The 144,179-nt window shown below is 46.2% G+C and overlaps 1 protein-coding gene across 1 annotated transcript; it reads left to right on the top strand.

The window, feature by feature from the left end:
• Nucleotides 1-48,911: 48,911 nt before the first annotated feature.
• Nucleotides 48,912-123,344, top strand: DAPL1 (death associated protein like 1). The gene is made up of 4 exons (XM_078683857.1): nt 48,912-49,085; nt 108,774-108,870; nt 122,713-122,776; nt 123,129-123,344. The coding sequence occupies exons 1-4, from the start codon at nt 49,028-49,030 to the stop codon at nt 123,246-123,248; spliced, it is 339 nt and encodes a 112-aa protein (XP_078539983.1). The 5' UTR covers nt 48,912-49,027; the 3' UTR covers nt 123,249-123,344.
• Nucleotides 123,345-144,179: the final 20,835 nt, after the last annotated feature.

Here is a 144,179-nt window from a genome sequence, read left to right as displayed (position 1 = left end):
ACCTCCCCTCACACCACTACATCAATGCCTCCCAAACTGAGGCCAAGGGCACCTCGCCGCCATAGTTAGGTTGAAGATAAACGCAATAATCTTACGCTTAAATCAACCATAGCCTGAGATTAAAGTAAGGTATCCCATGTTATGTTATGTTATGTTAAAGTTATTTTTAAAGCGCACTTTCACCAAATGGTTTCATGGCGCTGTGAACGGGGGCAGCAGGGGAGTGAAAGGAAGGCATTGCATTACTGGTAGGCCTGTCAGAACAGCAGAGTTTTCACGCGGGATCTGAAGTGGGTATAGGATGTAGTTAATCTAAATTGCAGGGGGAGTGAGTTCCAAAAGAAGGGGGCAAGAAAAGAGAATCTAAGACCACCTTGTTTCTTACGTTTGAAGATGGGAGTGGTAAGCAAGGCCAAGTGGGAGGAGCGAAGAGCACCAGAGGGGAGATATCGGTGGATCAAAGAGGAAATGAAAGCTGGGCCAAGGCCGGCCAATGCTTTGAAGGTGATGCAGCCTAATTTGAATTCGCAGAGTTTGGCCACCGGGAGCCATTGAAGACTCTTAAGCAGGGGGCGGGCATGGTGGTGTCTAGGTTGGTGGAAAATGAGCCTAGCGTCCGGGTTCTGCACCAGTTGCAGACGGCGGAGCTGGTAGGCAGGGATGCCAACGTAAAGTGAGTTGGCATAATCAATGCGAGAAATGACCAGGGCCAGAAGAGCAAGGGTTAAGGCCTACATAGTTAAGAATCTAGAGATCTTTCGAATTCTGCGGAGGTGGAAAAAGCAGGATGACACCACTGCGCTAATCTGGGGCTTCATGGATAGGTCTTTGCACATTATGACCCCCAGGCTTTTTACAGATTCTGCAGGGTAGGGAGGAGTGCCTAGGAGGGGGGGCCAGAAGTTAGAATTCCACGGGTTGGAAGGACCTCCAGTCAGGATCAGCTCAGTCTTGTCGGGGTAGAGTTTTAATTGATTGGCTGCCATCCAGTCACTAATGAGGCACATGGTGGACTGGAAGTTGTTGACTGAGTGGTCTGACGAGTCAATGTCAAACACCAGCTGGATGTCGTCTGTGTAGTTAAAAGCAGCGACCTTACTTTCGGGCAGGGAACCGGATAAGGGGAGTCAGGTACTGGTTGAAAAGAAGGGGGGAAAGGGAGGATCCCTGGGGGACACCGCAGGTCAGCCTAACTTTCTCAGCAGAGAAGTTGGAGAGGCGGACGGCCTGGTGTCGGTTACTGAGGAAGGAGGAAATCCACCTAAGAACTGACCCCTGGATGCCGGCGTCGCCGACATGGCCATCAAGATGGTATGGTCAACCGTGTCAAAGGCGGCTGACAAATCAAGGAGCACCAAGGCCTGACTGATGTTATGGTCAGCCCCCTCCTCAGTTCGTCCATGACTGAGAGAATGACTAGCTCAGTAGAATGTGCTGGCCTGAAACCTGCTTGTTGGGAATCAACGAACTGTGAATGTTCAATGAAAGAGCTAAGGAAATTGGTGATATGAGCTTCAAGCAGCTTGCTAAGGTAATGGAACAGCGAGATGGGGCAAAATGCCATGGTGAGTGCTGGGCCGGGGAGATAGGTAGTCTAAGGTCAGGGATAAAAGACCATGTTCGAAGAGCGGGTGCAGAGCCATAACTGTATCAGAGACGTAAGCCAGTGGGGTGGGGATGCTAAACAGTGATCAATGCATGTGTACGTCTTATGTGCAGCAGAGCGATATATATAGTCCCTAGTAGTTGAGTGCAGTCGGCGCCACACGTCCTGTAGCCCACAGTCCGAGAGCCAGCTGACACAAGCGGCAGGGAAAACCCCTGTCTGAGCAGAGCATTGACCAAAGCATTCCACATCCGTGTCCATGACTAAATGTATGTCCCACCTATCACTACAGCTGCGTCAGGGGTCTGGAGCACAGAGGATAAAGAGCTCGTAAGGAAGCATTCCTGTCTCTAATTAGGGGCATAGACATTCACTAGAGGAAAGGGAAATGCGCCTATCCTAAGACGGAGTGCAAAGAGGTGCCCCTTAATCTCTGCTACAGCCGAAAGGATTTCTCCCTTAAAGAGAATAGCCACCCTGCCATTCTTTGTGGGACAAGAAGACCAATGTTGGCATGGGAACCGTTGGAACTGCATTCTGTGGACATCCTTAGGGATTAGGTGAGTCTTCTGTAGGAAACAGATATTGCTCGCAGAGTGCTCAAGTAGGGATAAGATGGCTGATCTTGTAGTGGAATTGCTAAGGCCCCGTACATTGAAGCTAATGACCTTAAGCTCCATAAGAAATGAGTGAAGGGAAAGGATGCTGAGGAGACACCCGCAGAGGTTCAGGAGGACATATAGCATTAATACATTGCTTCCCCTCAAGCAAGAATTAACCAAGTTAAAGGAAGGAGTAGAAACGAATAAAAATGATTTGTGTCAGTCCAATCTTTGTAGAAAGGGCAAATAAGGCGTGGTACAGGCGGGCATAGCCATCTTCATAGGGAAGCTCCGGCCAGGAAAAACAACCTATCCGGATAGAAATCACTAGGCCAGAACAGTACAACATGCCAGAGAGAAACTGACTAGCCTACGGTCTCAGAAGTCACAACAAAGCCCATGCTGGGCAAGATTCACTCATCTCTCTGATAGTCTTCGCCCTGACACTCTGCAGGCTTCCATGAGAGATCGTAGCTGTTGGAGTTTGCCTTCAAGTTTGAAGATAATTCAGAAAGGATGGCCCCAGGAGTAAGGGATGCCAGCATTTAGCAAGTGGGCAGTGATTGGACAGAAGTCATGCCACTTATGGAGGGTGATGGCTGTCGGGTCTTGGAACAACAGAGGGGTGTGCCCCAGTAACTGGAGCAGATGTGCGTCCCGAGCCTTGCGAAGAATGGACTCTTTCAACTGAAAATCATGGACACATACCAATATGTCGCAAGAGGGCCTTTCATTGCTCTTTGCGCTCCAACCCTAAAGAGTCAGTCTAGCTTCATCTCGACCTCTGCAGAAATCCCCAGGATATGGCAAAAGAGAATACCAACATACTCCCCCAAGTCAGCTCCCTCGGCAGCCGTCGGGACCCCCAGATACAAATATTATTCAGACTGGAGTGATTTTCTAGGTCTTCAGTATGTGCCAGTGATCGATTTGTTGTTTATGGAGGCAGAGTACCTCCTGCTGTAGACATTCAATCTCTTCCTCACATTCAGTCTCCTTACCCTCGAGCGCGGTGACCCGCTCTCCTACTTCATCCAGATCATGACTCGCCTCAAGTAGATCAGAGCAGAGGTCTTTCTTAACCGCCTGTAGGTCCTTGCATAATGAGGCGAATAAGGCCTCCAGAAATAAGCAGGTCACCGGGCTGTCCATGTCTTCAGAATAGTGTGAGGTGCTCCACAGTGACTGCAGATGTGACGTTGCTCGAAGGTCCCCTGGTAGGTTTCATAAGCATATCTCAGAGGGACCAATCCTTCTTGGCTTGAGACAAAGACATGGATGAGGCTTCTGTTACTAAATGTAGCTAACATCTCCTAGGGGTAGCAAACCCCAACCAGATGTGTGCAGAGGCCTCAGACACATCGGGAGGCCAGATCAATAGAACATTCCTGTGACCCTGCGCTGGGTACTGTCTTGTGTGAACGCAGGTTCAGCGGAACAAGGAGGCAGGGCACGTATTATCAACATGGAGAGGCAATAGCCTCAGGCCCTACGAAGCTCTGTTACTGGTACCAGGGCCACGTGTGGGAAGAGCAGGGTCTGGGGTGCCACAGACATTTCCTGAGGGTCCAGTGGTTCAAGAAGTGGCCCTCCAGAAGTAGAAGGCCAAGATAGTCTCATCGGGTCAAGCTGCTTGCTGATGATCACTATAAGCGCAGCAGGCGGGGAGTTGAGACACAGACAATAGTCCTTAAAGCAAGGCCCAGGCAGAGCAGGGGACTGAAAGAAGGCGTGCCTATCCGAAGTATTGGTGAGTCTCCCACTAATAGGTTCCGGTGATGAGAGAGGGGAGAGACCCGTGGCTGAGTGATGTACAGTGGAGGCAGTTGCCAGGCCAAGGTGCGAGGATGTTTACTGCAGGTGTGCTATAGCTGGGAGGCACCATGAGGCTTTGGGGGCAAAAGAGTTCACCAAGCCATAGGAATAGTGGTGCAGGGGTCCATACTCCATGTCTAGATCTCCTCAGAGCAGACATGGAGCTAGGTACTGGTCCACACTCTGGATCCTCCCTGACCCACTGGTGGTGCCCCAAGGGATGGGGCTGAAGTGAGGGTGAATTGCTTGGGTCTCAATGCCCAACCGTTTGTAAAGAAGTTCGGCTCAGGGTATGTGCAATTCAAGAGGTGAAAGAGAAGCTCCTACCTCGGTGCTCAGCAGACATCAAAAGAGCCACCACAGGGTGCAGTGTAGGTGTATACAGGAAGGCTTCACCCTGAAGGGTCAAAGTAGAGCAGTGTCAGGAACAGGTGGTGAGAGTTACTCACTGTCTGTTCTCAGGTGCGTCTGCCTCTTAGCCAAAGGAATGTAAGCTGTGAAGTGGGGCAGGCTGATGGGACTGGCCAGGCACTGCTGATTCGCCTCCTGGCAGGATAGAACAGTGGTGTTTTGTGGGATATAGAGTCACCCCGGCTAGTGCTGCATCCCGTGCCGTGGGAGAATGGAGGCCCTTATGCTGGCCAGTGGGGTGCCAGGTGTTGCTGATCTGTCTCCCGGTGAGATTGAACATTGAAGCTTTGTGGGGTGTGGAGTCTCCAGGGTTAGCGCTGCACCTCACAAAAGTCAAGTCCACTTTTCTTTAGGAGCCCAGGGCTGCTCAGAGGCCATCCACCCCCTGGGTATCATGACTGGAAGGACCGGGCTCCAAGGCCATGCAAGCGAGGAGACAGGTGAAGAGTCCAGTGGAATACTCTTGCCATTGCATTTGCATGACCAGGGGAGGCCCAGTGCTCAATCCTCAGTTCTCAGGTAAAGTGGCTCCAAATGCCCTCAAGAGACCCCCAGGGCTGAAGGTGGCACACAAATCCGACCACCACAGAGTCAGGCCCCAAAAGCAGTATGTGGGGTATGTGCCAAATCGCCAGTATCACGCTCCCCAGGCAGATCGGCCACAAAGCTCACCTACCTTGAGGCTAGGAAGCGGGAGCAGGCAGGCAATCAGGAATGATCCAAGGGGGGTGAGAGTTCCGCTAAGCCTTACCTACTGCGCTGACCCAGGGGCCCGCCTTGAGGCCTGTCAGAAGGAATCCTGTAGGGTTTGTAAGGTTTGTGGTTCCACCCTCTGCTCCTGGCTAAGACATCAGTCCCCTGAACTGTGTCGTGCCAATCTTCTATTGCTGGCGCCATCCACCATCTTGTGTCCTCTCATGCAGCATGGCCACCAGTGGGTCAGTGAAAAGCAGGCAGTTTCAGTGCTGTGAGGGACACCAGCAACATGTTTTGAGATGTCAGACTGCCTCTGCAGACCAAAAATGCCTGCGGGGTATGATGTGTTTAGCAGGTAGGGTGCTAGTCGAAGCTGTAGCAGTAGCGGGGATGGAGTGACGATAAGAAGCGTCTTAGTTGTCTGCCATCTTGGCCACGCCCCCTCTTTGCATTTTGGCAGTACATTTCAAAGACATCCTAAGACCCTTTGAGGTATTTTTATGTGCCTTGTTAGATAACACTATCATCATTAGTCCCACATAGTCTTTTCATTTATAACTCCTGGAAACAGTCCTGATGTCTCCATCAACTTTACCAAGTACATTCTAGCCACCAACTAAGTAAAGTATCTGGGTTACATGTTTTGGAATTTTACCATTTGGACCCAGTTCCCCAAGATTTAAGCCCTGAAATCTATTTCCCCTCCTACCATTAAAAGAGAAATTAGGAAATGTTATGGTTGCTCTGTTACCGTGGCTAACCTCACATAAAGATTCCAACATACTGGTTTGCAGGTGGTTCTTTGACTTACAACCTTTTTTTTCAGTAACTTAGTAACCACTTTAGACAGCATTGATTTTCTCTCTCATTTGCTGGCTGATACCATGCACACTAATCAGGGCATGTGGGGGGTGGGGATCATATGTCACATGGAGCCCATCTCCAGCTCATTTGAAGAGACAAAGAGGGCCAATTCGCTACTACCACCATAGAAGGAATGGGGTGAGCATTTTTATTCCATACTTGTAGACTGCCGCAGCATGGGTGGTGACGTAAAAGGGTGAATTAAGGAGTTAGCCCATAGTTGGGGCCTACAGCACACTTACCAGCCCACAAAGCTGGGCTTTAGCGGTTGCATAGCAGCAGGAACCTGGAAAAAGAATGCATAGGGATACCACTCTAGCCATGCCGGAACTGCTCTCCTGGGTGTTTGTGAAAAGCCCACGGAATGGGGGGCTCCTTTTAAAACAATATTTGGCTTCCAAGTATCAGATCTTCCCATTTCTAATGCACAGACATATCATGGACAGTAAGTCTACATAAGTGACAGGGCCATGTCAACCCACCAATGTCAATGAGGGAGGCAGAGGAGGAGGATGGTCTTAATCCTAGGTTATCCCTAAATAAATTGCACAAAGTCAGACAAAGCTTACACTTGGGGTCAAGGAAAGCGCATGTATTCCTCCTTCATCTCTCACAGAACAATGTGAGATACTTGGTCTAGTACATAATTGTTTTAACAAAAAGAGGTCTAATCTACTACAGTAACACTCAGACTGAACTAACACCATAAATTCAAATATCAGTTCCAAGCCATGTTCAACTATCTTACAACTGGCTCACAGTCATGTAGGTGGCAGACATCAAGAGACCAAGAAAGTGCACCAAAATGTCCTAAAATATTAGTATAGCCTAGGGATATATGCTAAAGCAGCTATAGTCTGCAAACAATGATCCACCTTTCCACTCAATTTAGACTAGGTTTCTAAGGCTTCATGATAACCTGGAAAACACCAGGAAACTTAATCAGCATAACTTAATCAGCATAGTTACACAACAGACTGTAAAACATATCAGCTACACCTTACAAATGTCCTCAGCACCCTCCAAGTAAGTGGTCTTACATTGAATCCAAAGAACTGCATTCTACCTGTGAAACAAGTCCAAGATCAGGTGTACACTTTAAACATGGACGTATTAGACTCCAGACAAGGAAGGCTTAGACCCTTGAGAAAATAACTATACCAACTACAAAGAAAGTCTGTGTTGACATTAGCTTCATTTGATATTACAAACAATTCTCAGATATTTCTGCTTTTTTATCTGGTTTTTTTTTAAACAGCTGATCCAGGTCAGGTGAAACAGAAACCAAACAAATGAAATTATTTTAAAAATCAATTAAAGACTCTCATCCTAGAACACCCAGTGGTTATTTGTCCCAGTAGCACCCCCTGCCCTCCAGCTATAGAGAGACCATTCCTGATCATTTTCCCTTTTCAAAAACATTACTTTAGCTGAAACTACATCTCATTCCAGACGTGTGAGCTCTGGAGTATACCCCAAAAGAGATTAAAGCTCATCCAACTCATTCAGTATTCAAAAAGGCTATTAAAGACCTGGCTTTTCTCAAAATCAGGAGCCAAGAGACCCTCACACACAATCCTAGGTAGCTTTTAGAAGCCGCCGCACCAAGTCTGGAGTCCAATCCGTGGACCTCGCGCACAACACCATAACACAACATTAAATAGACGATGCTTCAACAACACCCTTCTACCACCCGTTCACCACTGAAGTACTAACTATTTACTCATTCAGTTGAAAAGCACTTTGGGGCCTTGGAAAAAAGGTTGGAAAATGCTACACAATGATACAACATCTTGCATAGCAAATGTTTTGTGATAAGAAATGGGAAAGTTCCTTCCTGAATTCAAAGTGCTAGCTATTCCAGAGCACTATTCCAATGCACCACACTCCTGATCAGCAGACCTGTCCCTCATCTTGCTCTTCAATGGTTAGTTTAGGCAGGAGACCCTCATTATGTAAGCCAAAAATTGATTCATTTGAACTTTTCCAGTTTAGAAAATTCACCATATCAATGCAAGTAAATGGAGAAATTAGAGCCCCCCCATTTTTTTTCTAAATCTCCCTTTTCCTTGTTCCCGGATCTTGGCGTGTATGTTTCTGCTGCCCTATAATAGCCTTGAGCAACCTGTGCAGGGGTCTCTCAAGCAGCCATGCACACTGTGAAATTGAGCTGTGCAGAGGTGCCTATAAGGGGCAAGCATTTGTTTGCATCCTAAATGTATAGGAGGAGTTGCAAGACAGAAGTAGGGTGGCCTACCAAGCTGTTTTTTCAGGTTTGTCGCACATTTGGCTGGTCTATCCCGTTACCCGCACTGAGCTGATGCAGGACACCAAACGTTCTCCTTTTTGCTGCTCACAACTAGCTGATTGACAGGACACTTCAAGCCAGGTAGGGTGTCAACACCTTATTATATCATCACCATATGAGGTGTGATAGCGGTGGCTGTCTACTGCTCCCCAACAAATTTCTTGTGATGTATCCTCACACTCAGTGTCTCTGCACATGAAAAGTGACTCAGCCCACAGTGAGTTTCCATTGATGCAAAATGTCCACACACACACACACAAAGTGACCAGTGAAATGATAATGGAAAGTTGCCCACCCCACACAGTAAAGGTCTTACTATTACAATTTCAGAACGAATTTTACCTTTAAAGATTCTAATCAGGCCCAGTTCTACATGATGAGACAGGCCCATTCATGGGAGCACACTGGCCCTCCCAAGGGAGCCCACTGGCCCACCCAAGGCCCAAACTGAAGCCGAAGAGTGCCTATTCATGTTTCGTTTTTATTTAATGGTTGGTGTGTGCTTGGAGAGTGCTCTCCATGCCTAGTCTCATTCGCATGAGCATTCGCAGGAGAGCTGGGGAGAAAGCACATTTTTTGCTGCAACAAATACAATGCTTTCTTTAGTTGCTCACAAGGATGGGGCACTCTCAACGTCAGTGCGGTGCACATTTTTCCTGTCAAAACTTAAATCTATCAATTCAAAGTGTTGCCTCTATTTTCTGGGGGAAGTGACGGCAATTTCTTCCCTTAAGGAGATTCTGCAAGGACCCTAAGCTGGTGCCTGCATATAAAGTGTAAAATTCTCTGAGTTATTTTTCAATCAGGCAATTCTCCTGTGTTTGGTTTAAAGATGGCTTAGGAATAGTATAGAGAGCTGTAAATTACATTTGAAGTGATTTGTTCATGTGTGTAATGTTTTAACTTTGCCATGAAACAGAAACAAAAACAAAAACAGCCAGCTTTCATTTTCCCATTTGCTTTCCCAGCCTAAACATGAAAATGCATGCTAGGCCGCTGAAATACTGGCAAGGTGGCAACATACCAATTGATGGGTAATGATAAAACAGTGTCTCTTGAAGATTGTTGGGGCTGGGTCAGGTCAACCATAAGTCAGGGAATACTCAGTCATATTAATGCCTGGCATGTGACTTAGGGCCTGAAATATAAATCCCATTATATTCTATGGGATTTATATTTCGGGAGAAGGATATCCTTCACCGTTGTGACGGAGTAACCCATCCGCCGAGATCTAAATCAGGCCTTTAGTTATTTCCAGACTTTGCCCCCTTACAAAGGCAGCAAACTGTTATAAAACCTTCCTATTTCTAAGTGCATTTTCAAATAATTCTCTTATGTATCTTTTTCTAAGACCCTACTATTTTCTGGTCACTGCTATTGCCTCAAGTGCTTTAAATGCACCATGCCTTTTTGGAAGTAATTCTTTGAGAGAAACTACAGTCTCTTGTAAAAATGGAATATGATTATTGTTTTAAGCTGTTTTGCTGGCCCAGTATGCATTACAATGCATCATTCACTGGTTTCTTAAGGAGAACCTATCTCCCTCTTAACTATAAATCATCTCATGTTCTTATTAATATGAATTGCTCATATTATTTTAAAACACTCAATTGTTGGGCTTCCCTGATACCACAAATGGTGAGAAATTGATCAGTTTGACGTGACAAGTGAAGACCAGATTCCTATGAAAACTGGTGAAAACTGGTGTGTCTCCCCACGTTTCAAATCTCAGCCTCAGCACTAGAATTAGAGTGTGATTCTTGGAAATTCACTTAATCTCCCTGTGCCTAAGTGTGTACAAAATGTAGTTGTGTAATCCACACTTGCTGTACATCATCATCGTAAGATATTAGATTATTATTTGGGATGGGAAACTGCCCACTTCATGCAATAATCATAACGCTTGTCAGAGTGACTCCCCAAAGTCACAAAACTAGCCAGAGCTTGATCCCTCTGTAGCTATGGCTCAGAGCAGGCAGGCTTAACTTAAGGCAAAATGTAAAGTATTTATGCAGTACCAAAACAGTGATAAAGTCACAATAGTAAGATAAAAAAAATCCCAAACCGAATTAGGAAAATAGAGAAAATTATAATAAACATAATGACATCAAACAGCAAAAATCAAATAAGGGAAAAGGAGATATGAATTTTTCAACATTTAGGACAAAATAGCACCAAACAGTGCCTGGCACCATTGGTAGTCAATGGTCATGGTAGACCGGGACCTTGGTGTGATTTCAGGCTGACTGCGATGAAGCGTGGGTGGGATACACCAATCAACTTGGTCAGAAGTTTTACCTAGAGACTTAGGGCCTGATTTAGATCTTTGCGGACAGGTTACTCCGTCAAAGCGGTGACAGATATCCTGTCTGCCGAAATATAAATCCCATAGGATATAATGGGATTTAGATTTTGGAGGACAGGATATCCGTCATCGTTGTGACGGAGTAATTTGTCCCATCTCAAAGCCAATAAAATATGGAAGACTTGAATATTCATATCTCAACTTGTTTAAATTGAACAAAAAAACTGACATGATTGTTTAAAAATAATGATGACTTGGTTTAAACTTAAACGTAGACTCATATGAGCCGACAGGTACATTTGTTTTAGTGTTGTTTTGCCACCATTAGAAACCTGTCTTTACTGGTTTCAGCAGAGAGACACAAGACGAAAGGCAGGACCTACAAGTCTGAGAGGAAGAAATTAACTCAAATAGGCATGGATGGCATCACTGTTTTGCCCAATGAGTAATACAGAAAAGGTAAACAGGAAGTTTAAATTATTAAAACTAATTGAATTAAACATATATGATTGTGGGCAATACATATATAAGTTCTAAGCAATAAATATTCACAGATACAATTCAAAGGTTTGGCAGTGTCTGGCCTAACAAAAGAAGCTAAAATAAATTTTTAGTCATGACTCATGAGTAATCTCCTGTACATATTAAAAATCAATGTTCTACAACTCAATGGTCTTCCATCTCCATTCTGGATTTCAATATGGCATCTGTACATGTCACAATATCACTTGTTGGTTTTATTTTAATTTTATTTTTGTTTATTAGATTTTCATTAAGAACAAACAACAGCAAAGAAGATTGCTAGCATACAGAAACCATTGGGACATAGTTATAGTAAGATTATCAGGCTATATCCACCTATAGCGTACATTATAATGTTGTTCAGAGTCCAAAGGACACTCAATGTCCCGATATCAATGCAGCATATGGCCAGCCGAATGAATTCCAGGTTGCAGAGCAACAAGGGGAAAGAGGGAGAGGGAGAAGAGGGGGGAGGGGAGTTCTCTCTGGCTGCCACACAAATATTTTTTTGTGTCGAAGCGGCACTTCCAGCGCCATTACAGATGATTCACACAGTCTCCACACAGTATCTACTCATCCGCAGCGGGGGTTCCGGCTTGGTCAAGGGGGTGGAATCTGAGGTAACTCTGCAGAGGTTTCTGTATATTCTGAGGGCGCGCCTGCGTGGGCATTAATTCACAGAAATCAGACAGCTGATTGTGGCAGAATACTGCATCCTTGAGCCACTCAATCACCTGTGGCTTCGCCTACGGCCCCAGAAAATCGCAACCCGCCGCTTTGCCAACAGTAATATAACGAAAAGGGGTAAACCCAATAGTGTCGCTGGGACCGGAGTGAATAGCGGTAGAGTGAGAAAGTGGTCCCAGTACGCATTTACTCAAACAAGAAACAGTTAAGCAAATTATGGAAACATAAACAAAAAACAAAAAACAATAGATGTTGGTCCACTGTTATTTAATCGCAATGAACCCGCAGATGCACTATTCATACAGATTGTATCACTTGTTCTGATAGCATTAGTGCACCAAAAGGGTGAAGGTGGAAGTGATAGAGAGAGAGAGGGAGTGTGCTGGGGATTTGAAGTGCAGATGGATAGGTAATATACAGTGCAGACTTGTGATCCTCATCAAACGTAATCGATACACGGCTTCTCTGTGAGCCACAGTAAATACAACAAATGCAACAAATTTTCTTGTTTGCCAACTGTAAGAGCATAGCCGCCAGTTTCCTATTCTCTGCTGGCACCCTGCGCACGTATCCGAGTAAAGCAGTCAAAGGGGAGCTTTCGAACCCACATTCTGTCATCGCCTCAATCACACCAAAAATGCGCCACCAGTATCTCGCAACATCCGTGCACTCCCAGGCCAAATGCAGAAAAGATGCATCAGGCGCCCTGCATGGCACGCATCGCTCATCCTAACTCAGGCCAGCTCTATGCAACCACACAGGGGTCCTATATAATCTATGAATAAACTTAACATGAATTAGCTTCAATCTATAGTTAGGTGACATCTCCCTTGCCGGTGCACAGCAATATGACCATGTGCCCTCCTCGAAAGTGGCTCCCAGGCCCTTCTCCCCTTCACATTGTGCCGGGGGACACATATCGGTGACACGTGCTGCGTAACACAGTATAATCGAGTGATGATTTTGCGTGGCAAGGGGTTCACCAGGAACTCCTCCAATACCTGGAACATTGGCGGTGCTATCAGGAAGAAGTCAAAGAGTGTACGCAATGCTGCTCTAAGCTAGTAATATGTCAAAATGGCTCCGGGGCCCAGTGTCTCAGCTAGCCACCAAAACCTCACTGAAGAAGTGCGGATCGGAGGAGGAGCTACGTGCCCGGACAAAATGGCCGCGTAGTCTCTCGGCTCTGCCGAGTCCACTCACCGGCCTCACTATCCTGCTAAGTATCCTGCCTCCCGAGCCCAGAATATGCAACCGGAGGTTGCTGGGGACGTCTGGGGCTTACTCCTGTAATCCAGGGAGGCTCTGATCGGGAGCTGTGCCCGTTTCCAACTTGGGCCTGGCAGCGGCGGAGACCGGGTGCTGGAGTAGAGACTCCAGCCGCCCCAGAGTTTCACAACATCAGGGACCCGAAACCGGAAGTGGCAGATCGGGTCCTCGAGAAAGGAATAATCAGACCGGCGGTGGCGGCTGAATGCTGAGCGGGTGCAGCGACTAGTGGCCCCCCCACCCCTCTCCTGGACGGAGTGTTGTCGGCGGTCTGGAGGCTTCTGGACCGGCTTCACGGGAGAAGACGGCGGGGGAAGAGATCGGCACCGGCACATCAGCGGGGAGTATGAGCTGTGGCGCTGTTGAGGCCCATCCTCCCCCTGACTGACTTTCTTGGCCCCGGTGCTGCAGATGAGTGGAATAAGAGCATGAGCGTAGATTGCCCCGGTAGATCCTTGTGTGCAGCCAGCTTCTACATTGTTGGGGCATAATCATGTAGCGCTGTGGGTCCCTGTTTCGGCGTGGCGGGCCTAGAGGGAGAGGACCAGAGGATCGACTCTCTCAGCGCCAATACGCGGGGGCACCCGGATGTCCTGTGAGGGGGTGCATTGAAGTAAAGGATTGCCGCCTGGAATGGATTTGGTGTCGGAGTGAATGTGTCCCCCTGGTTGGCCGCGCTGATTCATTGTCGGAGTAGTAGATGCGCTTGGTCCCTGGGGCACAGAAATACTGAATGAGGATCCATCTAAGAGTAATCGGGACTGGGCATTAAACAAAGTACAACATGGCATCCAAGCAGGATGGGGAGAACCACTCTTCTAGAGCACAGAGAGCCCCAAAGCTGGTGCAAACCAATAAACTGGATCACTATACCCAACCTAGGGGCTCGCCGTCTCCAGCTGTGGTTTCCGGAGCGCCCTTGGACAAGGAGGGGGAGGTCACGCTACCAGACATCATGGGTGCTATTGATGGTGTTAAAACTTCCCTGGGGCAGCAAATGGAGATTATGGATACCAAGTTGGATACTGTATCTATAGAGGTGAATCTTATACGGGCGGACCTAACTAAGGTGAATGAAAAGGTCAAGTCCTTAGATATTAAGACTTCCAGTTTGGTTGAAGATGTTGCCCAGCTCCAGCAGGATGTCCGGGTGCTTAAATCATCTCATGAGCAGGCGGAACGCAAACTGGATGAGTATGAAAGCAGGGCCCGGAGAAATAACATACGTATTCTGGGGTTCCGGAAAGATCAGAGGGACCTGCCCCGACCTATTTGTGGAGGATGTCATCCTCAAGCATCTGCAGCCTAAGTTCCTCAGTAAGCTATTCACAGTGGAGCGTGCACACAGAGTTCCTGGGGGGAGGCCAAGACCTGGGGCCCTGCCTCGCCCGCTGATCGGCAGAATATTAAACTTCTGTGACAGAGACCTTATCCTACAGTCTGCAAGAGTTGGAGGCCCTGTTTGTATTGATAATGCCACCCTCTCCTTTTTCCCGGACTTCACACAGTCAGTACAGAAACAACGTCGGAATTTTCTGGCAGTCAAAAAGAAACTACTGGATAGAGGTCTGAAATACGCCATGATGTTTCCTGCTTGCTTGAGAGTGGAGGCACGTGGTAAGACTTGGTTTTTTGACAATCTGGAGAATGTATCTGACTGGCTGGACACTCTTCCTCGTGACGAAGCGGAGTCGCCGGGCCGTACGGAGGAGGGAGCGGTACAGAAGCAGGAGTGAGATGCCTCTCGCCCATTTTGCGGAACTGAAGTAGAACAATGTGTCTGGGATTGAGTGCAACCGGATTGCAGTGTGGGCCACTTAAACGTAGTGTAGTTCTTCAGTATCTCAAGAGACAGGCACCAGACGTGGTGCTACTTCAGGAAACTCACCTAGTTGGCAACTCATGTAAAGCACTACATAGAATGGGATATAAATTGATTACGCATTCAGGGTTCACCTCTGGTTTGAGAGTGGTGGGAGTGTTGATCCGAAATACGTTTCCGCTGTCTGTTGCCTCCACTTGGGAAGATGGTAGGGGTAGATATGTTGGCATGTCGGGTCTGTGGGAGGGGCACCACATTGCCTTTCTTTCCATTTATGTTCCCCCTGGGCTTCAGAGTATGACTTTTGCGGACTTGGGGTCGGTCCTCCTGTCACTCCCGGAGGGGTTTTTATTTTTGGGAGGCGACTTTAATGCTGTCGTCTCGGGAGAAATGGACAGGCATCCCCCTCGGGAGTTGGGAAGGGCGACAAGATGGCTACCTGACTTTGTGGAGGCATAGGGTCTGGTGGATTGCTGGAGACTGCTGCACCCAGCTCAGAAGCAATACACATTTCATTCTGGGGCGCATAATAGTCTTTCACGACTGGACTATTGCCTAGTCCCGGCAGTACAAGCTTCATATGTGATGGAGGTTAGACACTTGGCTAGAGGGATTTCGGACCATTCTCCACTATGGGTCCATGTAGTTGTACACCGCAGTTCTGCAGGGCGAGTGGCCCCCATAAGCCCATGGTATTTGCGTAGTCCCAGAGTTCGTAAGGACCTTCTTGTTAAACTAGAGGAATATTTTGTCGTTAATGAGGGGTCTGTATCTTCTTCGGTATCCTTATGGGAGGCGTTTAAAACGGTTATTAGGGGTCAGGCTTTGTCACTGATTGCGGGCGCCAAGAGGGAGAAGCAGAAAGAGGTGGTGGAATTGGAGTCTGAATTCGAGGGCTTGGAAAGAGAGTTGGAACTAGGAGTGACGCAGTGTAGGCTTCATCATCTAAGCCTTAAACAGCATGACTATAAAGCGCTAGTCATGGACAGGGCAAAAACTCTTGGCAGGGAAAAACAGGGAAAATTATATGATTTGGGGGACAAGGCAGGAAAGCTTATCGCCTGGTTGGATAAGAAGGAATGGGCTAGCCGATTGGTCCCTGAACTTATTACAGAGGAGGGTGAAAGAATTACCGACCCTCAGATTATAGTTGATGAGTTTGCCAGGCATTTTCAGACTGTTTATGCCTCGGTCTCGTCTTGCCCGGAGGCTGACTCCCATCTTTTACTCCGTGATCTACAACTTCCACATCTTTCTTTTGAAGATAAAACCTTTATGGATAGTGAACTGACGGCGGACGAGATTGCCTTGGCTATCCGCTCTTTACACTCAGGTAAGGCATTGGGCCCCAATGGTCTCCCTATAGAACTTTACAAGCTTAGGCCAGATTGCCTGGCGCCTTATTTAAAATGTATGTTTTTAGAGTCTAGAGAAAGGGGGACCCTTCCGAGGGATCAGAGGGTCGCATCAATAGTTGTGATACACAAAGAGGGAAAGGTTAAGACTAGCTGTGCCTACTATAGGCCTATTTCTCTACTTAATGCTGAGCCAAAGATTTTGGCCAAATTATTGGCAAACAGGCTTATCAAGGTCATTACGGAATTGGTTCATCCTGACCAATCGGGCTTTATGCCACTCAGAAATACTGCTTTGAATCTGCGTAGACTACATGGAGTTTTGGCTAGGGCCCATACGCTGCAAGAACCGGCTATAATTGCGTCATTAGACGCCACAATGGCTTTTGATACGATCGAATGGCCATATTTGTGGGCGGTGTTGGCCAAGTTTGGGTTTGGCCCTGACTTCCTTGGCTGGGTACGCTTGTTGTACTCGGAGCCCCTGGCACAAGTGGTAGTGAACAATAAAGTTTCGTCCTCTTTTTTGTTGGTGCGCGGTACCCGACAAGGATGCTCGCTGTCTCCCCTTCTTTTTGCGCTGGCTATAGAGCCTCTGGCCGCTTGGATACGCTGGGAGCCCTCGGATCGGGGGCTGCGGTGGTGCCTGACTGGGAGGACCGCATATCTCTATATGCGGATGACATTTTGCTGTATTTGGCCTCCCCGCGTAAGTCTCTCATTGGGATTTGTGATGTCCTTGCCTCTTTCGGGCGGAACTCTGGCCTCTCTATCAACTGGAGTAAATCTGTCTTATTTGTTCTAAAGGGTGATCCACCTGTACCTCCTAGGAATTGTCCTTTACAGTTTAGTGTAGAAGGATTCAAATATCTGGGGGTTATTGTGTCTTTGGATCCGTCGATTAGATTTTCTCGCAATCTTCTTCCCCCTCTTCATCGACTTAGGAGTGATATATCCAATTGGAAGAAGCTCCCTCTCTCATTATTGGGTAGGGCGGCATTGTTTAAGATGATGGCCCTCCCACAATTTATATACGCTTTACAAAACTCTTCAGACGTGGTGCCTTCGAGCTATTTCAGTGAAATTGAGAGTCTACAGCGGGTTCTGCTTTGGGAAGGGAGGCCTTGTATTGCACTGCATAGGCTGACTCTTTCTTGGTATGATGGAGGCATTCCCCTCCCGGATGTTAAACGGTATTATTGGGCGCCCATTTGGCTGCAATTAATCACTGTACGTATGGCCGGATGGACGATCCGGGCTATGCAATGGACAAGTGTCTACTTCCCGGTAATAATTATAATAGAACCTTATATTCTCAACCTAACAGAGTTAAGTTGACGGGACCTACTAAACATTCCGTACACGTGTGGCATAGGGCTACAAACGCATTGGGCTGGAATAATAGGTTGACTATGGCCACCCCGCTTTGGGACTCTGAGAGACTTGGTAAGCTATGGAAGACGAAAGGCTTTGATAGGTGGCAACTCATTGGTATCTCCTTGGTTAAAGATATTTGGGGAAAGGGGAGATTAAATCATTTGAGAAAATGCAGGAGGAATATAAACTCGCACCCTCTGAATATTTTCAGTATGAACAGGTTCGACATTCTCTTCTCTCACTATTGCCCGGTGGCGCTGGGCCCTCGGAGCCCTCCCCTTTCGAAGATAGAATATTGGATGGACATCTGCCCGACAAGACAATCTCTCATATATAAAAAACAAATGAATCAGAAGACTGACTCTCTAGGGGGGCTTAGGGACAAATGGTTACAAGACGGAATCAAATTAGATGACGAAGACTGGTAGGTAGCTGTGTCCTCTCCCCGAGAGGTTGCGCTCAGCTAAAAATTTTACACCGAATATATTTAACGGGTCCTAGGCTGGTGCATATGGGTCTTTTGGACTTGGGGCTTTGTAAGAGGAATTGTGGCCTAGTTGGTACCTTTATGCATATCATCTGGGAGTGTGAGTTTGTCAGTGCATATTGGCGTAGTATCCATAACACAATTGGGGAAGTGCTTGGGGTCTCCCTTTCCCCGGAGGCGAGGAGATGCCTACTTAACATATGGGAGCCCACCGACTTAAATATCTCACAGACGCAATGTTACTTTGGGCTATATGATTGCCAAACGTAATATAGCTCAGTTATGGGGAGCGGTGCGAGCCCCCGTACTTGAAGGGTGGGAAGAAAATTTAGATTGGTGTATGTTCAGAGAGAAGACTACATATATTGCTAGGGGACGCCCTCGGAAGTGGTCACAGATCTGGGGACCTTGGAATAGCTACAGAGGTGAAATTTGTAAGCCGCCCCTTGAGGTCGTATCTGACAATTCCCCCTCTCCGTGAAGTTCCGACATCTTTTTTGAATTGTGTTTATCCTGCCATCCCAGGGTGCCAGCTCTGATACCGTGATTTACCCACTGTAATGTTTTTTCTAGTTCTAGTTCTAGTTAAGGGTTTTGTTAAGCGCTCGATCACCGTGCGGTTTCTTGGCACTAAGGACGGATGGCTCCAGGGGGGGGCAAGGGAAACCACTTAGGGTGAGAAAGCACGGGAAAAAAGGAAGGTTTTGAGAACTGTACGAAAGTCTGGATAGGTAGGAATAGACCTGATAGAGAAAGGAAGGGCATTCCAAAAGGGGGGGCCAAGGTAGAGAACCTCGTGCCGCCAAATTGTTTCCTCCTAAAGCGAGGAACATATAGGAGGATCTGAGAGGAGGAACGCAGATCTCTGTTGGGGACATAAACTTTGATTTTTGAATTGATAAAGGCTGGCGCAGAGCTAGCCAGGGCCAGGAAAATGGTGCAGCCCATCTTGAATAGAGAACGTTCAAGGATGGGTAGCCAGTGAAGGGTTTTTAACAGCAGAGTGACATGATGGAATTTAGGAAGTCGGTAAATTAAACAAGCAGTCTGGTTTTGGATGAGTTTTAGGCGCCGAAGTTCGCATGCTGGGACACCTACATATAGGCCATTACCATAATCAAGACGGGACACGATCATGGCAAGAAGAATACGTTTAAGGGCTGTAGAAGAGATTTTGCGTATGGTTCGGAGAGTCAGGAAACATGTTGAAACCACAATGCTAATCTGGGGGCGCATAGTGAGGTCCTTGCTGACTTTGATTCCCAGGGTTTTTACAGAGGCAGAGGGTAGAGGGGGAGGACCAAGGGAAGGGGGCAAGAATACAGAGGTCCAGGGGCTGGGAGAGCTGCCCGTAAGTACCGGCTCGGTCTTATCGGGATTAAGCTTTAGATGGTTACCATTCATCCAGTCGCTGATAAAGGTCATGATGGTTTGAAAGTTGAGAATTGAGGCTTGGGGGGGAGGAAAGGTTGAAAATAAGCTGGAGGTCATCGGCATAGTTGAATACCGAGACCTCCATGTTTTGCAGAGCAGATATGAGGGGGAGGATATAAAGATTAAAAAGAAGAGGGGAGAGAGAGGAGCCCTGGGGGACTCCACAGAGAACAGGGCGTGTGGGAGCAGAGAAGTCCGCCAGCTGAACGGCCTGTGTGCGGTTCTCTAGAAAAGAAGTGTGCCAAACCAAGGCGGATCCCCGGATGCCGGCGCCCCCGACACGGTCGAGGAACAATGCCCTGAGTAATGGAGTTATTGAGAAGAGTTAATGGGGGTTCAGGACAAGTGGAGAAAATCTCTCGCAAGAAGTGGGCAGGGCAGTTGTCAGAGGCCGACCCTGATTTAACTTTCTTGAGCAGTGTGGAGAAGACTTCTTTGGAAATAAGGGTAAATTGGTCTAAAAAGAAAGGATTAGTCGGCGGATGGGGACATGAAAAGGAAGGGGAAGGAGGGGAAATGTTAAACTTGATGGTTGCAATTTTCTCAATGAAATATTCATTGAGGGAATTGCAGAGGAGTTGTGAGGGAACTGGCTTCGGGGTAGTTCTATCAGAAGTGGCTAGCTCATGGACAGTAGTGAAGATTTCCTTGGGTTTGTTTGCCGCAAGAATAATTTTAGATGAAAAAGTTCTGATTTTGCATGGAGGATTGCTTTCTTGTAATCCCGAAGGAGAGTAATGTATTGGAGCTTTAATGCAGGACAATATGCTCGCCTCCAGTGGCGCTCAGCCTGCCTGAGTGCAAGTTTTTTGTCTTTAAGTTCGATGGTGAACCATCTATTGGCCTCATGGAGACGGCGGGTTCTAACCAATTTAAGGGGGGCCACTTGATCGCAGGTAGCGGAGAGCCAGCTATTAATAGCGGCAGCCTGAGAGTTGGGGGAGATATCAGCTAAGATGGGAAGGGAAGCTGAGAGAGAGAAGAACAAAGTGTGGCTAGGTCCACTTGGTTCCAATTGCGTGCCCAGGTATTACTAGGGAGTGGAAGCTTTGTGTCGATTCCTAGGTCAAGGGAGAAAGAGATAAAGAAATGGTCGGACCAAGGACAATGGAGATTAGAGGGGAGGAAATAGATAAGTTAGCTGACCATACCTGATCCAGGATATGGCCATGAATGTGAGTTGGGAGGTGTGTGTGTGAGGTAAAATTCAGAGTACAGAGAGATTCTGTAAAATCCTTAGACATATGATCTTCATGGAGGTCGGTAGGCCAAAAATTGAAGTCGCCTAGTACTATGACAGAGGAATTGTTGACCACCAGAGTGGCCAGCAGTTCCTGTAGTGCGGGAATGAAGTGAGGCATAGATTGAGGAGGTCGGTAGAAGAGTGCGCATGTAAGAGGGGCCCCAGAAGAGATAGTGCGGGCAACTAGAAAGTCTACAGCAGTGATAGAGGTGAATGACAAAAGCTGGAACTGGAGTTCGGTGCGAGCAATTTAGGCCACTGCTCCGCCAACCTTTCACACGGGGCGATCAGCGCGTAGAGCATAATATGAGTCAGGGAGGGCTGCTAGGACATCAGGCAGAGAATCGGGTGAGAACCAGGTTTTGGTAAGAAACAGAATGTCTGGTTTGACCGTATCAAGGAAATTGAAAAGCTCCAGTTGATGTTTGACCGCTGAGCGGGTATTGAGAAGATAAACTGATGCTGCTGATAGGGGGTGATGTGTAGGAGGGGGCTGGGTATATGTCTCAGGGGTAGCAGGAGGAGAGAAAGAATCAGGTAATCCAGGTTTCTGGGGACATGGAATAGTGGGGTTAGGTAGAGATATGCCAAGGATTCCAATGCCGGCTAAAATAGAGGCGTTGAGCGGCTAGTTGCCCTGGAGTGCCAGAAGTTGTTTGACAGAATAATTAAAAAAATGGGCATAGTGATGGGCCCCAGGACCCGGTCGGCCGCGGACGGGCGCAGACGGGCTTGCCTTCGGCACGACCGCTGCGCACGACCGCTGCGCGTGCGCATATGCCCTGGATTAAATAGGCCGAGGCGCGGGAGCTAGAGCGCTAACCTTCAATGCTCGCAGGAAGTGGAAACAACCCCGGAAGCCCTCCGAGCAATCGGCACACAGCCGTGTCGGACCGGGGCTACGGGTGAGCAAGCAGGTGAGGCAACACAATAGTAAAGAAAGAAATAATGCAAATAATTTTAAAAGTCGTTATTTAAAAGAGCAAAGTAGCGACAGCATTCACTCACAGCTAGCGACCACCCACTGCCACCGGGTGGTAGTCGCGTCACGTTTTTATGCTGATGTTTGTTTCAATAAAAAGAAATATGAAAAAAAAAGAAGTACGGATCATCCATATTTGGGCAATAGACCGATATCAGCCTGACCGGTTGTCCCCCGAACACCCCTGCGACCATTACGTATCTCCATTCAGGGTCACAGAGCGCGGTGCGCTTGCGCCACAGGAGCCCCCTCCTCAGAATGATAGCTGGGCCTCTAGCATAATTTGAATAATCAGTTATACATTTCTCTCCCATCCCCCCCCGCCCGCAGGCGCGTGCAGCTGGTCCCCGTCAGGTGCAGCTCCTGCAAAAAGCAGATGTCCGCACCATGGCGGTTAAGATACTCTGCAACCAGTCGAACCTTTCTACAGTCGTTCAGGCCACATACATTCCAGATTACTGCTGTCACTGTAGTCCAACTTTTAGCAGTTGCGCCTGTACATGCAATCAAACTATTCCTTGTGCGCCGGACCCATGAAGGCGCCGAGCTCCTGTTGAAGGGAGGCCAGAGAGGGGAAGAAAGGGGGTAGGAGGAAGGAAAAAGAGACCATTGCAGCCATTCTAATCTGCCACACACCCGGAAAACCCACCCACTACAGCCGCCCAACATGGCTGAATAGTGTTAACCCTACCCCGAACAGTCCGCAAGTGGCCAACTGTTAGGAATAGTACAGGACTCGTCCCAGAGGGAAGCACTAGGGGCTCTGCATATCCCAGCAGTTGGATGCTGGGTGGCTGGACGAGGTGTGCTTGAGAGAGGGATCCTCTCAAGCATTCGAGCAAACATGTTCAGTTCCTGAGTGGTTATTGTAAGAGGGGAAGTCAACCTGGAGAAAAATGCAGGGGTAAACCTCTCTCTGCTGAGCCATAAATAGCACAACACAGCAGGCATCTTGGTTATCGCCCAGGCTCTCAGTCATTTTCATTGAGAGGGTCATCTTCCGCTGGGCTTTTATCTGCACATGCAGTCGGTTTGGAGTCCTGAGATTATGTGCAAATTTGGCAGCAAGTTTAGGATCTGTGTCAGAATGTGGTTTTGCCAGGGTGAAAGATTCGGACCTTCCCTGGGTAAAGCAGAGAGTATTTGATGTCGTGCTGCTGCAGCAGCCTCTTTACAGGCACAAACTCCCTCCTGGCATCCTGAACAGTTAAAGTGAAATCGGGGCAAAATTAAACCACGTTGCCCTGGTATCTCGTTTCCTGCTGGTCCCTGGCCTTGCACAGAACAACATCACAGTCCCTATAGTTTAATAGTTGCACAATTATTGGTCTGGCCTGGGCTCCCAGAGTGGGTCTCGGGCCACGGAATCTATGAGCCCACTCAACTATCGAGACCGCTGACAGGGAGTTCCCAAATAGGGACCGAAGCATCTCTTCAACATAGTCCTCGACCCGGGTCATTGCTGTGGTCTCTGGGATTCCCAGAATTCGCAGATTATTACGCCGTGACCTAGCTTCGAGGTCTTCATTCTTATTTCTTATGAGTTCCAGCACTTTTTCCATATGAAGTAATTTCTCGTGAGTAGCGGTTCCCTCATCTTCAAGCACAGAGGTACACTACTCGACGTCCGTAATACATTCAACGGGAATCGAGACCTTGTCCCTGAGCCTGTTTAGGTGATCTGACATGGAATCAATTTTGAGATCAATGGCCAAAAGAGATTGCTTTAGATCCGTAAACATTTCTTGGGTATTTGGTTCTGGCACCGACATGGGGTTCATGGTTATTTCTGGTGGCTCCTCTTTTGGGGGGTACAAAGGAGATCTTTGGTTGCCTTGCGTCTGTTTTGCCCGTGGCGTCCATCTGTTCTCACGCCTCAGAAAGTGTGCTTTACCAGGGCAACCGTATCCGTTACAGTGTCTCTATCTTGTGTTGCGCGGGTCACCTAGGAGCTTATTCGCGTGAGCAACGTCCTCCCACCCAACCCTACCAGGCCTCTCCTTTCTGCTGACTATTTGGAGGACCAGAGTGCTGCCTCTGCACCGGTACCAACCCGGCCCAGCCACACTGGGTTGTTTGGCTTCACTTTGCAGCTCCCTCCTGTGCAGCCGCCATCCTCTTAACTGTGCGAAGTGCGCCTCAGGTGTGAGCGAAGGCCACTCCGCCCTCGGGGGCCCCCACTGCCAGTGTTCTCGGTGAAGAAAAGGAGGGCATGCGGCCACAGCTACCGCCGCTCCCCCCGCTGCCGATCCTACCTTCCCTCAGGAGTGTATTGGGCCTCGCTTTTTGCAACAACAAAACATTTAAATAATGCTTTTTAATAAAATAGAACTCTAGTGCTTGACTTTTTTTTAAATGTGCTGTGTCCCAAGAAAATGTATTCTTTCTTTCCTCACACCATATGACTTCACTTTACTTAGATTGTTTTCTTTGCTAAATATGCATGATGAACAAGTATTGAAAGAAAGGAAAATGCTTGCTGCAGCTTACATTTATGATCTACCCAGGACATAGCAGAATTTGAATGTATCATTTCATAGACCAGCTCATCGTAATACCGTAAGAAGCCAATCAGCTAACAGAGTAGGTTTTTCAAAAGGTTCTCATGAGAACCTTCGTAGATGTAACTTCTTGAAATACGTCGTAGCACTTTCTAACTCACTTCAAGCTGGTGTGAACGTTTACTGTGGGAAATGAAGGCAAAGACGATGGACCATCAGAAGACTTCTTACCATTGGACAATGATGATGAAATGCACCTGTTTTTGCAACATGTTTAGCAGCTTTCTATATAGTATGTGTTACAAGATAGAGAGCATGAGACTCTTCCCATGCATCCCTACCCTGCCATGCTCCTTTGCACTTTATTGGACTAAGCCCGACAGGGGCGTGGCCAACGGCCGGGCATGGAGAACGTGAGCTGAAAGAGCTCTGTTCCATACCCTGACACTTTGCAAAATACCCTGCAATTACCTGGACCTACACAACTGGGTCAACCATTTCCAGGTGGCGGAATGCTTCTGGAGCCGCTGGCTGTGATTTGAGCTTTATAGCCTCCATGAATCCTGCCTTTTTTCACGATGGTTCTGAACGGTGCGGGGATTGCAGAGAGACGGCGAGCGGAGCCATGTCTGGTGTAGGGAGTTCCCACTGGAGCTCGCGGATACCGCCGTGCTTGGAGCAAACACAGGCGGTCTTGTGGGAGTGGAGAAGACACTGTTCCCAGCCGGTGTTGACGAGGGGGGCACCTGCGTCGGACGGCTTACTGCCCGATTTACTGCGCTTCAGTGAATGCTGAGGAGACAAGATGGCGGATGCCGGGCGCTGTGGGCTCGACCTGCTTCTATAACGGTGGACGTATGATGTGCTGCGGTGAGTGCCCGGGCGCTTAGTGGGATCATTGGCACTGCGGAGCGTGTTTGCTGAGAGTGACCCTCCCTATCACAGATAAACCCTAGACGATCGCACCACAGGTCTGATGGCGGAGGCCTGATCGGGCCTTCCTACGGGGACAACTGTGCTCCTAAGCCCGGCGCGCTGCAATCCCTACTGTGTGTGGAGCGAGGCTGACTGCTTGGGAGCCCATCAGGGACAATGGGCTGTGGTCGCTGATCCCGCCTGTGTGTGTGGGATAGAGGGCTAATGATGGGGCCGGAGAACTGCATTGATGCCACGGACGCCGGACACTGGCGACCCCTGCCCCTCTACTCTGTGGACAAACACACTGGCTACGGTGACGGTCTCTGCCTGATCACTGCCCTGTTTGTGGACAGTGCCCAGGAGTGAGCTGGGGGTGAGCTTGCGATGCCACATATATGACCGGCCATTGACCAGCATTTGCGAGGGGGCAGGCGTTGCAGATAGCACGCCCTAAGAGACTGAGCCTGGTGCATTGCTGGAAGTTGTGGCCCAAGGCACACCACTTCAGTCATTATTTAACTGAGCCTTTGGACTGAGCCTAATTGTCGGACTATAACTAAGGAGAGGAGTGCCCTAGTGGCTTCCAGTGCACATCCCGGATCAAAGACATACGTATGGACGCTGCGGCACAATGGGACGCACTAAAAACAAACAAGCTGAGGCAGCCACCAACGAAGATTGCAGCTTGCAATCAGGAGTGACCTCTCCAATAATTTGGATAGCGACGTGATACCTCCTACGGGAACGGTTCCCACGCTGCTAAGCTGGATTTAATTTTAGAGAAGATTCAAGACTCTCGCTCAGAGCTTGAAACACAGATGGGGACACTATCCACCAGCCTCTGCTTGCTACAGGTGCATCACAAAAAGCTTACTGACAAAGTCAAATCAAATAAATTAGCTCTGGACGATCTCATACCTCAGCAGACTATGCACACCTCCCAACTAGAACAATTCCAGCGCCAACTGAGGGGTTTGCAAGACAGGGTGGACGACGCGGAGGGGAGGTCCCGCAGCAACAATGTCCGAATCCTCGGAATACCGGAGCGCAGCGAGGGATCTAACCCCACCCAGTTTGTAGAGGACTGGTTGCGAGATCATGTGGCGAAAGAAAGGCCTAACGGCCCTATATAGTGTGGAACGAGCGCACCGGGTGCCGCCTAGACCACCTCAGCCAGGCGCACCGCCCTACCCACTGATAGCACGCATACTGCACTATAAGGACAGCAACACAATCCTGCTGGCCGCCAGAGAGAATGCTCCAATACGTTTTGAGAATAAAACAATCTCCCTCAACCCGGATTTCACCCCAGCGGTTCAGAAAGCTAGAGCCACCTTTCAAGAAGTAAAGAGGAACCTAAGAGCTCGCAACTTGAAATATACACTGCTTTTTCCAACTTGACTAAAAGTTGGTACGGTCAAAAATCCATCTTCTTCGACAGCTCGGAGGAAGCAGCGGACTGGCTCGAAATAACCTTCACACCGGAGACCTCACAGACCTCACTTCCGTCGGGACAACTACATCGAACCTCTTCGCTGTGGACTGCTGAGATTCACACGCCGGGGAACAGAAGTGTTGTGGAAACTATAGGCGCTGGCCCAACTCTGGACCAGATCACAAACAGCCAGAAAGATGCGCTTCTAACGGCAGCGACGCTGGCCGCTCACAATGCCCAAACTGCAGCGGCTTGGACTCACTCATCGGATGCGGCCACAGTGCGCTCTGACTCTGAGGCTAGTTTGACATTGTTCCCCTCGATCACTCCGCAAATTGCCAGAGACTTCTAGTGTTGTGATCCGGGATGGTCGGGAGTGGTAACGTATAAGCTGCTCTGCAATATAATTTGCTGTTGAAGACTAACTCTAGTAGGTCTAGTGTAACTAAGCTGTATAGGGGAATGTATCGACATAACAAGTTAATTTTTCTAATGAGCAATGTGATGTTTGTATGGACTGTAGCAATTGTGCCTTCACCCCCCGTGGCGATTGCCATATGGCATTTATTGTTTTGAGTTCATGTTGGACTTCTGTTTCGAGTTTGGTCCTCTGCTGTTTTATGGGGGAACCTTGTATTGGGGAGTTTGTTTGGTAATGCATGCTCGGCCCAAATGCAGCTAATATTTGCAGGGCTTCGCTCTCCACATGCTATATGTCAATCACACTATCTGCATCACGATGGCATCACATAATAAGTACACCTACTACACCTGGAATGTGAGGGGCATGGGTTTGATCCATAAGAGACAGCGAGTCCTGGCGCAATTAAATAGAAAGAGGGTTGCTATAGCTTTCTGGTATTTTGCAAGGAGGAGGAAGTGATCAGGCAGAGCGTGGGAAGAGTGGAGTGATCACGTCCTTGGTGCCGCTATCCGTCGCTACCGAGGCCGGGGCTACCAAGCTGTTCATTGCAGTCGGAGCCTCTGGAACTTCGGGAGTCAGAGTAATCTTATTGTGGAACAGCCTGCTATGGCTGGAACCGACTGCTGTGGCTGGAATTGACACGGAGCCTTCGCTGTAGCCGGAGCCGCGCCCTACCTTTCCGCCCGGAGGTGCGGCTAGAGCCGCCTCTACCCTGACACCCGGTGGAGCTCCTTGCCGCGTCCGGAGCTGCCGGGGAACTTGCGGTGCGGCCGTGGCCGCCTTACCTCTACTTTTCCACCTGGAGCTGCGATCAGAGTCGCCTTCACCCTATCGCTCGGCCAAGCACTTTGCCGCAGTTGGAGCCGTTGAGGAGCCTGTGGTGTGGCCGCAGTCGACATTCCTTTTTCGCCCGGAGGAGCGGGTACCCTAGGAGCAGCCTCCCGCGGCTAGAATCACTGGAGAGCTTTCGCTGCGGTTTGAGCCGCCCACCCCTTTCCACCCAGTGGTGCAGCCAGAGCCGCCTCTACCCTGATACCCGGTAGGGCTAGAGTCGTCGGGGAGCCTGCGACCGGAGCTGCCCTCTCGCTTTCCGCCCACCGGGGCTGGTGCCATGGAGCACCCTGCTGCGACTGGAGTCTCTGGGGGATCCTATTGTGAGGCCGGAGTTGTTTTCCTGCTGAGGCCGGTGCCGCGGAGTAGCACGCTGCTGCAGGAGCAGCCAGGACCGCTTGTCAAAGCTGCATAACAGTGCAAACAGCCAACTTGCCCCAATTCAAGGTACATGCTGGTCACTACAGCCTTCTATTCTAGCACAGTGTGATTTTACCCAACAGATCGGGATATAGTAAATCCAGAGATTGTTACCCTAAGGCTGTGAGAGGATAAGCAAAGGAGTGAGAGTTTTGAAAGAAGGCCAAAATTTGCTCCCACACTAAACGTCATTTATCTCCAGTATAGTGCGAGAGTCTCATAATAAGCCCATCTCTTGCAGTATGGCATACAAAAAATTGAGAACACGCACAATTTACATGAAAAGATTAGGGACCGAGCAAGCGATAAGAAGGAGTGCCGGAAAGATGATTCGCCCTCAAAATTATGAATCATCAAGTGGAATAACGAAATATTTTTTAAAACAAAAAAACAAGGCCTCGGAGCAATCCCAACAAAATCAAACAAAAGAAGGACAAAACAAAGACATACCGGAGGTCACCAACAGCACAGGCCAAGAAGAATTAGCAAACAACAAAAGCTTGGAGTATCCTAATATCAAAAACGTAACAACAGCAACCGAAAAAGAAGAAGACCAAGAGGAAGGAAAACTCGGAATACGATATCACTTGCCCCGACATAAACTTGAAAGATCTTGTTTTTAATATACCTCAACAAAAGGAGCATTCCAAAATCCAGAACAGCACGCCACTAAAACAATTTGACCCACAAGATTCTTTCTCACAAACCCCAGATTTTCTATTTTTAAAATCCATTGATCCTTCCCATGAAAAAACGCCGGTGTCCAAAGCCCTGGTTACATTGGAAAAAAAAATTGGAATCTGTTCTTTCTCAATTAGGGAACATCTTGGAAAACTCTGACCAGATGCTGGACACACAAATAGGAATGTTAAAACATATGGTCGAGAAAAAAAGGATAAAACAGCATCTAAAAATTCCGCAAACCGGAGCATCCGAGGAAAGACCAATTGAGGGCAAATTCGATGCAACACAATTATCATCACCAACAGTAGATCTCCCGATAAAGGTCGACATGGCCACTCAAACTGGTCGCTGCAAACAAAAAGGAAAAAATGAAAAGAACACAAGTATTCAAATTTATTCATTAAGGAAACTTTTCAAGGACTCAAAAGACTCTAATACCAAAATACAGACTATATCATACTATCCAATTTTTAATAAATTAAAGTCAAAAGGCCCATCAAAGGGGTTAGACATAACCAAACAAAAAACAAAAGAAACCTCAATAAACATGTCACTAGGTTCCTCTCCTCATCAAACAATAGTTAAGAAAAGGAGAACAAATATCAATAGCCGGAAGCGGACAAAGAAAAGAGAAAACAGAAGGATTGTAAAGCAGAAGGCCCGAAAAATAAGATTTCCAGGAACATCTCCACCAATTCAAATTACCTGAGAAAAGAAGGAAAGAGAAGCAACTAATAACACTATGAAAGAAAGCGATCAGCCTTCAACCCCAAAGACCCAATCGGTAAATCTACCAATGTTAAATCCTATCACCTCAAATCTTATTCCTAGATTCTTAGAAACTGAACCATGCATACAAAAGGAAATCCAACAACAAGCTATACCGATTAGGAAGATGTCTATTCAAGAGCAGAAAAATTCCACATGTAGACTGGAATTCTCTGATTTATTTCCTTCCGTCAAAGACCCCCTAAACCGAGCCAGAATAATAAACCTGCTGCAAAGGATACAGCCATTACAAGCATTAGTAAGTAAAGACATCAAACTAGTACGTTTTCCAGATAAGACCAAAACAACGACAGCTATAGCCGAATTCTGCTCACCCATTATCCCTGCAATCATACTTAAAGAAATAGAGAGTATCCACAAATGCGGTTTCGATGTGGCCCCAGAAAAAGGAAACAAACGGGAAACACCAGAAAGTCTATCAAATAGATACCATCAAGTAGTAGCAATCCAACAAGCCAATAACAACTTGACAAATATGCATAAAGAAGCCATCTCAGTATCAATAACCAACGGAATTAGGCAAAGCTGGACCAAGAGTCCTCCGGAGCAGGATAAACTACCTAACAATAACACATGGGCATGGATTGCAGAGAATCTCAACTGCAAAAAACAGGGTCATGTAATTAAGCGCCCCTTTTAGCAAAGGCCTATCCATCTACTCATGGAATATCGCAGGGAAAACCCAAGAGAAATTAGCAACAATCATGCAAGAACATCCAGGGATAGTGGCACTACAAGAAACATGGGCTACTACAAATTTCGATCATCCTGATTACTTTGTTTACGATATTCCAGCTGAGCCAGTTACTCATGGGCACGCAAAAGGAGGAATAGCAATTCTTCTATCCGAAGAATACTATTGGGCACAAGAAATCATACCCACATATTCTAAGAACTTCCAATGTTTAAAGATCAAAATTGGGGCAGAAAAGACCAAAAGCACAGACAAAATGCTCATTTTTAATGTCTATATACCCCCGGGTGCAAAAATGGACGCACTAGGGTTAATATATTCTAGAGGCCATAGAAAAGGTGGTCGAAGAACAGGATTACCCGTTAATATTCCTAACAGGCAATTTAAATGGGCAAATCTCTAACGATCTTTTGGAAAAACGGGAATCGGGGAAAAAGGAACAAGCATTGGCAATACATATACCACAATTTCCCTCAGGAAGTAAATCAAATAAGAGAGGGAAAATCATTCTATCAATACTTGCAAACTTGAATGGAGTCATACTAAACGGTAATGTCGAAGGCGATATCCCGGCTTCCTACACAAGAAAAGGCAGCCTGAAAGCATCAATTCTTGACTACATGATCTGTAGCTTAGGCCTCTTTGGATCTGCCCACCAACTTAACATAACATTTGAGAAAGGAAGCGATCATGCAATTCTACAACTAACAACTGGTTTAATATTGAAACAAACTTCTCCAGTGCACATAATGGAATTGCAGAACACGGCACTGGTAAATCCTATTCAAGGTCGGGTAACGTGGAACTCTAGATCCTTTGATAAAATCACTCAACTAATCAAGAACTTAAATCTACTAACAACAATCCACTCTACAGACCCAATAATAAACGTTGAGGCAGTGCTTAAAAACTGGTCCAAATGCTACAGGAAAACGTAAAACAACGTTTAATAAAAAAACAAAGTTTTAAAAGATGGAATACTGAACCCAGGACAAAGGAATTAAATAAATGAATCAGGGAACAATTCCTTCATTTTTCTGAGGTAAGAAAACTGGAAAGTAACAAGCTAAAAAACTTTCGTAGAAGAAAAAAAGCAAAAGAAAAACAAAAGATCCAAGACAAAAAATGGATAGATTTACAAATAGCAGCTACACAAAAGGACAAACGCTCCTATTGGACCATAATAGCGCTAGAAACGGGAACAAAAAAACAGCTAGAAGCAAACCCTGTACCACCCTCAGAATGGGAAATATACATAACCAACTTATACAAAATAAATCAAACCTCCAACTGCGACTTATTATTGCAAACTAATAGAGGGCAGGAAAAAACCTTACACATCGTGGCTCCAGTAACATCTCAAATAGAATACTACATAAAAAAGGCAAGACCATCGGCTGCAATGGGTCCAGACCAAATTCCAATTACGGTCCTAAAAAACAACCCATAGATCGCTCTTCTGGACGCAATCGGGAAGATTTTTGCCGCTGCTGTTCTAGACCATCTAAAAGAGTGGGCCTTCTCTACCGCATCTATTCCACTTAACCAAGCCGGGTTTAGATCCAAACATTCGGTGACAGATAACATCGCAGTACTTCAAACACTACTAGAAAAATAGGTGATCAGAAAGTCGCAGGCAGTGTATGCAGCCTTCGTTGATTTTACGACCGCATTTGATAGGGTTGACCGAGACAAACTTTGAAAAAAACTGCAGCAAATGGGAATCCCTCAAAATCTTTTTCACCTAATAATCTCATTGCACTCTGGGACATGGTGTCAAGACCAAATGGGGAGAGAGAAGGGCCTTACAAGTCCAATACCAACTTTAAATGGTCTGCGTCAATGATGCCTATTAGCTCCCTTGCTGTTTTCCTTATATCTGAGCGACCTACCGGAAAACCTTAATCAGGTAAATAATTTTCCACCTAAGATTGCAAATTTTAAAATCCACTGTTTGATGAACGCAGATGACGTAGTGATTCTAGACCTGACACCATTTGGGCTCCAAAGAAATCTGTTGGCACTTACCAAATATACTGAGAAAATCATTTAATCCCAAATGTCACCAAAACAAAAATAGTACCATTCACAGGAAAGAAGAATCATGTCAAATATAACTGGACACTAGGGGGAAATCCATTGGAAATTGTAAAAGAATATATATATCTCGGGAGAATTTTCACCCAGTCCCTGCACAACCTGCCTCACTTGCAAAAAATGGGTCGAAAAGCAGACGTCCATCTAGGAGCCCTCCAAAGATTATATACCTCCACCGGTCAAAGACACCTCTCTTCTTTGTTACAGGTCTATAGCTCTAAAATTCCAGCCGTTCTATCATATGCAATAGAAAATATTCCAATCAATGAATGGAAACAAATTGATATCAAAGAAGGGAAAATCCTGCGGGAACTAACCAGGATGCCGCAAGCTGTGCCGGTTCAAGCTCTCCGGCTCGAACTATCATTAGTCAGCTCTTTTTCCAGAGGGATCACGAATATAATTAGATGGGCATATAACCTGGTCCATGCTGATCAAGGAACTTTACGAGCTCTGTTAAAAACTGAAACATTTGACCCAGACTCTTCGAAGTATGTGTTTTTTTTAAACTTATGCAGAGCTTTCAAATTATCATCTGTGACTTTGGATATGCTAAAATCTTGGTCACCAGCCCAACTGAAACTATGCCTGAAGCATCTTACCCCCAAGTTAAGCATGACCCTCGACAAGCAACATTGCTCTGTCCTCTCAACATACAATCAGTACACGGACACAATCGTTTAAAAAAAAACGCAACAATATATATTTTTTTATCTAAATCATGGAGTCAGGCGAAGTATTATTCTACTACGACTTGGGATACCACCCCTGAAATCATACACTATTAAATGGTTGCCAAAAGGAGGAGGGTCTGACCTCTGTGACTTATGTAAAGGTGGGGTGCAAGATCTGGAACATGTTCTCTTTGCCTGTCCAAATCCGACTATTGTCGCTGCCAGGAACAGATACATAACACCGATCAAAATGAAATGTAACATAAATTCTGTTCAGAATTTGATTACCCTTTGCAACGCTCCACCCAATGAATTTGTGTGTATCAAAGTGTATAACTTTTTTAAATCATTTTTAAAATTGTATTAGATAGATAATTTTAAAACCAAAATTGTAATTTAATTGTTAAAAATGTGTTGTTCTCGCAAGAGAACTGAATCAAATAAACTAAACTAACTATAGCTTTCTTGCAGGAAACTCACCTCAACGCTGATGAGGCAGCTAAGTTATAGAACAAAATGGAGGGGACAACTGTGCGCCACAACCTACTCCGCTTTTGCCAGGGAGGCAGCGATATGGGTGCAAAATCATGTCCCTTTTAAGCTACTGGAGCAAAATGTAGACCTCAACAGCAGATATGTGCTTCTCCATGGCTTGTTAGATGGGGCTCATGTGGTTATGAGATGCATATATGCTCCAAACACTGATCAAGATAGATATCTGGTGGCTCTAGGCGTGGCCCTGATGGACTGGTCTGACTGTCCCTGGGTGATAGGGGGCGACTTTAACGCTGTATTGGACATTGAGTTAGACAGGTCTCACCCCCCCTTACACACAACAGAAAGTAAAAGACAAGCTGAGGTACTCAGAAGGCGGGCGGAGGATTGGGAACTACGCGACGCCTGGCGAGCAAAACAACCAGAACATAGAGAATATTCCTTTTATTCATCACCAAACAGACTGCATACTCGGATTGATAGGTTTCTGTGCTCTGGGACCTTATTAGGTTCTTAACCCTTCAATGGGGTAAGATCCCCACTCCGATACCAACCTGGAAACTGCAACCCATGATGCTGGAATATCCGGTCTTCCGTCATGCACTCTCAGAGGCGATTACCCATTATTTCACGGGGTCTGCTAGTACTCGCCATTTTTAATGGGATGCCTTCAAACAGTTATGAGGGGATTGGCCATTAGCACAAAGATGGAAGTTCGGCTTGCTCTACTAGAACGGCTCACTGAGCTTAAGGGTAAACTGGCTCCATTGGAAGGGGAAGCGACTGGGACAAATGAGCAACTGGCACACCTACGGTAGGCTAACATAAAATATGCGGAGCTCCTTGAGGAGCTGCGCATTGTGGATCACCAGCTCTACACACAGAAACAACACACACAGGCGGACAGGTCAGGACCTCTCTGGCACGACTAGTTAGAAATGCTCCCTTGCCCTCACCTATACTAGAGATTCAAAATAGAGAGGGTAACATTGTTAACATGCAACTAGATATCAATACCAAATTTAGGGAATATTACGCTCACCTCTACGGACCACCAGCTGAGCATACTATCACGGATTTTGAACCCTTATTTGACAGGTTATGCTTACCGCAGCTCACACAACACCAGAGTGATGAACTAACATGACCAATAACAGGGATGGAAATCCGACAGGCGAACAAAGCTCTACCACGTAATAAGACCCCGGGTAACTCGTCTGCAGTGCATTTATCACGAGTCGTTGGGGGCAAGAGTGCTCCCCGCTACTACCTTACAAGCGGTGATGGTTTCCTTACAGAAGCCTGGGAGGGACGGTCTAGACCTTTTGAGTTATAGACCATTATCGCTCCTCATCTCGGACTATAAAAACTTGAGTAAATTGTTGGATAACCGACTCTGTCAGCTTATCCTCAAACTGATACACACTGACCAATGTGGGTTTGTGCCTGGTAGGAATACGGCACTTAACATCAGATGAGTACACCAAATTATGCTGGGCACGCTCGGCAAGGGAACCACGGAGGGTTGCGTTTCGCTTAATCTACGGCAGGCGGTTGACTCATTGCACTGGGACTATATGTTCTATGCCCTCTCACGGTTCGGTATACCAGATGAATATATCGCCTGGGTGCGATTATTATACACGAACCCCACTGAAGGAGCACACACGGATCAGCATATCTCACGGCAATATACTGTGGCTCAGGGTACTCGACAGGGATGCCCACTATCACCGTTGTTGTTTATCCTGGCGCTGGAACCTCTTCTGCATAGACTCCGTTCTTTCTCAGGCTGCAGGGATATAGTACGAGGTCGGACGTCTCATGTTGTCTCCGCTTACGCGGATTACCTTGTTCTCTATATCAAAGACATGGACATGGAACTTAATCCAATGCCCTCCACCTTTGTGTCTTTTCAGGAACTTCCTGGCCTGGCTATCAATGTTGCCAAGTCTTATGCCAATTTCTTTGATGGTCTCGCACGTGGTGGTCAGTTGACGTTTGGCCCCTGGACCTTTCATATAGAGCCTGATACTTTTCGATATCTCAGAATACAGGTCTACCGCGATGCCGCAGATCTCCTGGATGGCAATTTGATGCGCGCAATCCCTGCTCTTAAATCTCAAGTTAAACTCTGGACCTCGCTGCCCCTGTCAGTGGCGGGCCGTGTAGCCATAACTAAAATGGTGCTATTACCAAGGCTGCTTTATTATTTCACAAATTTGCCTAAACTTGTGTCTATGGGGATCTATAAATCATTGAACTCTTTACTGATAGAGCTAGTCTGGGGCGCGGGACGTAGACGTATCTGACTGGCGAAACTACAATTGAGTACGAAACAGGGGAGGCTGGGAGTGCCGGACTTGTACGCATACTGTTATGCTAGCCAACTGCAATGGCTGGCATATTGGCTAGCAGAACATAATTTACAGGAATTGGACATGTCACACCGGGATAGGGATAGGGGGGTCCCCCACAGGCTCTTGAAGCCTCAGGCCTTGATTCCGGCATCGACCCCCCACCTACTACGCATAGCCATTACATACTGGAGGAACGCAGTGAGGTACACTGGTCGGACACCACCGTATGCTCGCACCATACTGATGCTGGGTGTCCCCACACAAGCAGGGCTAGTTACTAGCGTGCTCTGTGGGCGTGAACCGACTAAGGCATTACCAGTGTGGCAGAGTTCTTCTCTGAGGGTATACTAATGTCGTATGAAACATTTGTGCGCGAGCATGGGGCCCCCGATACACTGTTCCTATTACATGCACATATATCCAGATTTATACGCAGTACATGGTCACCAGAGGGTACCGAACCCGCTAAAAACACACTGCTTTCCATGCAAGATCTAATGGGCCATGGAGCATTTCTGACGAAATGGTTGACTTACGGGATCCGCACTGAAACAGCGATCTCGCTGCGATCACTACGCGACAAGTGGGAAGGGGACGTTGGCCACGAATTCACAGACAAGGAATGGGACACCATACTAGGCTACCCCAAGAAGGTGTCTCGTAACCTCAAATTTTAATTTATCCAATTGATGTTACTCCGCAGAGCCTATCTGACCCCGCGTCGACTGTGCGCTATGTTTCCAGGCGCAAGTGATAAATGCCTGTGCTGCTACGCACCCAACGCGGGACTGGTACACATGGTGTGGGACTGTCCGAGACTGGGGCACTACTGGACGACAGTATGCAAGATAATGAAGGATATTGCCCCAGTGCGCAATAACAACACGTTGGAATATTGTACACTGGGATTAGGGCCCGAGGGAAGAAGGGTAATCCTATTTATAGGTTTGCTAATCTTGCATTCCTACTAGCTAAAAGGACCATTACTACACGGTGGAAGGCTGCTAGGCCTCCATCTCTACAGGATTGGCATGGGGAAATAGTCAGGTGGGATAAGGCGGAAGGGGCTGAACTACAACGAGAGGAATATAGAGGCCTCCGTAAAACACCGATATCGACGAATTGGAATGCAATGATGGGGGAATATGTCGCGATAGATATATTATCCTATTGAGGGACCATGCTAACATCTAATAGGGCCTCAGACCATGGACAAAGATTGCGCAGGCTCCTTGCAGTACCAGGGGGGGTTTATTCTTCATTATAGCAGGGATGCAGAGTACATATGGGACTGAATGTGGAGTTAGGGTACACGCAGGATCATGTACTGGGCATGTGATTATGCTGCTATTGGAAGTTGATGGCCGGGCTTGCAGGGAGGGGGAGGGGTGGGTAAGTTTTGTTAAGGTGGTATAGTTATAAAAGGAAATGATAGATTTGGTAGACCAAATATGATATTCTGAACTTTTCTGATGCAGGCGAGTGTGTTGTAAATTTACATAATGCTTTGCAGTCAAGGACTCATTCCACGGTTTCAATACTTTTTGCAACGATATTTAAGAACTCTCCTAGATCCCCCGAAATACGACTGTGTACTCTTTTGGCTTTGATGTAACCATATGTAACCAGTGCTACACACGAGAACGTTGATATCTCGCATTTCAATGTCTGGATACTTGCTGCGAAAAGTCAATAAAAATAAAAAAAGAATAAAAATTGGACTAAGCCTGACTTGCCAATAGCTACTGTGTACGGTGATTATTTTTGTTTTCCTTTAGCTTTGTGAGGAGAATTTTCCTGTTCATGTTCAAATTTATTTTTATTGTTGCTAAGCAAAGGTAATACAAATCATTGACATATAGGTGCACTTCCGCTCTTAAACAATCAACTTTTAAACAAACCCCAACTCCCACCCCACTCCCACACTCCTTCCTGCCCCCACGGGCACTGAACACATAATCTAAAATGTTAGTGATGACAACATGTGGACAACAGCTTAGGAAGAAGAGCCCATCCCAGATGGTGTTAATGTGTAGTCAGTTAGGCGGAGTAATCTAAGATACCTAGGGCAGGTATATTCCATAAACTCCTGAGAAAGGAGTGAGATGAAAGGCTCCCAAATCTCTTGGTAGAGCCCGCCTGTGCTGATAACATCAAGGTAATCTTCTCCATCCCAAGCAGATTCCATAAGCGGTGAGCCAGCCCTGACAAGTCGGTACTCTCTCAGTACCCCAATTAGCCAAGATCGTCTGATGGGCTGCCCCCAGTGCAAGGCCTATTTGTCTGCCCCTACGGGATTTGAGTGGGAGTGTTAGTGGGTTGGGGAGGCCATAATAGTATATGAAGTAAACCTAGGCAATTGGGTCTTTAAGATTCCTGGCAAGATGGCCGCCCGGTGAGGCACTCTGGCCGGGAGCTCCCAGTCAGGGATTGCCGTTCTGGCCTATAAATCGCTTTTCCCCCATAATTTTCTCCCGTACCCTGACAGCGGACACTGAAAAGACTTGGCCAATGCCCGGTGGAGCCGCTTGGTTCAGCTAAAGAGGAGTCTGGCCCGGGTGTCTCCCGCGACCGTCACCTACCCAGCTGGACATCAGGGCATGGCATTCCTCATCCCGCTGCTGCTTTTCTTTCCGCCTCTGCTGCCTCCCTTGGAGCAAATTACCACAGATTCCTGATGATAGCCTTGGCACAGCTCTGGCACCTTCGGATGGCGTCGGATTGCTCTGGGGCAAGATTACACCTTTCTGGGACATCGAGACAACATGGCCGATGCCCAGTGGAGCCGCTTGGTTCGGCTATCGAGGAGTCCGGCCTTTGTTCTCCTGCGGCCGTCACCTACCCAGTTGGACATCGGGCATGGCTTTCCTCGTCCCGCTGCTGCTGTTTTCTCCCTCTGCTTCCTCCCTTGGAGCGAGTCGCCACAGATGGCTGATGATTGGACCAGCCTTAGCGCACCTCTGTCTTTATCGGCTGTCTTCCAGTCCTCGATGCTGCCTCGCTGCCTCCCCATGCTGCCTGGATGTGCTCCGCCTTGGCTCTGACTTCTGAGACCCGAGAGACCTTTTCCAGGTATGTGAGTACAGGAGCCACACACGACGGATTGCCTACACAGATGCCCCAGTGGTCTCGAGCCTGCACGCCTCTTCTCCCTTCCACCCGCCTTTGATTACGCATTTAAATCCTGCTCCCTGGTTCTTATTTATGGACTTTTGACTTTGCTCAGCCCACCATTTTGTTGCTAGCCACCGTCTATTCACAGGACCGGACCCGCCATCTTGTTCGACCTCTGTCCTTTCCCCCTTTCCTCCGGTCTCCCCCTGACGATCCTCAAACGTTTTTCTCCCCCTTTCTGGTATACCTTAACTCCATCCCTCCTGGTTCCCTCCCCTCCCCTCACCCTCTCTCAGAACACTACTCTTGTACCCCTCTACCTTCTCTCCCCCCTATGATTTTTCCACTATCCTTGTTAAATCCGTGCAACTAATGCTTTTAAATTACTGTACCTTGCCCTTATGTTAATCGCTCTGATACCCTGACTTTGAGTCAAACGTTTTTCTCTTTTCGCTGGACTGCCTTTACTACCTCCCCCTCAGGCTCCCTTCCCCCCCACCTATTCTTTCACTCCTATTATTGTCCCCTCTTTCCTTCTCTGCCTCTTATGATTTGTCTTTTTACTTTTAAATTTCTATGAAAATGTTTAAATTATTATTCTTGTAACTCGCTGCTGTTCCTTATGTAAAGCGCTCTGATACCTCCGGGTTTAGCCAGCGCTATAAAAAACTCAATATAATAATAATAATAATGTCCTTCAATATGTCCTCTCTATATTGAGCTAGCTGGGGACATTCCCCAAAAATTTGCAGCAGGGTCCAAGGTGCACCACACCCTCTCCAACAATCTGCACTACGCTCCGGATTACTTCTATGTAGCAGAAAGGGGTCAAATACCAATATGTGGCAATCTTAATGGAAGCTTCCTTGCTGGCCATGTTACTAGTGGTGTACCCTGCCCTATAACATATATCCTGCCATTCCCCGAGGAGACAGGTGTCTGGGTAGTTCCGTTTCCCATCTAGCCTGCGCCACCGTTTTAGCTTCAGGGGCCGGGCCGAGCAGCATAACATTAAGATTCATAATCAAGTGTTTATCCGTATCCTTAGTGAAGAGCCACTTTTCATACCCCGTTAGGTGCCTCCACGCAGCCTCCCTGACTGGGAGATGTGCAAACCAATTCCTTATCTGGAGATAGTGAAATCTCTCAACCTCCGAAATGGCATAATCCTGACACAGCTGGTGGAAGCGTATGGGGTCCTCGACGTCGAACAAATGTCCAATCGACTGAAACCCCGCTTCCTCCCACACCCTAAATGACCCCTCCTCAAGGCTCGTTGAAAAATTTGGGTTGACCACGACTGGGGTAAAGGGAGAAGAGAATGAAGAGAGGCCCCGTTGAGTTGCCTGGTTGTCCCAGACCTTCAAGACCAATCTGGTTATTTGAGGCACGTAAAAACCCAGTGGGCGGTGAGCACGAGGCAGAAATGGGATCGTCCACAAAGGGGTGCCTGCCACCACTCGGTCCATGAATAACCAAGGCTTCTCTGAATCCGCCCAGGGCAATTTGACCACATATCGAAGTTGTAACATGTTATAATAATGAAGGAGACTCAGGACACCCAACCTCCCCAGCCTCTGGAGATAACAACTCAATTACTGATGCATACGGGACCGCCCGTCAGCCCAGACTAAACGTTGTAGCACAATTTACAGGGATTTTATCCATCCCCGGGGTGGTTGAAGAGGAAGAATCTGAAAGTGGAAGAGAATTCTCAGAAGTACTACCATTTTCAAGGCTGGTATACGGCCCAGTATTGAGAGAGGATACAGCCGCCAACTCGGACCCACACCTCCAGTATACGGTAGTTTATAGTTCTGGTTTCCTCTAAAGTCGGTGCCAACTGTACGCCAAGATAGGGAAGAGGGCCAGGTGTCCACTGTATCGTGTGCTTTGGGGAAGCACCAAAACACTCATGGCCCGTGATTTGTTCAGATTGATGTGAAAACCCGAAGATTCCCTGAATTGGCGCAATTCTTCTAAAAAAAAGACAGAATGGCCACCTCGGGGTTATCGATGGCCACCAATACATCATCTGCATATAAGGTAATGACGTGCTCGTCGCCCCAAAACATACCTCAGTAATAGCTGGGTCTCGAACCCTCTAGGCCAAGGGCTCCATGTAGAGGATAAACAGCAGGGGTGACAATGGACATCCCTGCTGCGTACCCCTCAAAAAGGAAAAGGGGCCAAATTTCTCCCATTAACCCACACTGAGGCGCTTGGTTCCCAGTAGTTCCTTAGCAGCCAGGGCCTAAATCTCTCCCCGAATCCAAAGTGTTTCAACGCCTCTATCAGATATGGCCAGTGAACACGGTTAAAGGCCCTCTCAGCATCCACAGAGAAGAGCATAACCTCCCACTGTGAATGGTGGGCCTTTTCCATGAGATGTAATATTCTTTTTGTGTTGTCTACACACTGTTGGTGGGGAATAATCCCTGCCTGGTCCAGGTCCACCAATCCAGACATCAGTGGAGATAGTCACACCGCCAAAACACTTGTGAACAGCTAAGCGTCCACATTAACCACGGAAATCGGCTTGTATGACCCACAGTACCACATTTCTTTACTAGGCTTAGTGATGGCTATGATCGAAGAATCCAACATCGAGGGTGGGATGGTGGCAGGTCCCGTAAACGAGTTAAAAACCCTTGTGAGGAGGGGAGCTAATAGGGTGAAGAAGGTCTTATAGAATAGCAACAAAAAGCCGTCAGGGCCCAGGATTTCAGGAGCTTCTGTCTTGAAATAGCAGATATTACCTCTTCAATTTGAATCAGTTGTTCGATTTCGAGGTCTGATCCGCCATTAAGCAAGTAGTATTCGAGTAGCGCAAATATTGGTCTGAATTCTCCTTTGAAAGATCCTGCGCCGTATAAAGGTCGGCGTAGAATTCCCTGAAACGTGAGCCAATTAACCCATCATCCTCAAGGACGCCCCGTGCTGGTTAAATAGAGAGGAAACTAAAGGCAGCCTGATGCTGTGCTCTAAGTTTATTAGCTAATAACCTCCCACACATAGAAGGAATGTTTAAGGCGAAGAAGAGAGTATTCTGCCTTCCAGGTCCACTAGTTGCTTCCGTATGACCTTTAGTTGGCACCATATTCTGGGGGCCCCTGTACGGTGATGAATACGTTCTAGCTCTGTCACCTGTTCTTGGAGTTGCGTTTGTTTCTCTTTCTGTAGCTTATTGTCCGCCGCTGATATTGAGATAAGCTCGCCTCTGATGATCGCTTTTAATGCATCCCAGATCATCGCGACCTGAACCTTGGGGCTATCATTAACACTAAGGAAATCCGACATTGTCTTCCGGATATGCTCCACTACCACCGGTCTATCAAGGAGAGTCTCTCGCAACCGCCATAGGTGAACTGTACTCTCTGCTCCCGGTACCCTCAAATCGAAGCAAACTCCAGAGTGGTCCAAAAGGGTTCTTGGCTCGATTCCCACTGATGTAACCACCGCTCGCACCTCGCGAGAGCCCAAGAAATAATCCAACCCTGCATAAGACTTACGTGCATGAGAATAAAATGTATAGTCCCTCGTGGTCGGGTGACAGTCTCGCCATGGATCCACCATGCCCATCTCCTTCAACCAGAGAGTCCCCTTGGGTGAGACTGCTCCCTTCCCTCGCTCCCTGTTAATAGATGGTCCATTCTATTAACAAAGACCAAATTAAAGTCGCGGCCAATCAGAGCCCAACAGTCCTGTACCGCCATTGCATCAGCCACTGCTCTGCAAATAAATTGTTCCTGCCTCTCTTTGGAGGCGTACAGAGAGTCTAAGATCAGTGTGTGTGAACCCATATGTATCCCGTAGACCAGAAGCCGGCTCCTAATTTTGGGTACCTTGAGGCCCACCCAGACCTTAAAGGAGCGTGAAACCAATATTGCAACCCCAGCTGACTTGCTTGGCATGGAAGAGAAATGCTGGTATGGAAAGACCCTGTGTTTAAGCTGGTGCCAGTCCCTTGCCAGTAAATGCATTTCCTGGAGCAGGCAGATATCAGCCTTTGTCTCTGCTAGATAGGTGAGGATGGCATGCCATTTAACGGGGTTGTTAAGCCCTTTAACATTGAGACTGACTATTCTTAGAGTACCCTGAGACATAAAAACAGTATGTTTGTCATGCAAAGTTTCATCAACCATCCCGTTCACACCTCCCAAAATGCCCCGGAGACTATCCCATCCAGCTAAAAACGTTGTCATTGCTGTTTAACAGTGTTACCTTCTTAAGTGCCCCTATTACAAAAAAACCCTGAAAAACGAAACAAGGAAAAAGGACAAAGTCCCTGGAACAAACCATCTCCTAAGTGTTCTCAGCGACTTTCCAGCTGTAAATTGACAGAAGGGGACCATAGTAGCTATCGATCCCAACAGCTGCACCCCCCCCCCCTCCCAGGACCCTGTTCACCCCCGATTGCAAAGAACAACATTGCTGCCAGCCCTTGCAGCATCACAAGGAATCTCGAGTCAGCCGCTCCTCCGTTAGCCTCTCCATTACTGTCTGTCTTTCATGAGCAATTGTGGCTGAGTCAGGGCCATAGACGCCCGGGCAAGATGCAACCCTCCGCCACTGCTGGCGCCTGTTGAATCTCCTCCCACACGTAGTCCCCTCCACAGAGGCAGAGCTGTCGCTCTCGAATTTTCAGCAGCTCACAAGATTCCCTGAGGGAACGGATCTGGTACAGCCTCTCCTCCCACTGGAAAATGATACAAAAGGGGTGCCCCAGGAGTAGGGCATGCCTTTATCTCTAAGGAAGGATTTGACCGGTCTAGATTCTTGTTGCTGCAGCACCACTATTGCAGACAGGTCCTGAAATATGTGCAGTGTCTGGCCCTTCAAAAGCACTGAGTGGCAATCTCTCGCTTTACTTAATATTGTTTCATTGAGGAGAAAATCATGCACACAAGCCAGTATATAAACGGGGCAAGAGCCCCCTGGTTCAGGAAGGTCCACATGATGGACTCTGTCTAGTCGCAGATCACTGGTCTAAAGTCACAGAGAAGACCGTCAACGCCCAAATTAATCGAAGAGAACTCCATCCTTGACCCCTCCCAATCCGGATTCCGCACCAACCATAGCACTAAGACCGCCCTACTCACCACCACAGCTGACATTCGCAACCTCCTCGACCAAGGCCACACCGCGGCCCTGATCCTACTCGACCTCTAAGCAGCATTCGACACCTTCTCCCACTGTACACTCGCCACCAGACTCCACCACGCGGGCATACGGGGAACCGCCCTTGAATGTCTCTGCTCCTTCCTTACCGGCAAGACCTAAAGAATCAGACTGCCACCTTTCCTCTCAGAACTCAAAAAGATCAACTGCGGAGTGCCCCAGGGATTATCACTCAGCCCAACTCTCTTCAACATCGACATGGCCCCCCTCGTCACCATCGTCAGACAGTATGGACTCAGCATAGTCTCCTACGCCGATGACACCCAGCTCATCCTCTCCCTCACCAAAGACCCCGTCACCACCAGACTCAGCTTTCAGTAAGATATGAAGGACATCGCATCCTGGATGTGCAGCAACTGTCTGTAACTCAACTCGGAGAAGACAGAGTTCCTCATCCTCGGACCCTCCCCCACCACCATGAACAGCACCTGGTGGCCCACCACCCTCGGCAGCCCACCCACCCCCACCGACCATGCCCGGAACCTCGGCATCGTACTCGACTCCTCCCTCTCCATGACCCGACAGGTCAACGCCGCCACCTCCACCTGCTTCAACACCCTCCGCATCCTTCGCAAGGCCTTCAAATGGATCCCTCCGAATCAAGAAGAACCATCACCCACGCACTCATAACCAGCAGACTAGACTACGGAAACGCCCTCTACGCCGGACTCAACAAGTGTCTGCTCCACATACTGCAGACCATACAGAACACCACAGCCAGACTCGTCCTCGGCATCCCTCGACAAGAGCACATCACCCAACACCTGTGAGACCACCACTGCCTCCCCGTCAAAAAGACAATAACCTTCAAAATACTTACCTTTGCCTTCAAATGCCTCCACAACACCGGACCCCAATACCCCAACGAGAGAATCTCCTTGCCCTCGCCGAAACCCTGTGCATCCTCAGAGCCAGAACGGGCAGAAGTTCTTTCTCCTACATTGCGGTCAAGACCTGGAACGAGCTCCCATCGACATCAGACATGCACCCTCTCTGAGCATCTTCAGGAAGACACTCAAGACCTGGCTCTTCGACTGAACGGAGCTGCATAACCCCCCCCCCCCCCCCCAGTGCCTTGGGGCCCTCACTGGTGAGTAGTGCACTTACAAATCCCTGATTGATTGACTGGTCTGCGTATCCCCCAGAATCTGGATAAAGAGGGCCGTCATATAGCTCCTAATATCGTCCCCCTCCGATCCCGTAGGGGCAGCCCTGATTCTGATGTTGTTCCTCCAGGATCTATTTTCTAAATCTATGGTGGGTGCTTGAAGGGCGATCTGGCGGTCGGTAATGCATATGAGTTCTTGATGTAACTGTTCGATTCCCTCCTCTCTAGTAGTCTCATGTTGTTCCAGGACGTCGACCCTATCCCCAGTATCAGTGACCTCCTTCCGGACCATTTGAAATTCTTGAGCTTGGTCTCTCTTGATCTCCTGAAAATCGCTTCATCAGGAGGAAAACAGAGACTCCAGGTAGGAGCACGTGACAGGGCCCGCAGCATCCACCATCTCCGGTGAAGCCCCTCCAAATGGGGCCACCCAACTTGTCCCAATCAGTGGGGCAGGCAGTTTCGCGAACATATCCTTGAGGGAGCTTGATTTTTTATTACGTGTGGAAGTCATCATTGGTGGCTCCCTTCAGCTGCAAGGGAGTAGGGGGAGAGGACTCCTTATAGGGTGGAGAATGACTGCAGTGGGTCTCCTAGAAGGCCACAGCAGGAGGAGCGATAAACTGCCATGGTTCCCCTCACTTGCAGCATGACAGTGAAGACACTGGGTTGCCAGATCTGCCCAAATCCAGGTGGACCCACTCACCAGACAGCACAGAAGGACAGGTCAACCCCAAAAGTCAGCGTCGATCCCGGGGTCTGTGCAGGCAGGAAGAAGCAACCCCAAAGTCCATCCCCTCTCCTGGAGATAATCAATGATCAAGCCCCAGGGCACGCGAGCGGCCCCAGGTGGGGTGTGCACTATTCCAAACTCTCTCACTAGAGCCTCTCCCCACCAGGGGTCCCAAGACGCTGCAGCAAGCTCTGGTTACCAATGTCTCTGGGTACTAGTGAATCCCGGGGCTTAGCAGGCAGACCAGATTACAGCCGGTCCACCGCTCGGCCTACCACCTCGAGGCCTCCCAAACTGCGGTACTACTAGGCCCATTGCTCCTAACTCCTTCACGTGGGCGAGCCTCATCGTTTCCCACTCCTCTCAGGGCTGTCCGACACTCACTGGCCAACAGAAGGGGAAACTTGTCGCACCGGAGGACCCTGCCCGTCTCCGGGCCTCGAACCGGGCAACCACCGCTCGAGAGCCAATGAGGGCGCAGGTAGCGACCGAAGCCGGCAAGAAACTTCAGCCAGCAAAGCCCCTCCTCCCACCTCCTCGCAGCGAGCTGGCGGGCGCAGCAACTCCTCCCAGTGCACTCCCGGGCTCCCCACCAGCCAGGGGATCACGTAGACCCTCAGCCCCCGCTGAAGCAGGTCAGTCCCAGATCCTGGAGCAGTGGGCCTCCAGTCAAGGCTCAGCTCCTCCTCGAACAGCAGCGTGTCCCGGGGTGAAGGCCTCGATGTCAGGCCGCCGCTTCTCCGCGTCTTGTGGCTTAGAGCTGCACCACTCCTCCTTTGCCGGTCGATGCCAGAGGTCGGAAGGCTCTGCCCGGCTTCTGTCAGGGCTATAGCATGCGAGTATACCGGGGGTTCACTGGGCTAAACCAAGGTCGGGCCAGAGGAAGAGCGAGGCACGTCCTACTCGCTCGCCATCTTGGCTCCACCCCCAGAAATTTTTCTGTTTATGCAGATTATAGTTACTGCTGTGATTCATTCCTTCTCTTTCTTTTAGATGATTGCTACCACAATTGTCCGGAGAACTCAGCTGAGTCTCGAGAACAACCCTCTATAGGGAGTTCATCCTTCCATTTAGCTATTTGAATCTGCTTCGAAATCTACTTGCTCTTTTCCGGAATGAACTCTTCATGGGTTCTTGTTACAGTAGAATAGGTCCTTTAGTTCAGAAAAGGGACAATACTCTGAATGGAACACAGTGTTTTATTTTCTATGCTTGCTCTAACCAACCGATTTCTTATTATTTCTGTAATTGATTTGCCACTAATTTGAATAAAAGAACAAAAATATCAACTAATCTACTAAATGAGAGAATACACTTTTAAAACTTCACCAAATCTCTTTTCCTTGACTGAACATTTTATGTATTTATTGATGTCTTTTGATGTGAAATGCTCCATTTGAAAACGGTAGACAAGATTCATTGGCCGAGAAAGGCACGGAATTTCCAGATTCTCTAAGTTAGATTTAGGTAACATAATTTGTGGAAAATTCGGAGAGATTTCCACTCTGGCACAACCATAGGTAGTGCTAACATTTTGTCTGATATACCATCAAGGAAGCCTGTTTAAAGTATGGAAAAAGATTTTTCTGTGCAACCCAAGTTTGCAGTTCATGTAAAAACTTCAAAATTAAGTAGCGCCATTAGTCAGTCGTTTAATGGGTCTGTGCAGGAGAATGTTTTATATAGTGGGCACAGCAATGCTTCCCTTTCATGTATTTGGTAAACCTTTGATAATTTTTGCCTGCTTCCCTCATGCATATTCATGGCCTGATTCTAATAAGGAAAATAGAGAACACCTTGTGAAATGGTTGTAAATCAGCAGTGAAGCAACCTCAAATCCGCAGAGGACAGAGCACTAAAGCCTTTAATATGATATAGCCCAGCTCGTCTGACAATTACAGTAATGATCACTGCTATTCCATTGGCAAACCTCTCACCAGCAGCTCTGTCGCAACAGATTTGAGACTAGGGATGACAACTATACTACAATTTCATAACCGATTATGTAACTTGAGCACCCATTCAAAAATGTAATTGTTCTACTTAAAATTCAAAACAAGTGAACTACAAGCCCTGACCTGCCTACTACCACAGTAACAGTAAATTACGCCTGGATCCTCCAGGTGCAGGAAACTAAACTAGGTCCTGACAAAAAATTTCAAAACATCCCCCATTGCGGGCAACACACTAGAATGGGACATGTAAGCTTTCATGGTTGGGCTACTGCAGTCCACGCATTGCAGAATCAGAAAGCAGCCCTCTTGATCTGCAATGAATCAGGAAATGACAGAGACAGAATGACCCCTCCGGCAGAGCAGTCCTGACTAAGTTATCGCCTGTTGTTAGCTCGGACGGAAGGTATATGTTTACGTTCTTGAAAATGAAACCTGTGCGTGGGTGGAGTGAAGCGTCCCTATGGTACCCGACAGAGGCGCAACTAGAGCCAAATTTCGAGGGGGGAGGGGAGTAATAAAAATGTGGGGGGAGGGGGTGGAATTCTTCTACCAATAGGCAGCGTCGAGATGCAGGGGCTCTAAGAAGGGGGTCACAAAAACAACAAAGTGGCTGAAGCCCTTACCCAAACAGCATATGGATTCGTGAACATTAGACCTATGAGTAAACTGCTCTCTCGCCGATTCAGCACTCCCCGTGACGCGTTGGTACCGCCCACTTCGGAGCCTATGAAAAGTGAGCGCGGCGCTCAGACTGTAAACAAGGCTAGTCGTCGACGAAGAGAAAGCAGAGCAGAATCGAGGCCGATAGAAATCAGAATTGTTGTCAGCCATGAACCGACAGTCCGGGAGCAAACTGTGCGCGCTTAAAGGCGGCCACCCGCCCGCAGGTAGGCAGCCCTGCGCGGACCGCCTCAGGCAGCAACGGACGAGCGTCGAGCGAGCTTCTGCGTCATGATTTAAAATGAAATTCGGGCGGAGGATTCCACACTGGGGTGGAATGGGTCGGGAGCGTTGTTATAGTTGTGGTCCATGTCTGATTGCTGTGATGTCGCAGAAGTGTGGCACTTGAGGGATGCCACCCAGAAGGGGGCTAGAGGTTGATTCTGAATGAGTGGGTTAAAAAAAATAGAACTGCGTAGCTAGTTGCCTCCTGTAAGGGTGGTGGTTCACTACTTGGTCTAACAGTATAAACCTCATTTTGTCCTGGATTTATATTTTTCGAGCGGTGGTACCTTTCATGGGTCGTGATACTGCACTTTGGGTCGCTTATAGATAGCGGCTCTGCCAAGCTTCTCGGGTCAATATGGCTCGCTTGTTTGTGTTTAATTTTTTTTAAATACATGTTTTTCTTGTAGTCCTCTTTATCACGTAATAAAGCCAGGACTGTAAGTCCCAGGTTTACAGGGTCGTGGGGTAGCATTCTGCCTGGGGTAGCATTCGGGGAGGCTGCAATGTGATAAGCTCATTGGGAAGGGGCTGGCGATTTTTTAATTTATTTTGGAGGAGTGAGGAATGTACAGGATTTTTTTTTTTTTTTTTTACAATGAGGAGTGAACCTCCAAGAGGGGCCGGAGCATGAAAGTATTAGTTCTTAAAGTGTCTTTGAAAGAGGAGAGATTGGAGATCAGCTTTGAAGATCTGGGTAGAGGAGGTTGCACAGAGCAATGGGGGAAGTGAGTTCCAGATTCTCACCGTATTACCTGAGAAGGATTGTGCCATCGATCTTTCCCTTTTGAAGACTGGGGGCTCAGGCAAAAGCTTTTCTGCATTATGTGAGGGTTGCGAGTCTCCGGACAATTTTAGTTTGTGTGCTAGGTAACGAGGGGAGGACGTGTGCAAGGCTTTATGCGTGATGCTGGCAGTTTTGTAGATAAATCTTGCCTAGATCGGAAGCCATCGAAGAGAGGACAGGATAGGAGTGATGTGGTCGCTTCGTTTAGACCCTATAATGATGCGAGCTGCTGAATGGAGGATGGATTTGAGAGGTGAGATTTTGGCAGGCCTGTCAGGAGAGAATTTCAATAATTCAGTCTTGAGAGAACCAGCAATTGTACCAAGGTTTTTAGGTCTCGGACTGGAAGGCTGGCTTGCCAGCTTCCGGGAAGAGAATGAATGTTTTTGAGATGGGTGCTTGAACCCGCCTCTCTCCACCACCTCTCCTCCATTGGCTGGCTTCCTAAACGGAGGCCAGCCATTGGAGGAGAAGGGAGTCACTCCAAATAAGCCCAGTCTCTTTCGGATTCGGGGGCGTGTTTTGGCGTTCTTTCGCCCTGTGATGTCACTCAGAACGCCAAAACACGCCCCCGAATCCGAAAATGCTGGGAGCTTTGCAGCCGCCATTTTCCTGCTCCTTGAGATGAGGTAGGTCGCTGCTGTCCTCGTTTCTGCTATGAGTTCAGAATGTAACCATTTGCTAGGACTGTGCAGGATTTTGGGTTTCCCAACCAACTAATGTTTACTGCACATGTCCCTGAAAACAGTGCAGCTGAAATGAAAGGCGTAACCAAAGGTAGGCTGATATGCATATCCATGTATTTGGTGGTACTCTAATAGCGCCAAGCGGGCTAAAGAGAGCAACATGGAGGCATGGGCAGTGTAAACAGTGCGCCCCTACTTGCACCAAGAAGCGCTTCGAGGGATTCAGTTTGTCCATTTATTCATTCAGTGTTTTATTCTTCCCACGCCAGCTCTGAATCTCCCGTGGCTGAATTTATTTATTTGCAGGTTTTTATAGCGCTATGAATAAACTCCCGTAGGAGTATCTCCGCGCTTGTGACACCGGCAGAGGAACTGAAAAATAAAAAGATGATAATAAAATTATTCCACTAGAGCTCTTTTAGTTACAACCGAAGTGCTTATCTAAAGTGAATTGAACAGAAAAGTTTTCAGATATTTTCTGAAATGAAGATGGTCAGAGCATTGTCTCAGCGAGAGTGGGAGAGTGTTCCAGAGATCAGGACCCACCACGGATAGGGCCCTACCTCCTAGTCTAGTTTTATTTATCTTAGGAACGCTCAGTAACAGCTGTTCACTAGACCTGAGGGTACGGGTGGGAACATAAGGGACAAATTTGCTAGCCAAATACTCTGGTCCCAATTCATTAAGGCCCTTATGAATGGTACAGCAGGTCTTAAACCTCACTCGTTGACGTATAGGCAGCCAGTGAAGTTTGTGTAGTAAAGGTTTGGATGGAGATCTGGGTGGTGCATTAAGCACCAGCCTAGCTGCTGTGTTCTGCACCACCTGCAGACGATCCAAAACCTCTTCATTAGCACCTGCCAAGAGACCATTACAATAATCAAGACGGCTGATAACTAGAGCCTGAACTAAAGTTCTCCTATGGGAGTCAGGAAGGAAAGGAAATATCCTTAGGAGAAGACCTATCACGTGGAAACAAGATCCCACGGTAGTGATGACGTGGTGTTTCATGGTCAGCTCCGGTTCCAGTCGAACTCCCAGGTTCTTGGTTATTGTTTTAGGTTTGGGGACTGGGCCCAGATCAGGAGGCCACCAATCAGGAGACCATTGGACCCTTGCTTCACCGAATAGCATCACCTCCGTCTTTCCAATGTTACATTGAAGAAAGTTGGAAGACATCCATCTTGCAACTGCCTTCATCCCATCGGAGAAAGATTGTAAAATCTCCGGGGTTAGTTGTTTAAAGGGAAAAATCAGCTGCGTATCATCAGTGTAGGACACTGGGCAGAAACCGAAGGCTCTGGTTATTTCTGCCAAGGGGGCCACATAGGGTCGGGCTCAAACAAGAACCCTGCGGGACCCCCTTGGTGATGTTAGCCTCTTCCGACTTAAACTCACCCATGGTGACAGATTGGGTGCGGTTGGAGAGGAAGCTTTTAAACCATTCCAGTGCCCTACCGCCGATTCCGCTTACAGACAGTCGTTCGATCAAGATGGTATGAGAAATGGTATCGAACGCTGCTGATAAATCTAGCAGCACCAGGACAACAGAATAACCTTTGTCCTGGTACAACCGTAGATCGTCCGTTATCGACAGCAAGGCCGTTTCGGTGCTATATTTTGGCCTGAAACCTGACTGTGACGGATCAAGACTACCAGATTGTTCCAGGTAGGCGGATAGATGTTTATTGGTGTGCTTTTCGATGATTTTCCCTAGAAATGGCAACAGGGAGATTGGCCTAAGATTAGACATGTTGGTCCACGGAAGAGATGTATTCTTCCTAATTGGTCTAACTAGGGCTTTTTTCCAGTGCTGTGGGACAACTCCAGTTGTAAGTGAGAGATTCACCAGTCTCTGAACATCAGGGCCCAGTATTCTCCTTAAAGGGCCCATAAGTCTGGCTGGAAGCAAGTCCGCCGGGCTCCCACTTTTGATATCAGTGAGCAGTTTCTGAACCTCTATTAGGGATATTTCAGGAAAATCATTAAAGGAGTAGGAATTGGTGGGTGCTGTATGCACCAATGTATGATTATCCTGATTACTCATGGCAGGGAAGAGTGCCTCTATTTTATTATAAATATAAGTCTTATTACACGGGTTTCTCTTTAATGTTCAAAGCAGGGTCGCTCTCCCACAGAATGCGGTAGGTGCAGTGGTCTGCTCACGCTCCCACCCCCTCGCAGAGCCCCCCCCCCCCGTGAGTGTCCACGGGGCAGGCCTCTCTTTCCATCAGCTAAGGTCCCTGGCAGCTTCTGCACCAGCACCGTGGCTCACTTGACTCATGATGCAATGAGTAAAGCATACGCTGGCCTCCTTAGGTGCAATGCCTCGCGCACACTGAAGACTGGGGGTCACACGGGGTCAGGCGCATTCGTGTACAGGGGAGCGGCTAGAGCGCACCCAGCGAAAGCAATAGAGACGGGAGCACTGACTCCAGTTATTGTCAGTCATATTTAGTGTACATGACCCGCTGTCCTCGCCTTTAAAGACATCTAAACAAAATATATGTCCAGGTTAGCATATTATTCAGGAATATGAAAGGCGGAATCAGCCCTTGATCTGTGGGAACAGCACGGGAATGGAACCTTGAAATCGTGTAATTAAAAGATGACCAGGTTACTCATGCCATGTTAATCCTCTCACAAGGATGAAAGACGGAATCAACCCTTGATCTGCTCGGACTTGAGCCTTGAAGACATGTAAATAAAAGATGCACATTCACGTTCCTAAAGTCATTTTCTCACTGTTCTAAGGATGAATGACTGAATCAGCCCTTGATTTCCTGGGACTCGAACCTGTGACCCGCACATGGTTTATTGCATGAGACACGTTTACCAAGAACTGCCCTCGGCCCTTAAATTGCATGTCCCTACTTGCACCCTCACCCCTCCGATCCCAGCAGTGCTAGGTGTATTTATACTAGAAGGACAGCAGGCCGAAACAGGACGATATGTTCTGCAGCCGTTCCTGCTTGTGATGGTTCAACATGTACGGGCGCTTTATACTGCGCGTTTCTTACATAAACAACTTGATGCTGCAGTCTGGAAAGACGCCTAGAAATAAACGAAAGTCTTAGATAAACTGATGTTAGCTTCCTAAAAGTCAATGGCAGTAAAATATCTAGGGCTTTATTAAACTGCACACAAAGATTCATTTTTGAAAGTCGCACTGCCTTTATATATATTTTTTTCTTTCTTTATTTCTTTCTCTTTCATATTTCCTTCTTTCTTTCTCTTTTTAGGTCTCGGCGAAGCGCGTCTCTGCCGAGAACCTATTATTGCCGTGTCTCCTTTCCAGGAGACAATCCTGGCTGCGCGCATCGCCTTGGAGGCGATTTGAAACGAGCACGCGAACGCGCTCGCTGTGGGCAGCTGCTGTCGCGCACTCTCTCACACACCCACAAGCGCCCATGCACGCACATACAGCCCCCCCCCACACATACACAGGCGCACGCACACAGACACACGAGTGCTGCCATTATTGTTAGCTGCATTTCACTCTATAGCACAGCCACCCCCCAACGACTGCAACAGTATGTTTCTTTGCAATTGTCACCCCAATTTGAGCTATAATGCATGGTATTGAGATACTGGCATGGTCCTGTTTTTGTTTAACTTCATAGGTATTTTTCGTTCACGTTTCTTTCACATCCGTGAATATTAGCTGGGTAAATATACATTTTAACAGCGCTTTTAACGTGCCCAGATTTCAAGGTTAGTATACGTACATACCAAGCAGGCACGGTACAAACACTTTAAAGTGGAATTTTAGCACACTACCTCACTCTATATCTCACTACCTCACTCTCTGCTAATGCAATAGGTATCACATGTGCAAAATATTAGGCTAATGACAACAGAAATTACAATGCCATTTATTTAAAAAAAAAAAACATTACCAAGAGCTCTACCTATACCATTGCCGAGACCATTGCATTGTAAATGCTTGTTTCTTTTTCCCACTGTTCCATTGATTTTCCTTTGTCTTCTTCTTGCTATTTCCTTCTGTCTGTTTTCTTTCTTTTTTCTCTACCCTTTTTTTCTTGCTTTTTTACTTCGTTTCTCTTCAATAATTTTCAAGGCTGTTTGTTGTTTTCCCTACTTCCCTCCCGCACTTATAGTAAAGCACAGTGGCCCAAAGGGTGCATGGTTGCTCCCGACACCCTCTTTCGAAATGAACATAACATTCTTGTACTAGCAGACAGCCTTCTCCCCGGAACATCTAATGTCCACTATGTAAAGCACAACATCCTGCCTCTGATGGTTACAATAAAACACCCAGGCTCCTTGGAAACCCCAACGAATGCAGCCAGTATTGACATCCGTGCGGCCAATGGCCATCAAGCTTCCAATTAATCAACACCTTCCTGCACCCTAAAACACACATTCTGCATGCGTAATTCTCCCTGTCCGCACCGAAATGCACACGATTACCGTGCAAGATACGCATTCTCCGTAAACTTATTGCACACCAAGTTTGCCGATAATAAAACTGTTCCTGCATGTAAACAGGTTTCCACCATCAAAAGGGTCTGCCTTGCTGCGAGTGCAGACTCCTTTATGAAGCGGCTACCAGGGCTTCGCCACCCCTCCTATGAAGAACACATGGTCTCTGAGACGAGCAATAATCCAGGCATTTACAGTTAAAGGAACCCAAGACACAGTACATACACACCTGCTGCAAGCCGCATATTCACCAACTTCCGTTTAATGCCCACCTTTTATTCATTTACAACACCATTCATTCAGTCAGTCACCACCATTTCTTCATTTCCCTAGTTCCTTCATTCAGAGAAACCTTTCATCATGTTCACCATTCCTTTTGCACAGTGGTCATTATTTCTTCATTTTCGCCTCCCTGCATCCAGAGAAAGAAGGACCAATGCCCCGTATCCTTAGTCATTTCCACCATTTCTTCTCAAGTGGTCCCCGTTTATTGATGTTTGCCATTCCTCCTGTCAGTCCATTATGTATGCGTTCGCAGCTCCTCTGTTTGGTGGTCATTCTTCCTTCATGGCAGGGTTTACGGCACCTAGTGTTCGTTCCTTGTTCTCTTGCCTTCCTTCCAGTGGTCACAGTTGTCCCAACTCCACCGTCCCTTCATCCCGTAGTCGTTGCACATTTGTAATGATCAGGTGTCCACTATTTCTTCATTTTCACCGCCTGCTTATTCATTTTCACCGTCCCTTCATTCAGTGGTTATCCTGTCCTTGTGTTCGCCATTCCTTCATATAGTGGCCATTCCTCCATGGTAGCCATCCCTTCATTAATTAGTCATTATTCTTTGACATTATTTCTTCGTGTCCTGTCTATTCTTTCTTCGTCATCAGTATCCCACGTGATCCGTCATCAGTATCCCACGTGATCCGTAATCACAATTTCTCCATCGTCACTATCCCTTGATTTAGTTGCGTCCCCTGTCCGCGCTCCTGTGCAGTTCTATACACAATTATATTCCTTTATTTATATTTTTCATAGTTCTTTACAATCACCATCAAACTAGTCTGTAGAACACCTTCACAGACATTCAATAAGCCTCTACAGGTCACCCCCTCTCCCATGCACCCTCCCAGGCATGCAGTACCCACCGGCCCCCTCACCGTCCCTCCCGGCACAGGTGGCACTGTGCCCTGTCCCCCGAGGCCGGGGCCTACCTTGGGCTCCCCGTGCAGCAGCATCCCCTGGCAGCTGTCGGTGCGGGAGCAGTAGGAGAGCCGGGGGTAGAGCCCGCGGCAGCCCTATGTGCCCGCATGCTCCCTGCGCCGGCTCCTCCGGGGCGGTCCTCCTGCAGAGTGCAGGCAATAGGTCATGCATTGCGAACAATTACGCTATTGGCAATGTAAATGACAATGCCATTTATTTAACGATTACGCTATTGGCAATGTAAATGACAATGCCATTTATTTAACGATTACGCTATTGGCAATGTAAATGACAATGCCATTTATTTATGATTTTAAAAAAAACACCCAAAAAAAAGTTATGAGCAATGCCAATAGTTCTACCTTTAATAATGCTGAGACCATTGCATTGTAAATGCTTGTTAAGTCTTTCTCCTGGAAAGATCGACGGATGCCCCACAGAAGGTGCAACTGGTATCGTGCGTTCTTGGCAATAGAGTTGATGTGGGAGATTAGGTTGAGTCTTTTGTCAAGTATGACACCTAGGGATTTGGCGCTGTCGACAATGATGGGTTTGTTGTTGAGTAAGTTCAGCTGATCCAGCCAAGATTGAATGGGAGGAGATAAGGGAGGTAGAAAGGAGGAATTCAAGATTTAGAATGAGTTGGTGAGCTAACAACCAGTTGTTAATGGAGTTGAGAGTAGAGTTGAGTAGTGCGAGATCGTGTGCAGAAGACACCTTGAGGTAGATTTGAGTGTCATCCGCATAAAGATGGTAATGGATCCCAGATTTGCTTAGGAGGTTCCCCAATGGTTCCAGGTACAGATTAAACAAGGTGGGTGGGTGCCAGGATAGAACCTTGAGGGACGCCTTGACCTACAGCCAATGGAGATGAAAGACTGTTCACTATCTTAATCATTTGGGATCTGTCCGAGAGGAAAGAGGCAAACCATTTCAGCACTGTGCCATCTAATCCCATTCTCTGAAGAGTGTTGCAGAGGGTACTATGATTAACAGTGTCAAAGGCTGCAGAGTGGTCTAGAAGAATCAGAAGACACAATTCCCCAGAGTAGAGTATATGCAGCGCATCATCAATCACTTGCAGCAGGGCTGTTTCAGTGCTGCAATTTTGGATGAAGCCAGATTGGAAAACGTTGGAGATTATTGTCCATAATATGTAGGGCAAGTTGTTTCGCAACACATTTTTGGGTGATTTTCTAAAGAAAAGGGAGGTTGGTGATAGGGCGGAAGTTGCTGAGGTCGTTCGCATCAGCAGAGGTTTTTTTAAGAGGGGTGACCTGATTTAACAGCGACTGGGAGGGTGCGTTGAATGAGGAAGAGATTAACTACCCTGGTCCAGAAAGAGTATGGGTGTAGAAATCCAAGGTGAAGACACTAGGGATGGGGTTAGAAGAATGGTTGGATGACTTGATTTCGAGGATGCATTTGAGGAGTTCATCTTCCGAGATTACGACAAACTGGTGCCAGCTGACTAAGGATTTCCGCTCCTCAAAGGGGGTGGGGTGGGCGACCTGATTCACCAGGGCTTTGACCTTTTCATCAAAGAAAATAGCGAAATTGGCTGCTCTTTGTGTAGTCCTCGGGCTTAGTAGTTAGGGGAAAACAGTTAGGGTTTCTGATGAGGTCAAAAAGTGTTTTGGGTCTGTTTTTGGCTGAGTCGAGGAGGGATCTGAAATGTGATGCTTTTTAGTGGTAGATGTGATTGTGGTATTTGGATCTTGCTGAACGTAACCGAGAGAGATAAAATGCGGAAGGAGATTTTCTCCTATGTTTCTCCAGGCTTCTAAGGTTTTTCCTTTCATTGTTGAGAGCTTTATTGAACGAAGGTGCTGAGGGTGGGTCTTTTCCTTTTGCTTTGGAGGGGAGCTACCTTGTCAATTTCGACAGCTAGGACTGAGAACGTCGACATCCATGTTAGGGTCAAATCTAGGAAGTGACCGCATAGCAGAGTCACAAAAAGTGTCCAGATCAATGGTTTTTAGTGTTCCGGAACAAAGTAGTAGCTCTTTTAGGTTGACCGAGCATTATAACGTGCGAAAGATAAAAACGGAAGGGAACATGGAAGTGGTCAGACCAGTCTACATGGATAGGGGGAGCAGTAGTCAGCAGGTCTGCTTTGGATATAACAAGATCCAAAATTGAGCCCTTAGAATGAGTGGTTTCCGAGCAATGTTAGAATAGATCGTTAGCTGAGAGAATGGTGGCAAGCTTGTTGGTTTGAGTCTTCCAAAGAGCCTCAATGAAGATTAAGATCACCCAGGAAGATCTACCTGTCACTTTGAGAAAATTGGTCACTGATGAAGTCCGTGAGTTACTCCACAAAGACAGAGCAGTTACCGGGCGGGTGGTAGATGGCATGGAATCTAAAGGGTGAGCCATGATGTGTTTGCTGTTCTAGGAATAGGCATTCGAATGTACGGAAAAGGATGGTAGGGAAGGCTTTCATTTGAAAGGAATTCCTGAAGATAGCGACACCGCCCCCAATGTTGTTTGATCTATCCTCCGAAATGACAGAGTAGTCAGTGGGTACCAGACGATCAAACCGAGTATGAGAGGAGTCATTAAACTATGTCTCAGTGAGGAAGAGCATGTCAAGATTCTGGAGGGTGATAATGTCAGAAATTTCCAATTTGTGTTTGATTGTAGATCTGCAGTTGTGGAGCAAGCAATGCCGTTCTGATGCAACTGTCTTGGTGACAGGGGTGTTAGGGCTGTTAAGGGCTGATAGATGAGATTCTTGAATGAGGGAGGCTGGTAGGATCTGACAGAGGAGAAAGTGCGAATAGTGAACTGCGTAGAATTCTCAGGAGAGGAAGGTGGGGGGGGTGACGCTGGTGGTCTTGTAGCTGGCTAGTAAGTTGGAGATTTCTGTAGAGGACAGACTGTGGTTTGCTTTATTGGGGCGCGGGAGCACGGAACTCCTCTGAAGGGTATTGGGGAAGTGGGACAACTTGGCTCTTAAGTGAGATGGATGCTACAAGCTGGAAAATAGAAGAGATGAGAGAATCCAGTTTGTTTTCCAGGGAGAGGAGAGCTGAGCACGGAGTGTTGGGTGGCACGATGGATAAGGGCGGGAGTAGAGAGGGTGAGGAGATGGGATGGGGTGGGGGAATGGGATAAGGGAGGACGGGGAGGGATGGAGGAGTGGGAAACGGGAGGGAGAGCAGGGAGTGAGGGAGGACTGGGCAAGGTGGGGGAACAGGATAAGGGAGGAAGTGCAGAGGGAGGGAGGGAGGGGTGGGGGAATGGGTGGGGATTTGGGGAGCAAGAGTAGAAAGTGGTGAGCGAGAGGAGTGGATGGTAAAACAGTGGTGGGAAGAGAAAAATATGTACTGGTGTTGAACAGAGGGGAGGAGTAGAGATCCTCAATAGGAGGAGAAAGTTGAGGAGTAGGAGGGGGGTCAGATGACGTGTAAGGGGATACGCGAGGTGAAGAGGCTGAACAGGGAGAGGGGGACACAGGGGTGGGGAAATCGTATCGCCCGACGCCCAAACCAAGTAGATTTTTATAATGGGCAAGAAGATTTATTGTCTATTTTGTCCGACGGACATGTACACATTAAATCACTGAAAATATATGAGCTGTGGGCCCTCTGGGGCTCACAGCCAATTAGAAGTGCGGCCAGAATGCTTTCGGAGGCCACTGACTGGCTGGAAGGTCATGAATGGGCGCGATCTAGCCAGTGATTGGCTGTGAGAGTCTTGCGCTAAACGTCCGTGTTCTAGCGCGGATTCCTCACTGGTGCAGCCCACCTGCTCTTGGAACTCAGCTGCCGAACGTGCAAGGGCGGGCGCCGAGACAGGAAACACTTTTTCACTGGCAGGACCCAGAGCTGTTGGTCTAGTGACCTGGTGGTTTCTCTGCCGCCTATTGCTGCGTAGCTCGATCGCCCTGTCCAGTGGGATCCGTCCAAGGCAGGCCTCTTATCTTTGGTGCGCTGCTGCGCACTTCCTGGAATCGGGAGCAACAAGTCGGCGTCTGACACACTGTATGCCTCCCCAGAAGGTGAGCCCGTCTGATAATGGGTTGTGCAGCGGTCTAAGCTTTTAGAAAATTTTGTTTACAGTGATTAATTCTGCACGCAATGGTCTGGAGTCCGTGAGCATGGGAGCAGGGTCAGGTTAAATGTGTGGCACGTTAACATTTTACAATAAGTCGTCACCTTTTACAATCTAGCAATGGAACCAGTACATCGTTGGTAAGGAGTGAAAACACGATAAAAGGAAGTTTAATAGAGCGATATTGACCTTTACTTTGTTTCTGTTTTTATGGACAAGGTCGCATTTGGGGGCACACATGGCAGGCTTACAGAAAATGCAGCCTTGCAGGATATGCGTGTGCTGTTAATGGAGGCATTTTTTAATTTGCATTGTTTTCCTGGTGTTAAGCAAATCCAGCTAAAGTTGAATAAAGAAAACACCACATTATGCTGAAGACAGAAAGTATCTTTGTAATCCAGGAAATGTGCAGCTATTTCACACTATTCACTGAGATGTGGGCCACTCTTGGCGTTTGAAACGTTGCAAAGTCCACATTTTTGCCCAAGATGTGTTCTCCCTTACCAATACCCTCCCCCACAGTCTTTTTTGCCTTTTCCTTATTCCGTTACCTCCCCCTTTGCTCCACCGCTTCTCGCTTAATCAGTGCCCACACTTTATCTTTCAATCTAGCCACTGCTGCAGAGGAAAAGCCTCACGTCCGTGTCAATACTTGCAGGCTTAATCCTTTCAAGAAACTGATTTGTCTCCACATTTAGGGCTCGTTTCTGTTAGCCTGTACCTTTATTTGTTTGAATTTCTCGTCTCCTGTACCTATTGTTTGTGCTTAATAAGCAGAGCCATTGTAGTGAAGCGGCAGGGAAGGTCTAATTTATGCGGCAGGGAAGGTCTAAATTACGCAGCAGGTTTGACTAAATTATGTTGCCACAAAAATGAGAATTATGTAGCATGATGCAGCTCATTTCCATTGATAGTATTACTTCATTATTTTGACATCTGTACACGTTAACACTCTATAATTGTTTTGCCTCATTAGTCTCAGATTAAGACCCAAATACAGCAATAGCAATGTAAAAGAAACCAGTCACTACTTGTGATGGGCTTTTCACTGTGTGCCAGGACATGTTACCCCCTTTTTAGTAACTTTTGATCTGTTTGAGCTAGTATAAACATTTCTTTGTTAAAATATGCCGTTTAGGCAGCATGTGTTGATTATATGGCAAATTATATGGAAAACTCCTCGCTGTAGAATCTCATAATTAGAGTTGCTCTGTATATAAAGCACGTGGGACCAGTCACCAGTGGGGTACCATATTTCATTTGCAACGATATAAAATGGCAAAAATTGAAGAAGCAAGTTCAATATAAAGCAGAAATTATCAAACTATACATTTGTAGGTCTCACAATCCTGTTTTATTCACAACTGGGTGAAAATATATAATGTTCCTACCTCGGAATTTTATGCAACCACTGTAGTGTTTCTTTTTTGTTGCACAGTTACGTCAGCAGTAAAAAAAATCCCATACCAGATCTAAGGAAAAGTGACTCTTCCGCCTGTGTAAATATTTGTCCTATGTAGACATAAAGGTTTGCATTTCTTTCCCCACATGATTTGCCAATGGGGGTTATTCATGTGGGTCCTGTCTTTGTGCCATCTTTATGCATGTGCCCATTTTCAAATATCCAAGTATCATCCCTTGGACACTCAGGATGCTCAGCTTCTGAAATAAAGAAACTGATTGCACAAGTTGCTGCAACGTTAAAACCCTTTCCTTCACAAGGCTTCCCAATACTCGTATATCAGCATCCTACAACAGAATTACAGGAATTCCCAGAAGATAACACACATTTCGGTGGGCAGTGGAGGGCTGGGGACACTGGAAGGAGAGAGACAAGTGGCAGAGAACTTGGATTTTAACGAAAAAAGAGAGTACTTTACAATTCTCAGTGAGACAAACTTGCACATCCATTGCTGAACTGCATTCCGTCATGTTAGGGAAGCTTTCTCTGCTCGTGCCATGACTAACCAGTACTGTGCACAAGAGAACCCTGTGCTACTGCCAGTGTTACATATGCTCCTTGTGTGGTAGAAGAATATGGGGATGTAGCAGTGAGTGCACAATAATATAATGACACCACACCTACCCAGGAGTGTAAAAGGGGAGATTGATTTAACTGCCATTACTTTTTCCTGTGTATTCGTACTTGTGGATACTGCTTCAGTGAACTAAACACCTCTGCTATGTGATTATTGCTGCCCCATAAACAATTCATAAGCTCTGCCAGGAAGTGGTTATTCCCCTCCACATGTTTATCAGAGCATGATCACATGTGAGTATTTTTTTACACTGTACAGCTATGAATTGTCCCAAGAACACCCTTTTGCCCTACAGGTTCCTATTCCGGCACAGTCTGCCAAATGCGCTTCAAGAAATGTAGTCTTACCAGCCTGCACTCTGCTTTTAGGTACTATTTCTCTAAATTTGAAAATTTGTCACACGCATACTGGTAAATAATTGAGTGCAGTGCACACTGACACATCTGCACACATGCTGTCCATCCTTCCAGTACAATAGTTGAATTAAAGGGTGTGACCATGCACTGCATAATTGGACTTGCATTGAAAGTATATATTGCAAAGTATGTTGCACTGATTGCCGTGCAGGTTATCTCCGTGCAGACACCTCAGTGATTTATAGAATAGGTGAGGCAAGCAGATATCTTCCCAGGACAAGTAGATTTCTGTAACATTTTGTCCATTGGCCAAGTAGATTTTTGTAAAATTTCCACACCCCTGGGGACAGGGGGTTAATGAATGCCAAAGGTACGTGGAGAAGAGATGAGAAGGGACTGAACAGGTGGGGGAAGGAGGGGGGTCCCAGGAAGGCAAGGAGTATGGGGAGAAGAGGATGGTGCTGGACAGGTACTGTAGGTTATGAACGGTGGATGAAGAGGAACAGGTGACAGGTGGAGTAGGGTGGATTGGGCTAGATGGAAATTGAGGGAGTAAGGGACTGCAATGTCCGAGGGAGAAATAAGGAAGGAATTGTGGATGAGGGAGACATGGTTGGGAAGCAAAGGAAGAGGGAGGGGAGGTTGAAGAGAGAAGGAAGGTGGAAGAGAAGAATTTAGGGGACGGGGAAGAGCGGAAAGGGATGGGGAGGTGGGGTGGTGGAAGGTAAGGAAAGTTGATCAGTAGACCTGGTTGTAAAACAGGTGGAATAAGAAAGGGGGAGGTTGGTTGGAATAGGGGGAGGCGAAAGCGTTAGTGGCTCAGGCAGTTGCAGGGTGGGGAGGGGGAGTGGATGCCGGAGGCAAAGCAGACTGGATAGGGGGAGGAACATATTGGGAAGGGGGGAGAATGGGAGAGGAGGGAGCAAAAGTAGGGGGAAACAAAGCATAGGCCTGTGACTCCCGGGAATGCAGCCTGATGGAGTATCGGGGAGTCGAAAGGAGAGTAGCTCAAGGAAAATCTAGGGAGATCATGTTTCAGTGGGTTGGACGAAGGGAGTGGTTGAGATTGTCAAAGAGAGAGACCAGAGTCTGTAGCTTGTATCATGACAGTGCCATTATTGTAAAGTGTTATGGTAAGAGAGCCATTAAAGCTGGCGGAGGGGGACATTTGTAGCCGCTTTCCATGCTGGATTGATGAGGAGAAGGAGACATTGAGTGAATTGAAGAAGCTAGTGGACCAAGAAAGGATATCGTGAGTGTAAAAAATTAAGTCATTTTAGCACTTCCCTAGGCACCCATTATGGAACTTATTAACAAAGAGGGGAACGGGGAACTGTTCAATGGTGTTGTGCTTGAACCGTTTTGCTGCTGCTTTGGACAGATTAGGGGGATAAATTACTTTGAAGCAGTTAACTCCGGACTTAATTCGAATGGAAGCCATGATAGGGAGGGGAGGGGCCATTAGGGTAGCGATAGCGCACGGAAGAAGAATAGAAAGAGGGCCCTTATTCCGGAAGTAGAGTGAGGATAATCCAAAAAGTGTGGACAGGAGGCGACTAGAAATGCAGGGCCAGGGACTCTGGTCTAACTCCCCTCTGAACCATCATACCAGAGGGATAGAAGGCTAGCTTGTCTCCAGTGGTGGAGGGGGGAGTAGGATCATAACACGGCCAAAACCTATCACACAGGGATTAGGACCTCCCAGTATGGAGATCAGCATGGAAATGGGAGTCCCCTAGAGGATCACAGTGATGGGTAGAGACAATTATCCTGACCTGGATCGAAACTCCGGGCGAAGGCTGCTTTCCGGGCATTTAGATGGCCGCCGTAGTAGCAAAACCAGTGGGGAGTTCTTACTGGTTAAGCAGAGACACAGGCGGTTGGAAGGCAAGTAGAATAGGACCGATACAAGGGAATTCTTGGCCACCTGAGGTGGGCCAGCTGGCCAGACTGAAAAAGATGTCCAGGACTGGTAACTGACTCCGCCTGTTCCCGGATGGCTGCCACATCAGCTCAGCCTGAGAGGAGGTTCGTGGGGGACCCTTCTTTGTTTACAAGACTCCTGTGCCAGCAGGAGCTATGGCCCATCTCAATTCATCACTGCAGTGTAGCCCCCCCACCCCGCCCCCTTAATTCCTTTCCATTAAGTCTTTGTCCTGGACCTGTCACTGCTGTATATAGTCGACTTTCGTTTTTCTTTCCGTGTACTTTCCATGGGTGTGATCCTGTCTGTTCTGTAAGTTCTCTCTACTGCAGAGAGGGGAAGGGCGCTCTGCGCACCCACAAAGTGCCTCCACCCATGACTGCCAGGCCTTCGTGCCGCTTCCTTTTGAGTGTCCCAAGGAGGCCCCGTACCCCACTCGGCTCCGGCGGCCGGCAGTGCGGGGGGGAGGGGGTTAACATCTTGATAATGGTCTGGTTTCACTCTGGACCATCCCCCAATGCTGAATCCCCCCACTGCCAGAGCTATTCAGGCTGCCACCGACACCGAAGGACGCGGTTCTCGCAGCTCAGTGCAGGAGTATCAGGCTCCTCTTCCCAGTGTCTGTCTGTGTGAGAAGTTGGCCTGATAGGTGATGTTTCCAATTCTGGAACCACCTGTTATCAGACCAAACAATCCCTTATGGTGTCTGGTTGTAAGTCAACCTTATTAGACAAGCTATCCTAGGGGTAGCATGGACTAAGCAGCCTAAAGGCTTAACTTAAGAGGTTGTGTTAAGCGAGCTGTTTTACCTCATACAATCCTGTAATATCAAATGAAAGGACACCACACAAGTATATATTATAAAAATATATGTGTTTATTACTAAAAACAATCCCCAGTACTCTTTATGAATAAAGGGGCACAAGCGTTAAATCAAAAGCACAGTATAACATACAAAGTTGCACAAATATGGATGAGGGCGAGGGGCCACTCAGACCATATACTAAACAAGTGGTATAAGAGATGCCAATCGAACAGTGGTTAGGCCTAGGGCCTAGGGAATCGCTGGGAGCAGTCGGGACAAGCAATGCTGAAGTCGGGAAAGGCCCACGGGATTCGGGTGCAGTGCGGAAAGCGCACGCATGCACCAATGTTAACCAATGGTGCGTAAAAGTTGTAAAGTTAAAGTTTAAGGACACTTCCGCTGAACCTAGAGGAACAAAACTTAAGACACAGACCCTAGAGATGTGTACCAGTGTGGGAACACCGGCGGAGCAAAGTTACCTCACCCACAGGAAGCGGGTGCACAGGGTCGAAGTTGAGTCTGGTTTCGTCACGCAGGCTCTTGGTGCTTGAAGCTGAAAGGGCTGCAGGCGGGGTGAAAGAGAAGTGTCCGGTGGAGTCCAAGGGTGGACTCAAGTCGAAAAGTACCTGAAAGCAGAGGGGACAAGGTCTGGGTCACTCAGCAGTGACCATGGTGGAACCAGGACGGAACCAGGCAATGTCGGGCGCAATCAGGTGGTCGTCTAGGAGCTTCTCTCCGCTGTCACGTGGGCTCTGGGGCATCTGCGACGTCCAGGAGCGGGTCACGATCTGTCCCACGAGGGCTCTCACCGTCGGCGCAGTCGGCTTCAAGTTTGGAGAAAACAACACTTGGCAAGAGCAATCCACGCGGAACCGGGAGATTGCTTCTCACTCGAACCAGGAGGGTCAGAGTGGGGGCTCCTTTTCAGGGGAGCGGGTGCAAGTCTGGAGCAACCAGAATCGCAAGTCGATTTTCAAGTTTCGTCGGCACAGGGGCCACTAGCCGGCTGGCAAGAGACCGGGCCAACGCGTTGAGCCAAAAGTAGCAGAAGGGCCCCAAAAGCACTCGGTGAGTGTAGAGGGGTGAGCTTCGGTGCAAGAGTGGCTCAGGGTTGGGGCTTCTCAAACCCCGGTGTACAGCTTCGAGGGTCACTCGTGGGCTGCACGGTCAGCGTCTCGTGGTCTTTCCAAGATGGCGTGCCCCACGCTTCCGGTCGCCTCCACGGGTCTCAGCTCTGCAGGGACTGTGGATCGGGCTGTTGGAGGGCAGGCAAGCTTGATCTCGTCGATCTCTGTCGCTCGAGTTCCGGCGGGAACTGCGACAAAGCAGACGTCGATGGCTGGATGGTGCCTGTTTGCACAGGGTGGTCACTCCTTGACCACAAGGGAGATTCTTCGGGATTCTACGTCGAGTAGGATGTCGAAGGGTCCAGAATTTCGTTTCTTATGTTTCTTCAGGATAATCTGAAGTGCATTGGCACTGCTCCCAGTCTTATACTAATTTTGGGGGCTGGATTACCTGCTAGGTCCCCTCCTATGGGTGGGACCCAGGAAGTGGGTGGATACACCCCCTTCCTTTGATCCAGGCCGCCCTGGCACGAGGGCTGGAGTGCCCCAGAACCGGTTTGGCCGGATTATGCAAGGGGCAGCCTTGTGCGCCCCAAGCAGTGTCTGGTTTCTTTCAAACCTCCCTGCTACAATCCACTATCTCCTGTCTGGGGGGTTGTAACACCTCCCTGCGACAGGAAACCCTTTGTCCAGGCCCCTTTGGCTGAGTTTCGGTCAGCTTCAGGGGGTCAGACTCTTGTCTGTGGCAGAGGCATCCATTTTGTGGATCTAAGGTCCTTTTAGAAATTAACCGCATTTAAGTAAAGTAACATGTCTTACCCCTCTAGAGGGGTGGATTGCTATCCCCGTCGCCAGAACTGGCGAGGGGATAGTATTCCAAATCGTATGACACCTTACACGACATGTTTTGATAAAGCCAAACCAGAGTTGCTATATAACCGCGAGGATTATAAGGCACTTAAGAGTATATGGTATGGCATTATCCTGAAACCGCTTAGGGGGTTGTTCCCGACAGCTGCAGACAGGCTCAGCTCATGCTAGAGCTCCATCTCACATTAAACCACACACACTGCCTCCAGGATTGATGAGGCCTTCCATAGGAGTGGCTCACAGGTTTATATGTGTCCAGATATAGGTTTAGATATAGGTATACTATATCTAAGTAAGGGGTGCTTACACCAGCTGAGTGATCAGCCAGTTGTGTCAATTTAAGAACCAGCCAGGGGTGGCAAAAGATATGCTGCAGCCCCTGGTAGGCCTTGGTGGCTCCTATGCCCTGGGCACCTATAGTGCATGACACAGGGGCTGACAAGGAGTCCCTTTCCAATTGTGGTATGTACCTAGGGTACATGGAATCCATTTTACAGAGAGAGCAGATGGCCTTGGGCCCTGATTAGCAGGGAACCAGGTCAACTAAGTCAAAAACCAGCTAAACACAAGGCAAAAAATCTGGGGTAACCATAGTCAGGTAGCCACCTTCCTACAGTCTGTCTGTCAAGTTTTTCTTTAAAAAATTAAATGAGAATTCAAAAATAAAAAGCAACTAATGAGCTTTAAGATGTATTGATGGTTAATTCTTACATCCGTTTTGATTCAGTCCAGTGAACAGTAGCAGTATTGGCAAAAGTACAAAATAGTCTTGGTAATCAGACTCTCTTCCTTACCACACCGACCTTCAGGTGCGGAAAGTGGTGTGGAGGGAAGACACCTACACATGAGATTCCATCTCACCCTGATGAGATGTGCACTTGGCTGAGCAAGATTTCAGAATCAACAACTATACGTCTGGCCTAAACTGAAGAAGCACCACCTCCTGCATATTTCTTTTTTTCATCCAACAAATCAGTACTAATGACCATTAGAAGTCCTAAACAGACGAAATGGATGGATGATTTACTGAAGGGAAAACTGACTATCTCCTTGTGCTGGTGCACTATATTGAAGCAGAAGTCGTGCCTTCTAGTTTATGCCTGTGACTCTCCTCCATATCTGCTAGTCTGATGCCCATGGCCAGTTTCCCTGCAAAGCAGGTCTCTGCCTGGTGAAAAACTAGCCTTTTGGGGAAGATCACTTCCTCACAAGAATCCTTCCTCCTTTCCCCCCATCTTGTTTCCTTACTTCATTCCTCTTTTCCTTGTTTTGTAGACCCATCAGTGACTTTGGGGAATTTGTAGAAATATGTAAGTGCTATCCACATTTTCTGTGTAACGGTAAATGGCAACCATTATGGATAAGTAAACCATAAAAAAATATTTTATTGAATTGTAATAACTCTGAATGCTTCTTTTGGATTTAAATTGTGCTTATTATTCATGCACGCTGAGAAGGATCCCAAACATATTAAGCAGAAACAAGTTAATCGAGGCAAAAGTAATATAAGGAGTAGCTGGATCATTGCCAATGCAGCCCTTTACAGTTTACCAGGGTATTGAGCTTTATGGAGTAGAAAGGTGGACTTGAATATATAATTAAAAGGGTCAGGAGTTTATGATCAAGATTTTGCGTATGATTGAATTTTATGTAGATTTGCATTCAACTACACTGTCTGTAGCAAATTCTGTGATTTTTCTCATTCTCCTTTTATGGGTGGGGGGAGGGGGTTTTCTGTCTTCTGCCCTTATAAAGGGTCTTCTCCAGTATTAGGGGTGTCTTTCATAGATTCACATGCCTGAATCATTCCCCGTCGTCGGAGTGGGAGTCCCACGGTACATAAAAAAGCAATAATATGCCATAAATATGTAGTAATACCAATAGAAATGAACCAGGAAGTAAAGCAGCCAATGGTACAGTAGGCAAAAAACTTCCACATCTATGACTCTCATAGTCATTATGTATAGTCCAAACTACAGCCAATCAGGCGCCAGCACCCACCAGAATGTTCTCCCCTCAGGCTCTCAGATTTTCTACCGCACGTCGTGTGTAAGGGAGTCTCCCTGAGCTCTGCTCAGTTTCTTACTTCTAACTTCATTTGTTTCTACTTTTAAGGATGTCTTCTAAGAAATCTCTCTTTAGAGCCTGTGACTGCTGTGGTAAGCTTCGGCTTTTTGAAAAAGATCCACATAAAAAGTGTATCTATTGTCTCTACCCAGATCACCAGGCCTCTGACTGTAAGATCTGCAGAACCATGCCTCAAAAGACTCTCAGGGATAGAGAGGGTCGTTTACTTCTGTGGTTGAAAAGGCTAAAGGATTCTTCTAATCCTGTTTCTGAGGTAGGAAGCGTCACCTCTGGTTCTACTTCAGCCTCCAGGAAGAGGCCTGCGCCTGAGGGAATGTCATCTCCCAAGGCTAAACTGCCTAGAAAACAACCACCTGCTAAGGGACTGGATCAGCCTTCTACTTCTCAGGCTGTCCCCACAACCAAGGGCATGGAAGGAGCTTCTGCTTCCAAAAAGGGGAAAAACCTCAAGTTTCCCCTATCTTCTGAGAGGATTTTACCACAGACTTCGTCTCCAACTCCTGCGATGTCCTCTTCAGCTTCCTCGTCGACGAGAACGACGACTTCAGTGACATCGACGGTAACATTTTCCTCTCCTAAACCTAGTATGGTTATGTCATCGTCTACGGCGTCTCCAACTATGGTATTTGTATCTGTGAGGCCTGTTTCGTCGACGTCCGTCGTCGACGCCTCGTCGTCGACACCTCTAAAGGCTTTACCGCCGACGAAAAAGGCTCCGTCGACGAGATCGTCAGGCTCTACGCCGTCGACGAAAATAACACCGTCGACGAAGAGTGACTCGTCGAAGAAGACTGTCCCGTCGACGAAGGGTGTCCCGTCGACGACGGGTGTCCCGTCGACGACAAAACCATCGGGAGGTAATCCGACGACGCCGCAGTTGTCATCATGCACAGCACTACAAGTGTGGTCTCCGTCGACGGTGTTTTTAACACCACGGCAAGCATCAGAGCAACTGCGCAACACTGCAATGAGGCTTTCACCCCTTTGTATTTCACCTCAAAAGGTGTCCTCTGAAGTGCCAGACCAACTTCTGGACTCTGACAGTGAGAATGAGATGGTCCAGAATACTTTTGGGCAAGCTACTAGTCCATCGGAGTTGCATATTAAACTTCAAGATGAAGAATATGATGATACTCACTCTCCTGTTGATGTGTCGATGCCTGTGAGTACCCCTGTTGCTCAAGTTCCTTTGGGTTTAATATCCAACTTACAATTTATGCTGGACGATTACTATCGGAGGTTCCCACCATCTGAATCAGCAGGTTCTGGACCGGCAACTCCAACTTCGGAAACGCCTCCACCCGTGCTCCCAACGGTGTGTCCGCCTTCACATCCACAACCTGCTCACGAGGAAGACCCGCAATCTTCGGATGATGACGACCAACGGGAAGGAGAAGTGGATGATTTGTCGGAGTGGGATGACTATCAGGTACAATCTCCTTCAACATCTCCTCAGACTGCATCGGCCTCCCCTCCGGTGGATGTAGCGAATTTTCACTTGTTGAGGGAGCGTGCGACCGAACGCTTTCATATGAAGATGGAGCATACGCAACAAGAATGTTTCCTTTACGATTTTAAGGATCAGCCCAGACGACAAATTAGAACAATACCCATCGTGGATTTCATCTGGAAGGAAGGTGTTAAGGTGAAGTCCACGCCGGCTTCCATTCCTCCGGTCTTGCCACGAATTGATAAGAAATATAAAGCTCCCGAAAAAACGCCTGCATGTCTTCTTGGACAGGCAAAACTTGACTCAGTAATTGTCCAGGCGGCTCAGAAAAGAGCCAGAAATCCGTCCTCTGCAGTTACGGCGCCGCCGGATAGAGATGGCAGACGCCTAGACTCAATCGGAAAACGAGTTTCCACCATGGCTGCAACAACTGTCCGTGCTGCCAATGCATTGGCCATCTTAGGTCGGTACGACCGCCAAATGTGGTCTGACATCTCACCATTTATAGATCTCCTCCCTGAGCCATCCAAGGCTGAAGCACTCCGAATTCTTCAAGAAGGTCAAAGGACCTCTGAAGAGATGATCGATTCAGCTGTTGATGTTGCATCCACAGGATTTCGTCAATTGGCAGGAGCTGCTGTTCTGCGTAGACAGGGATGGTTACGTTCCACTGCTTTCAGACAAGAGGTCCAAAACCGAGTTCTAGACATGCCATTTGATGGCGAATATTTATTCGGCCCCAAGGTAGAGGAGGCTTTACAGACTATAAAAAAGGATACTGAAACAGCCAGATCCTTAGGCACTCTAAAATTCCACAAGCCGCCCTTTCGAGGAGCGAGAGGACGAGGAACGTCCTTCAATAGAGGTGGATACCAGCAGCAACAACAACAATCCTCATACCGACAAGGTAATCAGCGCTACCAGGCACAGCGCTACCAGTCTTATGGGCAGAAGAGATCTCAATACACCACAAACCGGGGTAAGGCTAACTACCGCGGCAAGGACAAGCGACAATGAAACTTTTCACCTGCCACCACCATCTTTCCACCCTCACAAAAGACTTGGCGGAAGAATATCCAAATTTTACTCCAATTGGCAGTCTATAACAACAGACAAATGGGTCCTAGATATTGTGGCCAGGGGCCATGCCCTAGAATTCGAAAAATTCCCTCCAAATGTACCGCCAAAAGGACCGCCTCCAGCTCACCTGAAGGAGCTGCTTACCCAAATCAAAATGATGATACAAAAAGGAGCGATCGAGAGCGTTCCTCAGAGGATGAGAGGAATAGGATTTTACTCCAGGTTCTTCCTGATAAGGAAAAAGAACGGGGAGTGGCGCCCGATCCTCGATCTTCATGCCTTAAACAAATATCTAAGGAAATTGACATTCCGGATGCTATCTCTTCAGGAAATTTTGCATCTTCTAGCAGCAGGAGATTGCATGGTCACCTTAGATCTCCAGGATGCATATTTCCACATCCCCATCCTACCTCGCCACAGGAAATTCCTTCGCTTCAGGGTGGCTGGCAGGGACTACCAGTTCAAGGTCCTTCCTTTCGGACTACGGTCCGCTCCAAGAGTTTTTACAAAAGTGTTGGCTCCAGTAGCTGCACACCTCCGGCTGGAGGGAATACAAATTTTCCCATATCTGGACGACTGCCTTATAAAGGCCAATTCTCACGGAACCGTTTAATGTCACCTTCAACAGTGTCTGCACCTGTTTCAATCTCTAGGCCTGACAATAAATTTCAGCAAATCCCAACTGCAATCGTCTCAAAGAATAGCATTCTTAGGAGCGATTTTGGACACTCAAAAATGCAAAGCTTTCGTCTCCAAGGAGAGACAACTGAAAATAAGTCGGCTGGCACAAGATCTCATGCAAAGAAAGTCAGTTTCTGTCCGACTATACAAATCCTTTCTAGGGATGGCATCGGCTTGTATTCCATTACTTCCAAATTGCCGCTTCAGGAGGAACTAACCTTGCAGTGGGAGCAGGTTTCAGGCACTTTCGAGGACCTCATTCAAATCACGCCACTCATGAAGAAGTCTCTTCTTTGGTGGACACAGAGGTGTCATCTGAGTCAGGGTCATGCGTTCCTTCAAGAAACACCAAGTCTGACCATCACTACAGACTCATCCCTCGAGGGCTGGGGGGCTCATCTACAAGGCCTCATGATCAGCGGCAAATGGACTGCGCAACAGAAACTGTGGCACATCAATAGTTTGGAACTGAGAGCCATCTTTCTTGCACTCAAGGCGTTTTGTGCCATCATTCAGGACACCAATGTGTTGATAAGAACAGACAACACAACAAGTATGCACTACGTCAACAAGCAGGGGGGAACTCGATCTCTTCTCCTGTCTCAAGAGGCGCAGGAATTATGGACATGGGCTCTTCACCACAATGTACAGTTGCAAGCAGTGCATGTTCCGGGAACGGAAAACGTCCTTGCGGACGCACTCAGCAGGACAACGATCACCACCCACGAATGGGAGCTTCACCAGGAAACAGTGGACCACATCTTTCATCAGTGGGGTTGGCCAGACCTGGATCTATTTGCGACAAGTACCAACAGCAAATGCCTGAGCTTCGCGAGCTGGCACCCCCACAAGAATTCTCTGGGGAATGCGTTCTCCATCGATTGGTCCCTGACGTTTGCATACGCTTTCCCACCGATTCCACTAGTCCCAAGGGTTCTGCGGAAGATGAAGAAGGAACCTTGCCGACTGATCCTGATTGCGCCCAGATGGCCGCGCCAGTATTGGTTTACAGAGCTCCTCCTACTGTCAGAGAGCAAGCCAATTCAGTTACATCCAATCCCGAACTTGCTCAGTATTCCGGAAGGTCAAGTCTTCCATCCGGACCCAGCATCGCTGAGATTAGCGGCCTGGCTCCTGAACACCAGGAGTTTGCACACCTGAACATCCCGGCAGACTGTAAAGAGGTGTTGGCCAAAGCTAGAGCGCCCGCTACCATCAAGACATACAGTCTGAAATGGAAACGCTTCTGTATCTGGTGCCGTTCAGCAGGGGTTCACCCTTTTTTAGCAAAACCTGAGGAAATTCTTCCTTTCTTCTTGCAGTTGGCACGAACAGGTCTGTCCCATGCTACTTTAAAGGTGTTTCTGGCTGCAATATCCAGATATCAACAGGATGGGTCCAATTCTCTGTACTCAGCAAGAATTATCCAACAGTTCTTTAAAGGCCTCTTTAGAATGTTCCCTCCTGTACGCCGTCCGCCTCCTTTGTGGCATCTGAATGTGGTCCTGGGTCAACTCATGCGTCACCCATTCGAGCCCATCCATAAAGCTGACTTGAAGTATCTTTCGTGGAAAGTATCACTGCTCTTAGCCTTAACATCCGCCAAGAGGGTTAGTGATATCCAAGCTTTCACTGTACATCATCCTTTTCTGCAATTCACAAGCGATTCTGTCATACTTCGCACAAATCCCAAATACATTCCGAAAGTACCTTCGGATTTCCATCTGAACGAACCTGTTCTTAAATCGTTTTTTCCAGACCCGCAAACTCCTGCGGAAAGAGCTTTACACTCGCTTGACATTAGAAGATGTCTTAAATTCTATCTACAAAGAACGTCTACTGTACGCACTTCTGACCAGTTGTTCATTACCTACGGTGCGATTCGTAAGGGGCAGGCAGTATCAAAACAGACTATTGCAAGATGGATATCTGCTGCCATTGCCTTTTGCCATACACAGGCTGGGAGACCTTTACCATCTGCGCCCAGAGCGCACTCTACAAGGGCAGTCTCCTCATCTACGGCCTTATTTGCTGGAGTCCCTCTTCAGCAGATCTGCAAAGCGGCTACTTGGTCGAGTCGCCATACCTTTACCAGACATTACTGTCTAGAGTCAATCAGCGAGGCTGATACTTCTGTGGGTCGAGCTGTTCTACGGAATCTGTTTCATTAAGGTGAGCCTCTGTTTTCCCACCTCCTTGTTTTCTGCTGTCAGACGCTTCTTATGTTATGTTTTCACATATTTCCATGATTGCATCAGATTATGCTTTATACGATATATGTATTTTCAATCTGCATTGTTATTTGCTTTTCTGACTGACAAGCTGGGTGTTATGAGCGTCTGTTCAGCAAAGATATGTACTGCTAGCTACTCTGATTCAGGCATGTGAATCTATGAAAGACACCCCTAATACTGGAGAAGAACAATAGTTACTTACCTGTAATCTGTGGTTCTCCAGTATTGGTGTCTTTCATAGATTCACATGCAACCCGCCCACCTCCCCTCAGAGGCTTTTTAGGCTATTATGGTTTACCTTCACTCCTATTATGGTTTACCTTCACTCCTTGCGAGAAAATCTGAGAGCCTGAGCCTCTGGGGAGAACATTCTGGTGGGTGCTGGCGCCTGATTGGCTGTAGTTTGGACTATACATAATGACTATGAGAGTCATAGATGTGGAAGTTTTTTGCCTACTGTACCATTGGCTGCTTTACTTCCTGGTTCATTTCTATTGGTATTACTACATATTTATGGCATATTATTGCTTTTTTATGTACCGTGGGACTCCCACTCCGACGACGGGGAATGATTCAGGCATGTGAATCTATGAAAGACACCAATACTGGAGAACCACAGATTACAGGTAAGTAACTATTGTTCTTCTCCTCTACTGGCATGTCTTTCCCTGTTCCTTTCCCTTTCCATAATTCCCCATTAATGTGGCCAACTGAACTCCTGTTGGGCAAAGTGATAAGGTCATGGAACCAGTCTTTAAAGCCATACTGGGGATGAAGGGAGGATCTCAGCCAAGCTTCCTTAACAACCAAACTAGTGAGACTTTGGAGACTGACTTTTAACCCTCCTATTTCTAAAGAGAACACTCCTTTGCCTCGCCAAAGTATCAAGCGGCAACAGAAGGAGGTGATGCAGCAACATGGGCTCCCTGGATGCAGAGTATCAGGTTTTTGAGAATGTTGCTGCCACTCAAAGGATTTCAGTTCTCTGGACATTGTTGCCTCCTAAGAAGCAAATTAACTTGAGCCATGAAAAAGTAGCTTTGTTGAAGGAGTGTGGGTGTCTGGGCGCCCCTGCCTAGAAAGCAAGTCCAACTCTTGTTTCTTTATTGTAATTCTCTATCCGTAATGCTTCCCCATGCTAGCCTAGTAAAAGCCTGGGGTTTACATGTAATATCCCATGCTGATGATACTCAGTTGCCGCTGGCCTTCCAGAATAATGGTGAAATTATTGTCTTGAGGTGGGTTAGGAATGTATGAATGGCGATCATCTCAAATTGAATTCTGAAAAAAATCAAATTATTTGCCATCAGTCAGTTCCCAGATTATTTTATTTGTTTTATTTTAGGTATTTATGGAGCGCGCAGCTACCCCAACGGGGTGTCCCGGCGCTAATTAGACAGGCAGCATTTGGAGCAGGTCAAGGGCAGACCTAATCCTGGTGGCAGAAAAACCAGGTCTTGAGGGACTTACGAAACTCAAGTTCCGACTGGATCAGGTGGAGGTGAAGTGGAAGTGGGTTCCATCATTGGGTGGCACCCACAGCGAAAGTTTTGCCTCCTGATCTAGTTTTTAGGTTTTGACCTGGCGAAAAGCTGCGCCGCGCAGCTTTTCGGCACAGGTCGAAATCTTTTGAGTTACTCTGTGTGCTTTAGTTCAGCCTCTCTCTTCCATTGGCTAGCTCCATAAATGAAGGCTAGCCATTGGAAGAGAACTGTCCGTCATTTCCCGAGGCGATTGGTGGGCGTTCCCGACGATTCTTTCCCTCGCCACCCTTTTCGCATCGCGGCCGTGGGCGGGGCTTTTTTTTTTTTTTTGGCGTCCAGGTTTGTTTTGGCCATTCGGCGGCCGACCGCCAACGGAGGAAGCCTTCCCGACCCCCCCCCCCCCCCCCCGCTGTCCGTTCCCCCCCCCCCCCCCCCCCCCTGTCCGTGTGCTTCATGTTTGTCCTGTGGCCTTCCCGACCCCCCTCCCGCTGTCCGTTCCCGCACCCCCCCCCCCCTCCGTCCATGTGCTTCATGTTTTTCCTGCGGCCTTGCCGATCCCACATCGGGGACCTGCAGCGCGACCTGGCCGACGGCCTGAAGCTCATCGCGCTGCTTGAGGTGCTGAGCCGGAAGATGTACGGCAAGTACCACCAGCGGCCCAACTTCCGGCAGATGAAGCTCGAGAACGTGTCCTTGGCGCTCGAGTTCCTGGACCGGGAGCACATCAAGCTGGTGTCTATAGGTGAGCCGGGGGCTGGGGGCGCATGTACCTGGTGTCCAAAGGTGAGCCGGGGGCTGTGGAGGGCAGGCTGGGGGCACTTCTACATGGCATTCATAGGTGAGCCCCGTCCCCCCCCCCCCGTCCCCCCACGCAGTACCCGTGTACGGATCTTTCAGCCACATCCTTTTGGGCAGACGCTAGTCACGCTACATGTACACACCACAAACAGACCACAGTCCCGTATATGCTTTTCCACAAAGCCGCTGTGCTCTCTGCTTCCCTGTGCTGCCCACAGGGGTTTATGCCGTGGAGATACGAGGCGGCACATTTACATCCGTGTTCAGTGTTCACTTCTTTGTGTGTGCAGTGCTCGCCTGTTTGTGGATATATCCATGCACACAAACCTACATGCGTGTAACTGCTGCCTCACAAGTGCTGGGACGCGTCACCAATCTGCAGATCTGATCTCCCGCTATTGGATGGTTGTACAACCGAGGATGAAATTCAAACTCTCCCTCTTCTCCAAGAGCCTAGAGCACCACAAAGAGGGGGGGGGGGTACACCTTTCTTCGCCATATGTGACTTTCATTCTCCCATGCATCCCTCACCATGTTTGCAGCCCCTTTCACACTTGTTTGTTGCCTGTATAATCCCTTGTACACCTGATGTTACACAAAGAGCTTCTCCCACTCAAACCTACCCATTATCTACACACTCCCTCTCAGACTTCTTGCTGTGTACAACCCTTTTCACACTCCTCTTTTATCTGCACAATCCCTCTCTCTCACTCCTACATCATCATCTCTCTCCCCAGTCTGTCAACTTTGAAGTCCTTTTTACACCTGTTGGTTACCTATGCGGTCGGTTCATCTCTAACAGTGTATAACTTGCACAGGGGGGCTCTGTGGGTGTGTGTGGAGGGCTCTGTGTGGGTGTGTGGAGGGCTCTGTGTGGAGGGGCTCGCAGTGTGTGAGGGCTCTGTGTGGGGGGCTCTCTGTGGGTGTGTGTGGCATTTTCGAGAGATTAAGCTATTGGCATTGTAAATGACTGCCATTTATTTATCTGTTTTCAAAACGAACACATAAATAAAAAAAATTGTAATTTACAATGCCAATAGCTCTAACTTGGCTTATTCTCTTTATCTGTTTCTCTTTGCATTTTGTACGTTTAAGATGCCCCGTGTTTACATTCTTATGCCTCCGGTTCAAAAGTAAGTGCGACTTTGTTGACTCAGACAGTGATCTGCCTCGGACCTCGTCTTTATGCATCTATTTTTGAAGTGATGAGAAGGAATGAAATCACTTGATTAATGATCCAGCTTGAAAGGCAGTGTTAGAAGGTGTGTACGTGGATAGTTTTAGTAATCTATACATTTACTTACTTGACTTGACTTGTGTTGCTAATCATTATTTTAAGCATGACTGGCGCCCTTCCCTGACTCCTCCTCCCCCCCCCCCCCTTCCATCCCCACCCACCGTACGCCACATGCCTGTGAATGGTTAGTAGAGGTGGGGCGAACCCAGTCACATATTGGCAAAGAGGTCTCCCGTGAAGTGTGACTCACACAGTCCGTTCTTGGTCAGGGGGGAGAGTGGACCTTCCATTTCCGGCACAGTGTGTTCTGGCGCTGATTGTTCGTGTATCCATCTGTCTCTTTCCCTGTACTTTTCTGTTGCCCGTGCCTGCCTGCTAGTGAGTCTGTGTGGTGTGCCCTTTCTGTGTTTACTTTTCTGTCTGCGTGTGTGTGTGTGTGTGTGTGTGTGTGTGTGTGGTTCTGTGTGGGTGCATGTGGCTCTGTGTGGGTGCAAATGCAATAGGTCTCGCATTTGCAAGAGATTAAGCTATTGGCATTGTAAATGACAATGCCATTTATTTATCTATTTTCAAAACCAACACATAAATAAACATTTTGTCATTTACATTCTAATAGCTCAAACTTTTCCAAAGGCGAAACTATTGCATTGTAAATGCTTGTTTAAAAATCTGGGGGTGACTAGCAGGTGCTTGGTATTAGATCGTAGAGCTCTCAAATGACTGTATGGGCGGAGTCTTTCTAAGGTAGGCTGGTCCTAGACCTTTAGCTGCCCGGAAGGCCAGTGTCAGTGCTTTGAACTCTATTCTTTTGGTTATGGGGAGCCAGTGCAGCTTCCGCAGAAAGGGGGATATATGTTGTCTGAGCGAGATGCCGCAGACCAGGCGGGCTGCAGCATTTTGGACCCTCTGGAGTCTGTGGCGCAGGCCCTCTGACGGACCCAGTTAAGTCCATTCGCATAGTCTAAATGCGACGTAATAAGTGCATGGACCACAGTTTTGTGTGTATCGCTGGGCAAGTAGTCAATTAATTTTTTTTATCCTTTTGATTTTACTAAAGCAGGCGGCAGAGACTGTCTGAACCTGTGTGGCAAAGGACAGACCGTTCAATTCTTCCGGCCACCATAAGTTGGAGGCAACGGGAGATGGTTGGTTGAAGAATAAGACCTCGGTCTTATCCGCGTTGGGTCAAAGGTGGCAGAGGATACAACCTTATAGGTGAATAAAAGCTGTGTATCATCACCGTAGGATGTTATTTTGATTCCCGATTTCGAGGTCATTTCGGCCAACGGGTGAGTTATATATTAAAAAGAAGCGGACTTAATGCTGAGCCCTGTGGGACGCCCCATTTAAGTGGTCTTACAGTGGACGTGTAGGGATGGGTTCGAACCTGCTGTTTGCGGTCTGAGAGGAAGGAAGATAACCAAGTTAATACTGTGCCCTGGATTCCTATGGACTTCAGGCGGCTCAGGAGGATGGGATGGGAGACGGTGTTGAATGCTGCAGACCAGTCTAACCGCACGAACACCGCCTTGGAGCCATCATCTAGAGCCCATCGTATTGAGTCAGCCATTTCAATAAGGGTCGACTCCGTACTGTAACCGGAGCGTAACCCAGATTGAGAGCCAAGAAGGAGATCTCTTGGCTCGATGAAACTGGCCAGTTGTTGATGGACCAGTTTCTCCAAAATCTTGGCCGGCGCAGGTAGTTGGGAGATGGGCCTATAGTTACAAGGGGCCTCTGGGTCTGCGTTAGCTTTTTTTAGGATGGGTACTAGGAATGCGTGCTTCCACGCTGCTGGGTAGATACCCGATCTCAGCTATGAGTTCCAAATAGGATTTAGATTAAGAAGTCCTGCCAGGGCCTTATATTGTTTAGCTGGCCAGGGGTCGCCAGGTGAGCCAGACATGCATTTTTGTAATTCCCGAATAGAGGTTTCCTCTGAAATTTCAGTGAATTCTGCGAGTACCGATGAAGGGGTCTGTTCCATTATTTGTTCTTCAAAGGTCTGGGGGTCGTCATGTAATTGAGAAAAGGAGGTATAAATCAGTGCAATTTTATCTTCGAAAAATTCAGAGTTTGTTACATAGGATCTGTGAAGTAGGATGGGTATAAGTCTGTGCCTGTGGATCGGTAAAGGATTTGAGTGAAAAAACAACTGTTATAGAAGGGTCAAGGGGACAATTTTTACCGACCTCAAGTCCACACCCCCAACTGAATCATAAGTAACAGAAAGAACTAGGAGGTCTGTTGGGTGAAAGAAGTGACCACGAGAAACTGACACACACCACTGTCACGACTAACGGTGAGGGTCCATCAGTAATGAAAGAGTCCTATCAGCCCACCCATTTGGCGGAACCTCGTCATCTAGGACCTTATCAGCAGGTACTCATATGGCCAAGCTCAATTGTACTCGCTTGGTACCAATAGTTCCCATACTGAAAGAAGATGAGTCCTCACTGCGAGTGGTACTGATAGGGTGCAGTGCTCAAGAAAAAGTGCGTGGTTAAAATGGCGGTCAAGGTAGAATTTTTTTTTTTTTTATTGATCTCCCTGGACGTCAGATTAAAACAGATGTGACAACAGTGTGACAATATCACTGTAGAGTAAGCATCTAAGAATTAGGCCAACATGTTTCTGCCTTTAGTGTATTATTTTACAGGCATTCGTCAGGGCCAAGCTATAAAACACGGCTACTGCAACATCTATTGTATTCAATATGTGGAAGAATAGAAAATCAAAACAAACTGTATGGCATGGTTTTGAGGTAAGTTGAATCATGTGGCTAGGTCAGCCACCCTACCGTATCTGGAAGATAAACCATGCAGAGACCAATCCTTTCCTGTGAAAGATAAAAAGAAAAGACTAATCTTGCAAACAATGTACAAACTTATGTATCAAAAAGGTGTGGAAATCAAGTTCTCGTGGTGTTGAATCACTTCTAGCGACAGCTCAGTGTGAGCCAGTCAGAAAAGTGACTTAGATGAAGTCATGATCAGATAATCTGAGTAATAGAATGTTCGAGGCATATGGGCTGCAGATGGTACATTTATGAATAGATCGCCATCTGGTGTTGGGCTCGGATGATTGCACTTTGTTTTTCTTCTGGAGAAGTCTTTGTCGTCATAGGTGACTCCTCCTCTCGGTGTTAGTGCGCATGGGCATCGGCTCCATCCTTAGATTGTTTTTTTCCGCCATCGGGTTCGGATGAGGATCGAAGCGCTCCGGACCGACTTCAACAAAGAAGGTTATAACCGGCGCGTATTCCTTTCCAAATCGACGGTATCGTTATCGAACGCGACTTCACTCCATACCGACGCGGTTCGAAGGACGACGACTACGAGAAACTCGACGTAGTCCAGCCCGGGGTCCATGGAAAGGACTCCATTCAAAAAATGTCCAACGTGTGGTGCTAAGTTCCCACACAAGGACCTACACGAGGTGTGCAACCTCTGCTTGTCCCCTGAACACGAATCCAGGGACTGTGAGGCCTGTGCAGCGTTCTCGTCAAAATCGACGATTAGAAACCGTCGAGCCCGAAGACACGAGGTATCGAGAATGCAGTCACAAGCAATCCCGGAGCTGTTCGAGGACCAGCACCCAGAAGAGGAGGAAGAAGAGGCCGACGAGGCGGGGTCAGAAGCGGACGAGTCCGACGTCGAGGAAATCGACGTCCAACAAACCGTGAGTGACGATGTCCCTTTACCGAAAAACAGACCCCGCACGGTGTCGACCCCGCCCTCGAGCCCGGTCAGACAACCGAAAAAAGTTTCCAACGCCCCGCCTTCGAGCCCGGCAACGAAACAGAAACCGAAACACTCGGTCCCCCATCATAGTGGTTCCGGTTCCGATAAACCGACCACATCGACACCGAAGCACCAGGTCAAGGAAAGCTTGAAGTCGAAGCAGTCCATGTCGACACCGAAGCACGCTTCGGCGCCGAAAACACCCTCAACACCGGGGACATCTTCGATACCGAAGAAGTCGGATCCGAACAAAACTTCGGCACCGAAAATACAAATGGACATTTCAAAGAAAAAACACCTTTCGGAACCGAAAACTGCGGTACCGACACAGGAACACGGAACGGATCCTAAACAAAAGACTTTGTTTATTGACCCAAAGACTGGCAAGGTAGCCACAGAACTACCTAAAAAGAGGAAACATGAACATTTGGACGACAAGGCTCATCCAAAGAAGAGAACAATGGGGACGAATACAACTCCTCCCCCTTCTCCCAAACCTCACACACCATCTTCGCCTCTTCCTCACAATAGGCCAGATATTCCTCCCACACGTCCATCTACACCTACAACAGATGGAGAGAGTGACACAGGGGAGGGGGGACACCCTGGGGATGATGAGGACACAATCCCAGAGGAGGCAGACCCATGGGAGGAGTATAATGTGGGATCAGGTAATGATACCGACCTTGAGTCATATCCCTCAAAACCTTCACCTCCTGATGACAATACTGGGTTTGCACAACTCATTACTAGAGCAGCAACTTTTCATAAGGTAGACCTACATACAGAACCTCTAGTACAGGACTTCTTATTAGAAACACTACCTACTGCACAAAAAACATCAGGAACACTACCAATGCTAAAGGGCCTTCTCAGTCATACATCAGAGATATTCAAAGACCCAGTGAGGGCTAGGGTATTGAACCCAAGAATTGATAAAAAATATAGGGCAGCTCCAAAAGACCCAATATACATTAAGGGACAAATTCCTCTAGACTCACTAGTGGTCACAAACGCTCGCAAGAGAGCAAACTCTTTATCTACAGGAGAAGCTCCACCTCCTGACAAAGAGTCTAAACTAATAGATGCCTCTGGCAAGAGAGTAGCATCTCAAGCGGCAAACAGTTGGCGCATAGCTAATACGCAAGCACTACTTGCAAGGTATGACAGAGCGCATTATGATGAGTTAGAAACACTCATCAAACATCTCCCTAAAGAACATCAAAAGAGAGCAGATCAACTTATACAAGAAGGGAAGTTAATTACTAACACTTCAATAAAGTGCGCCCTAGACGCGGCAGAAACTGCGGCAAGGTCGACAAATACAAGCATCATGTTAAGGAGACATGCATGGCTCAGAGTGTCAGGGTTCAAACAAGAGGTACAAACATCGTTACTGAACCAACCTTTTGATGGGAAAACACTTTTTGGCACAGGGACAGATGAGGCCCTAGAAAAGATGAAAAAGGATACAGAAACGGCTAAATCAATGGGAGCATTGCAACAGCCGACACAAAGAGGTTCCTTTCGTAGATCCACCTATAGAGGAGGATCCAAAAGTACAGGTACAAACCAACAGCAAACCTTTTACACCTACATCACCCAGAGGTAATTCTAGAGGTGGATACAGGGGTAACAACAACAAGGGTAGAGGTCGCGGAAACAACAACAACCGCAACTCTCCAACCCCAAAACAGTGACTTCATAAAGCTTCCCCCAGACCATATAACACCGGTAGGGGGACGCCTATCACAGTTCCTACCTGTCTGGGAAAACATCACATCAGACAAGTGGGTAAGACAAATTTATCCAACATGGTTATTGCCTAGAACTCACAGCTACCCCACCAAACATCCCCCCCAAACAGCGTCCAATGAAACAAGATCACCTGACACTATTAAAACAGGAAGTAATATCACTGCTAGAAAAGCATGCCATAGAGAAGGTTCCACAGCACCAACAGGGAACAGGAGTATACTCCCTATACTTCCTAATCCCCAAAAAGGACGGGTCTCTAAGGCCAATACTGGACCTAAGACCTCTCAACGCATACATAAATTCGGAACATTTCCACATGGTCACGCTCCAACAAGTACTTCCTTTACTGAAGAAAGGGGACTTTCTTTCTACACTGGATCTAAAAGACGCGTACTTTCATATCCCTATTCACAAAGCCCACAGGAAATACCTCAGGTTTGTGGTAGAAGGACAACATTATCAGTTCAAAGTCCTTCCATTTGGTGTCACGACGGCACCAAGGGTGTTCACAAAATGCCTGGCAGTGGTAGCAGCTCACCTAAGAAGACAACAAATTCATGTCTTCCCATACTTGGACGACTGGCTAATAAAAGCCAGGTCGCAAGAGGAGTGTCTGCAACACACACAAAAGACAATTCAGCTACTACACCAGCTAGGGTTCACGGTGAACTACACAGTCACACCTACAACCAAACAAGGTTCAACAATATCTGGGGGCTACTATAGACACAGAAAAAGCCAAAGTGTACCCCAACCCAGTCAGGGTCCAAGCAATGCTTACAATCATTCAGAGATTTCAGCCACAACACTCACTAACAGCAAGAGTGTTCATGCAGCTATTAGGCATGATGTCATCCTGCATACTGCTAATACCATATGCAAAACTACAAATGCGTCCGCTACAAGAATGCTTAGCGACACAGTGGAATCAGGCTCAAGGGCAGATTACGGATCTGGTGTTGGTAGACGACCGCACACACCGCTCTCTGAAGTGGTGGAACAGAACAAACATTACCAAGGGGCGGTCGTTCCTAGAGCCAATTCCACAGGTGACAATAACAGCAGACGCATCGCTCACCGGATGGGGAGCACATATGGACAAGTACACAGTACAAGGAAGGTGGAGTGTGCAGGAAAGAACACTACACATCAACTATCTAGAACTACTGGCAGTGTTTCTAGCATTGAAAGCCTTTCAGATACATGTTATCCACAAAGCAGTCCTGATCAGAACAGACAACATGACAGCAATGTATTATATTCAAAAACAGGGGGGGACGCACTCTCTCCAATTATCCAGACTAGCACAGGAAATTTGGAGATGGGCCATTCCTCAAAACATCTATCTGTTAGCCGAACACCTACCAGGAGTTCAAAACCAGATAGCAGACATCTTAAGCAGACAGTCGGAACAAATACACGAATGGGAACTGCACCAACAAATACTGCAGCCATTCTTCCAAAGATGGGGACAACCAGAGATAGACCTATTTGCCACTCATCAGAACGCAAAATGCCAAAGCTTCGCGTCCAGGTACCCACATCACCTGTCGTAGGGCAATGCGTTATGGATAAATTGGTCCAACAAATTTGCATACGCTTTTCCCCCTCTCCCACTAATCCCATTAGTGGTCAGGAAACTGCAACAACATTCAATGACCATGATACTAGTAGCACCCACGTGGGCAAGACAGCCGTGGTTCACCACGCTCTTGCAACTCTCACAAGTGCCACATCAAAAGCTACGAATTCTACCCATGCACCTTACACAGAACCATGGAGAAATAATGCACCCAGATCCAACTCAATTGAACTTAGCGATCTGGCTCCTGAAATCCTAGAATTTGGGTACTTAGATCTCCCCCCAAATTGCATGGAAATAATTAAACAAGCGAGACGTCCAACCACCAGAGCATGCTATGCAGCTAAGTGGAAGAGGTTTGCTATACACTGTACTAATAACAATATCAACCCTCTAGACGTATCAACAAGGGAGATTATTTGCTACGTATTACACTTACAGCAATGTAATCTAGCGTACACATCTATCAGAGTACATCTAGCAGCTATAGCAGCATACCTACAAAACAGGCAGCGCATATCACTGTTCAGAGTACCAGCGATAAAAGCATTCATGGAAGGTCTTAAAAGAGTCATTCCACCAAGATTACCACCTTCCCCAGTCTGGAACCTCAACGTAGTACTCACCAGACTAATGGGGCCACCCTTCGAACCTATGCATAGGTGCGAAATACAATTCCTTACATGGAAGGTGGCATTCCTTATAGCTATTACCTCACTCAGAAGAGTAAGCGAATTACAGGCATTAACAATACAAGAACCATTCCTACAGTTACACCAGAATAAAGTGGTTCTTAGAACAAACCCAAAGTTCTTGCCTAAAGTAATTTCAGCATTCCACATCAATCAGCCAGTGGAATTACCAGTCTTCTTTCCAAAGCCACAGACGGTGGCAGAAAGGGCTCTACATACACTAGATGTTAAAAGAGCCATTTTGTACTACATAGAAAGAACACAAGACTTCAGGAAAACTAAACAACTATTTGTAGCATTTTCCCCAACACATAAGGGCAATCCTATCTCTAAAGCAGGCATCGCAAGATGGATTGTAAGATGTATACAAATATGTTACATTAAAGCAAAGAGAACATTAACTGTTCCTCCTAGAGCTCATTCCACAAGGAAACTAGGAGCATCTATGGCATTCTTAGGGAACATTCCCCTAGATGACATATGTAGAGCAGCAACTTGGTCTACACCACATACATTCACAAAGCACTACTGTGTTGATGTACAGGCTGCACAACAAGCCAGAGTGGGCCAAGCTGTATTAAAAACTCTATTTCAGACAGTTGCGACAGACACTGGTGACCACCGCTAGGGAGGTAACTGCTGTACAATCTATTCATAAATGTACCATCTGCAGCCCATATGCCTCGAACGGAATATGCTACTTACCAGTATGCATCTGTTCTTGGCATAGAGGGCTGCAGAGTGGTACATGCCCTCCCTGCCTCCCCGGAAACCTGTGTCTGTCCCAACATTATCTTATTTAGATACATTTACATGGGCATATCTTTATGTACTATACTACACTACTCCATCTAACCCTACTATGGCAAAACAATCTAAGGATGGAGCCGATGCCCATGCGCACTAACACCGAGAGGAGGAGTCACCTATGACGACAAAGACTTCTCCAGAAGAAAAACAAAGTGCAATCATCCGAGCCCAACACCAGATGGCGATCTATTCATAAATGTACCACTCTGCAGCCCTCTATGCCAAGAACAGATGCATACTGGTAAGTAGCATATTCCATTTAAGGAGAAGAGAAAAAAACTCACCCAGCGCTGTGTGGGAATCAAGCCTCACCTCACCCGGCAACGGCTCGGATAGAGAGGCCCCGCTCTGTGAGACATACGGAGAGGGACAGATTCAGAATTGATAAATGTCAGACTCTGTGTATGTGATGATATCTTAAAAAACAATCATAAAACTTGGTTTTTCATTTAAAGGCTCCATGTCCAAACAAAGCGAAGGCGTGAAACGGTAGGGTCGCCCTCGACTATGGCATTTGATGTTAAATACCTAGGATAAATATGCTGGTAGACAGCGACTTAAAATAGAGTTTGTGGACGAATATATAATAAAGAAAAACGGGGGGGGGCTAACAGTCCACCTTGCTCCCAGCCCGGTTGTGATAAAAGCCAAGGTGAGGGAGAGACAAGCAATGCCCTACACCCTCCAACTACAACCGATAATTATGCAGCGCAAGGCGCAAGACGCTGCATAATTATCAGTTGTAGTTGGAGGGTGTAGGGCATTGCTTGTCCCTCCCTCACCTTGGCTTTTATCACAACCGGGCTGGGAGCAAGGTGGACTGTGTTAGCCCCCCCCGTTTTCCTTTATTATATATTCGTCCACAAACTATTTTAAGTCGCTGTCTACCAGCATATTTATCCTAGGTATTTAACATCAAATGCCATAGTCGAGGGTGACCCTACCGTTTCACGCCTTCGCTTTGTTTGGACATGGAGCCTTTAAATGAAAAACCACGTTTTATGATTGTTTAAGATATCATCACATACACAGTCTGACATTTATCAATTCTGAATCTGTCCTTCTCTGTATGTCTCACAGAGCGGGGCCTCTCTATCCGAGCCGTTGCCGGGTGAGGTGAGGCTTGATTCCCACACAGCGCTGGGTGAGTTTTTTTTCTTCTCCTTAAATATTCTATTACTCAGATTATCTGATCATGACTTCATCTAAGTCACATTTCTGACTGGCTCACACTGAGCTGTCGCTAGAAGTGATTCAACACCACGAGAACTTGATTTCCACACCTTTTTGATACATAAGTTTGTACATTGTTTGCAAGATTAGTCTTTTCTTTTTATCTTTCACAGGAAAGGATTGGTCTCTGCATGGTTTATCTTCCAGATACGGTAGGGTGGCTGACCTAGCCACATGATTCAACTTACATCAAAACCATGCCATACAGTTTGTTTTGATTTTCTATTCTTCCACATATTGAATACAATAGATGTTGCAGTAGCCGTGTTTTATAGCTTGGCCCTGACGAATGCCTGTAAAATAATACACTAAAGGCAGAAACATGTTGGCCTAATTCTTAGATGCTTACTCTACAGTGATATTGTCACACTGTTGTCACATCTGTTTTAATCTGACGTCCAGGGAGATATCAATAAAAAAAAAAATTCTACCTTGACCGCCATCTTAACCACGCACTTTTTCTTGAGCACTGCACCCTATCAGTACCACTCGCAGTGAGGACTCATCTTCTTTCAGTATGGGAACTATTGGTACCAAGCGAGTACAATTGAGCTTGGCCACATGAGTACCTGCTGATAAGGTCCTAGATGACGAGGTTCCGCCAAATGGGTGGGCTGATAGGACTCTTTCATTACTGATGGACCCTCACCGTTAGTCGTGACAGTGGTGTGTGTCAGTTTCTCGTGGTCACTTCTCTTTCACCCAACAGACCTCCTAGTTCTTTCTGTTGTTACTTATGATTCAGTTGGGGGTGTGGACTTGAGAGGTCGGTAAAAATTGTCCCCTTGACCCTTCTATAACAGTTGTTTTTTCAGTGATTTGAGCAGCCCCGGCTGCGGGTCTTTTAAATTCTCAGCTCCTCAAGACAGAGGCAAGCTGCATTTTTTCGCTCACTTGGTTTATTTGCTTCTGGCTCCTTCGGTCCTGACACTGCGATGGCTGACTTTGGCGGGTTAGCGTTCGATGATGAGGATCTTAATAACATCATTAATGACAACCCCAGCATTCTTGATGATTTACCCACGACATCCACCACCACCGAGGATGACTGGGTCACTATGCTTAATTTGAAGAAGAACCACTCCCGCATCTCTCTACATGGAGTGATAATGAATGAATACCTGCAGGGCAAGTGTGCACCGTCGGGCTTAATTGTGACCAACACACCGAGACTTTTTCTCACTGATAAAGAGTTCCTACGGAACTGGTCACTAATAGCCTGGCGCTGCACGCGAGATTGGTTGATCTTAATAATTAAGACGGCTAAAAAAGCAGCCGATGCGGTGCTGATTGAAATCCAAGTTCTTGAAGGCCAGATCAATGCCGCAATCAGAGCTGTGATTTTCAAGAAGCACATGGATGAGACCAACAAAACTAACAAGGATTATAGAGAACATCTTAATGAGTAAAATTGACAAATTCAAGAAGGATTTGGCTCGTTTCTCCATGGAAGTAGCCTATCCTTATACTAGTGACTCTTATGTGGCTCCAGATTTCAACCCTAGAGGCAAAAGATACGGCTCTAACTATTCCTCTTCTGGTTCAGACTCAGATTCGAGTGATGCAAACAACACAAACACAGGGACGCCTGGTAGAGGGAGAGGGAGGAGCAACCAAAGGAGATCCAACAGAGGGTGAGGGATTAATACGTTTGTCCCAAATGCCGGCCAATGGTGGCCCCCTGCCCCTTGGGGATACCATTAACCACCCATGGGTCCACCTCCAATGGGTTATCCCATGCCCAATTTCCCACAATTCTACCCAGATCAGTCTTTTTTATGGCAGGGCCGTGGCAGGACCCGCGGGAGAAGGAGAGGACAACAGGGAGTACATTGGGCATCAGAAACCAATCCAGTACACACAGGGCAACCACAGACAAACCCATCGAGAACAGGGACAGCAACCTAGTGGTCAATTTGAGTACTCGCACACTAACAACAAATGAGAAATCCGTCCTTAATAAAGGATTAGGTTTTGTTCCTACCAACAATTGTGACCCATTCACACTAAGACGAGAATTGGAGCACTTCTACAGGAAGATACGTCTCCACTTCTTTTTCAACACCAATCAAGAGGCGGAGAACACCGAACCCTCGGATCGCAATACTGGCCTTAGACCCAAATCCACATATACACCTATGAGTCATCAAGTTCCAGCACGAGTGATTGCTTTTGAACAAGCAGTAACTCATGACATTAATAATCTTAATCAACAGATGCGGAGCCCTTATCAGAATGTTACGAGAGCTGAGAAAACTGCCCTGATGGATTTGGCTAAAGATGCATCCTTGACAGTCAAACCTGCTGACAAGGGTGGGGCAATTGTGCTGATGGATACAGAGGCCTATCGAACTGAGTGTCGCAGACAGCTTAATGATACAAGAGCTTACCGCCGACTCACTGAGGATCCCACGACAAGGTTATCCAATGAGATCAAATGTCTCATTGAAGAAGCATCGAGTGAAGGCTGGGTCACACCCTTAGAGGCGAGATATTTGAATACCCCATATCCTGTAACACCTTACTTCTACTGCCTACCTAAAATACACAAAGAGAAGAGGCCACCCCCAGGACGACCAATTATATCAGGAATAGGCTCCCTTCTAGAGCCTTTATCCACCTTCGTGGATTTCTTTCTGAAACCAATCGTCGCAGAGACTCCGACCTATCTGAAGGACACCAGTGACGTTTTGAGATTACTGTCAGAAGTGGAATTCGACATTGAGACTGACCTGGTCAGTTTCGATGTCGAGTCTTTGTATACATGCATTCCACAGCAGGAGACACTAGATTGCATAAGGGCACTCCTAGAATCGAGAGAACTGAACACAATTACACCAGTGGGTTTCATCATGGAATGCGCTAGGTTGGCAATGACGGAGAATTTTTTCCAATATGAAGATGAACTTTTTCTACAGGTCTCTGGGACCTCGATGGGGAGTGTGTTTGCCCCTAGTTTAGCCAACCTATATATGCACCAGTTCGAGCAAGATTATGTTCTCCACCAGAGTAACCCTTTTCTCCATAGTGTGCTACTTTGGAAAAGATATATCGATGACGTTTTAGTCATCTGGAGAGGCTCCACCAATGAAGTAGGACTGTTCCACACGTGGCTCAACTCACGGAATCAATTTCTGAATTTTACAATGGATTCAAGCAATGAAAAACTTCCATTTTTGGACATTTTGATCCAGGCAGGAATAGGAGGCCTGCATAGTGAACTTTACCGCAAACCTATGTCACATAACTCTTTGCTGTCCTACCACAGTTTCCATCCTCAGGCACTTCGAGATAACCTCCCAGTAGGCCAGTTTTTAAGAGTCAGAAGGAACTGTTCCTCCAAGACCCTTTACCAACAGCATGCAAAAGATCTGACAGCCCAGCTAAAAGAACGACACTACCCCAACCACCTGGTCCGGCGTGCCTGTAAAAGAGCTGCCAACAATAATCGAGAGGCGCTTTTAGAACCTAAGTGCATACAGACACCTACCGACCGTATGACCATGGTACATACGTTCAATACCCGTTCCAATGAAGTGAAGAAAATCATCCTCAGACATTGGAAGATACTGAACACAGCAACGGGGGCTATCCCGCGCCCCCTTTTCGCCTTCAAACGAGGCTCTAACATTCGGGATAACCTGGTACATACGAGGCCCAGGCACTATCCGAAAAAAGATACAAATACCCTTTGGAACACCGAACCAGTACGAGGCCATTACCCGTGCGGAGGATGCGCGGTCTGCCCCCAAACATGCAAAACTTTGACAGTAGACATAGGGACAGCAAGGCCGTGGCGCTTAAACACCCACACTAACTGTAACTCAGATAAATTGATTTATATGATTACATGCCCCTGTAAACTGATTTACATCGGACACACTACCAGGAAGATTAAGCTCCGTATAAGTGAGCATAAGAGCACCATCCGGTGCAATAAACAATCTACTCGCTTAACGAATCATTTCCAGGAACACGAACACAAGGCTGATGAAATGAAATGGGTTGTCCTTGAGCGACCATTCATTCCACCACACGTGACGGATGTGTCACATTTCCTTTTCTTCAGAGAGCAACGTTGGATTTACAAACTTAAGACCGACGTCTTGGGTATGAACGATAACATACCCTGGGTCTCACTATGAATCACACCCATCCAGCCACATTGGTGACAGAGCTGGGATACCACACTGGCAATGGTAGTTGTTCATTAGGAGATGTGCCACACCATCTGCTTTGTTCCACTCCACATACCCTGTCCATTTCCATAGAAACCATTTTCAATCCATCTATAGAATAAGCAATATTCAGGAACATATTGGTATATCGACATTATGCATAAGACACTTTGTAGACATTAATTTTGAGTCTAACTACGTGTAGGTGTATTCCAAAGAAGTTTGTACTGAGATTTTCCATTAATTTTTTATGGTTAGATACATTGGGCTGCCTCATTCTAAATAAGATTTAAGATGGTTATATATTTGTAACAACATGCTCACACATCAGTGGAGCGAATATCTTAGACACATTAACACTTTAGGCAGTTACACGCCTTTTCAGTATATACATTTACTGGTTGTGTTTGTCTACTTTGCTTTCACTCGACTCCAATTGGGTATACAAAGGTATACATTTAATCAATTACAATCACGCCTCTTTTACCCCTTGTCTGAGTAGCCACATTGGAGTTTATTTGCGCAGGCGCTTGGGGGTTTGCCATTTTTTCGAGATGCTAAGATCGGCCTCGATTGATTCCGGCAGTGCCTCCTGATTTGTGCAAGCGCGGTGTTTCCCTATCCACAGAGATCAGTGGTGCAATGTTTTGCTTCCACCACGCATGCGTTAAAGATTACACGCTTCACTACATGCTCGCGCATGCGCGAAGCCTTGCCAGCATAGTGACCCGGGCATGAAGGTACCGGCCCTTGGTCCTAGTGCGCATGCGCGAGCCAGTTACACTTTTCTCTCGCGTCATGCGTTGAATTGCCAGATACGCACTGCGCCTGCGCTTCGAATGTACCGCAGGTGTGTTTTATTAGCGATACAATCATCAATTTACGTGGGTATTTAAGCTCCGTGTTTCCTGTCCGTCGGCGCCTCCCCTTCGGTTCCGGTCACACTTGGAGGTACCAACGGACAGGTAAGGACATCCCCTTGTGGTCTTGTTTCCTTGTGCTGTGGTTAATTCGTGTGCTGTTTTCACGCGGCACGTTTCCTTTAGGGACACTCGCTTCCCATTCAGGTATGACTGAGCAGAGCAGACTTCTTGCGCTGCATAATTATCAGTTGTAGTTGGAGGGTGTAGGGCATTGCTTGTCCCTCCCTCACCTTGGCTTTTATCACAACCGGGCTGGGAGCAAGGTGGACTGTTAGCCCCCCCCGTTTTTCTTTATTATATATTCGTCCACAAACTCTATTTTAAGTCGCTGTCTACCAGCATATTTATCCTAGGTATTTAACATCAAATGCCATAGTCGAGCATGACCCTACCGTTTCACGCCTTCGCTTTGTTTGGACATGGAGCCTTTAAATGAAAAACCAAGTTTTATGATTGTTTTTTAAGATATCATCACATACACAGAGTCTGACATTTATCAATTCTGAATCTGTCCTTCTCCGTATGTCTCACAGAGCGGGGCCTCTCTATCCGAGCCGTTGCCGGGTGAGGTGAGGCTTGATTCCCACACAGCGCTGGGTGAGTTTTTTTCTTCTCCTTAAATATTCTATTACTCAGATTATCTGATCATGACTTCATCTAAGTCACTTTTCTGACTGGCTCACACTGAGCTGTCGCTAGAAGTGATTCAACACCACGAGAACTTGATTTCCACACCTTTTTGATACATAAGTTTGTACATTGTTTGCAAGATTAGTCTTTTCTTTTTATCTTTCACAGGAAAGGATTGGTCTCTGCATGGTTTATCTTCCAGATACGGTAGGGTGGCTGACCTAGCCACATGATTCAACTTACCTCAAAACCATGCCATACAGTTTGTTTTGATTTTCTATTCTTCCACATATTGAATACAATAGATGTTGCAGTAGCCGTGTTTTATAGCTTGGCCCTGACGAATGCCTGTAAAATAATACACTAAAGGCAGAAACATGTTGGCCTAATTCTTAGATGCTTACTCTACAGTGATATTGTCACACTGTTGTCACATCTGTTTTAATCTGACGTCCAGGGAGATATCAATAAAAAAAAAAAAATTCTACCTTGACCGCCATTTTAACCACGCACTTTTTCTTGAGCACTGCACCCTATCAGTACCACTCGCAGTGAGGACTCATCTTCTTTCAGTATGGGAACTATTGGTACCAAGCGAGTACAATTGAGCTTGGCCATATGAGTACCTGCTGATAAGGTCCTAGATGACGAGGTTCCGCCAAATGGGTGGGCTGATAGGACTCTTTCATTACTGATGGACCCTCACCGTTAGTCGTGACAGTGGTGTGTCAGTTTCTCGTGGTCACTTCTCTTTCACCCAACAGACCTCCTAGTTCTTTCTGTTACTTTCGGTAAAGGATTTGACAATCTTAACTATCTCTATGGAAGAGTTCCTAGCATTGTTAATCCTTGCAGATAAAAAGGCTCTTTTGTTCTCGGAGTAGTTTCTGGTATTCTTTGAGAGCTGCACGATAGTCAGCCTTGCTTTCTACAGAATATGTAAGTCTCCAGCTGCGTTCAAGAACCTTACAGGTGGACTTTTTTTGTTTAAGCTCCTCGGAGTTCCAAGGTGCTGAGGGCGAGGATCTAGGGGATTTTACCAATTTCTGAGGTGCTAGGGAGTCGAGAGCTGTGCCCACACACTCTTAAATTCGAGATACTAGACTCCAGATCGTGTGCCGGGGCCGGTTTAGAATCCTTCATTTAATTGGATAATGATTCTGGGGAGATTTTGCTCCCGTTCCTCCCAAACTCCTTAGGGTTCGAGGTGGCTTTATCAGTACGAGTCAGCTGAAAATGGAAGGCGATAAGAAAATGATCGGACCAGATTACTGGCTAAGGAGCCTGGACCGTAATGTCAGGAAGGTCCGAGCATATCAGGTCCAGCATGTGGCTTGCTTTGTGTGGGGCGGGATACTATTTGCGTACGGTTGCATCCTGCTAGGTGACAAAGTTAGAACTGTGTTGGGCAGGATGCGTCGTCCACATGTAAGTTCAGATCCCCCAGTATTGTGAAGTTAGCGTACCCTATGCATGCTTGAGTGATATAATCAGGCAGGAAAATGGGTCGGACTAGAGTTAGGTCGATAGAGCAGGAGGCCTGAGCAGGAAATGGACGCGGAAAGCTTGATGCAGAAAGAAAGGCCTTCTATACAGTCCATCTACTCAAAGTGAGGTGATGTGATTCCCCCATTTAGTTTTGTAAACAATAGCCACACCTCCACCCTGTTTCCTGTGTAGTCTATTGGCACACAGAATACCGTAGTCTTCGGGAATAGCCAATGTCAACTTCAAAGTTGAAGTTGGGGGAATTTATAGAGCGCACGTATACCAAACAGGTTTCATGGCGCGAAGTTGGATTAGTAACACGAAGCCAGGTTTCTGTCAGGAATAAGAAGTCTCAATCGTTATCTTTGATGGACTGCAGGATATCAAATGCGTGTTTAACCAAGGATCTACAATTTATTAACCCGGCCTTTAAAGATATTGTCAAGGAGGAGCAAGAGGAAGAGTGTATGGTATGGGGTGAGAGGCTTCTGCCCAGACTGGAATTGTTTAGAGAGAAACCACAATGCATGCATACATATTTCTTCTCAGTCTCTCCGAGTGTCTGGGTTGTGAGGTGTGAGCACTGATTAGGCCTAAGAGCAGACCTATCAGTATGGCTATAGGAGATCCTGTGAGTAGTGGTGGAACGGGCAGCATTTCTGGCCGTGGTCCGATCGCAGACGGGCTTGCCTTTGGCGTGCCGGCGGCGCGCCCGCTGCGCGTCGGCGCCATGATCCGTTTTAATAGAGATGGCTTTGCGAGACTAGAGCGCCACCCTGCCACAATGGCCGCTCTAGGACGCAAGGACCGGAAGTGAGGAAAACGTCCTGAGTTGCCCAGCCTCGAAGGTACTCTGTGGTAAATAAAATATTACCCTGGCAGAATTTCTAGGCATTAACAAAGTATCATGCATCAAATGAGAGACAGGATCCGTGGTGTCCAAGTTAAAATGGGCTTTATTCCAATAACTCGAGTCAAAGGGAGAATATGTTCCATCACCACTGAGGTTCAGGAAGAGTAATCTGACATTTAATAACAATGAACAGAATATATACATTTTACTCCTTGTACATAGGGAGGAGCGCTCCAGGCAGAGCAAGAAAAAAAGAGATAAGAGCATGTGGGCGTGTATGAGGGTGCATGAGGGTGTACACTTGATGAGTCATAGGTAGGTGATAGGTAGGTGTCATAGGTGGGTGGGTACTTAGAGGAGTATGCATGACCAGCTGGAACTCTGCCCTAATTGTGCAACTCGAGCATGGCGTGCAATTGACGTGTAACTGGGAGGAGAGCTGACTTTCGGCCTAGCAGAGACATCTCTTGTGTCAGGGCGAAAAGCACATCTTGTACAATCTGATATGATAGGGGATGTATTGTCTGAAGCAAAAGGTTGTTCATCACTAGAAATAAAGAAAAAGCATATATTCCTCCGTTCATTGCATGGGGGCTGAGACAGAGAGTTAGGCCTTATCTGTCGCGGACGGGTTCTGTTTGCTTTTCCTCACCGGGCAGGGATGCCACTCTGTACTGAAAACAGATAACTGTTATTCATAACACTGTCTTGGCAGGCTTCTTGCTGACGTGACTGCAGTTTTCAATGTGCCAGGAGTCATGTAAACAATATTTCAGAAAGTGGTTTCAGGCTCCAACCACAAGAAAAAAGGGCTCAGTACGATATTTATTTAAAAGTGCACAATGCAAAATGCAAAATACATGAGCCTTCATGTTAGCTTAATGTTTGGGAGACTTGATGACTTGCAGGACATGTTTGCAGCGGCCTAGTGATTCAGGCCACTACGAGAAATATGCATGGGTGACATGCACATGTAACATAGGGTGTATGTAGTGGACATTTTTGGTCAGGCAAAATATCATTTTCCTCATTCCCTCCTTGTCACCTACATAACCCTTTAGGATACATCTATATTCATGAGACCGTATAGCTGATCATACAGAATCATTTCTTCATCTTTATCCTTTGTACATGTGGATGGGGAACGCAAGCAGTTGCACACAGGCCGCAAATCGCCAGGCCACACTGCAGACAGATAGTATCATGGCAAACTGCTCCTGGGCCAAGTCGCCAGGGCAGATGCAGTCACATTCACTACTGCTTCAAGGGTTCTTGTCCACTTGAGTTTGTCTAACATGTTCTAGTTGTGAATCTCTGTGATAATGGGATGGGGCCAAGGAAACAGGTGGCAATAGGAATGCTATATAACAAGTCCCACCCCAGTCTAAGGGCAGATGTACATAAGCGGTCTGACCGCAAATGAAATAGGTATGGCGTGACGTTTCGAAAGAAGAAAGTCCTTCTGAGAGTGAAGTTCCTTGTAAATAGCTCCTTGTAAATATGGTTTATGAAGAGCATGTCATTATTATAACTTGCTGAGTTTCTTGTAAATATGGCTTGTGAATAGCGCCATGTGGTCATGGTTTGTGCAGAGTATGTTGACATTACGGTAGGCAGGAGAGAGCTAGATTTGTTTGCGGGGGGCGTGTCTTTGAGCGGAAATTCGTACCCGTTCCAGTGGAGGGCTTTGGTTGCTTTTTGGTGAGGATGTAGGGCATCGCTTGGACTACTGTGATGCCAAATTTGAAAAGGATCTGAGCTGTGGAAGTGGGTGAAAAAGCATGTTTTGTGCGGAGGTGCGATTTGCCATGTTATCCAATGGGTGTTTTTTCCTAAAATTTGAGAAATTATTTCGGCAGAACTCCCTTTGTTTTCTGATAAGGGGCTAGTTGGCCACATACCCAGCAATCAGTTGCATTGCTGGTCTGGTGAGAATGGTGTAACATTTGAATAAAAGTATCGTTACGCAAGGCAAGTCGATATGACAATTCATGAGGTGGCAGGTCACTAAATGTATACTGGATGAATGTATATGTGAGGAAATGAGAAAGAAAACATGTAGCAATAAACTAACACCAATTATAACAATGCACAGAATATAAAGAATGTTCTTGGTAACAATACATCTACTGCGTAATGTCTTGCAGTATTTTTCCTTTTTATCTCTCTTCTTGCTAATCTCATATGTGATCTTATACATGTCAGAAACTAGTCTAACCGATTCACCACCGGGTGGGCTTAAACAATTAAACTACGTCTGACTTACTAGATCTTAATTTGGACCTATACTCTTGCTGAGGGGTCTTTTCAAGCAAAGACGGCACAAAGTCTGTATTGTCATTAAAGTCAATGTTCTTTGCAAATGTTCCACATTGTCCGAAATACCGCTTAACGTGATGGGCATGGATCCAGCCCTTGCGTCCCTCCACTTTCAGCGCAGTCCTCGTGGTAAGAAGCACCAATTTCGGGGTCTTCCAGCGCGGCTCGAGGGGGCTGGAACGATCAAAATTCCGGATGCACACAAAGTCCCCTGGGACTATGGCGTGTTCCTTGACCTGGGTGTTGTCAGGGAAGGCGGCAGCAACCTGTGAACGACAAGAGTAGTGCAGACATCAAGGAAGCCAGGTAATCTGTCAGCATGTTACTGTCAATATCAGTTATCTTTCTGGGCATAGGCGTACCCCACATATTTGGCGGTCTACCGAAAACCACCTCATACGGAGATAGGCCTGTTCTGGAATGTGCTACCATACGCATGTAAAAAAGGGCAACCGGAAAGGCTACCATCCAATCCACGCCTTTTTCTGCATAGACCTTTGCTAATTTTGTCTTGAGGGTCTGATTATGTCTTTCTACAAGGCCTGCTGCTTCTGGGTGTCTGACACAATGGAACTTCCATGTATAACCTAACAGAAGGGACACTTGTTTCATTAATTCAGAGGAAAATGGCTGGCCGTTATCTGAATAGATCACCCGAGGTAATCCATACCTGGGGAAGTACTCGCGCACTAACTGTCTGGCTGTTGTTACAGCAGTATAATCTGGAACTGGATACGCTTCTGTCCATCTAGATAGTGCACACACTACCACCAAGACATACTTGAAACCTCTACATCTGTCCATTTGGATATAATCCATCTGGAGAACCTCAAAAGGGTGGTCAGGAGGATGAAATCCGCCTTGTTCCACCGGGATGCCTTTACCTGGATTGAACTGACAACAGATCATACATGTTCGTACTTTCTGCTTCGCTGCTGCACGCATGTGCTTGTTAAACCAGATGTTCTGTAAGCTGTCTAACATTGCTTTTTCTCCTAAGTGTGCTGGACTATGGGCTGTGTTAATGATTACTTGTACCATGGAATCTGGGAGAAACCATGTGCCTTTTCCCTTAGTCATCCAACCTTGGTCAGTCTGGACCCCTCCTTGTTCAGTCCATTTCTTTATCTCATCTGCAGTGGCATGTGTCTGTAGGTCGAGTACGTCTTGAGTGGGATCCCTGACTGTCATACATGTTGTCAGTAATGGTACCTCTGTCCTTGTCGTGTCTGTTGGTGTCTGGGCTGTCTGGGCTGTAAGTTTGGCTGTTCGATCTGCCAGGTCATTACCCTGGGAAATGGTGTCTAACTTTGGTGTGAGCTTTGCACTTCAGGATAGAAATGGCTGTAGGTAAATGTATGGCTTCTAACCGGGCTTGAATAAGCTGGCCATGCTGAATCTTGGTCCCATGGGAGGTCAGGAAACCTCTCTCCCTCCATAGTACCCCGAAATCATGAACAACGCCAAAGGCATATTGTGAATCAGTATAAATGTTTACTTTCAAGTGCTTAGCTCTTATGCAGGCTTGTGTCAGAGCGATGAGCTCTGCTGCTTGTGCTGACAATGTGTCTATTTTCTGTGTCTCTGTAGCAGTGGTCACAGCATAGGCCGCTACTAACTCTCCTGCACTCGTTCTCATGCATGATCCATCTACATAGAGCGTTAAGTCTGGGTCTGGAAGTGCAATATCTGTCAGGTCTTGTCTTGGTTTCGTCACTATATTCATTAGTTCCACACAGTCATTTGGTGGTGCATTTACTGTACTTGAGGGCAAAAGTGTTGCAGGATTCAGAATATTACAACGTCTGATCTCTGTTTGGTTGAAATAATGTCAGTTCATATCCTGTCAGTCTTGCTACAGTCAAGTGTTGTGTCTGTGTTCTGTTTAAGAGAACCTCCACTGCATGTGGAACCTGTACTGTCAGAGGGTGACCCAGCACTATGGAGTCACTTTGTCTTATGGCTAGGGCTGTTGCTGCAACTGATTTCAGGCATGCAGGCAGAGCCTGGGCCACTGGGTCTAGCGTGCTAGAAAAATAAGCACAAGGCTTGTGTTTTCCTGCTTGATCTTGTGTGAGGACAGATAACGCTGTTCCTTCTCTTTCAGTTACAAAAAGCATAATAGGTTTGCTGTAACATGGAGTCGCTAATACTGGCGCTTGACATAAAGCTCTTTTTAATTCCTCAAATGCCAAGGTGTGTTCTTGTGTCCAAGGGAGGACAGTCCCCCCCCCTGCCTCCTGTGTAGTTAACTGTATGAGTGGTTTGGCTAAAAAGGCATACTGGGGAATCCATTGCCTACAGTATGATGTGAGGCCAATAAAGGCACGTACTTCCTTTTGTGTCTTGGGCTGTGAAAGGTTAGCAATGAGCTGTATACGTGCTTGTGTTAGCTGTCTCCCCTCTTTGGAAAGCAAGTGTCCTAGGTACACCACTTGCTTTTCACAGAATTGCAACTTCGAAGGGGACACCTTGTGCCCCTTGTCTGCCAGATAATGTGAAACTGTCAATGATGCATATTCGCATTCTTTTTCTGAATGTGCTGTAATCAGGATATCGTCCACATACTGCAGTAACGCAGTGTTGGTAGGCATGTGAACACTGTCTAGTTGTCTTTTCAGAGTCTGACTGTAAATACTAGGGCTTTCTGTAAAGCCTTGAGGAGCTCTTGTAAATACAAAGCTACGACCTTTTAATGAAAATCCAAACAGGTACTGGCTGTCTGGGTGAATGGGAACACTAAAAGCGTTCTTCAAGTCGATAACAGTAAAGTAAGTAGCCTCTGAATCAATAGCAGTCAACAATGAAGAAATGTCTGGCACCACTGGATATTGTGGTACTACACATTTGTTCAATTCTCGCAGGTCAATAATCAATCGGTACACTGGCAGTACACTAGGATCAGATCTTTTAAGGATAGGAATGACAGGCGAGTTACATACATTTGAGACTGTCTCTACCACTACCCCCCGTGCAATAAATTCGTCAACTATTTTCAGTAATGCTGTTTCGGCGTCAGGTGGTAACTTGTATTGTCTAATACGTGGAAGTACTACTCCTGCTTTGAGTGTGACATGGTGAGGCGTAATGTCCATGTAACCTACGTCAGTCGGTCCTTGTGCCCACAGGATCTGTGGCACGTTCTTGAGTCTGTGGTCAAAATCAGTCAGTACATAATGTCCCTAAAAATCACGTAAGAACAGGCGTACTCCTTCTGGAGAACAGCAGATAACTGCTCCTAGATCTTTTAATGTCTTCATACCAAGTAAGTTTTCTGGACATGACTTAGTAAGTAGCAAGTCAGTGGTACGTGACAGTGGACCAACTCCTAGGGAGACTGGTTTTGATACTTCATTAACAATAGGCTTTCCTGAAAATCCCAGGGAAACATTCTGTGAGCCTGAGAGAGGTACCCCTGGAACCTCGTCATGACTGATGGTAGTTCTGCTCGCCCCTGTGTCAATCAGAAACGTTCGATCCTGACCTAGAACACGACTATGTACATACGGACCCTCTTGATCTACAGGAACCTCAATAAGGGGCAAGCCTACTTCCCTCTCGAGGCTGTTTCATGAGAACTGTTGATACTCTGGATAGTCAGACTGTGTGTACTGATACATTTGTGGTGTGGCATTAACAGGCGGTGGTGGAGGATAATTCGCTACTGTCTGTTGCGTGTTCTGTTGCGTGTTATTCTGTCTAGGAGTGTACTGTCTCTCCTTTGTCTTGCCTGTAGCTATATTGTGTTTCAGAACAGTGCAGTCCTTTACAAAGTGACCTGGTTGTTTGCAATATTTACAGTTCCCTTTGACAGGTGTCGTGTTATGTTTGTTTGAAGTCGCCGGTACCGTCTGGGCAACCAGCACCTTCATTTTTGTCTTTCATGCGTCTCTTTTCATGATCCTGCTCTTCCCTAATTCTGTTCTGATGATACTGTAGCTTCTGTAACATTTGTGAAGGGCTGTTTGCTTGCCAAGTACTCTCAACCTTCAGTACTCTATTCTTGATCTGGGGTAAGGAATTCTCTACTAATTTGCTCACAAAAAGATGTGGAAATGACTCGCTACCAGGCTTAAGGCCACTATTAATAGTAAAACATTTCTCAAATCTAGAATAGAAATCACTAGTGTCCTCGTCTTGCTTTTGTTTACATGCTGAAATAGCATCCCAATCTTCCTTTTTAGTAATCAATAATCTTGGCAAAACTTGTATCAGGAATTCAGGTAGTTCTCTAGCTCTATCTCCAAGACCAACTCCTGGGAGCCTGCCCTTCTCTTCTGTTTCCAATGCATCCCAACTTAACTTTTTCTCACCCACTTCCCAGTCTTTTTCCTTAAGCTTTTCATAAATCCCTGCAGGTAACAGTACTTTTAATAGCTTCAGAATGTCAGCGTATGTATAATCTCCTATGCGGAGGATGTCTTTTAATTCACGGTGAAATCCCCCTGGGTCTTTATCATGACAAGGCAACATCTTTTTCATTTCTAAAATCTCTAGTTTCGTTAAGGGGGTGTAAACATACACTCGTAACTCATTGGCCGCATTCTTAACGGGATGAACCTCTCGTAGGGGGTTCTGTCTATGTGTACGTTATGTCTGTCATGGTGTAAGACTGGAGGCATGTATGTAGTCAGAGAATCTATGTACTTATGTCGTTGAAATTAATTCAGTACCTAAACCTGTCCATCTATCTAGTAAAATGTCGTCAAGTATTTTATGCAAGTGACCAGGATCAGAATGCTGACTTTTATACAACGTGATCAAGTGTTGAACCATGTAAATACCAGCCAAACGCTGTTCGTTCGGTGGAAGGCTTAAGAAGGTCTGAGCCACTATATCACTACTATATATATTGGCATTGGACACCCACTGGGTGGCTGACCGGGCCAACTCTATTTTGTGTTGTGTGGGAGGTCTCTCACTCCCTATCCATTGTTTCAGTGCTTTTTCAGTAGCCTGGAATAATGCTTCAAGGGAATATCTTTCTTTTATAGCTGGCCCTTGTTTACAGTAATCAAGGCACTTGGGTCTGTCAAACTGTCGCGCTTTTCCTACATAATTCATTTTGTCTTTTGGCTCATCTACTTCTTCTGTTAACTCACCATTCTCCTCAGACTCTTCTGTGCCTTTCTATTTCCTTTCGTATTTTCTTGTACATGGCATCTACCTGTCCCTGTTTCTCATGTCTACCGGCATCTATGTGATCACTCCATTCTATCAAACCTGGCTTTACATCTACGTCTCCTTCGTCTTGTTCCCTGATCAGGCAGTTAATAATAAAACGTAAGATATGATTCTTAACCCCTACCTTTCTTTGTGCCATGGCTTGTGCTATACTATCTGGTCCCTCCCCCGTTCTAATAAAACGATACATGCTATCTAGGTGATCTTTCATGTCTGGTAATGTCTCTAGATATGCAACAGCTTGTCTTAGTCTACGTGAAATCACGACCATTGAACCCTTTCCTGGTTCTGTATCATATACACAAAATGGAATGGCTGCATCTACAGTAGGCACCCCTCCCACTGCCCCGGGACCTACGTCATCTTTTGCTAGCTGCTGCTGAAGTTGCTGGAGCTGATCTGCTTGTGGGGGTGGAGGAAAACCTGCATTAACGTAGTCTGGAAGGGACTCGTCTAGATACGAGGAAATGAACGCATCTGATGCCGTCGGCTTTATTCTATGTACTCTATATGGTACAGGTGGTGGCGTTCGCGACCTACTGGATCTTTCTGAGGTGGTCACTTTAGCTAGTTCTTCTGACAGAACGGGATAAATACCATTAACAACGGCGTTTCTTTCCCTATCAGTCTGTTCTGTTTTGACACGTTCCCCCTCCTCCCGCAGTTCCTTTTCTCTGGCTTTCTCCCCAGCTTGTCTAGTTCTATCTGCTTTATTCAATTCTTTCTCTGTTCTCCTATGTGACTCTTTGCGCCACAATTCGATGGCATCTTTCTGAGAGGGTCTTGACTTCCTTTTCCATAGTGCTTCCTCCACCCTCATAATACATTCAGGATCCCATTTTCCCGAGATTGGCCATCTATACTTTTCCTCCAGGTCCTTTGTATAGTTTACCCATAAATCTAAAAACAAAATGGCGTCTAATCCATGCTTATTATACATATAATGACCAGGTGTGTCTCTAGGCGGGATGTTAACTGATTCTTCTAGTATACCTTTTCTGGTCCCTATCTGACGTAACTTTGAAAACAGTGGCATGTTTGAAACCAATATTCACAAAAATAGACTGAAACAATCAACAATCATTCACACACAAACAAATATTAAACACTAAAACAGTTACAACCTAAACTGATACAGAGAGCTAAACATGTACTTGAAAAACTTTATGCACTGAAATACAGTACAACCATACCGGTCTCAAAAATGAGACACGTCTTGACCGTTCCCACGTTTAACCGTGGGCCCGTCTTTACCGGTCTCACGTGAATGAGACACGTCTTGACCGCGCCCACGTTTACCATGGGCACGTCTTGAATCTTGATGCATTCCCCATAGTGGTACTCACCGGGAAGCAGCAGAACTTGAAACTTGAAGGCCTCGGACTTCTACGCATGCGCCTTGGAACAGGTGGACCTCTGGAGACCTCGGACCTTGCTCTCTCACGGACTGGGCTCTGGTTTGAGACGATCCGCGTTCCTCACCGCCTCACATGGATGCCTGGTCGCAGTCCGTCCTCCTCCTGGGCCTGAGGGAGTAGCGGGAAATCCCAATGGCGTGTACACTTTAAAGTCCGTCACGGCTGTGGAAGGGGGCAAAGACTAGACCAACAACTCCGGCGAGTGGGGAAAGGGACATGTTCCTGTTCGATTAATTATCGTCGACACTACCATCTTATCCCTGCAATGTTTAATTCATCTTGATTTGGGATAGATGTTTCTTTAGGTTTTGCTGTGACACACATTAATTTGGCATTAACTTTGGTGTACCTGCATCTCCTATTCTCTGCTTTGTTGAATTATTTTAAAAATAACTTTTGATAAAATTCATTTTTTATATACACCTTTGTGTTTTGTTGTTTATATGTTGTGTATGTGTTCCAATTTGTTATGTGATTTCATGATTTTGATCTATTCGACTCTGATGTATTAGCTACACTTTAGGATGATTGATTTCTCCTTTTGAACTAATTGTAACTTACAATCTGTACCTCATTCAAATCATATCCCTTGAAGGCACCTTTACCCCTCTACTATGTTCCTGTTCGGACGCCAATTAATGTGGTAAATAAAATATTACCCTGGCAGAATTTCTAGGCATTAACAAAGTATCATGCATCAAATGAGACAGGATCCGTGGTGTCCAAGTTAAAATGGGCTTTATTCCAATAACTCGAGTCAAAGGGAGAATATGTTCCATCACCACTGTGGTTCAGGAAGAGTAATCTGACATTTAATAACAATGAACAGAATATATACATTTTACTCCTTGTACATAGGGAGGAGCGCTCCAGGCAGAGCAAGAAAAAAAGAGATAAGAGCATGTGGGCGTGTATGAGGGTGTACACTTGAGTCATAGGTAGGTGATAGGTAGGTGTCATAGGTGGGTGGGTACTTAGAGGAGGAGTATGCATGACCAGCTGGAACTCTGCCCTAATTGTGCAACTCGAGCATGGCGTGCAATTGACGTGCAACTGGGAGGAGAGCTGACTTTCGGCCTAGCAGAGACATCTCTTGTGTCAGGGCGAAAAGCACATCTTGTACAATCTGATATGATAGGGGATGTATTGTCTGAAGCAAAAGGTTGTTCATCACTAGAAATAAAGAAAAAGCATATATTCCTCCGTTCATTGCATGGGGGCTGAGACAGAGAGTTAGGCCTTATCTGTCGCGGACGGGTTCTGTTTGCTTTTCCTCACCGGGCAGGGATGCCACTCTGTACTGAAAACAGATAACTGTTATTCATAACACTGTCTTGGCAGGCTTCTTGCTGACGTGACTGCAGTTTTCAATGTGCCAGGAGTCATGTAAACAATATTTCAGTAAGTGGTTTCAGGCTCCAACCACAAGAAAAAAGGGCTCAGTACGATATTTATTTAAAAGTGCACAATGCAAAATGCAAAATACATGAGCCTTCATGTTAGCTTAATGTTTGGGAGACTTGATGACTTGCAGGACATGTTTGCAGAGGCCTAGTGATTCAGGCCACTACGAGAAATATGCATGGGTGACATGCACATGAATGTAACATAGGGTGTATGTAGTGGACATTTTTGGTCAGGCAAAATATCATTTTCCTCAACTCCCTCCACACAATCAGCACTGGTGGCCTTGGAACCTGGTATTCCTCCCACCCCCATATCACCCCCCCCCCCCCTCGCCTCCACCCAAGTATCTTCCTTGTGTATGAAATCTAGTTTCTAATCTTTAATACCACAGGTTAAGGGCCTATTTTCTATTGTTTCTTCACCTTGAAATCACTTGGCAAAATGCTCCATCTAGTACCTGTACCTAATCGTAAGGCCATTGTGCATTCTCAGGTTACATCCATGCTGGATTATGCTTATTGTTTGTATCTGGGCTGGCAGTTTTATTTGTTTCATCATCTGCAGATCATCCAAAATGCACCAGCATCACTGCGTCAAGTGCATTGGCTGTCCATTACTAACTGATAAAAATTCAAGGCATTAATATTTTCCTATAGATGCACAGGACCTTTTAGATAAAAGTATTTGAGGAGAAGGCTTAAAGTTTACTGCCAGAGCAGAGTCTTGCGTTCTAATGAATTGAAGCGTTTGCAAGTGCCGAGGGTGCCCCTACTTTTGAACTTCCTCCTGATCACTCTGCCCCTCTGAATTGATCTCTTACAAACATATGAAGACTTTCCTTTTTGCTGTTTAGGGTATATGTTTCGGTATTTTGGAGGGTTTTGGTCATTAGTGGTATCTTGCTGCTAGTGCCGAGACAATACCTTGGAAGCAGCTGTGCGCTTTATAAACTTTATTGTATCATTATACAGAGTTTGTAAGTGCGGTCTGCACATACAGCTGGAGGACTCACTCTGGTAAGACTGTATGTAGACTGGGCCTTGAACACCATGCAACATACAGGAAGGCTAGGGGTAACAAACTGCAAAAGATACTGGCAATCTGACATACACTGGAACTCTGGAAATGAGTCCGGGATAGGAGGTTGCGTATGCTGTCTCGCATATAGGAAAAAGTGCAGGTATTTGGGCGGACTCTGGAAGAAGCTAGGTTAGATGGGAACCACGATTAACCCAAGGCTTTTCCACAACATACTTCAACATATAGTGCCATGACACACCACCCAGTACCCTGGTTTGGTAGCAAGCATAACATCACATCACTAGTTAGCACTGTAGCCTTATTTAATTTAGTTAAAAAATTGTAGCACTGGGGGTGTGAGGTTCCTGCATGGAAGGCTTCTGTAGCTTTGGGCCTCTAAATACAACTTGCTGTTGAGTGACTCATTTTATTTCAGTTTTGTTGTGGGAATACTATGATTTATTAAATTCCTGTCTTCATGGACATTAATTAGCTGGTATTCTCCGCAATTCTGCTGGAATGTTACAGAAGCTTTTTTTCCTTAACCCCTCCCATGCTCGTGACTGAACCGTTCCGTCACGTGCCTCGGGTGGGCTGTGCTGGTGACGGAACGGTTCCGCCACGGCCCGCTCGCCGCACCTGCGCGGCGCACATTCCGTGCCTGCGCTGACGTTCTAAAGAGCTGACGGGGCCGTGACGGAACCGTTCCGTCACAAGTACAGCTCACCCGAGGGCCGAGACGGAGCGGTTCCGTCACGAGTACGAGTACGGGAGCGCTGCGCGGCCCCGCCTCCCCCTTAGCGCTGAGGCGGAATAGCTGCCGCAGCGAAGGGGTTAAACTAGTTTATGAAGATGGTAGCTTTGTTTCAAGCCTGGTTTGGCTGATCTCCTGCTTAACCTTGGATTAACAATTACTTTAAAATGATAGTAACAGTGTGCATGCTAATTGTGTACTTAACCACATTAAATCTAAGACTTGAGTACTATTTATCAGTGTTTATTCACGAACCTAACCCTTCAAACCCAACAGTTCTAAGTATAGCTGTTTATTGTTACATCGTTTTTGTAAAATGCAGTCTGAAAATTGGATTTTTTTCGCACTAGTTAAAGCCGGGAGGATGAGGGTTTCCAAAAAACAAGCAAACGAAGAAAGTGGACACCTCGAGAAAAATGTCAAGAAAATCACACCTGAAAAAAACAGGTATGAAATATGCAGTTACCACCTTTCTGTTGGCACCTTATGCCGTTTTGCTTTCTCTCCAAGCTTCCCAAATTGGTGTTTTATCCAATAACCGGAAAAGTGAAGTTTACTTGTTTTTAGTTAACAGATCTTCAAAGCACCTGATCTGCGCTCCTTATGAGCAGTGGTACAGGCTAATCACTTAGATGTAAGCATGTTTGTTGGTTTGGAATACTGTTAAGCTTTTCTCATCACTGTCAAATGGTTTTGGGCCTCTTCCCGAGTCTGATACAGCAGAACTGCTGGTGGAAGATGGCTGTCAAGGCTAAAGATAATTGCTTTGTGTTTTCACTCTTTGATACAATCTAAACATTAGAATCACTCTGTGTTTTAGGCAGCGCAGACTGGGTGGTCACCATTGCTTTCAGTGCCTTCAACGGTTAGGGGCTTAGTAAATCTATAGTCTGAAAAATGTTTTAGGAGTCCACAGATTCCAAAGTCCAAGAAGTTGTTTGCATGATTATGGTCAAATACTGGCGATGCCAGGGCCGCAGCAATCGACCCTCTCCTCCTAAATACAACTAAATGAACTAATTGGATTATGGAAAAACAGATTTATATGAATTGCTCCCCTAGGTCTCATGCTTAAAATTTCTTCAAGGGTGCATTTTTAGACTTTAAACTAATACAGGCACCATGGTCCTTTCATCATTCGATCCACAGGCAGCCAGCCATCTGCTGGTTTGCAGACCATCGCAGCTGATCCCAACTCTTGCGTTTAAGTCATGTAACTTGATTGTTGACTTGTAAACCTGATTTTGCCTCTTATTTATCCATTATCGGTCTTTCCTCGATAATCTAGCAAACTGAATGGCATCCCTTTTCATGAAACTGAGCCAGCTGAAGACCGAATTCGTTCTCCTGTTACTTACTTACAACGCTCCCCCCCCCCGTCCAAAAATAGCAGTTCGACATCCTTGAGGCATTTGTCCATCCCTTGTACTATGTACAGTTTGGACCCAACTCATTAAATTGTTTTTTCTACCATCCAGTTTGATGTAATTTGAAGCATGTCTTCTGTGTAGCGTGTTAATACTTTAGATTTCAGTATGCAATATAAGGATGTATAAATAGTTACCCCACTTCATTTTGGCCCAAACCTTACCCATAATGACCACATGGCCAGGTTGACTAAATTGTACCAACTCTACCTGCACATAAAACCAAAACTCACCATCTCGCTCCTTCTACGAAAGTCAGAAGCACAGCCACTTATACTCTCATCTAGATCTAGGGGAAAATACCATTGTAGTAGGACTTAAAAAATCTCTAACTGCACATCTTTAAGGTATGCTAGACGTGGGTGCTCTACTAAATGCAGGAATAAAGAAATTCGATCCTATTACCCCATCCTACAGTATCTGATTTGGTTACCAATCATATCAAGAGTTTACTTTTAAATGGCATGCATTACCCATAAGGCTATTAATACCACTGTACCCTAGTATATGACCAACTCAAACTCTTGGGCGGTCAAAGAAAAACCAGAGGCATAAATAAAGTAATTCCAGAATCCCTGCAAGCCAGGAGAGACTTTAAAACGCTGCGCTTCACTTTTCTCTTCCACTGAACTCTTCATTGAATGTTTGCTGTTCATTGTAATGGTGGTACTTGCCTCTAAAGGTCTGTTGCCCGGTGGCTAGATTCATGCTACAGAAATACTTTAAAGAAATTTGACCTGGTATTTCCTATGAAGGCTTCTTACAGAAGTTTCTTCATATGATACTTACCCACTACCTATCAACTTTGTTTTCTGGTTACTAAACATTGGAACTCTCATTCCTATATAAGCAATAGATCACTTCCAGTTAAAGGTAGCACTTAAGATTTGGTTGTTTCCTTCTTCTTAACGTCAGTCTTCTGTTTCTAAAGGCAGTCTCTGGGCCACAGCAGCCTTTGGAAATTGTGCACTTAGGAAATATTAATGCAACAGAGGTTAACTAACAGAGGTTAACTTACTGAAGTCCTTCATTTTAAGGAGTTTCTTTTCCCTGCTTAAAAGTGACCCTTTTTTCAGTCCGACACTTCTAGGGCTATGAAAGCCACGAATTATGGTAAGATGTTAGGTGAATGGGGGCTGTTGATCTGAAAAGACACCAGTGTTCTTCAGTGGCTAACTCTGACATTGTAATGCCCTTCGAAAAAATAAATTCATAAACAATCTTCATCAAAAATATCTGTAGTCACTGGCAGATGACTATGAAAACAGTTTGCTTTTAAACAGGACTGAGTTGTCTTCAAACGGTTGCCGAATTCTGCAGAATTCTTTTCTGTGGGTTACACTGTTTAATTGGGTATAAAAATTGGTAACTTTATTACAAGTTAACCTATTTTAATTGGGAGTTGGCTTAAATGACAAATCCATTACTTGTGTTTAATTTCAATCATCTTAACTGGATATTCTCATTTGGATTCATCTCTTTTCTTCAGTGGCCTATCAGGATTTTTGGTGTATCTTGTTGCTTGGTGAAAGATGGAATTCTTGCTATTTTTCTTAGCTGTCTGGGGATGTGGCTCACATTGAAATGAAAAAGCATGTTGTGTGGACATAGCCTCTGAGGTGTGATTCCCACCTGTGGGAGATAGCTCATCTTTGTCTGAAGTTGTGCTTTTATGGGTGTTAACGCAAGGAAGTCGTTTCCTTTCACTGTGGTGCACTTAACTTTTGTTAAGAGGTCTTCGGGGTTGCTTCTAATGCATAGAAGTGATGTTACTTTATACAGTTCTCTGCATGGCTGAATAGGGTTCTAGGAGTTCCAGTCAGTCTGTGGTCAAACAAGCTGTGTATACGGTGCAGGTTGCTGCAAACATTAATGAACAGCAAAGTATGCCTTGTTTACTTGTGGCTTAGTACCAGTTGGCCACTTTAAGAAGGTCAACACCTTAAAAAGTGCACCCTAACTTGACATCCCTGATGCCCCTCACTGCCACTCTTCTCCCCCAGCTTACTAATGTTCGAGTCCACATATTACTGGCTGCATGGAGATTTGAGAACAGACTAGTCATGTATGAAGTCTGCTCCCTATTGCCATCCAAGTAATCTAGCTTCATCCCTAGTGTTGTACTCTGCCTTAAGCTATTGGAAATTTGTTTGCACAAATAAATTAGGACCACCTACTCAATCTGCATCTTTACTCCTTTGAAAACTGGCAGTTTCTTTGCTTGTGCTTTCGAGATGTTTTATGTAGTGCAACCATACCTCTTTAAAGTGATTTCAGAGCACTGTGAAGTCTAAAGCGTGGAGAACTGCCAAAGCAAAGTGTTATTCAGGGAGTCAATGAGCAGAGTGTACATTGTACTTCCATGGCTTCCCAAATGTTATAATGGTTCCCATTAATTAATAGAATTAATGTCACTTTACAACTGGAATGTTCTTAATAGAGGGTACCATCATGAGCTGAACTCATTTTAGACGAAAATGAGAATAGTTAATACAAAGCGTAAAGATTTCAGGGAGTGGGTTTTCTGGGTTGTAAATTATTAAACCGTGCTGTTGAACTTCTACCAGTGAGGTGTAATATTGCAGATGGGTCATCAAAAATTTCAAGAAGTGTTGTTCAGCTACTTGGATTACTGTGCCTTCAGTAAATAAATTAGCACAACTGATTTTTTGGGGGGGATCCAGAAACTGCTACACCTCCGGCACATGTTCTTTGAATACATGTAGAGCACATGGTCTTGTACAATCCTTTAATACTGTTTTACAGCAAAAGGGGCTTGTATTAGATCATTAGTTGTTGTAGTTGAAAGAACTGGGGCTGTGACCTTCCCTTTCCATCCAATCCTTATTTTCCACTGTTTTGTTATACATGAAGTCTAGACCTATTCTGGCTCTGGAAGCTCTAGATTTAATTTTGATAATTTTATGAAACTCACTTTGGTGTTTTGATAGGTGTAGGCTGGGCTGAGTACTGGTGACCCTCATGATTTTTACATCATTTATCTTTGCAAAGTGCCTGTAAGTGGTAGATGTCCATTTAGAAAGACTAGGCATGTGGTTAGGCTTCACTCTGACTTGTTTACTTCATGCTCTCATCAGACTTTACATCATTGGCCCTCAACATTTTATCAATCTTTCAAAACTTGGCCCAGATGGTTTATTCTAAGGAGGAAAGTTTTTCAGCCCATGTTCCAATAAGGCTAAAACAAAGTAGTGATACTGATAATCCTCGGAGACCTTTCAAAGTTGCAGCATTACTTTGGAAGAAAATAGCTCAGTGTTACGTTTTTCTTTTGCTTCTCGACAGACCTAGATCATTAAACTAAGTCTTATACACACCTGGGAAAATTATAAAAGGATACCTGAAGTGTATAACGATTGCATAGCTGTAGAGTAAGGACCGACCACTGTCATTGTAACAGTACATGGTAAATATACATATTAAATAATTCTTAATTAGATGTCAAGAGTGGCCACATGTTCAGTCTTATTTTTGATCAATTTGATTCCATAATAGATTTCTGGTTAAATAAGTCCAAAAATGATTTGAGCTGCAACACCGCTCTAACCCTAAGGATCTGTCAACGGATTGCAGCTCATGGTTTGCACTAATGTAATCAGTTTTCTCACCATACGTCGAATATATTTACAACAAATTGCACTTCTGGTGAGTATTCTGAAAAGGTTCTAGTGCCATTTTATTCATCATTGGTACTTACCTGATGAACATGTCCTGGAACTTTTTTCTTCCTGCTCCCTTAACTCAAAAGTAATTAGCTGAGGCATGAAGTCTGCACAACCAATGCGGTCACACTGAAAAGGAAATCCTAGAATTTGCTGCATTTCTCACAGTGGAGCAGTTTTAACAAGTACAAGCTGTAATGGAAGTAGCTCACTCCTAGCTAGTTAAAGTTGGTCCTGGAGGTTGTGGTACCATTCGGCCAAGGATTTGAATGCAGGTGTTACATTCCTTCCACCAACCAGCGTTTAAAAAATATCTCTTTAAGCTAGAGACGCAAACTCACATATGTATATGAGCTTGAAAAGCATCAATATTCGGCACCAACAGTGTAGATTATGGTAATGGAAACTGTTGTGCCAGCCCATCATAAGAAATCGTTAAAGTTTTTAATGACTCTTGTTATTTGAGGACTCCTAATCCAAGTGAGCCTATTTAATGGAAATACTGCCATGATACTATCGCATCAAGTATGTTCAAGTAGAAGAAAATGTGGTGGAAAAATAACAAATGCAAGTGGTGCAGTGTCCTTGTCCATGTTATTGTAAACACTTTTGTAATAAACTGCATTTCACAGAAGGAAGATTTCATTAAGACAGACTCATGTTCAGGCTCTGTCAAAGTTTCAATTCCAAGCCAAGAATCTGAAAGGCCACCAGGACAGACAGTTTATAGGCTATTTGCCAATATTGATGGACTGTATTGAGACCCATCGGTGAAGGAAGGGTCTTGAGGGAATCTGAGACACCAGCTGTATGTTCAGTTTAAACTGGTTGAAATCCTACTTAACCTAGAATTTGCAGACCTTGAAAATGTAATTGCTCGTTGCGATTACATAATTGATGATTTCGCAGGAAAATCTTGAGGAAACTATCCACATTGTCATAATGCAAGACAAATTCCTAGTTTTAATCGTAGATGGTTCATCGAAGTTGTCCAGTCCGAGCTAGTGCGACACAGTTGCCTTCTCTCCTGTTGGCAGGATGTGAATTTGTCAGTCCCGCTATACGGTTCAGTTATTCAGCTGCAGACACAACGTGATGCAATTATACCTTAATATGTACTAGTTTAGGCTGCTCTTACTTTCACATGCAAATCACAATGACATAACTATTTCCTGTTATACCGGGTAAACAACTGGGTGTCCCCCTAATCCAAATTTGGCAGGTGGGCGTGGATGGTGCGGATTTAGGTCTCACTGAGTCAGCGCGCATGCACTGCTCAGAGCCATTTAGTAGCAGCTTTTAGAAGCGATACCATGCCGGCCACCAGCTTGCTAGAACGCGCATGAGCACGCGCCACGTTCACAGCACTTTTTACCGTCGCGCGCGCACAACTCTAGTCACCACTCGCGGTTTTTGAAAATTATTTCATTTCGCCGCCGAACATCTTTCTCGTTCTTTTTGTAAAAGATTTGTTTTAGCAGAGGCTTATCCCAGAAACTATAGTATGACCGTGTCTGTGCCCTTCGCTGTCCCTGCCATGAGCTGGTACTGGAAACTGCTTCTGATTTGAAGAGTGAAAATCGGGACATGAAACAGCTTCCGATTTGAAGAGTGAAAAGCCTTGATTTTTATTGGCTTGTTTATAATTTTAACAAATGCTTTCTAAGTCTTTTCAGTGACTTTAGCCAAAATAAAAGGAGGTTAGTTGGGTCATGTTAAACATTGTGAGTGATCTTGCTTGGTTTTCCTCGAAATTAGTTTTCCTCGGCAGAAATGATCTCTGCCAGAAGTCTTTACCAGTTGCAGCATATACATTTTTAGAGCTAGGTTGCAACGCAGTCCTCATTTGGGTAGGTAGAACATTTGTTTTGGGTTGTGTATCGATCTACTGGGAAAACTGGATAATGTGGTAGCACCAGGGTAATTTGACAAATACATTTTTTTGTTCATTTAAAGGTATAGAGTGGAGTTTAATGTTCATTTAGGACTATCAGTAGTTTGAATTGGTGAATGCCCACACACTACCTCAAGTGTAGTACTTGATTGGATCCTTACCAATTATGCAACACTCAGTGATGCTCCTTTGGGAAGCCATTTGGTGACATAACAGCTGACTTTCATATTTCTAAATGCAGGAACATGAAAAATGCAATATAAAAGGAAGCTAATTTGATCAATTACTAAAGAGTAAGTATATAGGAGTGCTTTGTGCCACCCCTTAATAGTTTTGGTCTACAGCGTTTCAGGTCTGGCTGGACAGTACATCTATATGGGACCTATTGAAACTTTTTCTATAAACTATGCATGAAGTGGACTTTGGCTCTGTCCAAAGGAGCTTTCTTTAACTTTATGCTATGTTGCTATCAATCCCGCCCTATCGTGGAGTATTTTCCATCTATTGCATGAAAGACTACTACATCTCAAAAGTACAGAGAATTATACTAACACATGCAATGATTTTGCTTGGGTGCATTGTATACAGCAATCTAGTCTATTTTTTTTTTAAACAGACTGCTTTTTAACAAGTTTTAGTCTGGACTCCAAATGCAAGGCAGAAGTGTTGTCTTTACCAGTTCACTGAGACTGGTCTTTTGTGTACTAATGTAATCGTTGTAGCACTCCAAATTCTCCAGTATTAGGGGTGTCTTTCATAGATTCACATGCCTGAATCATTCCCCGTCTTCGGAGTGGGAGCCCGACTGTACAAACCATGGCAAGAATATGCCATAATATCATAGTAAAAACCAGTAATTCCCAACCAGGAAGTAAAGTAGCCCAAGCTACAGGAGAAAAAACTTCACACTCATGACTATCCTAGTCATTTTGTATAGACCAAACTGCAGCCAATCAGGCGACAACACCCACCAGAAGGTTCTCCCCAGAGGCTCAGGCTCTCAGATTTTCTACTGCACGTCGTTTGAAGGGAGTCTCCCTGAGCTCTGCTCAGTACTTCTCCATTTTCCTTCTGGAATCTAGTGTTTTGAAGAGGTCTACCAAGAAACCTTTATTCAGGCCTTGTGACTCTTGTGGTAAGCTCCGGCTTTTTAAAGAAGATCCCCACAAGAAGTGCATTTACTGCCTGGATCCTGAACATCAAGTGAAGGACTGCAAGATTTGTAGGACCTTCCCTCAGAAGACTCTCAGGGACAGAGGGCTGCCTGCTTTTGTGGCTACAAAAGCTCAAGGATTCGGATTATCCTGCTTCTGAGGTAGGCAGTATTGCCTCTGGGTCTACTTCAGCCTCTCCGAAGAGAGCTGCTGATGAGGTTTTAACTTCTCCTGGGGCTAAGGTTGCGAGGAAGCAACAACCTACTAAAGTGTCTGAGAAGCCTTCCACATCTAAGGCTACTCCCCTGTTAAGGAGAGAAGTGGTTCATCTACGCCCCCGAGAAAATCCACAAAGAAGTTACCTCAAACATCTTCTGAGAACTTTACCTCAAACAGACCCTGTCATCAATGACGCCATCGTCGACTAAGATCTCCGTCGACACTACGTCTACGGTAACTTTTTTGTCTCCTTAGCCTGATATGATTGTCGACGGCGTCTTCATCGCCAACGATGGTCTGTTATTGTTAGACCTGTCTCGTCGACGGCAGAGTCTTCATCTTCTTCCATCGTCTGCGCCTAAACTAAAGATTCAGTCGACGAAGAAGCCACCATCGACAGGATCGTCGCCGACTATCACACCGTCGACGAAGACACCACCGTCGACTGAGCCATTATTGTCGACGACGATAACTGTACCGTCGACGACCTCATTGTCATCTACCGCCAAACCAAAGTCAACGAGTCCTTTGGTGGAACCCCCGTCGACGCCACAGCTATCTTCTTGTACCACTTTGCAAGTGTGGTCGCCGTCTACGGCTTTGCTGTCGACGCGAAAACCGTCTTTACTTCAGAGACTTGGTTCAACCTTGGAACCTTTATCTCCTCTGTATATTTCACCGCAAAAAATACCTCTGCAGGTTCTAGACAAGCTACTGGATTCTGAGGACAGTGAGGAGGATTCTGTCATTGAGGAAACCTTTGGAACGGCGACAAGTCCTTCGGAATTGAATATAAAATATCAAGAGGACGACCAAGAAGATCAGCATTTGCCTGAGCAAATGACATAAACTGTGACAATAGCATTGCTCACCAACCTTCAATGCATGCTAGATGACTATTACAGGCGTTTTCCACCATCCGAGTTAACAGGCTCTGTACCTCCTACACCTGTGGTAGAGACGCCTATGCCTGACCTCAGACCTCCAAGATCTCCTCCACCTACATCATCCAATCAGCCAGACTAACAACGTTCTATGGACGAAGAAGAAAGAAGAAGTCGATGACGGGTCCTTGATGTCTGAGTGGGATGATTACCAGGTTTAAACTCCTTCTCCTTCACCACCGGCTACTTCAGATTCACCTCCAGTGGACGTGGGTGGATTCCACCTTTTAATGGAGCAGGCCACGAAACGCTTCCACATTCATATGTAGCATACAGAACAGGAATGCTTCCTATATGATTTTAAAGACCAGCCAAGAAAGTAAGCGAAGTCTATACCTATTATAGATTTCATCTGGAAGGAGGGGATTAAAGTCATGTCTAACCCGGCTTCCATTCCTCCGGTCCTACCAAGGATTGATAAGAAGTATAAGGCTCATGAGAAGTCCCCTGCTTGCCTTTATAGGACAACCAAAACTGGATTCAGTAATCGTTCAAGCTGCACAAAAGAGATCCTAGGAACCCTTCATCTCCAGTCGCAGCTCCACCTGATAGAGACGATAGGCGCATGGATGCCATCGGCAAGCGTGTTTCACCAATGGCAGCTACCACGGTACGAGCTGCTAACTCATTGGCCGACAAATGTCGTCGGATATCTCGCCATACATAGACCTACTTCCAGAACCTTCCAAGTCTGAAGCGCAAAAAAACCTGCAGGAAGGTGAAAGGATCTCGGCTGAGATGATTGATTCTGCTGTTGATGTAGCCTCCACTGGTTTCAGGCAATTGGCAGGTGCTGCTGTCCTGCATAGGCAAAGTTGGCTGCGCTCCACTTCGTTCCGTCAAGAAGTACAAACAAAGGTATTGGATATGCATTATGGCGGAGAGTTTCTGTTTGGTCCGCAAGTGGAAGAAGCCCTGCAGACAATCAAAAAGGATACAGAAACTGCTAAATCCTTGGGCATCCTGCAATTTCGTAAGCCGCCCTTTCGAGGAGCGAGAGGACGTGGATCGTTCTCTAACAGAGGAGGATATACGCAACAGCCCTCTTACAGGCAGGGGAATCAACGCTACCAAACACAACGAACCAATAGTTATTCCCAGAACAAGAGGAGACCGGCCTACCGTGGAAAGGATAACCGACAATGAGCCTTATCACCTGCCACCGCTTCTGTCCCAATCTCATGCAAAAATTGGAGGACAAATATCAAAATTCTACTCAAAATGGTCATCGATCACATCAGACAGGTGGGTCCTGGACATTGTGGCCATGGGCCATGCCCTTGAATTCGAACAGTTTCCTCCAAACGTTCCCCCAAAGGGACCACCTCCAGCTCATCTAAAGGAGCTGTTTACCCAAATCAATTTGATGTTGAAGAAAGGAGCAATTGAAGGTTCCTCAAACTCTGAGGGGAACAGGATTCTACTCCAGATTTTTTTCTAATAAAGAAGTCCGGAGAATGGCGTCCAATTCTGGATCTCCGTGCCCTAAACCAATATCTGAAGAAGCTAACGTTCAGAAAGTTATCGCTATAGGAAATACTGCATCTCCTATCGGCTGGAGACTACATGGCCACCTTGGATCGCCAAGATGCATATTTCCACATCCCCATCTTACCTCGACAGAGTTCCTGCGATTCAGAGTGGCTGGCAGGGTTTATCAATTCAAGGTCCTTCCCTTTGGACTGCGCTCGGCACCCAGGGTCTATACAAAGGTCCTGGCTCCGGTAGCAGCACACCTCAGGCTGGAGGGAATACAAATATTTCCATATTTGGACGACTGCCTTATCAAGGCCAGTTCTTAAGCACACACACTCATTTACAGCAGTGTCTAACCCTCTTTCAATCTCTGGGCCTTTCCATCAATGTCAGCAAGTCCCAATTGGTACCATCCCAAAGACGGGCTTTCTTGGGAGTGACCCTAGACACCCAGCTGCTCCAAGCCTTCGTGTCGGACGAAAGACAAGTCAGAATACAGGACATGGCTCGGAATCTACTTTCAAAAAAGTCAGTTTCAGTCCGACGGTTCGAATCCTTTCTGGGGATGGTATTGTCTTGCATTCCGTTGATACCGAGTTGCAGTCTCAGAATGAGGCCTCAAGAAGAACTCCGCTTACAATGGCTGCAGGTCTCTGGTTCATTCGAGGACCTCATCCAGATCACCCCTCGCATGTGGGGTTCCCTTCTCTGGTGGATGCAAAGAAGGAATCTGCAACAGGGCTTCGCGTTCCTTCAGGACGCACCAAACTTTACGATCACCACGGACGCATCCCTCGAAGGCTGGGGAGCTCTTCTTCAGGGACTGACAATCAGCGGCAAATGGAGCCCTCCGCAGAAACGTTGGCACATCAATCTGTTGGAGCGGAGAGCCATCTTCCTTGCCTTCAAATCATTTCGAGCGATCCTTCAAGGAGCCATGGTATTGGTTCGCACGGACAATATGATATGCACTATGTCAACAAACGGGGAGGGACAAGATCAGAACGTTCTTGCAGACACTCTCAGCAGGACAACAGTGTCCACTCACGAGTGGGAACTTCATCAACGGACGGTGGATCGGATCTTTCGGCAATGGTGTCATCCAGATCTGGACCTCTTTGCGATCAAGAAGAACCGCAAATGCCGGTTCTTTGCAAGTTGGCATCCCCACAGACTCTCAGGGGAATGTGTTTTCGATCAACTGGTCTCAAATATATGCCTACGCTTTTCCACCGATACCGTTAGTTCCCAGAGTCCTGCGGAAGATGAAAAAACAGCTTCGGCTGATTCTTATTGCCCCCCGATGGCCTCGCCAATATTGGTTCACCGAGCTCCTTCTCCTATCGGAGTGCGAACCAACTCTGGACCTGCTCTCCATCCAGGACGGTCAGATTTACCATCCGGACCTGACGTCCCTGAAGTTAGCGGCCTGGCGCTTGAATACCTTGCGTTCGCCCACCTAAACATTCCTGCAGATTGCAAGGAAGTACTAGCCAAAGCAAGAGCACCTGCTACTATAAAGACGTACAGTCTCAAATGGAAACGTTTTTGTATCTGGTGTCGTTCAGCTGGAATTCATCCTTTTAGCTAAGCCAGAGCAAATCTTACCTTTTTTCTTACATCTGGCAAAATCGGGATGGTTTCATGCAACCCTAAAGGTTTTCTTGGCAGCGATTTCAAGATAACGACAAGATGGGACCACTTCTCTTCACTCTTCAAGAATTATACAACAATTCTTCAAAGGTCTTTTCAGAATGTTCCCTCCGGTACGTAGTCCACCACCATCGTGGCATCTTAATGTAGTGTTAGTGCAGCTAATGCGCCATCCTTTTGAGCCTATCCACAATAATTCCTTACGTGGAAGGTGTCACTTTTATTGGCTTTGACTTCCTCTAGAAGATTCGATGATATCCAGGCTTTCACAGTTCATCATCCTTTCTTACAGTTCACAAATGACTCGGTGGTGCTCTGCACGAATCCGAAATTCATACCTAAGGTGCCTTCGGACTTCCACCTTAACGAGCCTGTCATCTTAAAGACATTCTTTCCTAACCCACAATCCCCTGCAGAAAGGGCATTGCATACACTGGACATTAGGAGATGTTTAAAGTTCTATTTGCAAAGAACTTCTATGTTACGCAAATCTGATCAACTATGTATCACCTATGGTACAATTCGTAAAGGCCAAGCAGTATCTAAGCAAACAATTGCAAGATGGATCCCTACAGCTATTGACTTTTGACATACACAAGCAGGACGACCTTTGCAAGCAGCTCCTAGAGCGCACTCTACAAGGGCAGTGTCCTCCTCAACTGCTCTTTTCGCTGGAGTCCCACTCCAGCACATCTGCAGAGCGGCGACCTGGGCCAGTCGGCATACTTTCACCAAACACTACTGTTTGGATGCAGCCAGCGAGACCGATGCTTCAGTGGGTCAAGCAGTTCTGCGTAATCTTTTCAAATAAGGTGAGCCTCTGTTTTCCACATCCTCTTACTGCTGTCAGACGCTTGTTATGCTTATTTTATTGTGCACATGCTAAAGTATTTGCATTTTATCATGCTTTTAGTAATGTGATTATTTATTTATATATAATTTCATGGTTATGTGCATCTCATATTTACCAGCTTATGCTACAAAGAGCGTCTTCCAGACACGGATGTGTACTGCTATCTACTCTGATTCAGGCATGTGAATCTATGAAAGACACCTCTAATACTGGAGAAGAACAATAGTTACTTACCTGTAATATGTGGTTCTCCAGTATTGGTGTCTTTCATAGATTCACATGCAACCCGCCCACCTCCCCTCAGAGGCTCTTAGGCTACATTGGTTTACCATCGCTCCTTGTGAGAAAATCTGAGAGCCTGAGCCTCTGGGGAGAACCTTCTGGTGGGTGTTGTCGCCTGATTGGCTGCAGTTTGGTCCATACAAAATTACTTGGATAGTCATGAGTGTCTAGTTATTTCTCCTGTAACTTGGGCTACTTTACTTCCTAGTTGGGAATTACTTGTTTTTACTATGATATTGTGGCATATTATTGCTATGTTATGTTCCGTGGGACTCTCACTCCGACAACGGGGAATGATTCAGGCATGTGAATCTATGAAAGACACCAATACTGGAGAACCACAGATTACAGGTATGTAACTATTGTTCATCTGTGATATTGGCATAGCTTTCTATGCACGTATAAAGGGTAATGTTTCAAATGATCAATGCGATTTGTGTTTGAGGTTCACAAAATCCAGTCTGTTTACAGTGAAGCAGTTTTGTGATTCAGGAAATGCCTTCTAGTTAATTGCACTCCACGTTTCTACATTCATTAGCAAACCGCTTCATGGTTGCTGCTCAGCATTCCTATTAGTAGAGGTATACAAACTTTGATGTAATTTGATTTTGTTTTGCTAGATAAACTCCAGACTGCAGGTTTTGGATAACTGAATCAAACCCCCCAATAACTGTCCCCTACGCTTTGTTTTTGCTTTTTTGCAGTCCTGTAACAAGTATTGGCAGAATGCAAGCCATGAATATCCTTTTTGCTGGAGAACTGGAAAAAGTAAGTATCAGTGTCTTATAGATTATCTTAACATGCTTTCCTTTCATGAGAATGGTCTTGTGTATAGTGAAATTGCACATGAACAAACTGTTTTTGGCAGCATTGAAGACCTGTATTAAACGGAGTGTTTATAGAGTTTTTGTCCAGAAGAAAGACCGTACAGAAGTGCCCAGATACAAGAGGTCTTGATGTGTTCAGAAACCTTAATTTAAGCTTGTCGCCTTGCTATATGCATGTTATGAGGTACTCTGTGCTCAATGCTCTTAATTCAAGTCTTTTTTTTAATTGCACAGTATTGGTGTGGTCATGAATCTGTGATAATGGGCCATTTACAGATACATTTATCTTGCAGCTCAGCCGAGATTTTCCATTGGCACCTGCGCAAATGGCTGATCAGAAGCCACGTCCTGCACTGGACAAGAATATGCTGCCGAAAAGGATTCACTTTCTCCAACAGCCTCGTAAATGTTGAATTGTAAAGCAAATACACTGCTGGGTGTTGTAAATGACCAAACCTGTAACATAGTTTTGTACTTGTTTCATTCAATAAATATTTTCCAGCACTGTTGCTTTTTTTCTTTTCTTTCTCCCCAGACCGATATGTAAAACTTGCCACTGTGTATTAAACATGTGGCTTGCTGATCCAGTCACACCAATAAATACTGGTTGTCCTTATTTCTTTCATTTTGTGGTATCCAAGTACATAACTTTTCCTGTAAGCTTTACACGTTTGATGCTAAAACAGATAGTCTTAACGAATTTCTGAATTTCCATGAATGTACAGGGTAACTAAATCACCCTGGACCAGAATAGCTTGTTAACTGAGACAATCCTATTTAGGGATTTGGGCCGAGATCCATTATCACGGATTTGTAGACATATGGTCTGTGGATCAAAATAGAGATTTAATGAATGGGAGTGGAAAAAATGTCTTGTTGGAGCAAGAAGCCAGTACAGCTTATTTCACATTGTTTTTCCACACATGTACCTAGTCAGTTAACTTGTCCAAATATTGTGTGATTCAGGCAACCTTTGAAGTTAGACACCAAATGTTGATATGATTTATTTATATATATAATTTTAGATTTGCATTGGGAATTCTGGTGTACAAGGCAGATGCAATTACATACTAATGCAGTTGGCTTGCTTGTTACTCTGCTACTGCTTTAGAGCTTTGCTATGCCCTATTTGATGTACACTGCTTCAGTGGTATGTTATTAGGCTAATGGTGTAATTAGGGGATGCCTTTACGTAACCGTGCTTGGAGAAGGCTTACGGCAACATAGCTAATTAGCATGTTGGCATTGTCTGTGCTTTGTCAGCCTGCTGTCCCTCCCAGCTGGTGGGAATTGTTGTTCCAAAGGTCGAACCAGAAAGAAACCATATGGGCCATCTAGTAATGATGTAACAATAGGTCTCACAGCCCAAGCAGACTTCATCAAGGAAAGGAACATTATGGGATTGTTTTAGTGATTATTTAAAAAAAAATCATTTTTTAGAAATGCAGATCTGGGTATCTGGGTGTACAGCACTTCTCCCCTTCACACCCCCCCCCCCCACCCTTCTCTTGACTAGCTGGCCCATTTAATAGAATTTGTTTATCCCTCTGCGCCCTAGCCTCCACACTTGTTCATGATTTACATATGTTGGCAATAGCCGTGCCAGCTTCGTTCGATTTGTGTATCTGTAATCAGCTCTTCAATGGAGTCCATCCTTTTAAGGCTCCCTTTCGTGTTGACATCAGTATTTGAAACACCCTTTTGACAAGCTTGTTGGGGGAGGTTTTTGGGCAGAAAAATACACCCCTTTCCTCCTAATAGATTCCCATCTAGAGAATACACAGATAATCGCAAAGATATATCTGAGCCCATTATGATAAAATCCATCTTTAGTCTGTTAAAAAGGCCTCACGAGCTTCCTAGGTGAGTGCTTCCAACTGGTCTTTTTCCCTACATTTAGTGGTTGTGAATCATCTCCTGCAATTTTCATCAGCAGCAATCATTTAAAATCTAGGACTAAGCAAAATTTGCCCAAAAGCCTCATTTAATCTCTCTAAATAGGTGTACCCCTGGTAGTGCCTAGCCATTGGAAACCAGCTGCCTGACGATACTGGTCTCCCCCTCTTATGACCTCCAAATGTCATTTGCATATTTTGTACAACGTACTCTGATCAACCCACTCTGTTCGGCCTCTGTCACCATCTCCTGTACTCTCTTTAATTCTTTCCAGTTATCTGTTATTTCCATTATCATTAGGAAAGCATTCTCTTTTGGGGCAAGATGGCCGCTGACAGTCTGTAGGGGCAGGACGCGCTCTTACCTGCTCCCCCGCTCGAGTTTTCATGCGAGGATTAAGGTGTAAGGAGAAGGAGAGGAACGGAACCGAATACGGCGGTGCTCTGTTCTGAGCAGCGGCTTCGATTTTGAGAAGCATAACGGAGGAGAAAGGTGATTTATGCTGCTAACCCCGAAGGTAATAGCGGAGGTAGCCCTCCCAACGTTGGAAGCGGTGCTGACTCGAGCATTGGCTAATGCCCGTCAGCTGATGGTGAAGGCGAGCGGCTGGAGGAAACAGTATCGGCAGCGGCAGCAGCTGAAGCGTTATTGGCAGCGGAGCTCAGCGGGCGCTTTGTCCACAAGTTGGCGTTCAATGGCGCCGAAGAATTCGAGAGCGCTGAGAGAAGAGAAAGCTGCTTGGAGCGAGTTTGATGCTCCGGCGGCTAACCTCCGCACAAAGAAACAGACGCGGACGCAGGAGATGAGTGAAGACCCTCGCGCTGCTGAGCAAGTAAGGAGTGCAACACGGAGCAAGGAGGCTGGAAGCAGCGTGGGGGAGAGGCTGAAAAAAAAAGATAAAAAAGATAAAATTAAGCCAGCACCGACAGATAAAGGAAACAAGGGAAAAGTAATAGAGCAGGGGACTTTGAGACAGCCACTAGTTTTAGAGGCTTTTTTCCCTGTAACTACAAATAGCTCTCAAGTAATGTCTGGCTTAGCCATACCTCAAATAGACTCTGGCGAAGTTGTGAGCAGAGATTCTGAACCTGACCATGGACCCCTTGCGAGGGAGATAGACAGTAACTCGCAGGCAACTAGCTACTCAGTACAGACCGACAATTTGGAAGCTCTAAGCGAGAAGGCGTATAGAGTCAATGATTCACTACAAGGCGCTCCGGTGCAGGAGAATGTGGAGACCTCTTCTGGACAGGTCAAACAGAGTCATGAGAGAGGGGGCAAAACTGTGCCCGATACTGGGAATCTCAGAAATGATAATAATGTACTAAATAATATAAATGTTAACCACGGTACTATAGAAAATGATAGTATCTTGCATCATGTTGAAGTAAGCACTCTGCCTCCAAACTTGGGGTCAAACAATAATTTTATGACGGAGGCAACGACAGAGGCATTAAGGGAGGAGCAGAGTAACGCTAATGCTTCTAGTCTTGTTGTCACTTCAGAGGGGGGCAGCAATGATACTAATGTACCTAAACAGCCTGAGAGGGGGGGAGCTGGTGAGGGAAATGGCGACGGAAACAGAAGTGATAATGCGAGTAAAGTGATTAATAATGATCTTAAGGCCATGGTATATTTAACTGGTTCCCCTTCTGATGAATGTTTTTTCTCTGTTAATGAGGGTGAGGATGAAGGAGAGGAGGTGGGGGCGGTTGGGGCGGTTGGGGGAGGTGAGTCAGAGGACTCGTCTGTCGTCGGCTTAGGAAGTGACCGGACATTATCAGGACTCGTAACAGAGACTATATCCACATCCGGTTCTGGCTCTGGAGAGCTCTCTGATAAGGACTTAGCTGCCAAACGTAAATCTAAAGTTTTGACCAAAAAAAGGAGAAGAACAAAAGGATCTATAAGTCCAGCAGCTATTAATGTGGCAAAGAGACTTGACTGGGACTACGCTGCTACATCTCAGATGTATAAAGAGGGTGTCGGGAGTCCAGATGAGACTATGGGATCTTTACGGTTGAATGAAGAGAGAGCCAGGCAAGGCCTACCCGAAACTCAGATTCAGAGTCAGGAGCAGCTCCAACGTCAAAATACACCTTTGGGGTTTGAAGCTATGTTCTCAATGCTTAAACAAATCCAGACCGAGGCAAGGGTAGAGAGTCGGAGAGCCAGGCAGGAAAGTAAGAAAATACAAAATGCCCTTCGAAAAGTAAATAAAGCGTGCACAGAGTTGGCAGGGAGAGTTACAGAGGTGGAAGAAAGAACGGGGGCCTTGGAAGATGAAATGAATGGATGGAAGGAATTTAGACAAGACCAAGAGAAAATTAACAGTGATGTACTATGGAAGCTCGAAGATTTTGAGAACAGGCAGCGGAGAAATAATGTTAGACTCTTAGGTATTCCGGAAGGAAGGGAGGGACAGGACGCTAGAGCTTACATAATCGAGTTTCTCAAGGGTGCATTTCCAGACATAAAGGGATGGGACTGGGAATCAGAGATTCAGCGTGCTCATAGATTTCCTTTTACACAGAAGAAGGGGGATGGGTCAAAAAAGCCTAGAGCATTCTTAATTTATGTGGGCAACTTCCTATTGAGAGAAGAGATACTGGCCAAAGCAAGACCACAGGCAAAATGTAGATATCAGGAGGTAGAGTTCTTTGCTAGACCAGACTTCTGTCATATAACGGTAGAGCGTAGGTGGAGACTGCGGGAGCTGATAGCTCCATTTCAGAGAATTGGGTGCGAGGCATACCTAATGTTCCCTAGCAGACTGAAGGTGGTTAAAGATGGCCAGTTCAAAATCTTTTATTCTGAGATCAGAGCGGCTGAATTTTTGGCATGGCTCAAGGAGAGGACCCCGCAGAACAGTACACAATCTCAGGGTCTAGTGGTAGATTTACCATCTAAAGGCAGCAGGATATAAAGTTAGGATTTTGAAAATTTTATAGAAGCACAAGAACAGAGAATTGTAGTGTATTGCTACGTAATTGTGCAGATTGGTAACAGTAAGTGAGCACCACCTATGTAAAGGGTTAGGAACACAATAGGAGCGGGGGGGGGGGGGGCGTGGGACCCAAGCAGACACAGCTGTCACACAGAGGTCCGTTGGACCTTTTTGCCTGTAGGGGGGGTGGGATAGTCGGGGTGGGGGGGAAGGGTGGAGCTCACGGGGGGGGCAAGGAGCGCAAAACAAATAGGAAATATATAACACAGGAAACATTATGGAATAAGAGGAATAATGAAACAGAAGGAAGGTTTGTGTTGGCTGAGTCATACAAAGCCGTGGTCATAATGTGTAATTTGTTTTTTTTAAGGGCCAAAATTGTGATTGTATTTGTTAAAAACCCAGGATGAGTACACGTATAATGACATGGAATGTGTGTGGTCTTAACGATAAGACAAAAAGGCAAAAGGTAGCTGTTTTGATTAAAAGTTTAAGAATAGACTTTCTAATACTCCAAGAGACCCATATACAACTGTCTGAAATTAGGCTGCTAGACCAGCTAGGTCTTACTGTTTTAGCGCACTCTAGGCAGGGAAGTAGGAATAGGGGGGTTGCGGTTATGGCAAGGCAAAGAGATGTAACCACCAGGAAAAAATGTGAGGATGTATGGGGCAGATGGGCCCTGATAGAATGCTTGATTGGAGAAACATGGGTCACTCTTGGGTCTACAGGTGATGATCCGGAGATTTTTGAAGCAATCGATATTGAGTTGGCAACCTGGGCTCCATTTATTTTGATAGGAGGAGATTTTAATATTAATGGAGCAGGGGGATTGGGGTTGGGGCTGGGGCCCCCAGTTAAATATAAGGGGAGGAAGAAAAGAGTCTTTAAAGCAATTGTTAATTTAGCCAGAAATAATGGCTTGCTGGATGTTTGGGATACCCTTAACCCTAGTCAAGATGGTTTTACATACTATTCAGCACCCCATAGGATAAGTGTCAGATTAGATTATTTTTTAGTCAGTAGCCAAGGCATTGATGGGATAGATATCGAAAGAACACCAAGACTATTATCGGACCATAATCCTCTTATAGCCACTTTAAAAGGTTTGACAGCGGTAAGGAAGGCCTCGGAGTGGTCTTTTGAAAAGGCTTTTCTAGTGGAGGACGTATATATCCAACACATGAGGGGATGGATATCTGAATTTTTGAATATAAATAGGCATACAGCACCCGTAGGGATAGTGTGGGATTGTTTCAAGGCTGGAGTGAGGGGTGAGACCATCAGCTATGGGGTTAGGAAAAGAAAACAGGAGAAAGAAAGAAGTGAGGGGGTAAGGAGGGAATTATTGCGGGCAGAGGATGAACTGAATAGTAGGACAGATCAAGCTGGCAGTGGAGCTCCAACGGATTCTGCATATCTTAAACTTGTTAAACTGCGAATGGAGGAGGAAGAACAGATAGCAGAAAGGGCAGCCAAACAATATACAGTGAATAGAGAGAATTGTTATGAGATGAATGAAAGGGTGGGCAAATTGTTAGCAGCTAGAACTAGACAGAAGGTATCATTTGGGGAGATAAAAGCAATCAAAGACAGTACAGGGGCGACCTTAACCAATGTACAACAAATAAGGGAAGTTTTCAGGAATTTTTATACGACCTTATATTCTGAGAGCGATATAAAAGACCCTGAAGACATAATGGAGTATTTGAACTATTATGAGGGGAGGCAGCTGGAGGAAACAGAGAAGAAGAGGATAGACAACCTGTTAGACCTAGAGGAGGTAAAAACAGCTATGAAGAGTTTACCATCAGGTAAGGCGGCAGGTCCAGACAAAATCCCGCTAGAGTTTTATAAAGTGTTCTGGGAGGAGCTAGGTGGAGATATGCTTTATACTATGAAACAGGCACAGAAGGGAAGCTCAATACCAAGCACTTGGTCTGAGGCCGAGATTGTGGTTATTCTTAAGAAAGGGAAAACGCCAACTAACCCGGGGTAATACAGACCAATCACTCTTATGAACACGGACACAAAGATTTACTCAAAGGCACTGGCAACAAGATTTGCCAGTGTAATAACACCTCTAGTTACCAATACCCAACACGGTTTTATACCGGGACGGGGGACTACACACCATGTTAGGAAGTTAATCACCCTTATAGATAAAACAGAGGCTGATGGGGACCCGTTCGCAGTATTATTACTAGATGCTGAAAAGGCTTTTGACCGTGTGTCATGGGTGTATATGTGGAGTGTCTTGGGAAAATTGGGATTTGGTAGTGGCTTTTTAACAGCGTTAAAGACATTGTATAGAGATCCTGTTGCGGCAATCAGAATTAATGCGGGGTTAACGGATAAAGTAAAAATTAATAGGGGCACAAGGCAGGGCTGCCCATGCTCCCCGTTACTGTTTGCGGTATATTTGGACCCACTAATCAGGAGACTGGAGTCAAATAGGAACATCTCCCCAATTGTCACACTTAGGGGGGAGTGTAAGATTCTGGCCTATGCCGATGACGTGGCGGTTATAACATCATCACCCACAGAGGCTATAAGACACGTGGAACAGGAGGCAAAGGAATTCGGGAAGGTTTCCGGGTATTCCTTGAATACCGGGAAAACACAAATCATAAAAAATAGTAAGGCCCCATGCCAGGATCCACGGGTGGCGCGGACGGGAACTTATTTGGGAATAACTATAACTTCAGAATTAGACAAGTTAGTGGATCTAAATATCGATCCTATTATACGGAAAGTTGGGGGTGAATTAGACAGACTGAATAATCTCCATTTTACCTTGGTTGGAAGAGTGAACATTATAAAAATGTTAATCATGCCGAAATTTTTGTATCTTTTCCGAACAATTCCCTTATGGTTCGATAACGTGTGGTTTAAAAGGATTGAAAATATGATTAATAAATTTATCTGGTCCAAAGGTAAAACTAGGAGAGCGGCGAGATTCTTGGCACTCCCACGGGAAAGAGGGGGGTGGGCGTTACCAGACTTTAAGCTGTATTACTGGGCCGCTGCCTTGCAGTATATGGTAGGATTAATAGGTGGAGCTGAAGCAGAAGAAGAAGATCATTTAGGGTCATTAGCGATTTATGGCATCTTGCTGGGCGAAGAAACAAAAAATATTTTTTTGAGAAATTTTGACACGGCATATTTCAAAAGAACACGCTTTAAGACTATACTGGGTGCATATAATATATGGAAGGCTTTTATGAAAAAGTTTGGTCTGGGGAAATTTAACAGGTATATGAGGTTATACGAGAATGTGTTACTTCCGGGGGATATATTCTCTGATTCGGTTTTTACGGAATGGTATCGGAAAGGGATAATAAAACTAGGGGATGTAATGGGGACACAAGGGGTGAAACAATTTGCAATAATACAGAAAAAATTCAATTTGTCGACAAATCACTTCTTCAAATATCTACAAGTAAGAAGTTTCCTACAAAGCAAAAGAGGGGGAATAAGAGGATTTGAAAAAAACAACATATTAGAGATAATAGAAACTGGAGTAGATTGCACAATTAAAAGATTTTATCTTGAACTAAATGAACAAAGACCGGATGACATGGCTAAATGGGGGGAAATCTGGTCAACGAAGCTGGGCATAGAACAAGAATGTTTTAAAATATCATTAGAATTAGGGATGAACATTCTATGCTCTGCGTCATTACAAGCACAGCATTACAAGACTATGTATTGGCTTTATTACACCCCGGCTAAACTGGCACAATGGGGAGCGACAACTGGTATAAACTGCCCCAGGTGCACGAGTGCAGATGCAGATGCCATTCACATGTTTGCAATATGTCCGAGCTTAGTCACAGTACTTAAAGAAATAGAAACGTTTCTACAAAGGGCACTAAAACTACCTGTTAATCTATCACCTGCGATTATTCTGTTAGGGGTAGATGGAAACAATGATGTTGAGACAGGGAACTATTTTATCTTCGTGGCCATGGCAGTGTACAGACTGTGTGTTACCACCGCATGGTTAGATCAAGCGGCGCCATCATTTCAACAATGGTTAGCCAGGTTGCTGAGCATATACAATTTAGAAAAAGCGATCTACTCCAGAAGAGGGAAAAGATTGAGGAAATTAGGTTTGGAAATATGGGAAACAATAACGAAATGGAAGGAAGAAGGTTGATTTGTATAGGAAATGTATATGTACATAATTTGTATATAATTTGTATAAATGTGTATGTAATTCGTAAATGAGGTATAACAAGGTATAACAACCTAGAATACATATAGAAAGTATAATCGATGTCAATATGTATGTATAAGGAGAGTGACCTCACCCAAATAAGGAGTGATGTATCATTTTGGTATTAAGATGATGTTTCTTTCCTTTTCTTTTCTCCTTTTTTCTTTTTTTTTTTTTTTTTGTTTTGGCTTATTTTAAACGAAATGTATGATGTAAAATTGACATGTGTAGGAAAAACTGTTTTTCTCTATTATTTGCTCCATGCCCCCTCTGTGCTCCAGAGGGTGGGAAAAATTAAAAAAATTCTGTGAATAAAAAGATTTAAAAAAAAAAAAAAGGAAAGCATTCTCTTCCTCAGATCTACATGTGAAACTATAATTTACCATGAATCCTCCAATAATTGTACATGCCAACAAAGCGTTGTATCTAGCTACGGAGTCAGCGTATCTATTGCCTATGGCAACGTATCTGCTGCCTGTTTGATGCCCTGGGCATTTTACCACAGCAATTTCTTTAGGCAGCTGCAATGCACTGAACATACTTTACATTCTGACCATTTCTGATCGGTGATCCTTTGGAAGTCCAAAACCCTCTCTGCATCCATAATTTCCCAAAATCGTGCACTACACCGAAACCATGTTGACCGTTTGTAAAAACGGTGACTCTCAATTGAGTAGGTATACGGCAAGCTCTAATAAGAGTAATTAACTCTGCAACCTGGGCAGGAAAGATTGGAGCCAAGAGGCTTCAATCACATCATTTATGGTGCAGACGGCATGTGCTGCTCAGTGTGCCTTCATTACTTCGCAGTGATTCAGAAAAGGGGGTGGTGATGAACAGAGTGTCTGAATTAAGCAGACCACTCTTACCCAGTCCAAAGATCAGGGCTTGATCCATCACCGTTATTTAGCTCACTGGCCGATCCCAGCTCAGAACCTGGCTATATGCAAATTAGTCTGTCCCTGGCCCAGTGCATCATGGGAACAGGGCAGACCAACCTGTTCATCACCACCCCCTTTTCTGATTCATTACTTCGCAAGCATTGACCATCAACCAACAGGACATAGTTGGCTCAATTAAAGGTTCAGCCTTGATATCGGGCCTTGGTTTCGTGCATAGTTCGAGTGCACTTAGGCGATCAAAATCATAATTTGTCTCCTGGTTCAGTTATAGCAACATGGTAGAGAAATTCAATATAATAGAACGCTTGATAGTAACATTATCTGGCGCAGGCAGACTCTGTTCATATTTGCGGAGTCTGTGTGGCAGATAGTGTTTTCAATGTGGTAAGCCCCAGTTCTTCCAAATGGGGTTCCATGAGAATCAAGAGATGGCCGATCAGTTTTTGCTCTTCCAGAAATGCTCACTGTGGCCACTGCCTTCAAGCAGCCGGTGACTCCTGACTCTACAGGGTCGAAAGTGGTTGAGAAATATGCCACAGACCTTTGTGCTCCTCCATGCACTGAGCGTGTGCACCCATCTTTTTCACTGCAAAATAAAGTAAATTATTTGGTATAATCTGGCATTCATGGAGCTGGGGACGTGACAATTTGTCTTTCAGCTCTAGGAAGGCCTTGGTGCATTCATTGTTCCAAGGAGTCTGATCAGGCACATCTGTGTCGGCCTCAGTAGGGGCTGTGCAGTCAAGGGAAAAACTTGGTATCCACTGTCTACAGTAACCAACTATTTCCAAAAACATCCTGAGCTCTTAGTGTTTGTGGTGGATTCATTTGGAAAATGTCTTCCTATCTTTCTGGTGACACCTTCCAGACTCATTTCATAATTCGTCCCAGATAATGAACGTCTTTTTTACAATACTGAAGTTTACCTGGAGACACTTTGTGTCCATTCTCTGCCAGGTGATTCAGTAATGCAATGGTGTTGTTTTTACAAGCTTCTTGTGTGTCTGAAGATGCCAGCAAATCATCCGCATACTGTATTAAAACAGTCATATGGCATATCCAAAGACAAGGTTTTTCTTTAGGATCGGATTTGAAAATAGAAGGACTCTTTATACCTTTGAGGAACACAAACACTATGTGATTGTCCTCTGTTGGAACACAAATGAAAACAAACACTGGCTATCTTCACTCTGGAGTACTGAGAAGAAAGCCTGAAATCGATGACCGTAAACCATTGTGCAGTACAGGAATTTTGTAAAAGCACAGTAGCAGGATTGGCACTATGGGACAAAGGGGCACCATTATGTTTAGTCTCAGCTTCTAGCCTATATTTTCCATTTGGCTTTTGGATACCCATTATAGGTGAATTACCTGGACTGCCAATTAATTCTCAGTATGCCTTTTTGGAGCAGTTTTTAAATTACAGGTTGTATCCCAGCAGTTGTCTCAGTTGACAATGGGCAAGGCGATGTTCTTGGAAAAATTGCATTTGGCTTTATCTAGACTCAGACTGGTTCTACACCTTTCTTGAGTCTGATACGTAACTTTTCCTGTGAAATCCCAAACTTCAGTATTTACAGTAGCTCTGATCTTCTGACAATTCAGCAACAGTCATTAAGGTGAACATTCCTGTCTCTGCTTTTGCCTTAATTTAAAATTGACATCCTCATCATGTGTCTGAAATGCAACACCCTCTGGTGTACAGCAAATTGTGCAATTTAATTTGCATAAAAAATCTCTTCTGAACAAGTCACTGGACTTGAATCGCTAACTACAAATTGTTGTTTTTCCTCAAATGTCCCTATTTTCACTGGATCTTCTTCGGAAATTGGATTGGACATTGGTCTATTTGTAACCCCAACTACTTGGATTGTTTCCCCGAGGGAGGCAAGTCTGGCACTTCCAAAGTTCTAACTGTGGATCGGGTAGCCCCAGTGTCAATCAAGAAAGGCACATCGTGACCATAGACCTCTACATATGAGCCACTTTGGTCTACCTCTAGGACGGTGCCACAGAATGTTCCTCCTCTCTCTGGCACAGTCATTGCAAATTATCAGAATTTTCCTGCTCTTAGGAAACTGTCCTAAAACATCTTGATTTGAATTTTGAAATCGTGTACATGTCATTTTGATTTAGATTTAATTTTGACAATTGATTGATGTTCATTCTGGGGTTCCCCATTTGACCAGATACCGGGTATCCATTGATTTTGATTCTGCCTTTGTCATATGTGCATTCTCTGACCTATCATTCCCTGCAATAGTTTCTGGTTTAAATCGACATTCTAGTTTCCAATGCCCTGCCCTATTACAGATGTGACGGGCAGTAACTTTCTTCATGGAAGGAACATCTGTCCACGATCACATACCTGAGGGAACATCTCTACAACTTCCGTGGGGGATGCGTATCCCATTCTAATTTCCTGAAAACACAATTTGTGGAGCAACTACTCCATGCATCATGTCTTGATCTCCAACTAACAATTGATTTTGAAACCCCTTGTGACCCACAAACTTGTCTTTTATTTTTCTCTTTTTCATGTCTAGTTCATCGCTACAATACTTTGCATAACGTGACAATTCATCAAGTGATTTTGTCTGCCAGCAGTTAAAACTTTGCGTAATATGCAAGCTAATCTCTGGCTTAAATCCCAAAATGAATTGTCACAAATTCCCATATCCTTCTCAGGATACTCCCTCCAACTGTGCTGATTAAAAGCCTGGGTGCTAAGGCTATCTCGCAATTTACTGTATATTTCCATTGAAATTAATGGGCACTCCATGACGAGTTACCCTTGTCATTAGCATCCAAGTGGTTAATACTCATGAACCATATCCTTTGGTTCCTGAGGTGTGCTTTTAATTTTCAGCCAATCAATGTCTTTAGGGAACATTTTCCATTCAGAAAATGTATTACTTCATATTTTTCCATCACTAGTGGTGACTGAGCACCCATTGCCTTCTGTCTTTGAGATTCAGCCTTCGCCCACTGTACAGATATTTTACATTCTGACCACAAGTCTGCTGGAACCACAATGCCAATGAATGTTTCTAGGTCTTTCCACAACACCTACTAAAATAACTTTTCCACCTGGTCACTGCACTGGCTTGTCTCTCAATTTCAGGAAATTGTTTGTAAATGCAGCAAATGACCTCTATTCCATAGAATATGTACATGGGCACCTCCAACTACTTCTCTGTATATTCTGTCACTTCACACACATCGTGTTGCCCCTCCGTCCTTTTTCCTTTTCATATGTATTTGCCCATCTGAGTTCTAGCCTTTGCGCATCTTTCAATCTGTGAATGCACTTTAACAGTTCCATAATGTGTCCTCTCATTCCTGCGACTCAGATTTTTTTTTTATTGTCTGGTCCTCTAACTGAACCCTGCAATTTCGATGTACGTTCATTGTTGGTAAGATCTGCATCATATATTTGTTACGCCTGTTAAATTGTGTGCAATGGCTGCTCCTACAGTAATTTCCTTAAACCGGCTAAATAAGTTCAGGTCGCTCATATCGCTCCAAATGATCAGTCTAAGCATCCTCTAATCAATTTCTCTAGATCCATTTTTAACTTCGAAATGTCTAGAAGTTTACCTTTGATTCCTGCATTTTGTTGGAGGTTTCGTAACCACTGCTCTTTGTCAATTCCTCAATCCAGGCTGGTAATTCTCCATTTTCAGAATTCTCACTAGAACCCAAAGGAGTCGTAAAGACCAAGATTTCTTCTAATTAGGCTTGTACATTTTGTTGATCTCCACAGTACTAACTGTGTATACTGTGCTGTCTGCATCTCAACAGCTGAAGTTGCCATGACCTCTGAACGCTTCTCAATTTGGGGTGGTGCAGTAGGTACCACTTGCGGCATATCCCGATCAGTGTTTATTGGGACCAGTTATAGGTTGCCTTGGTAAAGGTAGAGCAATTTATAAAACCTGTATAGGTCGTTCAGTAGTGTGGGTCTGGAAGTACTGGAGTGGTAGCCAGTCTGACTAGCACGAACACTTCTCTCGCCTTGATCAGTATGTTACTTGAGGTGGTTGGGATAACCATCTCTTCTAATTAATCTCCCGAATCCGTGCCTAATCCTGTGCTCCACCACATCTTTATGTTCCTTAATTCATGAAGTAAGAATTGGGTATAATTTGGTCCATCAATTTCTTTCCTCCACCTACGCTGTTCTTTGTCCCATTGAGCATTTGCACTATTCATTGCTCTTCCCGATTTTTCTCCCTTTCCTCCTCTCTCGCTACAAATTGTATGAGATGAAGCCACCACCTCGACTCATGCAAGAGATCTGTAAAGCTTCATATTGCATGAGTCGAGGTGGTGGCTTCATCTCATACAATTTTCCCCTTACATGATCTAGAATCCTGGTGTTAAAGGTTCCATATCTAGGGAAACATAATGCACCCTCAGCCTCGAGTCTCAACCATTGTTTTAGCCATAAACATGAAATCTATCCATGCTTGTAGTCCTGATGTAAGCTGGGGTACCCTCAGGAGGTTATTCCTCAACTTTCCGAACGGAAATAGTAACAGCACCCCTCACTAATTTCTTAACACTTTATTTTAACAACCCAATTTATTGAATCGTTTTGCCAAACCAAATAGTTTGTTTTTGTTGCATATTCATCAGATTTTTAATTGCCAATCAGATAACCGCTTCAATTTTTAGCAACCCCCGTTATCCTATCAGCACTCAAATCGACAAAATCCAATAAGCAGTGCAGCACAGAACACCAACCAAGGATTGTGTGAAACACCAACCAATCCCAGCCCAAACACTTTCGATTCTGCAGTCACTCAAATTCCACAATCTCAAGTGACTTCTCTACCATCAAATTCACACCAATTAATGAATCTTCCCCTAGTATGCAATAAGGTTCCACCAGCATTAACAAAGTTAATCATCAAAGCTTGTTCCTATAGTTACTGATGGAAGTAATGGTACCTTACACTCCACTTCAAGAATTTTTAGGTGGATAGCCTATGATAAGAGGTTGAGTTTCAAAAACCTTTTTTCATTTAAAAGGTTAGCATCTCTTATCTTTATTCAGTTAGTAAATTTATAGAAAAATAGTGTCCCATAAAGAAACCAATAAACTAACGACCTGCTCTAAATAGAACCCATAAAGTTATTTGGAAAAGAGATTAACTACTCTGAGCAGTTAATGGAAACTGAGCCAATGTCTCTACAGCTGCAATACCATAAGTTCGCAACCCTCCATAAAGATGAGTTGCTGATCAGTAAATCATCCAGCAGCGGGACTGACAGAAAAAGGTTTAGTATGGAAAGGGAATGAGGAGGATTGCCTAATAACTAGCTAGGAACACTTTATAGATTCATACTATCGTAACAATTTTGAAGGCGTCTTCACAATGTCCAGTAAGAATCGTCCATTTGGTGGGGTCGTCGGTCATATGATGCTCCATCTTTCGGTTCCCACAGTCTACACTCCGCATCACACTGGATACAGTCTTTTTATGACATTTGTTACATGAGGGGGAATTTCTCAGGAGAACCCTCTTAACTAAGCTAATAAGATGCATTATGAGCTCGATGTGTAGACCAAGCTAGTCTGTGAAACAAAGGCAACTATCCATGTTATTCAAGAGCAGCATCTAAATCCTATTTATCATGTACCGTTTTAAAAAGCTAATTGTATTCTAGTGAATGATCCCACATGGGGGTGTGGAGCTGAATGAACATGAGGTTAGCACATTTCTAAACAGATCACTAATTCTAAGCAGTTGAGCAAAAATGTTTAACTTATGCAGAGAGGCTGAAGACCTTATTAGTATACACATTAAGGGATGGTTGTTTGGTGCAAACATTTTAGTAATTTCTAGTGACATTCTCAATTCTACATATAATTACTAATGCAATATAATATAATTATTTGTTTACTTCAGGTTTCACAAGTTATGCATTTACTTTTTGCCTGTGTTATTTACTAGTATAAACGTTTCTGCAGCTTTTTAAACCCATTCTAAAGTCCATTCTAACAAAGTGGACAAGTCGTTTAAGTTTGCACTTGCTCTGTGGCACATTGGCCCCTGGACAAATAGCAGACTAACAATGGTAGGGAGCTGCTATCACTGAGAAATCTTACAAGATCATCTTGACAATGTTCAGTAGTAGGGGATCTCTGTGTATAGTCATAATCTAGTGAATAGTCCCGCCCATGTGCGTGGACCCCGGAGCAATCAAAAATAATCTCTTAAGTTGTCGAAACATGCAGAACTGCACAGACTTTTTTTTTTTAAAGAACTTTATTCACAGCCGTTTTTGTCATCAGGTAAAACATTACAGTAAATATTGCCAATGCTACAGCCGGGTTTTATATTTTCACCCCAATACAAACCCCCACTTCTTACAACAGTGACATTCATAGAGTACTGCAAATTGTTACATCGACTGTCGTCTCATAGCTTCACAGTATCCACATCATGAGGCAATGTCATATCGATCAAACAACCCCCCACCCACCCGCCTCCCCCCACCCTCTTCCGTACTGAAACTAGTCGTCTCCTGGCCGTCCATTAGTGGCAATAGTCTAAAAAAGAGATCAAAAATGGGTTCCTTCCCGGTTAGCATAGGTGCTTATTTGTGCCAACTCGTGGGGTGTAATGACTTGTGGTGAAAGTTAGCGTGAGTGGGGCTGCGGCGTACTGTTGTGTGGCATGTGGAGTGTGACTGCTCTTATCTAATCTTCCTGCCCGTTGTAACTGCACAGACACTTAAGAGAGAATTTAAAGACAGATAATGCGGCCTATATCCACAGGCTACACTGTCCAGTACTTCAACTAGAAATTCCACCAAAAATCCACAAACCGCACAGCCTGTCCAGATTTCTCCACAGAGAAAAACCTTGCCTTTACCAGAAAAACCCTCTGGAATGATAGAGAGGAAGAAGTGGACAGACCAGCCCCATAGGCTGCCATTATGTGGCTCAGAACAGGATACTGTGCCTTTAAGAGAACTTTTCAGAAGTCTCACAGTATCCCAGAATGCACTGCAGGTCCCTTTTACTTTCAGTTCTTTTTTCCGGCTCCTGCTAGCAGGACCCTGGAGCATTGAGCTCTCCCTTTCTAAGAGTTTATTTAGTGATTTTTCACTTTTTCAAGTGTTTGAGTGTTTTTCATTTGAAGTACTTGGTGCTCTTCCTTGTGTTTCTGAACCCCCTTTTATTTGTCAAAATGCCTGCTTTGTTTGACAAATGCCCAGAGTGTTCGAGGAAGAAGGCCAAGTCTGACCCACACGAGGTGTGCATCATCTGCCTTCCCTCATCTCATGTCCCAGAGGAGTGTGACATTTGCCAGGGCTTCTCCAGCAGGACCCTGCGAGATAGGATGAAGATTAGGCTTCAAGGCCTGGAAGACAGAAGACTGAAGGCACAAGGTGGGTCTGGGCAGACTTCCTCTGCCCATGCTGAGGCCTCTGGGGGGCTCCCCAGGAGCAGGAAGACCAGCAAACGTCCCTATTCTCCGTCGGCGTCGATTGCTCTGACGGTGTTGAGAGGGATGACTGCAGTCTGTTCCCCGTCTCTCCAGGGCTCTGGGTCGAAGCTGCGTCTGCGTCAAGGGAACTGAATAGACCGCCATCGATCACCGGTGACTATTTCATAGTCGTCGAGTAATCGACGTCGAGAGGTGGCTCGGTGCTCGCCGTCGAGGCGACACCGCCGTTCGCTGAAGAAGAGGTCGGCGTCAAGGGGATCCTTGACGTCGAAGTCTCGCAGGCGTTCGGCACCGAGGAGATGCTCGAGGCGAAGACTGTCGCCATCGAGGAGGAGGCGTTTGCCATCGAGGGACCGACGGTCTTCGACGCCAAAGAAGCGCAGAAGGAGTTCTTGCACCAGGAGTCATTCTAGCCGGCGGCATGTGCCGATGGGGGATTCCATCGCCTCAGCCTAGGAAGAAGGGAAAGTCACCGGGCTCGGTGTACTCTGAGGTGTATACTCCTCCTAAGCCGAGGTCGACTCCACCTCCTTTGCCCAAGGAACCTCCGCCGCGGACTCCCCCTCCGCTTCCTCCTCATCCTCAACCTCATCCTCTTCCTCGGCTTCCACCTGGCGGACCGCCTGCGGTTCCTCCGAGGACAGCTTCACTGCCACGATACCAGACTCCGCCTAAGGAGACCCCTCAGCCGAGGCCCCCAGTCGCCTACTCCTGTGAGGCCTGTGGCGCGTCCGAAGCCAAGGAGATCACGCTCTCGCTCCGGTCGGAGGGGGAGATTGCGGAGTCGTCACAGAACGTCAACGAGATCAAGATGATGCCACAGGAGGCGCAGATCACGGTCCCACACTCTTCTGGGACCAGGGACTACTCACCGACTGTCGGAATCCCCGGGGACGAGGGTGTCGCCCGTGGACGACGTCACATTCCAAGATATTCTGCTGAGGGGTGCAGCTAAGTTGGGCATCACGGTGTAAATGTAAATGTAAATGTAAATGTATAGGCATTTATATAGCGCACTACTTACCCGTAGGGTCCCAAGGCGCTTCGACCGCTGCGAAACCCTTCCTGGCTTCCCTGAAAGATGGTCCCTTAATGGGTATCTCCAGGGTGAGACCAGGCATCCCCGGCGGTCTGGTGGGGCCGTTAGTGAAGATGAGGCAAGCTAATGCCCAGAGTTGCCGAGTGTGATCGCTGATCAGAGTGGGCACCGAGGCGAGAGAATTATCGAGTCCGCTGACCCTGGTCCAGAAACCTGCCGCGCCGGGAATCGAACCCTGGTCCCGGGCCGTCCTCTGCTCTCGGGTCTGCCGCCTCTAACCAGTGAGCCACACTACTTCACGGTGACGTCGTGCCTACGCCCACGACGTCTGTGATTTTCGAGACGCTCCACAAAAAGCACCTGTCTCGACCATTGCTGCCTCTAGTGCCAGGATTGGTAGAGCCCGCCGAGGAGTTGTTGCTCACTCCCGCGGTGACGAAGGCTGCTCCCTCCAGGCTCCTTAAGTACCGGGCCCCGGATTCTGACCCGGCTTTCCTTCGGATGAATCCGACACCGGACTCTGTCATAGTGACGGCGGCTAGGAAGCAGCATGCCACCACCCCGACTGCTACGGTACCTCCTGATAAGGAGAGCCGCTGGATCGACTCGGCAGGCAGAAAGGTCTGTGGGACGGCATCTACTGCAATGAAGGTGGCAAGTGCAGCGGCTTTGCTAGGGCGATACGATCGTGCCCTATGGGAGTCCCTCCAGCAATTCGCTGAGCTCCTTCCTTGAGAGAAGAAAGAGGACTTTCAAGAGATTCTGAAGGAGGGGATGCTGGTGTCGAACCAACTCATCAGCGCGGCGGCTGATGTCTCTTTTGGCGGCACATGGGTACTGTCATGGTGTCAACCAACGACTTCACGCTTGGCTTCGCCTTGCATCGTTCAAGCCAGAGGCTCAGCAGCGGGTGGCCAATCTGCCTTTCTCGGGGGAAACCCTGTTTGGCAAGCATGCGGATGACGAGATGGCCCGCATGAAGGCGGAGGCCGAGACCTAATGGCGGTCGGGTTGGAGAAGCCCAAGGAGAAGACCTACCGCCAATTCCAGAGACTGTTTGGGGCGCAGGGCAGAGGGCGTGGGCAGACTTCAGGACAACAGCAGCAGTTCCGAAGGCCCTTCCAGAAGGGCAGAGGCGGCCAGCAGTCCGCAGCAGCGAACAAAGGCCCGGCTGGGTTTCGGCCCGGAGCGGTTACTTCCCCTACATCCGTTACCCGCTCCTGTGGGGGGGGGAGGGGGGGAGCGTTCAATTTTTTCTGGCAGAGTGGAGAAAAATTACTCCGGACAAGTGGGTGCTGAATATTGTTTGCAATGTATACAGTCTTCGGTTCACCAGCCTGCCTCCAGCAATTCCTCCGGTCAGCTCGCAGTTTCAGCTGCGTGAGCCCGATATCCTGTTAAGGAACAGGGTGATAGAAGACGTACCTCTGTCTCAAAGGGGAAGAGGTCTGTACTCCCGGTTCTTTCTGGATCGCAAGAAGGACAAGAACGAATTCAGGCCCATTCTGGATTTGCGACAAGCTAACAAGTGGATTCGCAGAGAGAAATTTTGCATGCTGTCGTTGCATCAGATTTATCCTCCGCTGCAACAGGGAGACTGGCTCTGTGCTATAGACCTACAGGATGCCTACTTCCATGTGCCCGTTGCACACAAACACAGGAAGTTACTGCGATTCCAAATCGGCGCCAATCCTTATCAGTACACAGTACTGCCATTCGGGCTGAAGTCTGCGCCCAGAACATTCTCGAAGTGCATGGCAGTGGTAGCTGCACACCTGAGGAAGAACAAGGTGTTTGTCTACCTGTACCTGGACGATTGGTTGATCAAGCCCTCCCCCTTCTCGGAAGCTCAAGCTCACTTCCAGAAGACGTGCGTTCTCTTGAACAAGCTGGGGTTGCACATCAACATGTCCAAGTCTGTCCCGACTCCGGTCCAGTGCATACAGTACTTGGGAGCCTCCATCAATACGCTGTCAGCAAGCGTGTCTCCTTCGGAGGAGAGACGATTATCATTCCTTTGGAAGGCTCAGGCTCTTATGACCGCTCCATCTACAACAGTGAGGACGGTGTCTTCTCTACTGGGGTCGAAGGCCTCTTGTATCTTCCTCACGCCTTTGGCTGCACATGAGACCATTGCAGGAGTGCTTGGAGGATCAGAGGAAAGGATCTTGGGATGACAAGATACGACTGTCTCTGCATGCTCTTCAGTCTCTGAAGTGGTGGTGTTCAGCGGAGAACCTCCTCAGAGGGGTTCCCTTCCACAAGGACATTCCCACACAGACTATCGTGACTGATGCGTCTCTCCACGGCTGGGGTGGGTACTCTGGAGACTTACAGATACAAGGAACGTGGTCCCCAACGGAGTCCACGTATCACATCAATTTTCTGGAACTCAGAGCTGTTCACTTGGCACTGAAGGCCTTTCATCCGTCCTTCCAGACCAACTCTCTGCTTGTACAGACGGACAATACGACCACGATGTATTACCTCAACAAGCAGGGGGGTTCGAGATCGCGCACTCTGTTGCAGGAGGCGCAGGCGATCTGGCGTCTAGCCAGAGGACTGACGATAACGGCTACCCATCTAGAGGACTGACGATAACGGCTACCCATCTACCAGGTGTGCAGAATGTTCAGGCCGACGCACTGAGCAGACTGATTCAGGAAAACCACGAATGGGTCATAAACAACAAAGTACTAGGAGAAGTCTTCGCAAGGTGGGGGACTCCAGACGTAGATCTGTTCGTCACCGCCGAAAACCGCAAATGCCGAGACTTCGCCTCCAGGTACTACCAGCACGGGACGCTGGGGAATGCGTTATGGATCAACTGGACGAACAGCTTTCTGTACGCTTTTCCACCCATGTCCCTGAT

The sequence above is a fragment of the Lissotriton helveticus genome, chromosome 3_1 (genome assembly GCF_964261635.1).
Source record: "Lissotriton helveticus chromosome 3_1, aLisHel1.1, whole genome shotgun sequence".
Lineage (NCBI taxonomy): Eukaryota > Metazoa > Chordata > Amphibia > Caudata > Salamandridae > Lissotriton > Lissotriton helveticus.
Note: the sequence above shows the minus strand (reverse complement) of the source record. Positions and strands in the feature narration are given on the sequence as shown.

Bases quoted from the DNA above. Each gene is read 5' to 3' on its own strand.
- DAPL1 (XM_078683857.1), top strand. From the start codon at position 49,028: ATGAACCGACAGTCCGGGAGCAAACTGTGCGCGCTTAAAGGCGGCCAC. The intron at 49,086-108,773 runs GTAGGCAGCCCT...TTTTCGCACTAG, and splicing joins AGGCGGCCACCCGCCCGCAG to TTAAAGCCGGGAGGATGAGG. The intron at 108,871-122,712 runs GTATGAAATATG...GCTTTTTTGCAG, and splicing joins ATCACACCTGAAAAAAACAG to TCCTGTAACAAGTATTGGCA.